Below are 144,179 nucleotides of genomic sequence, written 5' to 3'. Positions count from 1 at the left end.
GTTTGAGTTCTGGTATGGAAGGTGTTGTGGCAGAATTCTGAGAGTTCCCCGAATTCTGGGGTAGTTTTTTGTTTTTTGTTTTTGAGTCCCCGCAATGTCAAGGAGCTCTCGTGAATACCTTCGGCGCTGGGGAGACTGACAAAGAAATGAGTGAAGTGCCAGGACCATGTGTCCTGCTGGCTCCCGGGGCTTTCTCCTTCCCTCCCCCTCCCACCCCTGGGCACACTCTGGAGTTGCCCCTCCAGGCGTGGGGGTGTGGCCCAAGCGCCCTGGAACGCCAGTGCTGGGCGATTCTGGGCAGAGCCCAGGTGCAGTTCGAGACCCAGGTGCCCGTGGCAGAGGTAACCCGTCCAGCCGGGAGGCTGCATGGGGCCCTTGGCTTTGTTAGGGACGCGCTCCCGTCAGTCAGTGGTTGGAAGGCTAGCCTTGGCACCGCACGGGCTGACGTTGGACCGACACTGAAAACTCAGCATGGCTTCTGCACAAGGAGTACTCAAAAATTTATGAAGCAGTCCTAAATGAGGCATTTCAAATGTCCTTCATTTGAACTCCTATGGCTTTTACTTACCTGTACCAAACACACAGCTCCTTAGCTACACGCATACTGCCTTGCGCTGTTCTCTTCACGGGCCAGATCAATGAGATGGTGAATTGAACAAACTCATCATAACCTATTAGTTGGCGATCCCAAGATAGCAACGAACTCTTGTTGGGCACTGGCTGTGTGCCAGCCACCATTCTAAGGGCGGTAGACGTCATTGCCGTCATCCTTATTTACAGATGAGGACGCTGATGCCGGAGAAACAACTGGTCCTTGGCAGAGATGGGGCCTGCACTGAGGTAGCCTCGGTCTTAAGTGCCGGCTGCCTTGCTCTGAAAACAGTCAGCAATGGTTCCAGCATTGCCTGGCTGGGTGGCTCTGGACGAGTTAAATGTCCTCGGCCTCAGTCTCCTCATCTGTAAAATGGGATAGTTATAACCCCACCCCACCGAGGTGTTGTGAGAGGTAAGTTAGTTTTAAAAGATTATTTTACTGAAGCAAGTGAACAAGGCGAGCAAGCTCTTCCCCGTCCCTTTAGTGTGTGGTATAAATGTAGAAGGATCTCATGCAACTGAAAAGCCTGAAGGTTCTGTAGGAGCCAGCAAGAATGCCCTGTTGGGATTTGACCTTCCACGAGGGACGTCGGAGTTACCTTGCCAGCCAGTGCAGGACTGTAGCTGCCAGCTCACTGGACTCCAAGCTCCCTAAGGGCAGGGTTCATGTAGTATATGTATTTGTTTCTCTTAAAAAACGCTCCTCAAACTGTGGCCTGAGGACATCATTGCTGTTTAGAAGGGACACAGGGTCCTTTTGGGGGAGGAGTTCAACCAGGAGCCTGCGAGTGCTCCAGGAGCCTCCTCTTCCCACTCCCAACAAAGCAGCTCTTTACTGACTTATATGTTGGGGTGCCCAGTTGAAAGAGAGTTTAGAAAACAGTCTCAGAACTGCTAAGCTGGAAAGAGTAACGTGTCTGGGCTGAAAGTGACTGCTTCTGGAATGGAGTTGATTCACAGTGGGATTTCTAGCTCCCCTGTCTAAGCGCTCACTTGGCCCCCCTACTCCCTCCTACTTCGTGGTCACCTCCTGCCCCAGGACACCCAGTGGAGCTGTGTGCCAGCCAGGTGTGGGGATGAGCCCTTCCATCTCAGGCAGCCTGTCCTCACGTGCAGGGACAGGCAAGGGGCAGAGCCCCGGAGAGCCTGACTTACAAGCTGGCCGCTCTCTGAGTCTTTTCTGAATGTGCCCTTCTCAACTCTGCTCACAGTTACGGACTGTGTGATCAGTAATCATAATAGCTGTTATTGATCTTCTGTAATGATAACAGCTTACTGATTGAGCCAGGCACTCTGCTGAGCACATTACAAGGATTAGCTCATGTAATCCCCACAAAGGCATTTTCCCCACTCTGCGGATAGGGCATCTAAAGGTAGAGACATGAATTGACTTGCTCAAGGGCACCCAGCCAGTTACTACTCATAGTGGGTTTGGAGCCCCATCCTCTGAGTCTGAGCCCCAGTGCCTCAAATATTTTTGCAGCCCTATTTGACAGAGATAAGAGGGATGTTGTGGTGAGTGTATTTTGTTCATAGTTTTGGCAAAGGATGCCCCAGAGAAAAGGCTGGAAGGAACAGAGTGACAGGGTCAGGACAGAATGTTCCATGGAAGGAAGGGTGCTTCTGTGAAAGAGTGGAGTCAGGAGTTTTGTTCAAGCAGTATCCCCGATAAACTTCGCCTCTTCTCTCAGAGGTGGTATAGTTTAGTGGGAAAGAGCAGCTCTGTAGCCAGACCCCTTGGGTTCCAATCCCAGTTCTGCCACGTATTAGCTACATCATCACAGGCAAATTATCCAAGTAGAGGGATGATAATGACAGTATCTTTGTCACAGAGATATTATTACGATAAAATGAGTTAGTCCACAGAAAGCAGTTAGAACTGTATCTGGCACATAGTAAACACTCAGTGAATTATGTTTTTATGTGTAAAAGAGGTTGTTGGATAAACCTTAGGTAGTTCGGCGGCCGTCTGGAAATAAGTAACTGCTGTTCGAGACTATAAAATGGACACTAGCAATTTCAGCTGTGAGCTCGGGGGAGAGGGTTATTCCTGGACCCCAGCGAGAAAGGACCAGGGTCCCTGAGAGACAGCTTAGGGACCTATGAGAAAGAGCTGAGAGGTTCTCCCAGAGATTAAAGAGGTAGAACTGAAACAACTAGTCTTTAGGGTCGCTTTGTCAAATTGGACCCTTCAATGAAATGAGGTATAATCTATTTATCTTTGAAGTTATGGAAATTAGTCTCACCTCCGACCTATCTCAAAAACAAATTTGCTTGTTTTTTCAGTGAGTAAATGCCATTGGCTGAACCACTTGTATTTTTGGGAGGATGACTTCTGAGATATAAAATTTAAGAGCTAAATATAGCAGATAAAAAAACCAGTAAGGAGATCATGAATTACAAAAGAATTTTGTGGCTTTTTCAAAGAACAAATCTGTGAGTCTAGCTTAAGTCTAGATTAAATTTGCTATGATTCTGAAAGTTATGCACATCAGTTTGCCAGACTTTACTGGAAGTAAAAGTAGGCAAGAAATACATTAATAATTGACATTTATTGAGCACTTACTAGGAGCCAGGCCTTGTGCTAAGTGCTTCATATGCATTTTCTCATTTGTTTAATCCTCAAAACTGCATATCGAGTGACAGCTCTTATTATCCCCAGTTTACAAATGAGGAACCCGAGGTCTAGAGGAGGAAACAATATACACAAACACACACAGCTGGTAAGAGCTAGGGTCGGCTCTAACTCAGGACTGTCCGGTTTGCCTGTGGGTGCTTAAAGCTTACAGTATGGTTATAGTAGATCTAATCCTCCCTGACTTAGTCCATTTCTGTCTGTTTGAAATGTGCCATGTTTAGAAGAGGATCGAGGGAGCCGAACACCCACTGTCTGAGGTCTGAGTGCTCAGGCATTTTGGAGAACAGGGGGCAGATGATACAAAGGGTGCCTGATATGGGGGACGGGGGGGCGGGAGGGCCAAGTGCACCTGCATCTAAGCAAGCATATTGTCAGGCAGGGCCCGGTGTGGGTAGACCTGTGGAGTGGATTGCCATCTTAACCTGTCTCCAGGTTCTCCCAGAGTCCTGGTATCCAGGGATTCCTCCCTCCTCTTCTGCAATGATCTCTGTCGCTTTCGGACAAGACAGAGAAGGTCCCAGCTGCAGCCTCCCACTGAGCCCTGCTTTGCACCTAATACTGTCAGTACCCTGTACCTAAAATTAATCCTAGTTCTTGTCCGTCAGAATTCCTTTTGGCCAGTGCTTGACTGTTAGCAAGCCACTGGGAAGTGATTAATAAATGAATTGATATGCAGGTTTGACTCTAGTGGGAGACTTAGATTTCGCGGTGGCAATGAACAGGGGAAGCATTTTGGAAGAGGGAGACCCCCCAGGCACCCCCTAACCACATTCCACGGTTGTAATCTACCCCATCGCTGGAAAGGCAAGCTCCTTTCTGAGGGTCTGAGGTCCACAGTGCAAGCTTCCCTTGTGTGTGTGTGTGTGTTTTAATTCAATTAGCCAACATATAAGTACATCATGGGTTTCAGATGTAGTGTTCAATAATTTCTCAGTTGCGTGTAACACCCGGTGCTCATCATATCACGTGCCCTCCTTTATGCCCATCCCCCAGTCACCCCATCCCCCACCCACCTCCCCTCCAGCAGCCCTCAGTTTGTTTCCTAGAGTTAAGAGTCTCCCATGGTTTGTTTCCCTCTCTGATGACTTCCCATTCGGTTTTCCCTCCCTTCCCCTATGGTCCTCTGCCCTGTTTCTTATCTCTTGTTTTCTTGATAAGAGAAGCTGCTTATCTGAATTCTCAGAAAACATTTATAGCACCGACTCCACCGGGACCGCTGTGGGCAGTGGTGTGAAGTGGGTGATGCCATCCCTCAGTGCCCAGGGCCCTCTCTCTCTGTCCTTCCCGCCGCCCCCCCCCCCCCCCCCCCCCGCTTTCGCCCACCTTCTGTTTCTTACATGCGGACTCCTCTTCTCTCCTCATCTCCAATAGGACCTTGGGGCCCTTAACTCATTGAGCACCCTTAAAGCACACATTTCCCAAGTGGGGTTGTGTGTACAAAGAGATTCAAATTGTTTTGCTGAGAACAAGATGACAATGGAATTTAGGAATCAGCAGTTTGGGAAGGGTTTCTAAGGATTTAGGGATAGAGGTCCTTGTCAGGCCCCCCACCGCCAAATCACATACTTATAAATGAGTGCTCATGTGGGGCCCGTCAGGAGTTATGGAGGGTCCTAGTTAATGATGACGGGTGGGGCTAGGGGCGGGGAGGAAACCTGTTGTTTATCCCAGGCCACCCAAGGTATATGGGGGTGGGGGGGAGGGGCGGGTAGTTCACATCTTCTGGAGGCCTGGAGGGCTCGTGAAGATATTCTCTTCCTTTGCCTCATCCTCCATTTTGAAAAAGAGGTTCCAAAGAGACAGGAGCAGACAGGAGAAGTTGAAAAGGCAGGCATAATACAGAACAAAATGTCTCAAGGCAGCAGGGGAAGGCTTGGTGTATGTTCATTGTTCAGTGTGGGGCTCTCCTGGACCCTTGGAACTTTCCATAGTTTGACTCTCTGGTTAATTATTACCATCTGTGTGGTTGCTGGCAGCCACCCCTCTGCTGGGCCTGCCAGTGGAGTTGCCCGGCCAGCCCGAGGGCCGAGGGCCGCACCAGCTGCTGCCCAGCTGCTGAGGTCCCCTGGAGTTTTCTTGAGGAACGAGCAGACGTGCCCACTGACCAGCGTCCTGGCCGTTGGGTGAGTGGCTTGCTCCTCACATCACACCGTTGGCTGTTCAGGGCCCGGTCTGGTTTTCTAGGCCCCCGTTCTCTTTTCGAGCATGCCTGTGATATGTCCACGTTGTGAGGGAGCATAGCCTGCTCCTTTCCTTGGAGTAGCTCCACAACCAGCGTACGCTGCACACCCTGCACGGGTGCAGAGGTACGTCATGGAAAAGAGAGGCCTGCTTATGTTTTCGTAAGTGCACAGCTGTCAGGACTCTAGACACAGGTCAGCCTCAGCCTGGGAAGGCATTTAGTCTGCTTCTCAAATCCCGAGCATTAGAGCTAAAAGGGATCTTAAAGACTTTCTAGTCTAATTCCTTCATTTTACAGATGAGGAGAAGGAAGCCTAGGGAAGTAGGGACTTGCCCAAGGCCACAGAGCTAGGATCCAGGGGGCCCTCTTGTCTCACAAAGCCCATCTGTTATGTGGACGGTCTTGAGAAGGGATTGAAGTTAAATGGGTGCCAGATATTTCCATTTGCCCTTATAAATCCACTCTCCACTCTTTGCCACTCTTCTCTGTGTCCAGGAGGCTGACCTGGATGGCTCGCTTGCATTTGTGACCAGAGGCCACTAGCAGGAAATCAGAGCCACGGAAGAGAGTGATATGAGGTGCTTATTCTCCCTGCTCCTCTGCGGTGGGCCAACTGTGTGCCCTGACTGCAGGCCACAGCTCCTGTCAGACGGCCGCCTCTCTCCACACAGCTTTTATCTCCCTAACCCTTGAGGCCTGGGGTGGTGCTAGAGTCTCCCCCACCGTTGAGCTCTGTGAAACGGACACTCTCTTGAGGTCTCTCAAACTCTACTCAGACCTTCGTCTACAGTCCCTTGATTAAACACTCAAATTGGAGAGGGTCCTGACTGATACATGTGGGTGGCTTTATTCATTACGGAAAGAAAAATCTATATGAAAGGAAGGTGAAATTTAGGAAGATGGTGTATGAGTTTCTTGTGGCTGCTACAACAAATGACCACATATTCAGTGGCTTCAAACAGCAGAAATGTATTCTTTCACCGGTCTGGAGACCAGAAGTCCAGAATCAGTGTCACTGGGCAGAAATCGAGGTCTCAACAGGGCCATGCTCCCCCAAAGGCCATAGGAGAGAATCTGCACCTCGACTTCTTCAGCTTCTGGTGGCTGCCACTATTCCACAGCTTGTGGACGCATCACTTCAGTATCTGCCTCCGTGGTGGTCGCATTGCCTGTTCCTCTTCTGTGTGTGAAATCTTCCTGTGTGTCCCTTTGATAAGGACTCTTGTGATTGCATTCAGGGTCCACCCAGATAATCCAAGATAATCTGTCTGTTTCAAGATCCTTAATTCCATTTGCCAATAAAATAACATTTTTCTAAATAAGCCCACATTTACAGGTTCCAGGGAGTGGGACCTGATATCTTTGGGGTCATTGTTCAGCTTACTACAGAGAGTGACAGAGGCACTGATGAATGCCTTCAGAACAATTTTATTTTAAGATTTTATTTATTTATTTATTTATTTATTTATTTATTTATTTATTTGAGAGAGAGAGTGAGCAAGCAAGAGAGAGAGAACAAGCAGGGGGGAGGGGCAGAGGGAGAAGCAGACTCCCCACTGAGCAGGGAGCCTGACATGGGGCTCGATCCCAGGACCCTGGGATTATGACCTGAGCTGAAGTCAGATGCTTAACCGACTGAGCCATCCAGGAGCCCCTAGTTTTGCATTTCACATTTAGGTCCGTGATCCATTTTGAATTAATTCTGTGAAGGGTATAAGGTCCAGTTATTCCAGCACCATATGTGGAAAACACTATCTTTTTTGTTTGTTTGTTTGTTTTGTGTGTGTGTTTGGTTTTTTTTAGATTTTAACTATTTTATTGGGTTAACGTATTTTATTTTTTAATTTTTTATTAACATATAATGTATTATTTGTTTCAGGGGTATAGGTCTGTGATTCATCAGTCTTACACAATTCACAGTGCTCACCATAGTACATACCCTCCCCAGTGTCCATCACCCAGCCACCCCATCCTTCCCACCCCCTCCACTCCAGCAACCCTCAGTTTGTTTCCTAAGATTTAGAGTCTCTTAATGGCTTGTCTCCCTCTCTGGTTTCATCTTGTTTCATTTTTCCCTCCTTTCCCCTATGATCCTCTGTCTTGTTTCTCAAAATCCTCGTATCAGTGAGATTATGTGATACTTATCTTTATCTGATTGACTTACTTTGCTTAGCATAACACCCTCTAGTTCCATCCATGTCATTGCAAATGGCAAGATTTCGTTTTTTTGATGGCTGCATAATATTCCATTTTATGTATATACCACATCTTCTTTATCCATTCATCTGTTGATGGACATCTTGGCTCTTTCCATAGTTTGGCTATTGTGGGCATTGCTGCTACAAACATTGGGGTGCACATGCCCCTCTGGATCACTACATTTGTATCTTTGGGGTAAACACCCAGTAGAGCAATTGCTGGGTCATAGGGTAGCTCTATTTTCAACTTTTTGAGGAACCTCCATACTGTTTTCCAGAGTGGCTGCACCAGCTTGCATTCCCACCAACACTGTAGGAGGGTTCCCCTTTCTCTGCATCCTCGCCAACATCTGTCATTTCCTGACTTGTTAATTTTAGTCATCATGACTGGTGTGAGGTCGTATCTCATTGTGGTTTTGATTTGTATTTCCCTGATGGTTAGTGATGTTGAGCACTTTTTCATGTGTCTGTTGGCCATTTGGATGTCTTTGCAGAAATGTCTGTTCATGTCTTCTGCCCATTTCTTGATTGGATTAGTTGTTCTTTGGGTGTTGAGTTTGATAAGTTCTTTATAGATTTGGATACTAGCCCTTTATCTGATATGTCATTTGCAAATATCTTCTCCCATTCTGTCGGTTGTCTTTTGGTTTTGTTGACTTTGCTGTGCAAAAGATTTTTATCTTGATGAAGTCCCGATAGTTCATTTTTGCCCTTGCTTCCCTTGCCTTTGACGATGTTTCTAGGAAGAAGTTGCTGCGGCTGAGGTCGAAGAGGTTGCTGCCTGTGTCCTCCTCAAGGATTTTGATGGATTCCTGTCTCACATTGAGGTCTTTCATCCATTTTGAGTGTATTTTTGTGTGTGGTGTAAGGAAATGGTCCAGTTTCATTCTTCTGCAAGTGGCTGTCCAATTTTCCCAACACCATTTGTTGAAGAGACTGTCTTTTCCATTGGACATTCTTTCCTGCTTTGTCGAAGATTAGTTGACCATAATGTTGAGGGTCCATTTCTGGGCTCTCTATTCTGTTCCATTGATTTATGTATCTGTTTTTGTGCCAGTACCACACTGTCTTGATGATTACAGCTTTGTAATAGAGCTTGAAGTCTGGAATTGTGATGCCACCAGCTCTGCTTTTCTTTTTCAACTTTCCTCTGGCTATTCGAGGTCTTTTCTGGTTCCATACAAATTTTAGGATTATTTGTTCCATTTCTTTGAAAAAGTTGATGGTATTTTGATAGGGATTGCATTAAATGTGTAGATTGCTCTACATAGCAAAGACATTTTCACAATATTTGTTCTTCCAATGCATGAGCGTGGAACATTTTTCCATTTCTTTGTGTCTTCCTCAATTTCTTTCATGCGTATTCTATAGTTTTCTGAGTACAGATCCTTTGCCTCCTTGGTTAGATTTATTCCTGGGTATCTTATGGTTTGGGGTGCAGGTGTAAATGGGATCGACTCCTTAATTTCTCTTTCTTCTGTCTTGTTGTTGGTGTATAGGAATGCCACTGATTTCTGTGCATTGATTTTATATCCTGCCACTTTACTGAATTCCTGTATGAGTTCTAGCAGTTTTGGGATGGAGTCTTTTGGGTTTTCCACATAAAGTATCACATCATTTGCAAAGAGTGAGAGTTTGACTTCTTCTTTGCCAATTCAGATGTCTTGTATTTCTTTTTGTTGGAAAAGACTATCTTTGCTCCATTGTCTTGCCTTTGCTCCTTTGACTGAATGTATATGGGTCTATTTGTAGGTGGGTCCATTTCTGTGCTCTCTGTTCTGTTCCATTGATTTATTTGTCCATTCTTTCACCAGTACCACACTGTCTTGAGTACTGTAGCTTTATAGTAAGTCTTGAAGTTGGGTAGTGTCAGTCCTACAATTTAGTTCCCGTCCTTCAAAATTGTGTTGGCCATTCTGGGTCTTTTGCCTCTCCATTTAAACTTTAGAATCAATTTCTCAATACCCAAATTATTTCCATGGTGGTTCTGCTTATGAATCTCTGTTCTGGTAAGCAATGACTTTCCATACTCACCTGTCGGTCTCTCCAATCTTGGGTGGAGTGGTTTGTCCGATGTCCTTCCCTCTCCTACGGATCCAAGAAGAGTTGTTGATTTTTCAGTCTGTTCAGCTTTTTACTTGCTGTTAGGACAGAGTAGTAACTTTCAAGCTCTTTATATGCAGTACCAGAAACCTCCAGAAAAAATCTGATGGCACGCATTTATTGATACCTCTATGTTTGACAAAAGCATTGCTCAATCATTGGGAGACACATATTGCTGAAGATGCCTTTCAGCCCCTAGACTCTAATTCCCTTATCTTTGGGCCTGGCTGCTGGATATCACTGTGACATTCCCGTTCTGAAGCCAGTTGTGTCGTCACCAGACAAAACTTTGTGGGAAACAAAATGGTGGCAGATGTGATGGGGACACGCAAGTTGTGGAAAGGCTCAGCCTAGGGACATTTAATATGTGGAAGTCACTTGACTCAAGGAGTTGAAACCTAGAGCACAAAAACTGAAAGAATTTACCTACCTCCATCACCTTCTTTCACAGATGAGGAAAATGAGACCTGGAGAGAATTTCCCTACCCGCAGCTGGTGAACGACAGATCCAGGACTAAACTAGAGGTCATAGGACTCAGTCTAAGGACTTCTCCACTATGCCACCCTCTCACCTTCTTCTCACACCTTCCTCACCAACTGCCCTCCTTCTGGGCAATCTTTGAGTATTCTTTGTAGGATTTCTACCCTGAGTCATTTGCTCAAAGTTGGTTGGCAGCAGGAATGAACTAAATATTGAGTCTGTTACGACACAGAATAAGAAAACAATGCTGAGAATTGTGGCTGAGATCAGTGCTATTCAGAGAGGCAGTCACAACAAGATGAAGAGCTGGTGTCAGACTAGAAACCAACACACAGCTTCCTTCATTGAGAAGGTCTTGCTGTGAAAAACAAACCAGCTGAACTAAACAGTGTCCTTAGTGATGTGGGTGGTTTACAGTCTGCTACAAGCTCCTTATCTCATCACAGATCAGTGTGATGACCACTGGCAGAGGACAGCAGTAAAAGCATGGCTTCACTGCTCCTTAAGCAAACCTATCCCCCAAATAGGTCATGTTGATGGAAAAAGACATCAGAGAAGGCAACAGTTCTTTTGTCCAGAATGTATTTCATCGGTAGAGTCCAGATCTGGGGCCATTTTTAAGGGGGATAATGACATTCCAGAAATTATCCAACAATGCCTGACTTACAGAGCATAAATTTTGTGCGGATACAAGAGAAGCTGTTTTAAAAGTGCTTACTTACCACAGCGCACAGTATATGATAAAGCACTAAATAAATAAATAAATAATTTTATTACTACTGTTATCATCATCCGGTACCAGGGGCCTATGTTAAGTGAGAAACATGTGAAGAATCTAGAGGTTTCCAACTCGAAGTAAAGAAAACTTGGAGGGATGCAAGTCCATATGTTCAAAGAACTATCATGTCGAAGAAAGCAGACCAATTTTTTAATTGGTTCATTCAACTAATAAATCTCTTTGAGTGTTCTCTGTATTTCCAGACTGTTTTCTAGGTACTTGCGAAGATTGCTGTGGGCAAGGATAATGAGATTCTGGGCCTCATGTGTGGGGGTGGTTATAAGATGATACATAAAAATAAAAATAATTTCAGAAGAAACCAAGACAAGATAAGACAATAGGGTTGGGGATTAGGAGATGCCTCTTCAGACTGAGTAGTTGGAAGCACCCTCACTGAGGTGGTGATGTTTGAGTTGAGTCCTGAATGACAATAAAGGCAGCCACATGAAGATCTAGGGTAGGAGGGATCCAGGCAGAGGATCATCAAACAACACTCAAGGTGGTAAAGACTCTTGGCAGGCAGATGTTAGCTAAATATAAGAGTTAGTTTTAACAATATAAGGGAGCGTTTAAAAAGAACCTTTTCATTTTACAACAGTTTTAGATTTACAGAAAAATTATGAAGATAGTATAGAGTGTTCCAATATAACCCACATACAGAATCCCCTGTAATTAACATTTAATATTTGTGTGGTACATATATCACAATTAATGAACCAGTATTGATACATTATTATTAACTAAAGTCCATACTTTATTTAATTTCTTTAGTTTTTGCCTAATGTCCTCTTTCTGTTCCAGATCCCATCCTGGGTGCCTTATTGCATTTAGTAGTTATAACTCCTCTGGTTACTTTTACTTTGACAGTCTCTCAGATTTCCTTGTTTTTGACAACCCGGAAAGTTTTGAGGACCGTTGATCCCATATTTTGTAAAATGTCTCAATTGGAATTTGTTTTATGTTGTTCTCACAATTATACTGTGGTTATGGGTTCTTAGAAGGAAGACCACAGAAGTAAAGTACTGTTTCCTTGCATCATATCAAGGATACATACTGTCTGGGATGCCTGGGTGGCTCAGTCGGTTAAGCGTCTGCCTTCAGCTCAGGTCATAATCCCAGGGTCCTGGGATCGAGTCCTGCATCAGCTCCTTGCTCAGCGGGAAGCCTGCTTCTCCCTCTGCCTGCTGCTCTCCCTGCTTGTGTGCTCACTCTCCCTCTCTGGCAAATAAATAAATAAATAAAATCTTTAAAAAAAAAGGATACATACTGTCAACATGACTTATCACTACTGGTGTTTACCTTGATCACATGGCTGAAGCAGTGTTTGTCGGATTTCTCCACTGTAAAGTGACTCTTTGTTCCTCTTTCTATATGGTACTCTTTGGAAGGAAGCCACTATGCGCCACCCATGCTTAAGGAGTGAAGAGTTAAGCATTGCCTCATTGAGACTGGAGTATCTACACAAGTTATTTGGAATTTTTGTTCATGGAACATTTGTCTCTTCATTTATTTATTTGTTAAATCGTTTACTTATATTGTAGAAACTTATGTGTAATTATTTCATACTTCAGGTTATAATCCAACACTAATTTGTTAATTTCATTTCTCAACTTGTTCCAACTTTGGCCATTGGGAACTCTTTCACTTGGCTGCTGTGTCCCTATGTTACACTTCTATCAATGTGGGTTTTGGTGTTGTGTTTCTTTCTTGAGCACTTTTTTACTTTCTGGCACTATATGAAGCTCCAGGATCACCTTGTATATTTCTTGCTCTAGTCCTAGAATCACCCATTTCTCCAAGTAGTCCTGGTTCCTTTTATTGGGGAAAGGAATTGAAAACCAAGCTCTGGGTGCTATATATGCTTGTTGCTACTGAGGGGCTGTTGATTTTATGCCCTCTCAGCTGATAGTGCAAGATATATGTGTGTATACTAACCTGGGTATATACACACATTTATAAATATTTCTCTATGTAACCATCTGAATCTATATGGAACAAAACATGGATTCATATTGATGTCTCCAACTCTGATTTATTATCACATGGCTCTTTCTAGACCTCCCTTTGCTTACCTATAACTTCTCACTTCAGCCAAGAAAGCTGGCTCCCACCATCTGCCATCCATTTACTTCATTGTTCAATTGCAATATACATGTATAGTGTTCTTAGCATTGTGATCGTGTGCTCCTGTGGGAAATAACTTTATCAGCCAGAATACAGTGCTTATGTGTAGTTTATTGGCCATTAGTCTTACAGACTCCGCTTGTCTCCAGAGTTACTTAGGTCAGCACCTCCCCCCCAACCCCTTCAAGTACAGGTGTTTCGTATATTTGTCATACAGTTAGATTGTTTTGTTAGTCTGCATTCAATCCTGGAATCCCCTCACCTCCTAAGTGATTCTTTAATGCATATACATTAAGGTTCACTTTTTGTGCTGTAAGATTCTATGGGTTTTGACAAACGTGTAGTGTCATGTTTCCACCATTACAGTATCATAAAGAATAGCTTATGCTCAGGGCACCTGGCTGACTCAGTCAGTAGAGCATGAAACTCTTAGTTTCAGGGTCATGAGTTTAAGCCCCACATTGGGGGTACAGTTTACTTAATTAAAAAAAATATATGTATATAAAGGAATAGCTCATGCTCTAAAAAAATCCCCTGTGCTTCATGTATTAAGGCTTATTGAGGTGTAACACTTGGACAGGAGAGAAAGCAAGATTGGGCAGGAGAGCCTTCAGACTGTAGTTCTGACTAAGTCTCAGCAAGGCCAATGAAGAGCTCCAAAGCAAACGTTATCCACTAAGAGGAGTGCCATGTTGGGCAGAAATGGTCAGGTCTTTATGCCACCACTTTGCTCAGCCTTTGGCTGGGGACTCCCAGAGAAGATTGAAAAGCTGAGGCGGACCCTGAAGGCACTAACAGCTGGAGGTTATCAGTTAACCACATTCCTTGAAGCTGGGCTGCTAAGTCCTTTCTTGGAAAGGGATCTGAGTGCTGCAATTCTTCGCCTGCCAAAAATATCTCTGAATATTGCAAGCAGAGGTTGGCTGACCATTGGTCACAATTCTCAATCAGAGGAATTCCGAATCAGACAGGATTTGGAATCAGATGATCCCATTGGCCCCTTTTAGCTCTTTGGCCCTAGGACTGTCCTTCAGTATGCTTTGACCAGGCAATCCAGGTATTGTTTCTCACATTCATTCCACTTTGCTCAAGCCTCTGTTTCCCTTCTTGCAATGACCGTCTCATGCCCTGTTCAGTCCTTGCGGTAGGATCAGTCCCTTCCTCCCAGGGACTATTCATGGAGGGGCAGAGGAGCCAAACGATGGAGTCTATAGCTTCCACTTATGCCGCCCATACCTTTTGGATCCCAGATGCTCAAGAAAATGGTTATAGTATCAATAGCCATGTGGATCATGGAGTTGAATACAGATAAAAAATAACTTGTGAGCCCAGGCAAGAAAGTTGAAAAATTCAAAACTAAGGCTACCCAAAGCAAATCCTGGTCTGATACCATCCCCTCACCCCCCCGGAGCACGGAAAAAGTAAATAGGAGCACTCCCTGCTGATCAGTGCACACACTACATCTGGTAAGGTGTCATATTTTTATTTTCTTCCATCCTAACTCCCATGGGTAGCCCTGGATTTTCACCTGCAGGTTCGGAATCATTGCAGTGCAATTCTGGCGTTTCTCTGTTGGAATGTGGAAGACTTTGAGACTGCTTGAGGCAAGAGTGGCTCTGAGGTTCGGTTCTGCCTGCTCTTAATCTTCTTTGTATTTATCTTGCTTATGGTGAAAAGCCCGTTTTAGTCTTGTAACTTGGCAGCTCTGGCTGGCTCACAAATGTCCTAAGATAAATAATTAAGGTCCCGACTTTCCCTCTAAGGACAGTCTTATCCTCTAAGCCAAAAAACATTTTATATTTACTTTGTCTGTCTTTAGAGATTTCCTTTGAATGTTTGCATCTTCTTTGCAACATTCTTAGGCTCCATACAGCCTGCTGGTTTGCCCAGCCAGAAAACGGTAGTGGTTTTTTTTTTTTTTGTATTTATGCTGCTATTTTGATTCAATGAACCATCATACTGATTTTTTAATTCCAAATTTAATGCTCACAAGTTTAAGCACTTCCTTGAACCCAGGCCTTCAGGACTCTTGCCAACTTTCTGTTTTTTCTACCCGCTTTTTCATTTCTTGGTGCAATGACTAATGTTGGAGCCTGCTGGGTCACAGAGTAGAAATACAGTATACTCTCCCTATTCTCCAACCTTCAGCACCAGGCAGTGGGTTGGAATCCATGTTTAAGCACCCAAAGGTTGGGGCGCCTGGCTGGTTCTGTCGGTAGAGCATGCAACTCTTGACCTCAGGGTTGTGAGCTTGAGCCCCATGTTAGATGTAGAGATGACTTAAAAATAAATACCCAAAGGTTGCTCCAGGTCTCTACCCCTGAGTTAGATGAGACCCAAAAAAGTACCAAGAGTTAATGTTCCAAGAAGACACTTGAGGTTACTGAGGATGTTTGAATTATAGGCAGGCAGGTTCTATTTCTGAAGACAAGGCCAGGGCACAAAAAATATCCTGCTTTAAAAACAAAATCAATAGACATCAATCAATCAGGGTGCCTGGGTGGCTCAGTTGGTTAAGCGACTGCCTTCAGCTCAGGTCATGATCCTGGAGTCCCAGGATCGAGTCCCACATCTCCCTCTGACCCTCTTCCCTCTCGTGCTATCTCTCATTCTCTCTCTCTCAAATAAATAAATAAAATCTTTTTTTAAAAAAAAGAAAGAAATCAATCAATCAATAGAAAGCACACGAAGGGTATAGTCCCGGAACCATTATGTAGGAATAGAAATGACAAGTAAATGAAATAAAAAACAAAAGAAGTTTTGTTGTTGTTGTTGTTTTAAATGTTTTCATTGGTCTTCTGGAGAATACAGATTGAAACTGTGGACTTGGCAGCCGTTCCCACAGTAGGAGGGCAGAATCACAGGTCCGGAAGCACAAGCTTTCTTCTGGAAACTGCCCACTTATTATGGATGACGGTTGTATCACCTTAAATCAGGGGAACAAACACTGTGTGTGTGTGTATGTGTGTGTGTGTGTGTGTGTGTGTGTGCACGCGCGTGGACCAGAAGTCAGCTTCACTAGCACAAAGTGTAAGACAACAGTCATACACAGAGTGGTGGAACTATAGAGGAATTTCTGAGAATTAGCCTTAGGCAGAAGGCATTTGGCTGGAAACTTGCACTGAAAACCTACCTTGTAAATAAGCATGTGACTTTCACCTGACTTAATTTTTTTCAGTCCTAAGGGCTCCAGTCAGAGCAAAGGTCCTGGTCTGGGTTGCTGGCATGTTCACTCTTCAGGGTAAACTGAGAATAAATTCAAAGACAAATCACCAAAGGTAATTTCTTTCTTTGACATTGAGTATAACTGGGATGGTTTTTAAAGTAAAATGTTCATATTTTCTAATCAAAGTAATAGATATGTAATCTTTGTATTTGGATTAAGTGTGAATGAAGGAAGTAAGAAGGGAGGAAAGAACAGAGGGCTGGGCGGGGTGGGGAAGTCTGAGTCCTGGTTGCAGCTTTGGCACTGTCTCTGTAACCTTGGGCAAGTCTCAAGTGTGTCAAGGCCTCAGTTCACTCATATTAATAAAAGAAGCTGGAGGGGCACCTGGGTGGCTCAGTCGTTAAGCGTCTGCCTTCAGCTTAGGTCATGATCCCAGAGTCCTGGGATCGAGCCCCGCATCGGGCTCCCTGCTCGGCGGGACCCTGCTTCTCCCTCTCCTACTCCCCCTGCTTGTGTTCCCTCTCTCACTGTGTCTCTCGCTGTCAAATAAATAAATAAAATCTTTAAAATAAAATAGAAGAAGCTGGAACTAGATGACCTCTTAGGTCCTTTCCAGCTCTTTTCTAGAAATCAGCTCTTAGTTTTGACTTTTTGTTGAATTTAGGCAGTGACATGACAATAATGTGAGGTGGAATTATGGTCAACAGGGTCATTGTGAGGCTGACGGCTGGTCTCAGGCAACACTCACCTTCTGCAACATTTTTGCTAGATGAATTCAGAGTAAGATAGACATCAAGGTAGGTGTCTGGGTGTATCTGCTGAATGAATAAGTGAATGACTGAATGAATGCATAAATGAATGAATCACTCAGGGCAGGACTGAGGGAGAAGAGAATGGAAACATTCAATTGGAGGAAGTTTATTTGGAATAGAGCATAGATTTGCATGGGTGGAATGATGGCTGGGGGTAGATTTTATGGACACATTCAGCAGGAACTATACTTCAGCCCTGGGATGTATTAGGATTAGGGTTTTTTGTTTTTTTTGTTTTGTTTTGTTTTTTTAAAGATTTTATTTATTTATTTGACAGAGAGAGACACAGTGAGAGAGGGAACACAAGCAGGAGGAGTGGGCGAGGGAGAAGTGAAGCAGGCTTCCCGCAGAGTAGGGAGCCCGATGCGGGGCTCGATCCCAAGACCCTGGGATCATGACCTGAGCCGAAGGCAGACGCTCAACGACTGAGCCACCCAGGCGCCCCTAGGGTTTTTTTTTTTTAAGATTTTATTTATTTGAGAGAGAGAAAGAGATGAGGGGAGGAGTGAGGGAGGACAAGCAGAAACTGCACCGAGTGCAGAGCCCTTCTCGGGGCTCGATCTCATGACCCTGAGATGATGACTTGAGCTGACACCAAGAATTGGACGCTTAACTGACTGAGCCACACAGGCGCCCCTAATTTATACACGCTCTTTATCTAAAGAGTAGGTGGAATGATTGCTGGCAGGGCCACTCAGTAATACCATTCTTCCAGTACAGATGGTTCGACTACAAGGTAATAGGACTTTTTTTCTCCGTAATTTAATGACCATAATATAATTAGGATTTGCTTTGCTGAGTTTTTCAGAAATCCAAAATAATAGTGGTTAAACAATATGTAAGTTTATTTCTTCTTTCACATAAAAGTTCTGTAGGGCAGATTTAGGGGCTCCATGGTGTCATGGATCCAGGCTCCTTCAACCTCAAGAAGTATGGCCGCATGAACTGAGCTATCCCAGCTACATTCCAGCCAGCAGGGGAAAGAAAGAGCCCAAAAGGGCTCACCACCTATCTTAGTCTTTTGGGGCTGCTATAACAAAATACCACAGAATGTGTAGCTTATACATTTATTTCTCACAGTTTTGGAGGCTGAAAGTCCAAGATCAGTGTGCCAGCAAAGGTGAGGGCTCTCTTCCAGATTCATAGCCAGTGCTTTCTAGCTGTTGTCCTCAAATGATGGAAGGGGCAAGGAATCTCTCTGGAGCCTCTTTTATAAGGGCACCCATCTCATGCCACCCTCATGATTTAAGCACTCCCTAAATGTTCCATCCCCTAATACCATCACTCTTAGGGATTATTCAACACATGAATTTGAGGGAGACACAAACATTCAGCCCATAGTACCTCACATTAATGATACTTCATATAAGTTGAACTTGGCACTTTTATTTTTATCCCATTGACCAAAACTTAGTTACATGGCCATACCTATGTGCAATGGAGACTGGGAAATGTAGCTATTATTCCTAATAGCTAAAAGTCAGGATTGGGTTTTTTTGTTTGTTTGTTTTACTAAGAGAGAAAAGAAAAACAGATATTATGGAATATTAGTCTATCACCTTAAGATATGACAGACTTAGTGCAATTATGCTTCCATTGCTCAATGCCCTTAAAATTGTCTTCAGGGCACATACCAAATTATTCTCAGTATTCTAGATGAGTCTTCATCCTGTGGAGGTGGATTTGATTTTTGAAACTGGGGTCACTCAGGACAACTGTGATGAGTAAGGTGGGTGATAAAACTGAGCATTACCATCTCATAAGAACAATATACAGGCTTCTATCTCTGGATATTATGGACCATTCTGGGTATTATGACCATTCTTGCAGAAAATAACTTTAAAACCTGGACATCATATATAAAGTGACTACCGGAAGGTACTGAAGAGGAAATGGAAGTAAATAGATTCTGGTGTGGCATGAGCTTGAGTAATTTTGGTTGCTCTATCTTAAAGTTGATTATTCTTTCATTTAACATAACCATTTGGTAGTTAAGTCCATTTGTTAAATTTTTTTCAGAAATTGCACTTTTCATCTCTAGAAGAAGGAGAAGTACATTATTAACTTTAAATGGGCTATAAAAAGTTAAGGATGTATTTTATAATTTATAGGTCAACCGCTGAAATAAAAATGCAAACACTGTAGCTAAAAAGCCATCAATAAAACAAAAATGGAATAATTTATAAAATATTAAAGTAATATTTTTAAAAAGGCAGGAAATGGGAAATGGAGAAGTAAATGTCAGGAGAGAAAAGTAGAAAACAAAAATATAAAATGATAGAACCACGGCACCTGGGTGGCTCAGTCAGTTAAGCACCTGCCTTTGGCTCAAGTCATGATCCCAGGGTCCTGGGGTCAAGCCCTGAGTTGGGCTCCCTGCTCAGCCGAGAGCCTGCTTCTCCCTCTCCCTGCCACTCCCCTGCTTGTACACTCTCTCTCTCTTTCTCCCTCTCTGTCAAATAAATAAATAAAATCTTTAAAATAAAATGATAAAACCCAACCCAACCAGATCAGTAATTACATTAAATATTTATAACCTAAACACTCCAATCAAAAGACTAAAATTGATGATTATTTTTAAGTGGATTAAAAAAGCCAAATGTAACACCTCAGTGAAAAAGATATATATAGGGCCACCTGGGTGGCTCAGTTGGTTGAGCATCTGCCTTTGGCCCAGGTCATGATCTGAGGATCCTGGGATTGAGCCCCACATCGGGCTCCCTGCTCAGTGGGGAGTCTGCTTCTCCCTCTCCCTCTGCTACGCTCTCCCTCTCTCTGTGTCAAATAAATAAATAAAATCTTAAATATATATATGTCAAATAAACATATGAAAGATGTGCCACATCATGTGTCATCAGGAGTCCACAAATTTAAACAAAGAGATACCACTGCACACCTATTATAATGGCAAAGATTCAGAACACTAGTGACACTAAATACTGGTGAGGATGTGGATAACAGGAACTCTCATCCATTGCTCGTAGGAGTGCAAAATGTTACAGCCCCTTTGGAAGATAGTTTGGTGGTTTCTTACAAATAAACCCTATGATCCAGCAATTACATTCCTTAGTATTTGCCCAAATTAGTTAAAAACCTTTTTACAAACAAAAATCTTCACATGATGTTTAAAGCAGCTTTATTCATAATTGCCAAAAATTCCCAAAGTAACCAAGATGTCCTTTAGTAGGGGAATGGATAAACTGTGGTACATCCAGACAAGGAATATGATTCAGGGCTGAAAAGAATTGAGTTATCAAGCCACCAAAAAAACATGGAGGAAACGTAAATGCATATTACTAAATGAGACAAACCAGTCTGAAAGGCTACATACTGTTTGATTCTATTATGACGTTCTGGAAAAGGCAAAACTACAAAAACGGTAAAAATGTCTGATTGCAGGGAATGGGGCGGGGGGAGGATAAATAGGCAGAACACAGCAGGTTTTTAGAGGAGTCAAACTATTCTGTATGATACTACAGTGGTCGATACATGTTATTATATGTTTGTTAAAACTCATAGAATGTACAATACCAAGTGTGAATCCTAATGTAAACTATGAACTTTGGGTGACGATGATGTCAGTGTTGGCTGTAATATATGTACCCTTCTGGTGTGCAATGTTGATACTGGGGACAGTGTGTGTGTTTGGGGGCAGGCGTACATGGGAACTCTCCATACTTTCTGCTCAGTTTAACTGTGGACTGAAAACTGCTCTAAAAATTAAAGTCTATTTAAAAAAACAAATAGACATACTTTAAATATAAAGACAGAGATAGATCAAAAATAGATGGATAGAAAATGATATATCATGTAACTAGTAAGCACAAGAAGGCTGGAGTGGCTATATTAGTATCAAACAAAATAGATTTCTAAACAAAATGTATTACCAAAGATAAAGAAGGGCACTTCAGAATAATGAAAATTTTAGTTAGCCAAGGTGACATAAAAATCGCAAATTTGCCTGTGCTCAATAACAGCTTCAAAATATATGAAGCAAAAATTGACAGAATTAAAGGAAGAAATATGTAATCAAAACTGGAGATTATAACGTCTCCCAAAAATTGATAGAGTAAACAAACAAAAATCAGCAAAGATAGAAAATGTTAACAATATTATCAACCACCTTGACCTAATTGATATTTATAGAACGCTTCACCCAAGAACAGTAAAATGCACATTCTTTTCAAGTGTATATAATATGTTTACCAGGATAGACCATATTCTAGACCATAAACAAGTCTCAGTAAATTTTAAATTTGTTCTCTGACCACAATTAAATTAAATTAGAAACTAAGAACAGTGAGATAACTAGGAAAATCATAAATATTTGGAAACTAAACACTTTAAATATTCAATAGGTTGAAGAAGAAATTACAAGAGATTAGCAAATATTTTGTACTGAATGATAATAAAAATACAACATATCAAAATTTGTGGGATATGCTATTTAGTACCTAGAGGAAATAAATTATAGCTTTGAATGCCTATAAGATAAAAGAAGAAAGCTCTCAAATCAATTTTCCACCTTTCCACCTAAGTTTCCACCTTCAAAAACTAGAAAAACGGGGCACCTGGGTGGCTCAGTTGGTTGAGCAACTGCCTTCAGCTCAGGTCAGGATCCTGGAGTCCCAGGGTCGAGTCCCACATCGGGTTCCCTGCTCGGCAGGGAGTCTGCTTCTCCCTCTGCCCCTCCCCCCTCTCATGCTCTCTCTCTCTCTCTCTCTCTCTCTCTCTCAAATAAATAAATAAATAATCTTAAAAAAAAAACTAGAAAAAGAAGCAAATTAAACCCAAAGCAATCAGAAGGAAGGAAATAATAAAGATAAGAAAGAAATCAATGAAATAGAGAACAGGGAAAAAAAGGGAAAATTAGTAAAACCAAAAGCTGGTCATTTGAAAAAACTAATAAAATTGATAAATCTCAATCCCAACTGACCAAGAAAAAAAAGAAGAAATTGCCATATCAGTAATGAAGAAGATTCCATTACAGGTCCTTCAGACATTAAAAGGAGAATACTCCATTATTATTTTTAAAAATTTTTTAAATATTTATTTAATACTTATTTGTGAGAGAGAGTGGGGGAGGGGCAAAGGGAGAGAATCTTCATGCAGACTTCCTGCTGAGCGCAGAGTCTGACTCTGGGCTCAATCTCACTACCCATGAGATCATGACCTGAGCTGAAACCAAGAATCAGATGCCCAACCAACTGAGGTGCCACCCAGTCGCCCCAAATACTCCATTATTATTAGTATGAGCATCTTTATGCCATTAAATGTGAACATTTAGGTGAAATGGACACATTCTGGGAAAGACATAAATTACAAAGCTGACTCAAGAAGAAACAGAATGCTTGAACAGCCTTATGACAAAGAAATGAAATTTGGAATTTAAAAACATTCTGACAAAGAAAACTTCTGGCTCAGATGGCTTCACTGGTGAATTCTATCAAACATTTAAAGAAGAAATAATACCAATCCTATGAAAACTCTTCCAGAAAATAAAGGAGGAAGAAACACTTTCCAACTCATTTTATGATGCCAGTATTATCCTGATTCCAAAACCAGTTGAAAACATCTGAAGAAAAAAAACTGCAGATCAATAGCCCTCATGAATATAGATGCAAAAATCCTCAACAACATATTATCAAATCAAATCTAGCAGCATATAAAAAGATTATACACTACAATCAAGGGGCAATGCAAGTTTGGCTTGACATCTAAAAATCAATCAGTGTAATTCAACAAATTAATAGAATATAGGAGGAAAATAATATGATCATTTTAATAAGTATAGAAATAGCATTTTTTGAAATTCAACACCTTTTTATCACTAAAAAAAACTCAGCAAATTATGAATAAAAGCAAACTTCCCAACTTGGTTAAGGCAATCTACAAAAGATGACAGCTAATGTCATGCTTCAATGTGAAGGATTCAATCCTTGCCACCTAAGATCAGGGAAAAAGCTAAGATGTTAGCTCTAACCACTTTTATTTAATATTGTATGGAAGTACCGAGCCAGTGCTAGTCACTGGTATACAGAGTTTAAAGGAAGAAGTAAAACTGTCTTTATTTGCAAGTGACATACAGAAAACCCTAAGGAATCCACAAAAAAAACTATTAGAAGTAATAACGAACTTAGCAAGGTTGCAGGATAAAATATACAGTAATCAATTTTATTTCTCCATTTAAAATAGCATAAAGGGGCACCTGGGTGGCTCAGTCGGTTAAGCATCTGCCTTTGCCTTGGGTCATGATCCCAAGGTCCTGGGATCGAGCTCCACATGGGGCTCCCCGCTGATCGGGGAGTCTGCTTCTCCTTCTCCCTTTGCCCCTCCTCACTGCTTGTGCTCTCTCTCTCTCAAATGGATAAATAGAATCTGTAAAAAATATTTAAACATAGCATAAACATTTAGGAATAAGTTTAGCAAAAGATGTGCAAGACCTATAGGCTGAAAATGACAAAACATTATGGGAAATTCAAGATCTCCATAAATAGAGCTATGCCATGTTCATGGATCAGAAGTCTCAATGTTGTTAAACTAGCAGTCCTCCTTAAATTAGTCAATAGATTCAGTGCAATCCTGTGGAAATTCAGACAAGGTTTTTTTTTAAGAAATTTACAAATTGGGGCGCCTTGGTGGCTCAGTCATTGGGCGTCTGCCTTTGGCTCAGGTCATGATCCCAGGGTCCTGGGATCGAGCCCCGCATTGGGTTCCCTGCTCCGCAGGAAGCCTGCTTCTTCCTCTCCCACTCTCCCTGCTTGTGTTCCCTCTCTCATTCTGTCTCTCTCTGTCAAAAAATAAATAAAAAATCTTAAAAAAAAAAGAAATTTACAAATTTATTTTAAACCTTATATGAGAAGACAAAGAACCGAGAATAGCTAAAACTATTTAGAAAAAGGAGAACCATATTGGAGCACTTATGCTACCTAATTTCAAGAAAAATATGTGGCTCTTGCAGTAACAATATGTGGCCTTTACTAACAATGTGTAGTAAACCTAATTTTATCCTTTTGGCTTATAAATTAGCATTTCATTAACTTCCCAGAAGGAAAGGCGGTGCAGCTCTGAGATAAGCATGTAATTTCCCAGGATGGCTACTATGAAGGGTAATATTCATTTGGCACGATTGCTGGGGGGAAAATAATCCATGTTGAACATAAGCTTTGTGATCAAAACAGGACTGGGTTTAAATACTGGATATACCACTTACCTCTCTAAACCTCAGTTTCTTCCTCTTAAAATAGTGCACAGTGTAGGGGCGCCTGGGTGGCTCAGTCTTTGAGTGTCTGCCTTCGGCTCAAGTCATGATCCCAGGGTCCTGGGATCGAGCCCCGCATCGGGCTCCCTGCTCCGCGGGGAGCCTGCTTCTCCCTCTCCCACTCCCTTGCTTGTGTTCCCTCTCTCGCTGTGTCTCTCTCTCAAATGAATAAATAAAATCTTTTAAAAAAATAGTGCACAGTGTAAAAATTAAGGAAATACAGCACAGAGGCAAAACTGTGTTATAACTCTGGAGCTAACCTGCCTGGATTCTATTCCTAGCTCTGCTATTTTGTAGCTGTGTGGTCTTGGGCATGTTTAACCTTTCTATGCTTCACTTTACTCGTTTGTAAATTGAGGATATTAAAGTGCCTATAAACACTGTAATGGACATTAAATGAATTAATAAATCCAAAGCACTTAGAACAATCTGGCATATAAAAAGTACTCAAAAAACTGTTAGCTACTGTTCTGATCATTTTCCTTGTGTTATAAGGACGAAATGTGGTTACTTTCATCAACCACCAAGCAAAGCCCCCAGTATCTACTAAATCCTAGCTCTCATCCTTCTAGGGAGCCTAAGGAGCATTCTAGGGGTAGGGTTTGACACTGATGAGTGTCTTTCGCAATATAGGGGGCAATCATCAATTTCCATTTCTTAAATTTTCTTTCTTTACTATTTGTTCAATGTTTAAAAAATGCCTACTGACAGAATTATAATGCCAAATGGAAACGTTAACACTGGATATCAAATACTACCCCTCCAAGACTCCATCACAGGCCATATATCTTTGATCCCTGCTGGCCATCATGTTCAGCAGCCCACTGCCCAAGGACGGCAAAATGTGGGCTGCCTCCCTCCTCTTTCCTTTCTTCTCCTTCTTCGGTCGCTTTAGGCAGAAACTACAGGACACCCTAAAACAGTCAGAAGGTTCTATTCTCCCTTTATTCCGTATCAGATGCAATCGCAAGTGGTGTCCAGCTGTTATCCTCCTGCCTTCCTCTTGAAGGACAACTCCTCAGCTGCGTGAAGAGTTCTGAGCCCCAGAACTGGCCTTACTTGGGTAAGACAATGGGCCAGATGACAGCAGGGTCATCCACAACTTATAGCTGCCTTTGAGCACACAACTGCAGCACCACACTGAGGGAGAGGAGGTGGTTCCATTTCTTTAATAATTTTCCTCAGAGAAGGACTCGTGATTGCATGGTAACAATTCTGTATCTTCATTAGCGATGCCGAGCTTTTAAATGCTGCGTTCTAGTTGAAATATAAAAAGCCAGAAGGATTTTTAAACCAAGAGACATTAAGCAGAGGATTTGTAGATATCCCAGAGCCTATTCCTTTGTTGGAGATCTGCAGCCAGTCTCTGAGATGGGGAAACAGAACCTCGCTCTGCTTCCATGTGAAGGGCCAATTATTATACACTGGGGGGAAGAGGGTTGTTTGGGTCTCTCAGGTCTATCCTGGGCATTTTCCCTGAAAAGCCCTCATAAGTTTACTTCCCAAAGATAAGACTTCTCCTTCACTGTCTTCACTCGCCTGGGTCTGGAGCCCCAGCTGCCCATGTCTCTATATTGGCCAAGGCAGCCAAACCAGTAAACACAGGTATCTATGCAGAGATGCTCTTTGGCCCCCTATAGCCAAACTTCCTCATTATTTTGCAGACTTTTTTTCTCCTCATTGTCTTGGTTTCTCTGCATCACAATGGGGTGTGGGCTTCACTCTTTTCCTTCTTTTCAACAATTTTCGTGATGTTACCCTGTGCCTTTCTCCACTAATAATAATAAAACTTTCCCCAACAACCCATCTTGTCTACCCAGTAGGAAGAAAACTTTCCCTTCTTCCCCTCCTCTCCTGTTGCTTCCCCTCCCATTTTTCCCTTGGAATGATCCATTGGGAATAAAGACCTTTCTCACTAGGAGAGGCTGAGCGTTCCTCTGAAAGGGAGCACAGCTCTGACAGGGTTATGTCTGCATTATCAATGGCACTTCAATCACATTGCCAAAGTATTCCAGACAGCATGTGTTAAGAATGTGAGCTTTTTTTTTTAATCATCTGCCAAGAGTCAACTTGTCTTCAGCTTTTTGAAGCCCACACAGGAGCCCACACAATCTCAGTTCCCAATCTCACTACACTTTTACCAATTAATGTTTATTTTCCCATCCCCAAATACTCTGCCTTGTATATGCCTACAATGTGGCAGCATCCTGAACTCTAGGAACTCTCTGGCTAGGGTAAAGATAATGTATAAACAGGAAGTCAAAATTCCACATAAAAAAGGATCCATTGTAAATAGAAGTCTCCGTTGTGAGTTTCCCCACCCTTTCTGGAAACATTAAAATGTAGTCACATGCGTCTTTATTGCCTAAAGCTTCCAGTCAAGAACGAAGTTAAGGTTGAGCACCATTCTGTGTGCTTTGCCATAGGCTCATTCATTCATTCATTCTTTCATTCATTCATTCAGCAAATACTTATTGTATATAAGGTAGGATACAGGCACTGTGCCAGGCACTAAGCTTGCATAGAGATAAGAAAGTATTCTTGTCATTATAGAACTCATATTCTAGTGGAAAGATAGATACGTAAAGAAATAATTTCAAAATAAGATTGGTTAAGTGCCATGTTAGAGGAATTAACACATGGTGTAGGAACATTGGGGAGGAAAACGATAACATGCATTTATCGACAATTATTAGTGTCTACTATGCACCAGGCAGTATTGGGGGAACAGGGAAAACAAAACAATTCCCTGTCTTTGCAGAGTTTACATTCTAATGAAAGAGACAGGCTATAACAAAAAAGATGTACTATCGGGATGCAGGATAGTGTTACAGAAGGGAGGTCTGAGTTGGTCTGGAAGGATAAATAGGTATTAGCAGAAAAGGGCATTCCAATCTTTGTTTAAAACCAAACAAAACAAAACAGTGGGATGGAGGAGAAATGGCTGGAGAGTAGGGATGTAGGAGATGGGAGTGGGTGAGAAAGGGCATGAAATATTCTGCAAAGGGATTTATTAGGCGTAGCATTAGGTGGATCACGGGTGCAAGGGGAGGGATAGGGTACATTTTTCCCTAAGACAGAGTTTGGAAGAGAATTCATTCCAAACTGAATGTCAGAACCAGAAGGGACATTAGAGGTAAAAATGAACATACTCCCTCGTTTTACAGATGAAGAAAACAAGACTCGCCGAGGGTGAAGTAATTAGTCCCAAGTCACCCAGCTAGCTGGGGGCAGAACCGGGATAAATCCATTTTTCTCCACAGCTCAGCCCTGGCCTCACTCTCAGGAGAAGCTGAGGTGGGGAGGCCGCTAGGAAAGGCAGCCTCGGTCTCAGGATCCCGACACACACACACACACTCGGTCTCAGGATCCCGACACACACACACACACACACACACACACTCGGTCTCAGGATCCCGACACACACACACACACACGCGCGCGCGCATACACACACACACACACACACTCGGTCTCAGGATCCCGACACACACACACACACACACACACACACTCGGTCTCAGGATCCCGACACACACACACACACACACACACACACACACACACACTCGGTCTCAGGATCCCGACACACACACACACACACGCGCGCGCATACACACACACACACACACTCGGTCTCAGGATCCCGACACACACACACACACACACACACACACTCGGTCTCAGGATCCCGACACACACACACACACACGCGCGCGCGCATACACACACACACACACACTCGGTCTCAGGATCCCGACACACACACACACACACACACACACACACACACTCGGTCTCAGGATCCCGACAAACACACACACACACACACACACACACACACACTCGGTCTCAGGATCCCGAGACACACACACACACACACACACACACACACACACACACACACACACACACACACACACACACACACACACACACCCCACACACCGCCCCCTACCGGTGCTTTCCTGCAGAGCCGCTCCCCTTCTAGCCTGGAGCAGGGACTCCCCAGGCGCCGCCGACCGCCCCGGGCCGTGCGAGCAGACGGCGACGGCTCCCCGTCCGCTGGGCCCCCGGGGTACTCCCAGGCCTCCCGCCCACTCCACCTGTTTTCGTTCGCCGCCAAGGGACTTCGCGGCTGGGAGTGCGGTGCCCGCGGCCCGGGGCCCCGGGCACTATCTGGGGGCCCCGGCGGGAGCCGCGCGCTCAGCATCTCCCGGGGCGGGAGTCGCCCCCGCCGCGGCGCAGGCCGAGCCCTGCAATTGGCGGCGAAGTTGGCGGCGTCTCGAGCAACGCCCTTTAGCCGGCTTTCCCGGCGGCCGGGACCCTGAGGCAGGGCTCCCCACCACCCGCCCGCCCCTCCGCCCCTCCCTTCCTCCCCCGCCCCGCCGCCTCCTCCCCGCCCAGGGTCCGGGTAGAGCCGGCGCGCCGCGGAGCACGGGCGGGCGCAGCCGGGGCGCCGAGCTCCGAGCCATGGGAGGCTCGCACTCTCAGAGCCCGCGGGGCCGGGAGCCGGCCGGGGACAGGCCCCCGACAGCCCGAGAGAGCGCGTGAGTCCCGAGCCCTCCCCGGGGCCGCCGTTCGGGGGTTTGCGTGCCAGCCCGGGATGCGAGCGCACGGCGCCTGTCCCGCAGGGGCTGGGAAGCCGGGGCTCCCGCCCGCGCCCGCGGGGACCGGGGGCTCCGGGGTGGGCCTGGTGGGACGTCCGGCTCCGAGCCTGGCCGCGCGGGGCCCCGAGGGGCCCGGCCACGACCCCACCGCGACAGAGTCGCGCCCAGGCGGGGCCGCTGCCCTGCGCCTGTTCACGCTGCGCGGGTGGGAGAAGGGGACCCCGAGTTTTCCGGAACTCGTCCCAAGCAGGAAAACACACGTGTCCTAAAGGGCTTTGAAGTATTCGCGAGACAGTTATTTGCAGGGAGGTGTAGATATTAGAAAGGAGCTCGAGTCTCCGGTAATTTGGCCCGTGTTGGCCTTCGGACTGCAGGAATTTGGATGCAGTGCTTACTGCTCATAAGAACTCCCTCTCTTGTTTGCTCCGAGGGTTTCATGATGATCTCAGAAAAAGGGCTGTATTGTAGCAGCAGCAATTAGGCTTTTGTTCTGGGACGACAACAGTTGGGGACACCAAGTAACTGAAATGCAAGCTGCGAAGGAACATTTTTAGAGAACGTGATTTAGAGCAAGTTAGCCGCACGGTTTGAAAAGTGGCCATGCTTCTCGCCAGAGAGGATGCGTTGGTAACTACTTGAGAACCCAAACAATCGTTAAGCTTTTAATTTAAAATAATTTTAGAGCGTGTGTGTATCTTGGAGGTGAGGTCATGTTGAGGAATCCATACTGTATTTTAATTCAGCCAATGACAAAGTTATTTCATTTGAGAAAGATACACTTAGGCTTCACATATAGCAGCCTGGGCCCTGGGAGGGCTTTTTGGTCGTCTTTTTGAGGCAAAGTAGCTTTCTGAATTTCCAAATGACAGGCATGTTAGTTATGCCTCCTGATGTTTATGATCACTATACTTAGTTCAGGAAGCTTATTGATCATATGGAAGGCTGAGAATTATCCAGCATGTAAAATGTGCAAAACACTTAAATACTCTGTTATTTAATCCCCAAGAACATCGAAGTAGTTTCTATCACTGCCCTCATTTTACTGATGAGAAAACTGAAGGACAGAGAGATTGACTTGTCCAAGGTCACACAGCTAGAAAGCGGTGGACTCAGGTTGTCTGACTCCAGAGCTCTTGCAGCAGCTACCTCCCAAGGAGAGTCGGGGGCTATCTTAGGAAGCCAACTTTTGTCTCGGCTGGCAGAATACATCTCACTTTTTTTAATTCTTCCTGAATAAAGGAGAAATCTGAATTAGCAATGCTTAGTACCTACTAAGAGGAAATTGCCAAAGTCAATTTAACCTTTTAAAAAGCAAACACAAGCAGCAGTGTAACATTGAGATGAAGTTAAGAGTTTTGGAAGCACAGAGCCCTGGGTTTAATTCTAGGTTCCACTCCTTAACAGCTGGAGATCTTTTATCTGTTCCTTAACCTCTCTGTGTCGGTTTCCTTATTTGTAAAATGGGAGTGAAAACAATGTCCACTTCACAGGCTGTTCTGAAGATGACCTAAGATGGGGTATATATGAAAGACAAGTTATAGTTTCATCTCTAAGCAATATATTGTTTTAGCCAAGGATAAAATTTGACTAATCTTTGTGAACATGTGGCAGGGTTTACTGTGTAATTTGAAAGTAAATATTGGAATCATTCACTGATAGGATTCTGAACTCAGTGCTTTCCGTGTAAGGTTCAGTGGTTGGGTGAGGAATTTGATTCCCAATTGTTAGATTAACCAATGGCTTAGCAGTAGATAGAGGATCTCTCTCTCAATGAGGTTCTTACATGGACCTTAGACATTTAGCAAAGCTGGCCTAAATATGATCAACATAAAAGCCCATCTTTGATCTTCACCTGGGAATACAGCCCAGAGACGCCCTTCCTTACGCAACTGAATACATTAAGGAGCACATAAACTCCTGTAGGCAGTGATAGGATTATTTGGTCTCAAGAGTGTGCAGACTCTGCTTACGGAGTCAACCCTACAAACCACTTGGCGTGCGCCAGGTCAAGAACTAGAAATATGAGATTCCGTGCCTGTAATATGAAAAGCTAAAAGTATGCCCTTTATCCAAGCCCTGCCTTACTTAGATGTAGAAGCCACAAGTCTCTCCAGGGTCTGAGAAAGTGGGGAATTCATTGTTAATGTCACCCGACTGCAGATTTCCTGCCGGACATATGGCTGTCGTGGATAACGCTGACCTCAAGGAAGTTCTCCTACTCAAGCCTTTTCAGTTGCGTTTTCAAAATCTATTGTTCCTTAAAAAAATAAATACATGAAAATCTCACAAGGAAAGCATTACTACGGACATTTGTCTTTTGAGGGAGAAATTATGTTTCAGGATGGTCACAATTTATATTTCAGAATAATTTAATCAAGTACTAAAATTATAACCAGATAAATCTCTCATAGCAGAGCTCTGTTGTGAAATATAAAGAGGTACGGAAGTACATGAAAAGAAATGTCTGATTTTTTTTTTTTTTACCCAGTTCCTGTGCACAGTCTGGGTGAAGAAATGTCTGATTTTAAGATAATGCTCACTATTATTAAAAATTATAGCTGTCTACCTTCCCCAAACCCAAGGAAACAAAATTGCTGGCTTTGGTAAGAAGTAGGGGAAATTTCACTTCATTTCTTTAGGGAGGCTGTACGATATAGTGTTTAGGAACAGAAGCTGCAAAGTGAGGCAGACCTGGGTTGGCATTCCAGCTAGATAGCTTACTGGCTTAGTTCAGGAAGCCTCGGAAAATAATCACTTAATTCTTCGGTTGGGCAGAATTTCTACATCTTTAAAATGGCAATAATCGTGGGGTACCTGGATGACTCAGTTGGTTGAGCGGCCACTCTTGATTTTGGCTCAGGTGATGATCTCAGGGTTGTGAGATCAAGCGCAGAGTCGGCTTGAGATTCTCTCCCTCTGCAACACCTCCCCCTATAATGCCGGCCCTGCTTGTGTGCATGCATGGGCTCTCAAACAAATCTTTAAAAAATAAATAAATAACTAAAATAACAGTAGTCATAACTACTTTTTGAAGTGGTGTATATTAGTGCAGGGCCTGTTACTTGCTGACAGCTCAATACCTGAGTTATATGTAAATGTACCTATAAACCAGATGCTATGCTGGGCTCTTTGGGATATATATATATATTTTTCAATATTTTATTTATTTGACAGAGAGAGACACAGCGAGAGAGGGAACACAAGCAGAGGTAGTGGGAGAGGGAGAAGCAGGCTTCCCGCAGAGCAGGGAGCCCGATGTGGGGCTCGATCCCAGGACGCTGGGATCATGACCTGAGCCGAAGGCAGACGCTTAACTGACTGAGCCACCCAGGCGCCCTGAGGGATATATATTTTTGAAGAAGGCAGGGTCTTTTCTGAGGGGAAGGTTGACTTGTGTCCTAATTCAGCAAGGCCTCTTAGAGAAGAAGCAAGGCAATAACTTCTTTGAGTTAATTTTTTTTCCTCAGTTAATTTACATTTTCCAGAAAGATGCACTATCCAGAGGACTGACGTGTGTTTGGGAATATGGCAGTTTGGTGAGATGTTTGAAATCACTGATTCCTTAGGTGGTTAGTTTTGGCAGTGTGGCCAGGGTGGGTTTTCTAAGAGCAAAAAATAATTTGTGGGGAGATTTGAAGAATGACATAAACAGAGCCTATTATTCATTAGGGAATATGGTGTGTAACTAAATTCATCTACAGCTTGTTGAGCTTGTCTGCCTGGAATGAAAGATATGCACCTGCTGTCAATTCTTATTAAATTTCTAGACCAATCTTTGTTTGCATTTGGAATATATCATAATGGAGTAGGACAGTAGCAATGTCAGCGTTTCTGAGGTCCGGAGTGGTTTTGCCATGCACTTTTCTTATCATGTGAATTAGATGCAGGTTCTACAAGATTCTAGTGAACCGCAAAATCAGCAACAATTAAACTCAAGTGCCTCTAGATGAGCAAGCCACTGTGGGACAGATGTCCCTGACCTGAAAAGGAAGCACTGACTTTGAGGTTTTAGACACAGGGAAACATGACTCAAAATAAGTAAATTTGGGGAATAGTATTTCTGAAACCCACTGCAATTTTTATTGTCATTAAAAACACTTAAGTTCCCGGGGCGCCTGGGTGGCTCAGTTGGTTGAGTAACTGCCTTCGGCTCAGGTCATGTTCCCAGGGTCCTGGGATCGAGCCCCGCATCGGGCTCCCTGCTCAGCGAGGAGCCTGCTTCTCCCTCTGCCTCTGCCTGCCACTCCCCCTGCTTGTGGCTCTCTCTCTCTCTCTCTCTCTCTCTCACTCGCTCGCTGTCAAATAAATAAATAAATAAATAAATAAATAAATAAATAAATAAATAAATACAAAAAAACACTTAAGTTCCCAGTTGCTATAGAAATTTTTTAAATGCCCGTGTTTAAATGGCTCCGTCGCCGGTGAAGCCAGAACAAAAGAAAATGGTTTGAATTGCAAGACAGGGGGATTATTTGTGTATATATGTTGAGTTTAGCTGTCACAACTTCTAGACCATGAGGATAGTTCAGATAGTAAAAGAGTTAATAAGGGAAGAAAAATCCCTCTCTGAAAATCATTAAAAGGTAAAGTAGTTGCTCTATCAAGGATTGAAACTCTAAGAAGGTTCAGGTATAGTTTTGTTCCATAATTTCTTCCCTCTTTTCGATTCAGTGACCAACTGTGCCTCACCCCCACTTCCACCCCACAGCTTCTCCCAGCTGGTACATGTTTCAGTATAAGAAGAGAAGGGGCACCTGGGTGGCTCAGTTGGTTAAGCATCCAACTCTTGATTTCGGCTCAGCTCATGATCTTGGGGATCCAGCCCCAAGTTCGGCTCTGAGCTCAGCTGGGAATTTGCTTGAAGATTCTCTCCCTCTGCCCCTCTTCCTGCGCCCATGCCCTCTCTAGTGTGCGCTCTCTCTGTCTCTCTAAAATAAAATAAATAAATCTTTAAAAAATCAAGAAGAGAAAAGGAAAAAAGGCAGAGCATGGCTGCTGGTGTCCTGAGCTACTAAAGTAGATTATCTAATGTCTGAGTTGGTTTGTAGGCAGAGTGGGCTGCCGGGTGCATGAATTTGTTAACCCAAGGTCAGGAGATTAACTGGTTGCATCCAAATGGCCACAGAACGTGGAGGCCCATCTTCTGAGGAAGCTCAGGCAGACTCTCGTGGGATGTTTTTTCTTTTTTTCTTGTGGTGAAATACACGTAACATAAAATTCACCATTTAAATCATTTTTAAGCGTACACTTGAAGTGTCAATAAGTACATTCATGATGTTGTATGACCATCACAAATATCCATTTCCAGGACTTTTTTTGGCATCCCAAACAGAAACTCTGCACCCATTAAGCTATAACTCCTCATCTTCCCCTCCCTTAGCCACTAGTAACCTTTATTCTGCTTTCTGTCTCTATCTGCCTATTCTGGGTCTCTCCTGTAACTGGAAACATACAATATTTGTTCTTTGGTGTCTGGCTTACTTAACTCAGCATCATGTCCTCAAGGTTCATCGCTGTTGTAGCATGTATCGGAATTCATTCCTTTTTATGGCTGGGTATTATTCCAGTGTATGCATACACCCCATTCTATTTTTATCCATTCGTCTGTTGATGGGCACTTGGGTTGCCTACACCTTTTGGCCATTGTGAATAATTCTGCTCTGCAGGTTGGTGTGCAAGTATCTGTTTGAGTATCTACTTTCAGTTCTTTGGGGTAATTGCCCAGGAGCAGAATTGCTGGGTCATATGGTAACTCTATGTTTAACTTTTTGAGGAACCATCAAATGGTTTTCCAGGACTTCATCATTTTACATTCCCACCAGCAATGCATGAGGGTTCCAGTTTCTCCATATCCTTCCAACACATTTTTTTTGCTTCCTTTTTAACTAATATCTAGCCTAATGGGTGTGAAGTGGCATCTCATCTTGTTTTTGATTTGCACTTTCCTAGTGATCAGTGATGTTGATGGTCCTTTCATGTGCTTATCCACCATTTGTATGTCTCCTTTGGAGGAATATCTATTCAAGTCCTTTGCCCAGTTTTGGATTAGGTTGTTTGTTTTGTTGTTGAGTTATAGGTGTTCTTTAGATATCCTGGATATTAATCCCTTATCAGATTTGTGGTTTCAAATATTTTCTCCCATTCTGTGGGTTGCCTTTTCACTCCGTTGATAGTATCTTTTGACGCACAAAGGTTCTTAATTTTGATGAAGTCCAATTTATCTACTCTTTATTGTGTTGCCTGTGCTTTAGGTGTCATATCCAAGAAATTATTGCAAGACCTAACTCATGAAGATTTTGCCCTATGTCTTATTCTAGGAGTTTTATAGTTTTAGCTCTTAAGTTTAGGTCTTGTATCCATTTTGAGAGTAAGTTTTGCATCTGGTGTAAGGTAAGGCCTCCTTCATTCTTTGGCATGTGGGTCCAGTTTTTCTGGCACCATTTGGTGAAAAGATTATCCTTTCCACACTGAATGGTTTTGGTGCCCTTGTTGAAAATCAATTGACCATATATGTGAGGTTTTACTTCTGGGCTCTCTATTGTGTTTGAGTTGTCTATATGTCTATCCTTATGGTAGTGCCACACTGTTTAGATTACTGTAACTTTGTAATAAGTTTGAAATCAGGAAGTATGAGTCCTTCAGATTTTTTTTTTCAAGACTGTTTTGGCTGTTTGGGGTTTCTTGAAGTGGGGTGTATGTGTGTGTTTGTGTGTGTGTGTGTGTGTGTCTGTGTGTGTTAATCTCTCTCTGTCTCTCTGTCTCTGTGGCTTTTTCTTCTTGGCTGGTGACAGTCAGCCAGCCTTGCATGAGAGAATGCTAGACTGCCTTCAAGTGGCAGTATGCTCCCAAAATGCTCCTTCTCTACCCTCCCTGCTTCCGCACCAGCAACCAGACTTTTCACCCCAAGATATCTGCTGAGAACCTGCCCTGAGCCAGACACTTAGGCACCAAGTATCCAAAGAGAACCTAGATGTGGACAGGAGCCCCCAAGAGGCAGGCAGAAAAGTGGAATCACTGTGACGTTTAGAGGTCCTGAGAGATGAGCATCAGAGAGCCCACCTGTTCCCCAAGAAGAAACTGAGTCTGGAAGGAGTCTTGAAGGAGGAGTGAGTTGCCAGATGAGGGGGTCAGGAAGGAGCAGTCCAGGTGAAAGGAAAGCCTGTATGAGGCATGTCCCTGTGGTGTCAGGGGCTTGCCATTTATGGGGAATGATGAGGATTTGGGGGTAAGGTGGATATGGAATGGACTGGGGGGGATTGGGAAGCAGTGAGTCTGGAGAACTGGGTAAAGGCTGAGTGATGAGGTCTTTGTGGCTATGTGGGAGTTTGGACTTAATTTTAGGAACCATAGATGGAAGTTTTCAGCTGAGGGGTTGGCCAAAACACCATGGCAGCCCTGGACAAAACTGGGGAGAAGTATTCTTTTTTTTTTTTTTTTTAAGATTTTTTTATTTATTTATTCATGAGAGGCAGAGACAGAGAGAGAGAGAGAGCGAGAGAGAGGCAGAGGGAGAAGCAGGCTTCCCACTGAGCGGGGAGCCCGATGCGGGACTCGATCCCAGGACCCCGGGATCATGACCTGAGCCGAAGGCAGACGCTTAACCATCTGAGCCACCCAGGCGCCCTGGGGAGAAGTATTCTTGCAGAGTAACTCAACCAAATGGTGGAGGGTCCAGTAAACCACAACTCCCTATGATTCTCCCCAGCACCTCACTGCCTACCCCAGGCAGCGCATCCAGGGGACTAGAGTTTCCTTTTTCAACCCCTTACCTTGTCTTCATTTCTATTTATTAGCTATTCAGTAGCATATATAAACATTTCCATTTTTCTGATTTTCCAAAAAATTTTTTTAATTTAAATTCAATTAGCCAATGTATAGTAATTCATTTGTTTTTGATATAATGTTCAATGAAGTTGTGTATAACACCCAGTGCTCATCATATCAGGTGTCCTCCTTAATGCCCATCACCCAGTTACCCCATGCCCCCTACCCCTGATTTTCCAAATTTTCTATGAGAGGCATATATTCCTTTTATAATCATGAAGGATATAAAAATTTGAAAATTTAGAAAACCCAGACTATAAAGAAAATAAATCATTCATAATCTCATTACCCAGCGATGACTGTTAATATCTTGGTACATTTTATTGCTTTCTCTTTTTTTCCAGGAAATATATTTTTCAAAAGTGGGGTTATACTATGTTGTACATTCTGATTTTTTGCCTTAATGTTTTTAACAGTTCTCTGTACCATTATACTGAGATGGTACATTATCTACATGTACCATAGTTATTCAATTTTTTCCTAAATGTTTTACATTGAGGTTGGTAACTGTTCTTGCTCATGTAAATAACACAGTTAATAAATATCCGTATAATTCTTTGTACATCTCTGATTAATAACTTGGGATACTTCCCTAGAAGTTTAATTACGGGATCAAAGAATGTGAACATTCTGAATGTTTTGTTATATATATTATATATATATATTACTACATATTGTCAAATTATCCCCCCCAAACCAGTACCAGTTACACTCCTCCCCCAACCCCCAGCAGTATAGCATCCTTTCCAATGCTAGGCACTATCATTTTGAATCTTTGCCAGTTTGGTAAGAAAAAAATTATTAGAGTGAACTTTTTTCCATATGTTATTAGCCAACTGTAATTTTTAGTTTACTTCTGTTGGCTAATTTGTACTGAAATATTAATTTTTTCATATTTATTTGTGAGGGTTCTTTATATGATGAGGTCAGCTAACATCTATTGAGCACTTGCTATGTGCTAGGAAAATGTTAATGTCTCAACATACATTAACTTACATGATTCTCAAAATAGCCCTATAAAGTAGGTACGATTTTAAATTCCTATTTTATACATGAGGAAACGGTCACAGAGAGATTAAACAACTTGCCCAAGATCTCACAGCTAATAAGTGACAAAATTGAGATTTAAACCTAGACAGTCTGAATCTGGAGACCTATATGCCTAGCTGTTGTGTCATACAGATCTAATAACCCTTGTCCACCATTTTTTTGTTGTTTTGAAGAGGAGGTATTTTTTAAAGATTTGTTTATTTGAGAGAGAGAGAGAGAGAGAATGCACATGGGGGTGAGGCGGGGCAGAGAGAGAGAGAATCTCAAGCAGACTCCCTGCTGAGCACAGAGCCCAACTCTGTGGGTCTCACGACCCTGAGATCATGACCAGAGCCAAAACCAAGAGTCTGATGCTTAACCAGCTGAGCCACCCAGGTGCCTCAAGGGGGAGGTATTTTCTAAATTAACTTTTTATTTTAGAACAATTTTAGATTTACAGAAAAATTCAGCAGACTTACTTAGAGTTCCTGTAGATGCCACACACAGTCTCCCTATTATCACCATCTCATATTATACAGTATTTGTCACAATTCATGAAACTGTCACTGATATATTAACTGAAGTCTATACTTTATCCAGATTTACTTAGTTTTTATCTGATATCCTTTTTCCTTTTTATATAAATTATTTTTATTGTGTGAAAATGTCATAATTCATGCTGATTAAGAATAAAAATATAGCATATAACAAAATAGGCATCTACTTATTAAAAGCAACCTGGGGGATGCTTGGGTGGCTTATTTGGTTGAGTGTCTGCCTTCCTCTTAGGTCATGATCCCAGGATCCTGGGATAAAGTCCCTTGCTCACCAGGAAGACTGCTGTTCCCCCTGCTTGTGCGCTTGCTCTCTTACAAATAAATAAAATCTTTAAAATAAATGAATGAATGCATGCGTGCAATCTGACCTTATAGCCTTTTTCTGTTACAGAGTCCCATCCAGAATACCATATTACATTTAGTAGTCCTGTTACTTTTTAATATAAATAAACCTGTCATGCTTTCCTCTAGGGTTTCTTCCTCTGCTTTTATGCTTAGTTAAGTTCTTCCCTATCCCAGGATGGGATAACTTTTTTCTTCTAGTTGTTTTATGACTTCCTTTTCTTTATAATAAGCCATTTACTCTATCTGAAATTTCTAGAAACAGTAGTATAAGGTAAGGCTCTTTTTTTTTTTTCCAAAAAAAGCTAGCCAGTTACTCCAGTACTAGTCTTAAGTACAGACAGTCCCTGATTTACTATGGTTTGACTTACAGTTTTTCAACTTGAGGATGGTGTGAAAGCCACACGCATCCAGTAGAAACCAGACTTGGAGTTTTGAGTTTTGGTCCTTTCCCAGGCTAGCCATAGGCAGGACGCTCCTCTCGGGGGTTTCTGGGTAGTGGCAGGGCACCACAGGCCTTGGTCAGCCGCGTGATCTCGAGAGTGGACACCCACACACTGACAAGCATTCTGTTTCTGTCAGTACAATGTTCAGTCAGTCACAGGAAACGTTCAACACTTTATTATGAAGTAGGCGTTGTGTTAGGTGATTTTGCCCAACTGTAGGCGAATGTAAGTGTTCGGAGCGTGTTTAAGGTTAGCTAGGCCTGATGTCCAGTAGGTTAGGTGTATTAAGTGCATTTCTGACTTCTGATATTTTCAACTTATAATGGGTTTATCAGGACATAACCCCATTGTAAATCGAGGAATACCTGCATTAAATAATCCTTCTCTTCCTGCAGGTTGTAATAGCATTTTAAAAATTGAGTATTATAACCTCTCTTTCCTTCTGTTTAACACTTGGTTTTTCTCTTTCCATTCTTATCCATTTGACAAATATCAACTGACTGCCTTCTTGTGTTCAGGCCCGGTGAATATTATGTATTATTTATGTAGGAATTTACATGAGCAGAGAGAAGCATTTTTAAATGTTTAAAATCTGAGTATTCATTTATAATTTGGAGGGCAAGACATTTGCCGGAGAATCAGATGAGTAGAGGTGACTTCGGGATTGGAGGGGGAATGGAGGAGCTTGGGAAAAAAGAATACTCATAATTAAGCTTTTTTCATAGATTTTACACTGACATAGGTCAATCTGCGGTTCATTTGAAGGTTGCATTTTAAACAGTTTAGCTTCCTGTATGGGAACAGTGGTGCCTTCAAATACTGTCAGGTCATCTACAAGCTCTGTCATGCTTACACTTTCCTTGGACAGTCTAGACTTTATATTTCATGATAATATGATGTAAAGTCCTTGCGGATTTATATAGGGAATGGCAAATGATTAACCACTATTCTCTGCTCGTCCTTTATCTGCCAGCTTTTCTACCTGTAGAGACTTGGTAACTCTGGAGAGTAAGAGAGTTCCTCATGCTGACATTTCTTCATTTTCAGAATTCTCACACTGTGGATATAACTTTTTTTTGCCTGTACATAGTACAGTTTTGCCTTGACTAATCTTATGGTATGCCTGCTGCAAATGCTATTAATAACAATTGTAGGCAAAAGAAATTATATTTGACTTGCTTAAATTTAGGGGTATTACATAGAGACTTTGGAGTCATATCTATTTTCTGAAAGCAGGCTAGTTCTGTTTCTAATATAACCCATATATTTGTCTCCTACCACATGTCCCCATAAAAGCCTGACAGCGTGGTATGTCACTGGTAAGGATGAGAGCCCCTAGGAATCTTATAAAGATGCTGTGCTGTAGAGCACCAGCTCTTTTTTTTTTTTTAAGATTTTATTTATTTATTTGACAGATAGAGACACAGTGAGAGAGGGAACACAAGCAGGGGGAGTGGGAGAGGGCGAAGCAGGCTTCCCACTGAGCAGGGAGCCCGATGTGGGACTCGATCCCGGGACCCTGGGATCATGACCTGAGCTGAAGGCAGACGCTTAACGACTGAGCCACCCAGGCGCCCTAGAGCACCAGCTCTTAAAACTCCTTTGGATCACAGATCCCTTGATAATATGATAAAACATAATGTAAGTCTATGACAAATGTAGACTGTTTCCAAGTGAAAATACACACACACACTATACACACACACACAGACACACACACACACACACACACATACAAGTTAGGAGTGTCAGGGATCCTGAAGCCAATGCATTATCTTGTTTAACCTTTTCCTAGACCTGGGGCACTTGGGTGGCTCAGTCAGTTGAGTGTCTGACTCTTGGTTTCAGCTCAGGTCATGATTTCAGGGTTGTGGGATTGAGCCCCATGTTGGGCTCCACGCTCAGGGGGAGTCTGCTTAAGATTCTCTCTCTCCCTCTGCCCTTCCCCCTGCTTTCGTGTACTCTCTCTTTAGAATAAATAAATGTTTCTAAAAAATCCTTTCCTAGACCCTGTGAAGTAGATATTATTATCTCAATTTTACAGATAAATAAACTGAGGCCTGGACAAAGCTAAGAGCTAGTGAATGGTAGAGCTGGGATGCAGGTCTAATGTATCTGGCTGAAGCAGAAGAAACAAAAGTACCAGTCATTTCCAGAGTCGATGTGCCACATAGGCAACTCATTAACCAGCAGACGCTTCTGTTTATCTGCTAGAAAATAAGTTTTTATGGCTTGTTCTCTAGTGATAACATGGTTTTGGCAAAGTAAATATTTGAGAAACATTGTCCAGCCCATTCTGTAGATAAATACCTATATAGTCTATTGCATTTACATAGAGCAGATAGAATGCTTTTCCTGGGTTTCTTTGCAGAATTATTTTTGTCTGTGAGTCTTGCTTTCCTAACAACTGCAAAATGTTATGTTTCTATGGCTACATCAAAATTGTTTTTAACAGGGGTTTAAGGGGAAAAAAACTAGAAAGGCTTGGACATGAAGTAATGGTGGGAAGATGACTGACGTTTTACCTGCCAGACATCGCCTTTTAGGCATTTCTCTGAGTCCTGTCCCTTCCCCCATCCCTTCCTTTGCTTTCGAAAACCTGTGCATCCACTGGTTCCACGTGTGTGAAACCACGATTCCTAGTACAAGTCCAGTGGCCCATAGTGATGACATTTGGGAACACAAGTCAAGTTCTGAAGAACTTGGGCCACCTTTACAGTTGGTACCTGAAGTGGTTGTTGGAACGTCCCCTTGAGAGTAAGATTAGAACTAATAGATGGGTCCAAATTTCCAAAAGTAGCTGACAATAGCGGGGACGAAGAGAGAGAGAGAGGTAAGGAGGGTGTGGAGCTGGCCTCTTTCACCTGCTTCCGGGCGGGTAGAAGGCGCTGTTCTCCAGTCCTCCCACTAGGGGGCGCCATCCGCCATCCGCTTAGTTCTTGGTGGAGGTTGGTCTGAGGTGGACCATTTCTTCAGGCGACTCCTTTGCTGGGTGGGATAGAACGAGAGTCATCTGATACCAACTTACAGTACATGTCAGAGAAAGGAAAACGGGGAACCAGGGAGATCGAAATTGAATTTTTCGATACTTCTCTTTCCTTCTGCTGGCTGGGATCCTACCTCTCATGGGTGTGTTTTCTTCACCCCAAATCACATGGTTCCGAGCCTACTTTCTGTGGCTTCTGAGAAATTGGAAGTCTTCCCCCTTCTTCATGTGTTGTTCATTGGTGTGCAAGGGTTGAATTGCAGGATAGACACCCTGTGTTGGACGCGGAGGGGACTCATGATGACTTTGTGTATTCATGGAAATACAAACCTTGAAGAAATTCTCTTTGAAAAATACTTGTTGACTGAATGTGTGACAGAACTTCTTCTGGCGCCCCCTGGTGGCTGCTGTAGCTCCTTGCTGGCAAAGCTGTACAATAGAGGATTTTATTCGCAGAGAGAGAGAAGACCCCGGTGCTTCCTCCACCCAGCAGGATACCAGTTCTTCTAACAAGAGTGGGTTAGCCCAGCTTTTGAGACATGTTCTTCAGAGACCAAAACCCAAACAAAACCAAATCCAAACTTGACTGGCTTTTTCATCTCTTTCTCTCAGGCTTTGTTTCCCTAGGCCTACACGTTTTTTTTCTTGTTGTTTTTAAGATTTTATTTATTTATTTGACAGAGAGAGAGTTAGCGAGAGCAGGAACACAAGCAGGGGGAGTGGGAGAGGGAGAAGCAGGCTTCCCACCGAGCAGGGAGCCTGATATGGGGCTCGATCCCAGAACCCTGGGATCATCACCCGAGCAGAAGGCAGACGCTTAACGCCTGAGCCACCCAGGTGTCCCCTAGGCCTACACGTTTTAATTTCTCCTTGTGTTTCTCATTTGGCAGTCCTTTCCCAATTTTATGGTCTTTGTCTTTTAAGTGGAAGTTGTTTTTATACCCCTGATGATTGCCTGTCTTGTTTGATTGATTCCATACCCCTCTATGAGTGAATGGTCAGTGGGGTTGGGGCTTGTGTTGGGACTGAGGTGTTTGAGGGGTGTGTATGCCCGTGTATGTGCACGAACGTGTGTGTGTATGACTGTGTGTAGGGATATGTGTATGTGTGTCCATGTGTGTGTCTCTGTGTGTGCACCGTATGTGTGTGAGGTGTGGGGGGGATATGGTATGTGTGTGACAATGAGTGGGAGTATGTGTGTGTGATTCTGTGGCACATGGTGTGCATGACTGTGTGTAAGGGTGTGGGGGGTGTATGTGAGTCTCTGTGTGTGACTGTGTGTGCACACACGCATGTGTGTGAGGTGTGTGTGTGTGTACACGAACATGGGCCTGTGCAGCCAGCCCTGATTTTCCCACACCTCCTTCCTCCCAGAGCTGCGACAGTCGCAGACATAGAGAAGTCAGATGACTGTGGTTCCCCCTGCTGAGCTGAAGAGCTGTATTCAGGGCTGTCTGTGTGTCTTGAATAGAGTATGTATGAATACTCTAGCTGGCAGCCAAATCCCAGATTTCTCGTGTTCTGTACAAAGCAGAGAGTTTTTTTGATGCTACATTATTTATCAGCATGAAAATAGCTCCCCAGGAGCAGAATAATCTTGAGAGGAGCATGGACTTGGGCTCACATTCCTCTTTTGCAATCAGTAACATCACCACGCTCGGGTTTCCCTCCCTCCCTCCCTCTTTTCTTCCTCTCCCCCGCACTTTTCCCCTTCACGCATTTGAAAGCCCTCTATGGAAGCTGAATCATGTTGTTTCCTTTTTTGGTCATGCTTGAGCTTTCCTCCACTTTCATCAGGCTGAGGCTCTGGATGTGTGAAACAAATCCTTTCCTTGCATTATGCTGTCTGTAACGTGCCTGTTTTGTATGTCGATCTCAGAGAAAATAAGCACTCCCTTTGGCCTGCCTTGCCCATGCTGAGAGGCACTCAGTAGATGTTTTTGAATGAGCAGGATTTAATTAAAGTGTAGGTACTAAAGATAAAACAATTCTGAATATCTTATTTGAGGGGGGAAAAAATCAACAACCACAGGGAGAAGACAGATTCCAGCATGAGGACACTTTAACAATATCCGAGTGTTAGGGAGTTTCCTTAAATGTGGCCCTCGGTGGTGCTGGCGAGGGAGAGTGAATTCTGGGAACATCTGAGGCCACTTTTTACCCAACAGGTGTATCAGGAGCCCTGGAATGAGGCTGAAGAATGTTACCGCACAAACTCCACATATCCATTCCTGGCGCCCACCAGCCTGGGAAATGTGTCTACCAGCTGTCATTACTTGAGGCTTACAGAGCTTCTTAAATAAAGGGGTTGTTGAACCAAGAGGCCAGTGACTAATGAAAATGCCCATCGTGTCGGCTAATCCCAGTGCAGAGTCACATTTGTGCACATACTGTCTGCTGCTACCGCCCTGGGATGCCTGCTGAATACACTGCAGATACCATGGTAAAGGCCACTTCTCCTACAGGGAGCTCCTGTGGGCAGCTTTTAGCATGTCTCCCTCCCTCAGGATGCTGGATTTTCTTCGAAATCCTGTCAGAGGGCCCGGGTTTGATACAGGAAATAGGAGAGATCGTGGTGACAAAGTTTAGAGAGGTTGTGAGGAGATGTAAGTTGGATGGGTTTGGGTCATGTGGCCTTTGCAGAACCAAGTGTGTATGTGGGGGGGGGCGGGTAGTCAGGGAGGTGGGTGTGGAATGTAGTGTTTAGTCAGGCCTGACTCACTCTCCCACCCCCGCATCGGGAGCCAGATACCCAAACCACAAGCCCTGAGAGTGGGGAGGGGGTGGCTCCTCAAAGAAAACGTGACTTTTGCTCAGAGAACGGGTTAACGAGGCTAGGCCAACAAGAACAGGGAATACCTCCTACAGATATGACACGGTACCGTTGTGATGCAGTGGGCTCCCGGGTCCTATTGAGGTAATTCAGAATATTTTGAATGAAAGGAAACAGTAAGTGAAATTCAGTCCACAAATACCATTCTGTGGAGGAAATATGGAATTTGCTGTTGATCAAAAAGCTTTTTTGTCTCTTGTTTGGAGGTTAGAGACACATTTCCTGTGTGGAGAGTGAGGGTCTGCAGTGTGGCTGGAGGGCACACAGAGGCTGCCCCCCTCCCAGAGTTTCTAATTCTAGGTTCACTTTAAGGCAAAGGACTTAAACACTCCATTTCCCAAAGAAAGAAGGAAAGGAAGGGAGTCAGCCAGTGGTTCAATAAATACATTAAAGGATGTTCAGACTTCCTTTAGCACTCAAATGTGTTCAAATAAAACCAACAATGGTGTGTCATTTCCACCTACTTGCCATAGTTTTAGATGCACTGAACTCAGTGTTGATTAAGGTTGAGGGAGAAGCTATCTCGTACACCATCATTTAAAAAGGTAAATTAGTACAGCCTTTCTGGAGGGCAGTTTTGCTATATGTATCCAAATATTAAAATGTGTTTGTTTTGACACTACAATCCCATTTCTAGACCCTTAAGAAATCATTGTGTGTGAGAAGATGCATGCGTGGGGTTATTCATCACAGTTTCACTTATAATGAGGAACAGTGAATCCCCTAAATGTCCTTCCATGGAGAACAAATGATGTAAATGTTGGTAGACACCGAAAGGCTTATTACTGCAACTAAGCAAGAGAGCAGAACCCTTGGCCTCTACGGGGTCAGGAAGGGCACTGGTTTCATATCCTGGTCCCCACTTCCTGCCCTGGGGAGCGGAGCTCCTGCTGAAAACAGGAGAAGTAGGGATTAAGTCCTCACCTCTAGCAGAGGGTGGTATGATTTTTAAATCCCGTTTGTGTCAAAAGTATCTGTTTGTCTGCCTATCTATCCATGCTCATAATTCCATGCTTGTATATTTTTAAGAGGAGTATTTGGAAGTTTTTGTCTATTCATTCAGTCATCAAATACTATCAGCAGACAGAGCAAGGTAGGCAAGGTGCTTTGTGTTCATGGAACCACTTCTAGTCGGGAAGGACAGATAATAATTAGAAAAAATAGAAATAATTTGATGCCAGATGTAAAAAGTGCTTTGACAAAGATAAAAACAGGGTATATTGTTCACCAACATTTTAACGGTGGCTGTTTATCAAAAGCACAACTATGGGTGAGTTTTCCCTTCGTCTTTGTTCTTTTCTGTGTCATCAAAAACTCACCTTTTCAAAGATCATGATCCAGCAGGGCCCCCGGACAACCGCAGCCTTTTCTACTCCACCAACATTACCTGGACAGTTCTGCCCCTGACTTGCTTCGCTTTAGCTACACTTGCTCTGAAGCAGAGGCTCCTGTTCTCTCTGCCGGGGCGCTGTTACCCCGACACTTCCCACATCCATCCCTCGGGCCTCAGCCTGTCCCCTTCCTTATTTATCTCCACTAACCACCGCCTCCCTTGGCCTTTGCCATTGCCCCTGCGCTTTTCTGATAAAGCATACTCCACAGTTTGTAAGTTACATATTTGTTTCTTTGCTTCCTAAACTCACTAATGTGCAAGCTCCATGTGGACAAGAACTGGATTTGGTTTGTAATTTGTAAAATCTGTGGAACGATTGAATGGAAGAATGAACATGTGTATTATTTTCCCTTAAAGGTATTTAAAATACTTTTAAGACAAAGCACAATGTTTTTTTTTTTATAAAGAAATTCTTTGCTTTATAAAACAGTTCAAGTTGCTTTTTAGGATGAGGTGATGGGCTCCATGTTGGGCATGGAGCCTACTTAAAAAAATAAAAAATAAAAATAAAATAAAATGCGGCAAATGTTGGAGAGGGGTGGAGTTTTATCTCTATTATACATACCAGGTGTGTATATCCGTTAGGGTTGGGGAGAAAGCCTAGAATTTATACTTCCTGCCAGAAAGGTGTAAGTCCTAGACATACAAACTTTGGTGCCTGACTGCACCTTGGGCAATCCCTAATGTCTCAGGGACTCATGTGATCATCTGAAAACAAGGATATTCAGACCAGTGATCTTTGGTCCTTTCCATCTAAAAATTCCTGTGGTTCTGTGAGATCTCGGGTGGATGCTTAGGTTTGGAGTCACTGACTTATCATTTGTTCAGAAAATGATTTGAAGCAAACACATTCTACTCAGTAGTTGTCTATGCCTTGGCAAAAGGAAGTAGAAAATCCATACAGTATTACCACATCTTATATGCTGAGGTACTGAGAAGAACAGTAAGGATAACCTTACTTGTGGCACTTCTGTAAGATAATACAACAAAATAACTGACTGACTATGAGTCCGTATGAAAACAGTTTCTAAAAAAATGTCTTATGGGTGAGTACCGGAAATAACACCAGTTGGCGTTAAAGGCAAAGAACAATAGTGATTAATTTCTTTAGAGAATGTGGGTCAATTATGATTTTAGCCTTTGAATTGGCAAAATACTCATCTTTATTATATAGCATTTCTGGATTTATCATATTATTTTCAAGAAATATTCGAGAAGAATTCACGAAGAGAATATTCTCCCAAAGAGGATTACATCCTTGGGCGCCTGGGTGGCTCAGTTGGTTAAGCGACTGCCTTCGGCTCAGGTCATGATCCTGGAGTCCCGGGATTGAGTCCCGCATCGGGCTCCCTGCTCAGCAGGGAGTCTGCTTCTCCCTCTGACCCTCCCCCCTCTCATATGCTCTCTCTCTCTCTCTCTCATTCTCTCTCTTTCAAATAAATAAATAAATAAATCTTAAAAAAAAAAAGAAGATTACATCCTTCATACAATATCCAAATCCATTCTGCCTGGAAGACTGAGTATTGACTCCCTTTTCCCTTCAGCTTTGTCGTCCACACCTGTCATCTTTAAAGACACTACTGCCTAATCTCCAGAAAGGCGGTATTACAACTCAGGTCATTGCAGTTGGGGGAAGGGTGGGCTCAGTCCTGCTTTCAGGATAGACCACCTCACCCACGTGGAAGGCTTGAGTCTCACGGCTGGGCAATTTTCTGGCTTTAAGAAAAAGACACCACTGTGATATGAGATGCATTTTTGAAAGAACCAAAATATCATCTTTCTCACAACGATGTGGAATGACATTTAAGGCAGGCTCTTCCCATATTGCCATCTAGGGGAATTGAAGATTCTAAAACACCCCAAAAGAAGTTGTATTGTGAAGGAAGAGGTGAGGCTGCTCATCACCAAGGGACTCGGCGGTGCAGCAGCATAAACGTGGACTTTTAGTTCTCTCTTATGTAACAGTCCTCGGGTGTGTTGGTCTAGGGCAGCAGGCCGCTCTGCTCCCAAGGTCAGCCAGGTGTGACTCCGTCCATCTGTTCTGCTCTCTCCCAAGTGTGGTCTTCGTCCACACTGTAGAAGCTGGCCCAGCACCAGCCCACAACACGGGGCAAGCACAGCAGTTTTCTTTTTAAAAAACATCACCCCCTAGGGGCGCCTGGGTGGCTCAGTCGTTAAGCATCTGCCTTCAGCTCAGGTCATGATCCCAGGGTCCTGGGATCCAGCCCTGCATAGGGCTCCCTGCTCAGCGGGAAGCCGGCTTCTCCCTCTCCCTCTCCCACCTCTCTCGCTGTGTCTCTGTCAAATAAATAAAAATAAAATCTTTAAAAACAAAAACAAAAACAAAACATCATCCCAAAGTCGTACCTGCTACCTGGCTCACCTCCCCCAGGCCAGAACTAAGTCACAAGACCATGCCTGCCTGCAGAAAGGGCAGGGAAATGTGGCCTCTACTGGGTGGCCATGTGCCCAGTGGAAGCTCAGGGGGCTCTTTTACCAGAAGAGATAAGGAAATAATGGCCATGGGAGGAAGTTAGACTCTGCTGTGGTGGTTGTGGAAGTCCAAAGAATAAGGGTGCAGAAGGCACACGATGCTAGAGACGTGTTACAGTTTTTTTTTTAAATCATAATTAAAATGTATGTGTGTGTGTGTTTACACTTGTACAGAAGCAATAGAACCATGAGTTATGCTTCACACTTTGTATAGGAGATAACTTTTGACATTTTTTTTTTTTTAAGATTTTATTTATTTGACAGAGAGAGAGATAGCGAGAGAGGGAATGCTAGCAGGGGGAGTGGAAGAGGGAGAAGCAGGCTTCCCATGGAGCAGGGAGCCTGATGCAGTGCTCGATCCCAGGGATCATGGGATCATGACCTGAGCTGAAGGCAGACGCTTAATGACTGAGCCACCCAGGCACCCCAACTTTTGACATTTTTATCAAGCTTCCAACAGTTAAAATTTTTCATTGCCTTTTGGAAGATAGAGGAGGGCAATGTGACCCCTTCCTTCAGTATATCCATATTTTCACTCACCAAGTTGAGGCTTTGCTGGACACTCCAGAGCCACAAGGATCTCTTTTGCCCTCTGGGCACAGTTGAATTTACCATGAAGCAAATGCAGCTTAAAGTTCAGGACCCCTCACTTGGATAGGCCCCCTCCAGGGTCTCCAGAAGGGCCCTAGCATTGTATTCACAAGGTCCTTTTGTAGTTTTCTTAGAGAGCTCCCTAGATTCTTAAGCTTCCTGCTGCACAGAATCAGGCCTCGGCAACGTGTGCCATGCCTCCATCTGCCACTGAGCCCCACCACTGATTCCACTTTTTCCCAGATGGGAAGAGGTTCCCACCTAGTATAGTAGTTCTCCTTTACCCACCAGAGATAAACCCCCAGTGGATGCCTAAACCACGGATAGTACCAAATCCTGTATACACTATGTTTTTTCCTATACATACCTATGATTTGGTTTAATTTATCTATTAGGTACAGTAAGAGATTAACAACAATAATTAACCATAAAATAGAACTATTATAACACCATCCTGTAATGAAAGTTATTGAATGTGGTCTTTCTTTCAAAATGTCTTATTGTACTGCACTCATCCTTTTTCTTGTGATGATGTGAGATGGTAAAATGCCTACTTGATGAGAAGAATCAAGGTGAACGAGGTCCACATTGGGACCCAGCTTTAGGCTGCTCTTGACCTTCTGACAGTGTGTGAGGAGAATCATCCGCATCCAGACCCTGGCTGATCGCAGGGAACTGAAATTACAAAAAGGGACATGGCGGATAAGGGAGGACTTCTGGAGTCCGGGGTACCTCATCAACATGGTTTCTTGGAAGAAACCACTCTAAAAGGGAAGTACCCCAAAAGGAGAGCGTCCCAAAGAGACATTAGAACTGATTTTTTTTGCCTCTTCCACATAAAGTGCACCTTTGATATCCTGGCCCAATTTTGTATGTCCTTGCTCATGTGTATCAGTAGGAAGTCCCTGGGAAAACTCTTTCTGATGGCACCTTGGCTCCCCAGGCACATGCCTCCTTGGAATGAGGGTGTCACTTAGATTAGACCACAGGCTGCCCACTAGTACCCATGGCCCCACCGTGCTGCCTGTCATCCAAGCTTGCCACTTCTTGTGTTGATCTCTGGCAGGTTTGGGTTCTCCGTGTAAGGGCCCTTCTGGTTAGAACTTCCCTGTAACTGTTGGAGGAAGAGAACCTGTTGGTTCCACTTTCAGATTCAGAAATTAATCTTTAATCAGCCTAAAGCATTGTTTCTGGGGTGGAACTTGATGGTATATGGGGACAAGTTGGGGAGAGATGGGTACAAATATACAACACATAATTTTGCGTATAATTTCAGAGAGGTCACAATCTTCTGAAACCCCTCTTGCTAGCCCCTACTGTACAAGTTGAAAATGTAGTCAGTTTGACCTGTTTTTTTTAAAAAAAGGCCATACTAATACCTTTCTCATAATAATACCCTCCAATACTGTGGGGCTAAAGGGTGGGGATTAGAGGAGATAATTCACGTAAAGAGCGCTTAGCATAGTGTCTGACACATAGTAAGCGGTTATAATTGCTCATTTCTGCTGAGGTTTTGATGATCTTGACGATTTTCATGAGTTCCTTAGATAATAACAATATTAGCTTTTGGTTGCTATTATTTTCCCCAGCCTGTCGTTTGCCTTTTAATATGAAGGCAAACATTTATTAGCTTTACTCTTCTTATGTAGCCAAATCTGCAATCTTTATTTTGTGTGTGATTTCATTAATTACTGGAAAGATTGGACAGTCATCCTTCTGACAGAGCTTTGACAGATTCTGCTGCTTCTGGATTGTTTTCTCCCCATGGCTTGATTCTTATTATTTAGCATTCTAATCCATCTGGAATTTATCTTGGTATATGCTCTGGGGTAGGGGTTTAACTTAATCTTCTTCTCTGTTGCCAACCACTTATTCCCCAACCACTTATTAAATAACCTTCCCCTCCCCACTATATTATAGCATCTTCTTTATCATATAATACATTCCTATGTTTTGTAAGTGTCTTTTTCTTGGCTTTCCATTCTGTTTCACAGAAAAAGGATATGCCTATTTTGGCATCAATGTGTCTTAATATCTTGTAGACCTAATCCCCTTCTCGACGCTCTTTTTTTTAAAGAATCTAAAATATACTCACTTGTTTATTTTTCTAAATAAACTTTTGGAAAATATTGACAAATCCCAAGGAAAAAATCCTAGGAATTTTGATTGAAATTACATTAGATTTATTAATTAATTGGGTAGTATTGCCATTTTTATTTTTTTTTAAAGATTTTATTTATTTATTTGAGAGAGAGATAGCACGAGAGGGAAGAGGGTCAGAGGGAGAAGCAGACTCCCTGCTGAGCAGGGAGCCCGATGCGGGACTCGATCCCGGGACTCCAGGATCATGACCTGAGCCAAAGGCAGTCGCTTAACCAACTGAGCCACCCAGGCGCCCCGTATTGCCATCTTTAAATACTTAGTTTTACCAACTTGAAATGTTGTAATGTCTTTTCGCTTATTCAGCTAGTTGGTTAGCTGATATTTATTAGTGATGAAAATGAGCAATGTGTTAACATTTGTAGTTTTAAAACAATTTTAACATACTTAAAAAGGAAAGGTTTCCCTTTTCCCCACTTTGTACTATAACAGAGCAGTAAAAGGACATATTTTCCTTCAATTTTTACACACATGTGGTTTCAGAACCCAAACACAGGAAGATTAGCAGTCACAAAGAATTACTGTCATGAAATCCCCCCCAAGTGAGGATTTAAGTAGAGTGGGTGTCCCAGTTATTTTGGAAATCTTTTTGTGGTTTTATTCTTTCTCTGGGTGGACATTGCCCGCCCCCTAACTCTCCCTCCTAACCACTCCCCCCATCTCTGCTGTCCTTTCCAATTGTCATCCCAATCTGTTATCTTCCAAGTTCTTAGTGACAATATTTCATAAATTGAAAATGGGGTCATGTATTTATAAATAGAATGGGTAGAATATTTGCTCTCAGGATGATCTCAGAAAACCTGGGTCATGTGATCAGTGTTGCTCTAGTGTTCCAGGTGTACTATTTGGAAATTTATTCCGGAGGTAGAATAGAGGAGAGGGAATAAAATGGCTGCAGGAGAAGGAGTATTATTCTATTTCAATTTCCTAAATTCTTTCATCCTCTTTAACTCAAGCCTTAGGTTCTACCCACTGTCTAAACATGGTAAATGTTGATCTCTCAAATTTGGAGTAATAGTCATTATTAGAAACTTAAATTCATAAACAACTGAGAAAGGGTTTCAGATGGTTTTCTTGTCTGAGGCTTAACATGTAATGCTGCCTGATTCAGAGGGCCCACTTTTCTTAATGCTAATCTGCTGAAAAGGAATATAAGTTCAACAGAAAAATACAAGGGCGCCTCGGTGGCTCACTCGTTAAGCGTCTGCCTTCAGCTCAGGTCATGGTCCCAGGGTCCCGGGATGGAGCCCCGCATCGGTCTCCCTGCTCAGCGGGGAGCCTGCTTCTCCCTACCGCCCCTCTGCCTGCTTGTGCGTTCTCTCTCGCTCTCTCTCTCTCTCAAATAAACAAAACCTTAAAATAAAAAATAGAACACAAAATGTGCTAAATCAATAACAATAATTTTACAAGGTCGTCTACCTGCTTAACAGGCTCTGTAATTGTAGTAACGTTGTTTAGCTGGAAAAACCACTTATGTCTCCTGGAATGGAAGATATTTCTAAATTTAAAGATAGTTCACTGCTTTAATTGGATCTTTTGTGTTTATTTTTGGCTTGTTTCCAACTTTGGATTTGTGGTCGTTGGTGGGAAGAATTAGAGATAATATTTTCCTCACTTAGCATGAACAGACTGACCTATTTCTGTTTCTGTCCTTCCTACTCAACAACTATTTCTCTAATACTCCTACATCCCAGGGTAGAGTTAAAGTGAACTCTCTCATAAAGTCAATAAACATACAGTCATGGTATCTGATGGGGATGGGAGAGAACTTCACAGAACTGGCTCTTAAATGACACTAGTCCAGTGTAAGTATCATAAAATAGATTTATTTTTTTTCCCACCTCCCACTGATAGCCGACACAGTATAACTCCGCTATGTGGCAGTTCTGCTGTAAGTCTGATCTTAATCCAGGCTGAATGGCATACCTTCTGGGTAAGTCAAACTTTACTTTTGTGATATAGAACAAAATAAATCAGAGGGTCGGCCTGACAAGAATTGTTCACCAGAGCAAAGCCTGGACAAGGGTCTCTGAGCAGGCCCTCGGTGGGGAGCTTGGCCAAGTCTTTAAAGGATGCGGTCTAGATCCCTTTTAATCTTTCTGGAAAGAGTTAATACTCTGAAAGAGTATTAACCATGGACATAAATCTGGCTCTTCTCTTAAAAAATTAGAAAGGAGGTTCTCTTTATGATACAATTTTCAGTGCAAATGCATTGTACAAATTCTGATATGGGTGTGTTTGGGTAGTGGAGGGAAGACTGTAATTCTACAGGCGATTATAGCCTATAGGTAAGAATAACATCTGATCTCACAAGGTTCGGACTGTAATGTTAACATATTTGAATAGGTCAGATGCCCTTATTGGCCATGTTGTCTTGTGCAGACATCGGCACGTTGTTGCCTGGTTAGACTGAGGTTGGCCAGGAAAGCAGGCCTTCTGCTGGCGGGGGGGAGGGTGGTGCGGGGGGAGCTAGGTATTCTTACCTGTGGCTTTCATGCCAGGTAAGCAGGAAGTGGGGACTGCAGCAGCAGTCTATTGAGGAGTGTCTAGCTGGCGGAATGGCAAGCTACCCAGTGGCTTCGAGGACATTCTGTTTTCTTCCAGTCTGATATAGCGCCAAAGGTACCCACAGACAAGCATTCTCGATTCAGTCTCGGCGTCAATTAGCTGTATGACTTCAGACAGGTGGTTGTCCTTTCTGCTTCAGCTACCTCACCTGCAAACTGAGAATGAGAAGACCTGCCCCACTACTGGAGAGAATGATTATATGGATTGGATGAAACTTTATTGATAATAAGGTACTGTTAAGTCATTATGTCTTAGGGACCTCCCGAGGCCGTTTAGCTTGGTGAGTGAGGAGAGAACATTCAGGGATCAGGGTGATGGAGTAACCAACGCGGGGAATGCCCCATTGTATCTTGGAAACCTCATCCCATGAACAGATGGCTCTCAAAAAAGCAGGGTTGGGGGACTGGGAGACGTTCTGCGGAGGTTCCACTGAGGCACATCAACCGAGTTGCTGTACTCCGGACCAGTGCTTTTCCTACACGCTTCAGAGCTGCCCAGCCACTTCGGTGACATCATCCATCTGGCATGTAATCTTAGTTGAATTCCATGTATCTCTTGCTCACCAGATTCCTAAATTGTGAGAATATGGATACATTGACGGGCTTGTCTGCCTGCCCGCCTGACCTTTCGGTTTTCTCTGTGGCTGCTTCAGCCCCTATCCCCTCGTACCATCCTGCCCCCCCCCGCCCCCCCCCCCCCCCCCCCCCCCCCCCCCCCCCCCCCCGCCTTGCCTCCTCCACTCCCACCATCTCAGAGCAGAAGCTTTCTCATCTTACTGGCTGTCGGAAACTCGGTTTCCTCAGCAGTTGGTTTTCCTGTCGTCCCCCTGTAAAAGTGTTCCCATCACGCTTGGATTGTTTACAGCGCTGATGCTTTCCAAACAAGTGGAGTGAAAGCTAAAGACACAAATTCCAGTTCTTCTTCTTTACCCTCTGGGGCAGAGGCTGTCTCTAGGTAGTTTGGGGCAGGGAAATGCGGTTCTCTGGGTCTCCCAATCTTGACTCCTTCCCTCCCATCTCCCAGGTTGCTACCAGAATGATCTTTCTAAATGGAAATGTTACTTACTTGCTCAAAGCTTGATGACTCCCCTCTGCCCATCCAGATTCCCTGGGCCCCTGGGCACACTGATGGCTTTGTTTTGGCCCAGCACCATGTTGGCCTCCACAAATTAAATTAGTAAGAACATTAAAGATTGGAAGATGTCTTATAAAATCCACAATTTGAGTTTCTCTTGGAAGGTTGTTAGATGGCAATGCTGGGCACCAGGAACTGGGCAGGGCTGCCTCTTAGCCACAGCAGGCTTCTCCAGATGGCACACCTACTGCTACGGCCTCGTCACTCCCTTACGTTACCTAGGGAGGTTCTGGTGTTTGCTCCCCCCATTACAGGATCAAGTTCAACTTGAGTTAAAATCAACTTTTTACCAGGTATATGGGATCCATACCAATTAGGCCCCAACTACATCTGCCCCCAACTCCTGCCCCATCCCTACAGGCTTTTCTAGAATAGCTTTGCTATGAAGTGGTTAGTTGTTTGCCTGTTTGAGTTTGCTTACCCTTTCATTTTATTTTATTTTGTTATTTTTTTAACTGAAGAGACCCATCTTGCAGATCCCTCTGGAGCACCCATTACAGGCAAGGGTGTGCCTGGCTTGGCCACACCACAATTATGGGGTGTTTCAAGGGAGTTACATTTCATATTTTCATGGCGTATTGATCCAAAGCTGCTGTGAAGGGCAAGAAGCAGAGGAGGGAAGAGAACAGATGGGGCCCTTTCTGTGCTTTCGGTCATTTCCAAAACAAATACATTTCATTTGGCTACGTGGTCATGTGTTTGCAGACATTCTGCTCTGTGATGCTGAGGACATAGCAAAATGGTTTACCTTGGTTAGGATATCTGTTTTCAAACATTGCCCATTCTTTCCCAGAATTACAGGAAAATTGATATATCAGCCTCGTTACTTGAACTTCTAGGCAATAAAATAAATTCAAGCTATTGAGTAATTACTTCCTTTATTGTTGTTCACATTAAGTCCAGGAGCTTGCCGAGGAGTGATGTTCAGAAACCTGGGCACTTGCTTCTCCAGTTTCAAGAAATTGCTGTATAGGTCAGGTTTTATCTTACTGGGGCCATTACTTACTCCAGGTTCCACACTGTGCTGGTTCCCAAACTTGATTCCCCCAGGAGGAGTCAGGCTTTAGGAATTTATGTCATCCTAGCCAAACTCATAAGATCTATTACTAAACTAGAATATTCCTTTTCTTTTCATTTACTGAACACCTACTAAGTGTGTAGCCCTGTCCTAATGTCTGGAGAAACAAAAATAAATCACAAATATGATGTGGTCTCTACCATTTAGAAGCTTATGGTATAGAAGTGGGACAGATATGTAAGTAAATACATTATATATCATGTGCTAAGGGTAGGGTGACCTTATATCTTGGGGACATCCTGGTTTATACCTGCTGTCTGGTATAACTATTAATAGTTCTGCCTTTCAAACCATCTGAGGGCCACAGTAAAGGTTTCTGTTAACGTTTGGGGTATGGAGTTGGTAGATGGGGGAGAAATCAGCCTGTTTTTCCAGGGTAGACTCTTGAGCTGGGTGATGAAGGAAGTTTGGGCAGTCAAGGTCTGGGAGCTCAATGTGCAAGGAGGAGGGGAACGTGCAAAACTCTGGAGACAAAACGGAAATTGTTCCGGAAGCAGCAATTAGTCAGTCCAAGCTAGTCATTGTTTCCCAAATTTATCCTGTGAAAAAAATTCCCCAAGATACTTGGTAAAAATACAGATTTCCAGGTCCTGCTGGTAATCTGGATTAGTATTTTTAAAGAAGCATCCCAGATAATTCTGGGACATATTGAAAGTTCAGAACCAATTCTCTACTGATTATGGCAAGGAATACAAAAGGCTGGGAGTAAAGAGGAGCAAGAACAGCAAGACTAGAGCACAAGTCACCTATTAGTCAGATGGGATGACCCCAGGTGGGAAAACCCGCAGAGGTAGAACTAGTTGGGAGACATTTACAGTAGACCTGTGAAAAATGGACAGTGTGGGAACTATATGTCAGCTACAGTGGGGATGCAGAGGAATGAAAAGATTAAGAGAACTACTCAGGAGGAAGAATGAACAGGACCTAGGATATGCCAGTTACTGATTTACATAGGTAATATTTCCAGGCAACAAAACATTTGTGTGAAATCCAGGAACCTAAGGGACCTTACAACCTCAAGTTTTAAATGGTGAGCCATAAACCTAAAAATACAAAGAATTGGATAATGTGATGTATTTCATGTGGACATTAAAAAAAAAATGACTCCTGCTTACTTCCCATTGTTGTAATCTCCAGAACAGTCAGGACAGTTGTGTTTATCTCTGGAAAGGAGCTGGATGAATTCTAAAGCATCCTGACACACCCAACCCTTTTATCTAGACTTCAGGCAAACCTCTGCCCTTCTGTTAGGGTAAGACTACTTGCCATGCCTTATCTTGCCTTATTTTTGCTTCTGTTTTTGTTATCGAATGTGTGAGACAGTCATGACTCCTCAGCAGTACCAACCCCTTTCAGGGCAGATGGTCGGCCTGGTGCAGTTTCAGCATGACTTTGTTCCTAAATTCTGGAGCTGCCCTTTCTGTAAGAACCTGAAGTCACCTCACAGATTCACCGCAACTCTGGGAAATTACAATAGGACGAGAAGCGCCCTATCCAGGCAAGGAGATCGTGAAGCCTGGTGTTTGTGGTTTGTGGCAGCCGGCTTCCTTGGTGCATTGGAAATTGAGGCGAGCGATCCCTATATGGAAAATGAAGAAAATCCGAGGAAAGCTCTGCTATTTTCCTCTGCCTTCCAACATAAAGAGGGTTTTTATTTTGAAGGCTGCCTTCACCGGGACTGTTGGCATACTTCTGAAGCAGCAAACGAAGTCAGAAAGCAGAGACTTAGAAGTTATGAAGAGAAAGCCTCAAAAAAGGAGAATGGGAAACCGATCAGGCTATAATTTCACAGGGTAATTTGGCACCGTTTAGCAGAGACCTGGCCCCAGAGTGTCCACGAGTGCGGTTTGGGGAGGGACAAACCATCTACAGTTCCAGTGCTTGGCTACTCTTGTAGCATTGCTGAGGAATTTCCAAATCCTGGGAGTGACAGGGTCGGAGGTGAACAGGCTGAAATCTTCCACGCTGTCAATGTCAGGGAGGGGGAGAAACATCAGGCAACAGCGACCTCAAAGTTTGTGGGTTTTTTTTTTTTTTTAAATAAGAGGCTTCACTTCTGTGCGGTCCAATGTCACAACGTCATTAAGTCACAGTAGCAAAATGAGAAAATAAGGGAAGGAGGAAATGTCCAGCGTGCACGGACCCAGAAAATGGATCTTCCTGCTCCTACCGCTGACGGAGCAACTGTTGGGGGGCGCCTGGGTGCTCTGCCCGCCGGAGTCGCAGCGGGGCAGCCCCCTTCCCGCAGTCCGGGCGCGACCAGAGTGGCGCCGCGGCGGGGGGATCGGGCGGGCGCGCCGAGGACTTCAAAGGCCCGGCGCTGTCGCCGCCCCCGCCTGCGCGCGCGAATAGTACGGTCCAAGGGGGCGGCTCCTGGGGCGCGGCTCCCGCGGCAGCTGATGCGCGCCCCGCCGGCTGGGAGGCGGAGCCAGAGACCCAGAGACCCCGAGACCCGAGCCGCCCGGCGCCGCGGGCCGGGGCCCTGAGGAGGCCCCAGGAGAGGCATCTTCCCGGCGGGAGTCGCCGGCGCGGGGGGTGGCCGCGGCCGCACCGTTCGGAAAGGAGGACGAGGAGGAAGCGGCGCTGCCTGCCGGCCGAGAGGAAGCGCTCCACCCGGGCCCCCGACGGCGCTCGTTTAACCACATCCGCGCCTCCGCTGGAAACGCTTACAGGCGCCTGTCACCCGTTCCCTCCATTTTGAAAGGGAAAAAAGGCTCTCCCCCCTTCCCCTACTCTTAGGACCTGGAGCCGGAGGAGCCGCGCTCATGGCGTTCAGCCCTTGGCAGATCCTGTCCCCAGTGCAGTGGGCGAAATGGACCTGGTCCGCGGTGCGCGGCGGGGGCGCCGGAGAGGACGAGGCCGGAGGGCCAGAGGGCGACCCCGAGGAGGAGGACTCGCAAGCCGAGACCAAATCCTTGAGTTTCAGGCAAGTACACGCATCCCTGCCGAGATGCAGACGTGCTGCCATCCATCCATCTGCGGCTCATTCTGTGTGCGTGTGTGTGGTCGCTCACCCGCGTAACCATTATCATCGCAATGCCTGCGTCCCTACCCGAAACCGGGTCCCCGCTGTGCATTCGAAAGTTCAGGATGTTCTGTCTCGTATTACCTTCCCCCCGTTTCAGTATGAGCTTTCAGAACCTAACCCAGAATCTGCAGTCTTTCCGCATCCCGGTCTGCTTCAGTCACTTTCCCTTAAGCTTCGAGCCCCCAGCCCCCGCCCCTACACACACACAGTGTCATTGATCACACCCGGTAGAACTTGGGGCCCTCCGTGTGGGGGAAGAAGTCGCTCCCAGGCCCTCCTGGTGTCCCTCTGTGTCCCGAAAATGCAGCCTTGGTAAAGAAGGTCGCGTGATGACAGGCCCCTGGCAGCTGGTGAGAAATGGTGGTCTTTGCTGAGCTGTCACCGAGTGATTGAGGAAGGCAGGTGACAGTATTCTCAGATTGGGGCCGAGTGAGTTCCAAACAGGTAGAGGCCTGCCTAAGAAAAAGGCATCATGGCGAGAGCTGACTTAATTTTTAGGAGGAGGGGCAATCTTAATTTTTAAGCCTATGAAAAAGGGTTCTTGTTAGAAAAGGAGTCTGTTGAAAAGCGCTTTTGGGGGGATATCAGAAGAAAGGATGACCTCAAAAATAAATGGTGCTGGAGAAAAGCTCTGGAGGTTAGAGGAATATCAGGGAGACAGGATGCCAGGCAGGAGGCCGAGGAGGGCCCAGCGAGAAAACCCCATGGTGAGCTCCCACAGGCCAGTCCCTGCTGAGGACTAGTGAGTTGTAAAGTTAGGCAAAAATGCTGGACTTTAGCCTTTGTCGATATATAGACTGTAAAAGGTGTCGGAAGTACCGTTGAAAGTGGTAATTCCTCATTTTTCCCCCTTGGCAGCTCGGATTCTGAAGGTAATTTTGAGACCCCTGAAGCTGAAACACCAATCAGATCGCCTCTCAAGGAATCCTGTGATTCATCCGTAGGATTGGCAGGACGGGGGGCCAAAACCCAAGGTAAAGAAAGACTTTCATTTTCTGTCTCTTTTGTTTTAAAGTTTTGAAAATGTAAATGAGGGAAGGAAGAGTGTTAACTTAGGGCCATTTAAAAAGCTTTGATTGAGTACTTACAAGAAAGGAGCTGTTTTAAAGCTCCTGCCTTATTTGAACTGTTTTTGTTTGTTCTATAGCAATGTGGTGGTCAGAGGCTTTCTTCCTAAGTAGTTTGTACATTTGCAGGATGAGATTATCAAACATTCCTGCTGGGCCCTTCCCCTCAGCCCCCCAAAAACAAAAATGTGTGTGGTAATGCAGAGGTAGAGGGAGGTAATGTTTAAATTTGGCTTTGGATAGCTCTCAGGCTAAGTCACTTTCTCCAGGGGTGTGTGTAGCTGAAGACAAAATTATAGGTAAGAGTTGATTATTTAGATAGGAAGGAATCTTAAGCTGTTTTAAAATTGTTTACCTCTCCCCTCATCTACATAGGAATGGTGGTGAGCTTCACAGTCTACCTAAGAAAACCTGGCACAGAAAAAAAACCTAGCCCCCCTCAGAGCTCAGCCTTGAGCCTGCCCTTCATCTACAAAAGCTTATGTTGTTTTCGTTTAATTAGTAGAAACCTTTTTTGTCACACAGCCAGTTTTGAGTAAAATTTCACCTGTCCTGGTAGAATCTGTCTATCCACGCAATAGAGTGCGCTCTGATTCAGCAGTGAAAAAGTCTTGCTCTCACTGAGCTAACATTATGGAGAGAGAGGGATCTTTTAAAGGTTAAGCAAGATACATACGTCAGCTTGTCTTACGTATTATGGAGAAAAATAAAGCCGTGGAAGGAGGAATAGGGTGTGTGGGGTGGGGATAAGAGATGCTGAAGGGTAATTAGGCGGAGCCTTGCCTGTAAGGGAACTTGAGCAGAGCCCTGAGGGAAGATTGAGGGAACAGCCTTGCAGATTGTTGGGGTGGGAACCCTTTCAGCAGAGTGAATGGTCATCTGCAAAGGCCTAAAGCAGGACCAGCCTGGGATGGAGTGAGGCCCTGCGGTGGGAGGGTTTTGAGGACCAGTGAAGAGGCCAGGGTGACTTGAGTGGAGTGACTAGGGAGGGAACAGTAGGAGCTGAAGTTAGCCAGATACAGGGAAGTCTGGAACATTTTGTTAATGGTTTTAAAATGACAGAAATGTATTCTCTCACAGATTTGGAGGCTAGAAGTCCGAAATCAAGGTGTCAGCAGAGCCACAGAGCCATGTTCCCTCCAAAGCTTCTAGGGAACAGTCCTTTCTTGTCTTCTCTAGCTTCTGGTGGTTGCTAGTAATTCTTGGTGTTCCTTGGTTTGTGGCAGCATAACTTCAGTCTCTGCCTCCTTCATTACATGACAGGCTGCTCCCTGTGTGTCTCTGTGCCTTCACGTGACATTCTTTTAAGAACACCAGTCAGTGGGGGGCGCCTGGGTGGCTCAGTTGGTTAAGCAACTGCATTCAGCTCAGGTCATGATCCTGGAGTCCTGGGAAAGAGTCCCACATCGGGCTCCCTGCTCAGCCGGGAGTCTGCTTCTCCCTCTGACCCTCCCCCCTCTCATGCTCTCTCTCTCATTCTCTCTCTCAAATAAATAAATAAATAAATAAACTCTTAAAAAAAAAAAAAGAACACCAGCCAGTGGATATAGGGACCCTTCTAATCCGGTATGATCTCATTTTAACTTGATTACATATGCAAAGGTACTATTTCCAAATAAGGTCACATTCACAGGTATGGGGAGTTAGGAATTCAACATACCTTTTTTTTTTTTTTTTTTTTTTTAAGAGAGAGCGTGCTAGAGGGGGGAAGGGGCAGAGAGAGGAGAGAGAGAATCTTAAGCAGACTCCACGGCCAGCACAGAGCCCCACACACAGGGCTCTCTCTTGCCACCCTGAGATTATGACCTGAGCTGAAATCAAGACACTTAACCAACTGAGCCACCCAGGCGCTTCTCAGCATATCTTTTTGAGGGACACAGTTTAACCCACAACAGAGGGCTTTGAGCAGAGCCATCATGCTTTGAAGTCCTTTATCAAAGGCTACCTGGCTGCTGTCTGGAGAAGGGACTCTTTAGCATAGATGTCCTTTTTGAGTGCTTTCTCTTTTCCAGTGTCTGTCACTGTCACCCTGTGATGGCGCCAGCTTTCAGTTATCCTGTTAACTAGTTTTTGACCTGATGATAACTTTTTTCTACTAATAGTTACCGTATTTTATGGCTTCGTAACTTCCTCACAGGTTGCTTGGGGAAGTCAGGTGCTCTGTGGTAGACTTCATGAGGGAGCTGGAATTATTGTTGAAATGATTCCAGCTTTTTGAGATTTGATTTTGCTTTGAATTGGGAGCTTCATACTGCGCTTCCCCTGCTGAGAATTCGGCCATATTCCCAACTCACCCTGGGTTGCTTTTCACCATTGTTTTTGGAAGAGACCTGCATGGGTTGGACAGGCACGTTATGTATCCAAGCGCTCGGTGTGTGGCACTTAGTTTCTTTACAGCACGGAAGATAAGATGCACTTGTGCTTCATAGTTTCCCTTTTCCTCTCTTAAGATTGGCAGATTAGAAAGGAGATTTGAAACCTGGTAAGAATTATTTTGAAGCTTTCCCATCAAATTTAAATAATGCTCACCAGACATGTTAAGTAGCTACTTGAAAGTCTCTTTGAATTGCTATCAGCTTGGGCAGCCCCTTCCTCACCATTCCATCAATTGGTAGTCTGATTCATCTTGACAAATTCTTTGCTAATTGCATAGAGGCCTGTATGGCTGGGGCCCCCAGAGTCATAGAGACCCAATCGTTTGGTCCTTCCTGTGCCACTGACTCTTTTTTACATGTTTTGGTAACTTCTAGCTCACACTCTTTCTCACTCTCCCTAAAAGGTTTCTTTTTAGAGTCACGGACCAGGGAAGCTCTGTGGAGTAGATCATGATTGAAGGCCTTGTCTTTGGCAGGGGATGGGGGGAGGGTGTACAATCTGGGAAATTACCACTCTGTATTAAGAAATCTTTCAATTTAGGGTCTTTAATAAGATGATTGCATATCAGCCTGGTAGTATCCTGCCTTTGAGAACTCCTTCTGCCCAACATGTATAAGGAGACTCTGTTAGTCCGGAGTCTTGTTGATGGCCTTGTTACACATACACAGTATGTATTTAGTACCAGAGCACAGGTCTGACCCGGAAAGGTATCAGTGGACAAAAATTCCTAGAGACTCATTGCATGTGGAAGTCTTTTAATTTCTGGGCTTGGATGGTCCTCTTACTCCTGGAATTGTTGATCATTTGGCTCCTGATGAAGTTAGTCTTTCATATTTCTGTGGTTTCAGGATGTGGTGGGGCAGCAGGTAGAGATTATGTAAGACTATATCTTCTGGAGGGATGATTTATGAGTTGTTAGTCAGGGGTTGGAGTTAACATATGTAAAAGATCCTGGCTTCCTGGTAAATAATGGCCCTCCACTGTATGGGCTGTATCCCATATCCCATACCCATGGCCCCCACCCCCAAACTCCATGAATTCTTTGAACACAGGGAAACATTTGAAGTTAATTTTCCATGTCTATTTAAAGTTAATTTTCTTTTTATTGTAAGTTTTTTGGGGGGAACTTACAGTATCTGAACTCTAATAATGCTTCTTTGAGGCAGTTATATGCCATTCTAGGAATTAAACGGTAGATGAGGTTGTGGGGATTTTTTTAAGCCACAGGTTTCAGACTAACTGCTAAAATAAAACTTGAGCCCCAGAGGTTCCTTGAAAATACCAGAGTAGTGGCTGTAATATTTGGGCTGGTAATTCTGTGTTTTCTTTCTGCCTCCCTCAACAAAGAGTGTTTAAGCTCCTGCTGTTAACTGTTCTTTCTCTTTACTGGGGGATGATCAGTGAGGAGACATTACCAATCAGAGGACTTTTGAAGAAGGTGTGATCTCAAGTTCATCCTTTTTTTTTTTTTTTTTGGTGGCCTGTGCATTGTTTTAGACTTTAAAAGTGAATGTCCTCTGCTACTAGAAACCTCCTTACCACACACATACCTTCATTTAATTCTTGCTGAAGCTCTCATATGCCCTTGGAACAACTCGTGAAATCTACGCTGTTTGATGTGTTAATTAGATGCCTTAGTATTTCAAAGACATGGGATAGTCCTCCTGAATAGAAGGAAAGATAAACAGGATCAATTTGCAGATAATTTACTGCTGGAGGCCTGGGGGGAATGCAGAGTTGCTTGTCGGCACACTTTTGGTAGTCTAGATCAGGAATCAAGACTGTGGCTCAGAGACCAGATGTGGCCTGCTGCCTGCTGTGGCCGATTATTCTGCCTGGAAGCTAAGGATTATTTTTACATTTTTAAATGGTTGAAAAAAATTGTGCTGTGTGAATATTATATGAAATTCAAATTTTAGGGCCCATAAATAAAGTTTTATGGGACTGCAGCCACACTTGTTCACTTAGGGGTGTTGTCTAATATGGCTGCTTTCACACTAAATTAGCAAGGTTTTTCTGTTTGTTTTTAAGTGGGCTCCACACCCACTGTGGGGCTTGAACTCACAACCCTGAGATTTCAGAGTCATATGCTCTATCTACTGAGCCAGCCAGACACCCCTGAAATCACAAGGCTGAGTACTTGGAACGGAGACTGGCCAGCAAAAGCCTAAAATATGTACTCCTTGGATCTTGACAAAAATGTTTGCTGATCTAGATCCACACTTAAGACAATTTTGATAAAAATCTAAAGCTTAAGTAATTTGGGATAACTTTAAAGAAAGCGGCGAGGCTATCCATGATTAATTAACAATGAAGCCTGAGGCCAGGTCCATTAGTGTAGGCCTGTATGGTCAGATAAAGCTTTGGGATAAGACTGGTTTAGGCTGGCTATTTGTCTCCCTTGGAAAACACAAATGTCATTGGTCTGTCAGTACCTATTTTCAGTTAACTAAAAGATCCAAGGAGTTATGAAAAAAGGAAATTAAGGAAGAATGAAGAGAGTTTGGGAATCATCTAATATAAGTATAAATATATAGACCTTAAACTTTTGCCTATTACGTGTTTTTTAATGGTTTTAATTTAATGGTTTTAATTTCATTTAATGGTTTTAATTGGGTGTTTCAGAATTTATTTGCCGGTTGATGTGGTATATTGTTGGTATATATTATAGGGTTGAAATGGTATATTTATTGGATTGTTTCAGACTGTACATATATTAAGACCTAGAATGCAAATCTTGTTAAAATGTAAGCCTTAGGTTTTTGATCCTAAGGCTTTGGGTTACATGTATAAGAAAATAGTATGTAGACATTTTTCATTAAGTATTTATTGAAGTGTTCCAGTCGAATCCATGTAGGGCTCTCCTAAGAATTTTAATTTAACATCCTCTCCCTGCCCTACTACAGGGATTGCTTTATTAGAATTTCCTAGAAATAATGGGACTAATAAGGACCCTTAATGTTACCTAGTCCGATAGTTCAGCCCCTATGGTGCCTTCAAACAATATCTGAAGCCATCCTATTCTTTTTTATTTTTATTTTTTATTTTTTGATGTAATTGGCTCTTTCACAGTTGAATTAAAATTTTTATATTATATTATTGTAAGATGTTTAAGGCTTGAAAACTTCAGCAGCATGGTACAGTTCTTTTTTTTTTTTTTTTACCCCAGATAACGTTTTTAGCTGTCAACTTCGGAGGTTCCTACTAGTTAGTAAGTGTGATCAGAGCCATGTTTCTTTGTTGCTTTGTTTATACGAGTGTAAATGAGCCATGTGGAGCTTCTATATGGTGTTCTGCCCAAAGAGAAAGTTTCCTTGGGAAAAAAGTGTACTTTTTCCGGCAGACACCTCAGAAAGTGCAAAACCACACTATTTGAATAAAAAACTTAGGGGCAGGGGAAAAGTGTGCCTTCTGACAGTAAACATTTTAATAACTATAAAGCAGTACTTTTCTTTCAAAATGAATAGTAAATTCAAGATCTTCTTGAGAAATGTTGTAAGGATTAAACTCATTTCAGGGCGCCTGGGTGGCTCAGTTGGTTAAGCGACTGCCTTCGGCTCAGGTCATGATCCTGGAGTCCCGGGATCGAGTCCCATATCGGGCTCCCTGCTCAGCGGGGGGTCTGCTTCTCCCTCTGACCCTCTTCCCTCTCATGCTCTGTCTCTCATTCTCTCTCTCTCAAATAAATAAATAAAATCTTTAAAAAAAAAAAGGTTTAAACTCATTTCAGACTTGTACTCCCCAGTTTGGGGCTTACCTGAGCATCAAACAAAGCGAGTTAGCTTACTTTGACAATTTCTGGTGGTTCAAGGCATCAGGTGTGTGTGTGTGTGTGTGTGTGTGTGTGTGTGTGTGTGTGTGTGTGTGTGTGTGTGTGTGTGTTGGGCTGAGGGCAACCCTTCCAAAATGATGTTGCCATTTAATGTTCTGCTTAAAAAAAATGGATGTGGTTTAAAGCCATTTAAACAGTTAGGTTAAAGAGGACTTGTAGTGTCTTTTTCAATGGGGCAGTAACACTCTTCATAGGAAGTCCTGGCAGCATAAGCCATTTCGTCACAATCTCCCAACCTCGGGTCAGTGACAGGAAGATCCGGCTTATCTCTCCAAAACAAAACAGCCGTCTTGGGTGGGGATGTGATAAATGAGGGTTGCTGAACTGCCTGAAAACTGTTTGCATTGGGCCTAGAAAGGGATTGCTGTTTGTAAGTTCAGGATCTCACCCTCACCTTTGCTTGTGCGAGAACCTAATTTTAGGAGTTTCCACAAACATGATCGGATCTCCAGGGGTTAGATTGCTAATGGCCAAATGGATATTTCATTATTTCACAAATGAAAAAACATAATCTGGCAGTTGCTGATCTCCAGCTTTCCCTACCATAAGACTCTCCCCTAGCCGACCGCCTGGCTTTCTGTGTCAGCTGAGTTTATTGAATGTATTGGAATCAAGTAGCCTTTTTTTTTTTTCTTTTCAGCATCTTACTTGATTTTTAGAACAGTGATGCTGTGAGATAGGAAACATGTGATCTCCATTCCAAAGATTGGGAATCAAGGCCAGCATCTTTATTGCTGGTAGTAGAGCGGGGTCTTAAATTCAGCTTTTAAGATCGCACATCCAGAACTTTATGGGACATATTATATTCCTTCCCCAGGGAATCCGTGATTCTCTCTCTTCACTGATTGAAGAGAAAACTTATCAGAGGAAATAAAGGGGACAGAGTGTATGATGGAGGAAGAACCTCCTTTAAAGTATCCTATTAAGTGATAGTAATTTAAAACAAAAGTTCAATTGGGGATATATATTCCATTTATTAACTTGGCACGTATAATATGTAAAGTATAAAATGTACTTCAGGAATTTTGAATATCAGAAGTTTGCAGCAAAATTTAGACACAGAGCCAGAAGCAGGAAAGAAAAAAAGCATTACCAGGTAAGCAGCTCTGTTGAAAACATTTTGTGCCCTTAATGCTTAGCTTCAGCTCATCAGTGAGAAATTAAGAGGGAGGGGACATAGTCAGTAGTAGCTTTTGCTTTCTCTCTCCACCTGTGAGTCACATGTCAGTGAGAAGAGGCATGTGCACGGAAATGTATGCAGTCTCCTGGGAATCTGCACCTATTTTGGGATAGAAAGAGAAGTTTCTAAGAGGCCTGTATTAGTTATCTATTGCTGCATAACAAATTACTCCAAAACTTATTAGCAGCTTAGAAGTTAGAACAATAAATATTATTTCACACAGTTTTCAGAGGCCTGGAATTTGGGGAGCAGCTTAGCTGGGTGGTCTGGCTTAGGGTTACTTGGGAGATTGAGTCACAGTGTTGGCCAGGACTGTAGTCATCTGAGAGCTTGACTGGGGCTGGAAGAACTTATCCTCAGGTAGCTCACTCCTGCCTGGCAAGTTCTTTACCAGGTGGATGGACCTCTCTGTGTATGAGGTTGCTTGAGTATTCTTCCAGCACTGCAGCTGACTGGCCACAGAGCGGGTGATCCAAGAGAAAGATGGAAATTGTAATGTCTTTTATGACTTAGTCTCAGAAGTCACACTGTTATTTCCACAGTATCTTTTTGGTTACATGGGTCAGTCCAACAGCATCATTGCCAGGAGATGGGATTCATCTCACCTGATAAATGGCACCCTCATTGGGGCCATCTTGGAGGCTGACTAGCATAAGACTGTTTTCTACTTTTTTAAAAAAAACTTATACCAGGGCGCCTGGGTGGCTCAGATGGTTAAGCGTCTGCCTTCGGCTCAGGTCGTGATCCCAGGGTCCTGGATCGAGTCCCGCATCGGGCTCCCTGCTCCTTGGGAGCCTGCTTCTCCCTCTGCTTCTCCCTCTCTCTCTCTCTCCTCCTCTGTCTCTCATGAATAAATAAATAAAATCTTTAAAAAAAAAAAAACAAAAACGTATACCAAAGGATATAATTTCAAAGATTTCCAACTTTTTTATTGCTCTCTTCCTCTGGGGCCTCTTCGCTGCCTTCCTTTTGCCCTTTTCTTAGAGTGCAGGAGCAGAAGAGACGAGAGAAATCACATGGCCTTCAACCAGGGTCCCTGTCCTGTTGTGGAGGCATCTGTTGTGCCTGGTGAATCGGCTGCTGTTCCTGTCTGGAGCTCCTCTCTCTTCCCCTTTATCCTGCATCAGCCCCCAGGTCCTGTGTGGGCGGTTGCTACTTTGTGAGAGAGGCAGTTGGTATTTTGAATTCTCCAGTAATTATTTCTGAGGAGATGCACATTATGGTTGTTTGGCAGCAACGGGGTGAAGTTACACAATTTCACATCTCTGCAGAGGAGTCCATCTGTTAGCACGTGCTCATTCTCTCTGCTCCTCCTGCTGCAGGCTTTGGGGATGGAGGAAAAGTCCTACGGGGGGTGGGGGGAGCTTCTACAATTTCTGTCTGGGGTGGGGGGTTTCTGATGTATTTGAAATGTCACCTCAAACAAATCCAGATGGTTCTGAAACTCTGGGGCATCTCAGGAGTGAGAAGAGAAGACATATTCATTGTTGGATGGGTTTCTGTGGAGAAGGTCTGGCTGTGTGGTGGGCAGACATTCATGATTGGGGGGCCCTCCTCTTACCGTCTTGGCCTTCAGAGGACAGGGTTTGGGTCTCTTTTTAAGTAAAATAGCATAACATGCTGGTTTGGAGATTTGAAATATTTTCTTCATCCTTAGTATAGACTTTTTCAGCTTATCAAGTGGCTTTCCAGATTATTCTTTACCTGTGGAGTCTTAAAATTTGCAGTGAGCCTCTGTCAGGAGTTAGAAGCTTATCTCAGGAGAAATGGCATCTGGCGTCTTAGCTCTTAACAAAAAACAACTAAACTTGCCCCTGCCCCCTTCCCTGTCCCTCCTAGCTCCTGAGTAATGCTTTATTTGGTTAAAAAAAAAAAAAATTTTTTTTTTTTGAGGGCAGGGAGAAGTTTGGACAGTTTGTTGCCATCTGGGTTTGGTCAGGGGTATGTGTGTGTAGAGGGGCGAGTGGGATGTTGGGTGTTGATATTTTTCTGCTTTAAGTAGTGACATCTTAAAGTTATGGCATACCTAAGAGGATGTTCTGCATTTTCCTGCCTTGACTCACCCACTTGGAATCCCCTCCTTATTCTCATGCTTCTGGGTGACCTGGGGCCCCAGTGGTTGTCAGGAGAATGTGAGCTTTGCAGCCAATATCCTGAGGTTCTACCCAGCATTCCTGGAAAAGGCCTGCTTGTACTGTTGTCCCTCCCCTGGGCAATACATCGTGTCCACTTCTACTCCATTTTTAAGGCTTATGCCCTTGACTAAGTGGCTGAGAATGTACATATATAAAATATATTTCAGCTTTGGGGTAATCAGGAGGACTGGGAATTCAGACGTGAAACTGAAAAAAAAAAAGAAAAAACCCTCGAATTTTGGACACTTGCCTAAATGCTAATATGTACCTTATTAACAGTCTTCTCAGGTCAGATCACTTTAGCAGGAAGGGGTGGCCCAAGTGCCACAATCACGGTTGTTTCCCTCCTGAAGCCCTGATTCAAAAACAGGGAGAGTAGGGGATGGGAGGGCAAGACCAAGCCGTACCTTTGAGGGACGAGAGCTCTTCAAAGGGAAAGGGTCAAATGAAGAACAACTGTTAATCTTTTTACAGCTGCTGGTTTAGCGCTGCACAGCCTTAGCACTACTTAATGTACTTTTTCTGTATATAAAAGATAATCAGTTGAGAAGGAAGTCCTTTAGTGTTGGACATTGGCCAGCAGTGGGCGGGCACTGATTGAATATCAGCTCTGCTTTGGGTGCTCCGGTTCTGCTTTGAGGACTAGGGTGTAAGGCCCCACAGAGCGCAGTCTGGAGGAAGCTAGCTGGCTTCTGGTTCCCAGGCTTCTTGGCCTCCTTGGCTTCTCCAGAAGTGTTAGCAGCAAAGAGATAGTTTTAACAAGGGAATGTGTGAGGGAGGTCTTGGGAAGAAGGCAAATGTTAAAAATTAGCATTGAAAAAAACAACTTCCCCTCCCCAAACAAGAACAAAGCCAAAAGCGATTTTTTTTTTTTTTTGAGTTTGCTAATTGTCCTGTCTCTAGGATGGTTCCTATATGCGCTGTATCTGTTGTAGGCGAGAGGAGTGATGTCATTTTTCACCTTTTTCTGTAAATAGAATCTCTAGCACATTGTAGGTTTCAAGAGAAATTTAAAATCCCAAGTTGATGTGATGGTGACACCTACCACCTCTCTGAAATATGTGTCCCTTCAAGTGATATGTATAAGAGACTGTTTAAACCATTTTCTGAAATGTAAGTCTGTGGTATAGTAGAACATTTTATTAGGAATTGCAGGACAGTGCTCCTGGCTCTGAGCCTTTGAGCTATATCCTTTTTTCTTTTTTAACAGTTTTATTGAGATCTAATTCACATGCCATACAGTTCACCCATTTTAAAGGTCTAGGATTCAATGATATTTAGTATATTAACAGAGTTGTACAGCTATTGCCTCCCTCCAATTTTTAGAACATTTTTATCACCCCCAAAGAAACTCTGAACCCATTAGCGTTCCTTTGCCATTCCACCCCCTAGTCCTAGGCAACTGATAATCTACTTTGTGTCTCAATAGATTTGCTTATTCTGGACATTTTATATAAATAGAACTATACAGTCTATAGTCTTTTGTGACTTCCTCTGTTCACACCCATGTTGTAGCATGTATCAGTACTTCATTCATTTTTATTGTCAACTAGTAACTCCTACATGGATATGCCATATTTTGTTCAGTTGATGGACATTAGGGTTATTTCCACTTTGGGGCTATTGTGATTCATGCTGCTACGAACACTTCCTGTTCAGGTTTTTGTGTGGACATATGTGTTCATTTCTCTTGGGTATATACCTAGTGGAATTGCTGGGTCATATGGTAACTCTGTTTCTAACACTTTGAGGGACTGTCAAACTCTTTTCCAAAGTGGCTGCACCATTTTACATTCCTACCAAGAGTGTGTGAGGGTTTCAATTTCTCTACATCCTCACCAATACTTGTTATCTGTCTGATTTTAGCCATTTACTAGGTATGATAACTGGCCTCTCCCGGTTTTGATTTGCATTTCCCTAATATCCAACAGTGTTGAGCATCGTTTCATATACTCGTTGGCTGTTTGTATATCTTTAGCAGAATGTTTATACAGATTCTTTGTCTACTTTTTAACTGGGTTATTTATCTTTTTATATTGAGTTGTAAGAGTACTTTATTCTAGATAGGAGTCCCCTATTTGATATGTGATTGTAAATAGTTCCTCCCTTTCTGGGGGTTGTCTTTTCACTTTTTTTTTTTTTTTTAAGGGGCGAAGGGGCAGAGGGAGAGAGAGAATCTTAGGCAGGCTCCATGCCCAACACCAATTGATCTCATGACCCGAGCCAAATTCAGAGTTGGATGCCTAACTGACTGAGCCACCCAGGGGCCCCTCTTTTCACTTTTTTGATGGCATCATTTTATATGTAAAAGTTTTTAATTGTGATATTTAGTTTTCTACTTTTTCTTTTGTCCCTTGTGTCATATCCAAAAAGGCTTTGCCTTTTAACCCACGGTCACAAGATTTACTCCTTTGTTTTCTTCTAAGAATTTTACAGTTTAAGCTCTTACATTTAGGTCTATGATTGATTTTGAGTTAATCTTTATATATGTTGTGAGGAAATGATGCAGCTTCTTTCTTTTGCATGTAGATGTCCAGTTAGTTGTCCCAGCACCAATTGTTGAAGACTGAATTAATTTTGTACCCTTGTACAAACCTTGTCAAAGATCAATTGATCATAGATGTGAGGGTTGGTTTCTGAACATTTAATTGTTTTATTGATCTATATACCTTTCCTTATGTTTATCCTACACTGTCTTGATTATGGTAGCTTTGTAGTAAGTTTTGAAATCAAGAAATATGAGTCCTCCAACTTTATTTTTTTGATTGTTTAGTTACTCTGGGTTCTTCGCATGTTGAATTTTAGGATCATCTTACTGATTTTTGCAAAGAAGCCAGCTGGGGTTTTCATACAGATTGTATTCAATCTGTAGATAAATTTGGGGAGTACTGTCATGTTATCAATATCAGATTTTCCAATTCATGAATATAGGATGTCTTTATTTAAGATTTTAATTTCTTGAAATGATGTTTTATAGTTTTTAGAGTGCAAGTCTCACCCTTCTTTTGTTATTTTTAAGTATTTTATTCTTTTTGATACTATGATAAATAGAATTGTTTTCTTAATTTCTTTTTTGGATTTTTTCATTTCATGTGTATAGAAATACAATTGATTTTTGCACATTGATCTTGTATTCTGCAGATTTGTTCAACTCATTAGTTATAATAGTTGCACATTTCATCTACAAATAGAGATAGTTTTTTACTTTTTCCTTTCCAATCTAGATGCCTTTTATTTCTTTTCCTTGCCTAATTGACCTGGCTAGGCCTTCTCATATAATTTTGAATCGAAATAGCAAAAGCTGATACTCATGTCTTGTTCTTGATCTGAGGGGAAAGCATCAATCTTTTACCATTAAGTATGACATTAGTTGGGCGCCTGGGTGGCTCAGTTGGTTAAGCGACTGCCTTCAGCTCAGGTCATGATCCTGGAGTCCCGGGATCGAGTCCCACATCGGGCTCCCTGCTCAGCAGGGAGTCTGCTTCTCCCTCTGACCCTCTTCCCTCTCATGCTCTCTATCTCTCATTCTCTCTCTCTCTAATAAATAAATTGAAAAAAAATGAAAAAAAAAGTATGATTAGTTGTAGGTTATCATAGTTGTTCTTTATCAAGTTGAGGAAGTTCCCTTCTGTGTGTAGTTTGTTGGGTGTTTTTGGTCATGAAAGGATGTTGGGTTTTGTCAAATTCTTTTTCTGTCTATGTTGAGATGATAATGTGTGTTTTGTCTTCCATTCTATTGCTATGATATATTACCCTAAATGATTTTCAGTTGTTAAACCAACCTTGCATTCCTCGGATAAGTCCCACTGTTCATGATGCACAATCCTTATGTGTTGATGGAATCAGTTTGATCGTATTTTGTTGAGGATTTTTGCTTCTATTTTCAATAGGAGATATGGTCTGTAGTTTCTTTCTCTCTTGTGATAGCTTTGGGTTTGGTATCAGGGTAATACTGGCCTGATGGAATGAATTGGGGTGTTTTCCCCCTCATATTTTTCATAAGAGTTTGTGAGGAATTGATATTAATTCTTCTTTATTTTTTTAAAGATTTTATTTATTTATTTGAGAGAGAGAGAGCATGAGCCGGCAAAGGGCAGAGGGAGAAGCAGACTCCCTGCTGAGCAGGGAGTCCAATGTGGGGCTTGATCCTGGGACTCCGGGATCACGACCTGAGCCAAAGGCAGACGCTTAACCGACTGAGCCACCCAGGCACCCAATATTAATTCTTCTTTAAATATTTGGTAGAGGGGCGCCCTGGGTGGCTCAGTTGGTTAAGTGACTGCCTTCGGCTCAGGTCATGATCCTGGAGTCCCAGGATCGAGTCCCGCATTGGGCTCCCTGCTCAGCAGGGAGTCTGCCTTCTCCCTCTGACCTGGCCCCCTCTCATGTGCTCTCTCTCTCTCTCTCATTCTCTCTCTCAAATAAATAAATAAAATCTTTAAAAAATAAATATTTGGTAGAATTCACCAATCTGATCCAAGTCTTTGTGTGTGTGTGTGTGTGTGTGTATTTGTGTGTGTGGTGGGGGAGTTTTTAATTTACCAGTTCATTCTCTGTCCCTGCTTTAGATCTATTCAGATTTTCCATTTCCTCTTGAGTCAGATTCAGTAGTTTTGTGTCTTTCTAGGAATTTGTCTACTTTAAGTTATCTAACTTGTTACATACAGTGTCTCATTTTTAAATGGAATTAATAAGCCTGCTGTGCCTTTTTTACGGGGTTGATTTGAGGATCAAGTTAGGCAATGTTTTGAGGATCAAGTAAGTGTGAAGTATTTTATTTGTTCTAAATTCTTAGTTCTAGGAAAACATAACCATGTTTTACCACTGTTTGCAATTTAGAGTTTGTACTGTGTTCCTCCTTTGTCGGTTGCATTTCAGGGGGAATGATTGCTGCCCTTGTTACCAAAGGAAAATGAACTAAGTTTGGGTTCGAGGGGGGAATTGAAGTGATTTGGGGGCCTATTTCTGCCTGTTTCCTGAGGAGTAGTAGAACAAATAGATCCTACACTGTCAGGGTCAGAGGACATCAGTGCCCCATTAGGAAATCAGTTGTGGGCTCTGACCCATTCCCCTCTCAGCCAGCACTGAGAACAGCTGTTTACTTTCCTCTCTGAGGAAATGCTGAAGCTGGTCCAGTCACTGATTTCCTAAGCTCTCCTGTAATCCATACCTTAGACGCACTGTATTTGTTCATCCCACCTCCTCCCAGCTTGTGTCTAAGTCAGTAATGAAGGTTCTCTTGGGGGCGCCTGCGTGGCTCAGTTGGTTAAGTGTTCACCTCTTGATTTTGGCTCAGGTCATGATCTCAGGGTAGTGAGATTGGGCCCCTGTCGGGCTCATTTGTGCTGGGCGTGGAGTCTGCTTAAGAGTCTCTCTCCCCCCATCTCCCTCTACAGCCCCCCCCCCCACAAAGGGTTCTCTTAAAATGCAACTTAGCTTTTAAAAATAAAGAATTATTTCATTTAATGCTCTAGAAAGTTCTCATCTTTTCTGAATATGAAGGCAAATTCAAAGAGGGAGTCACTCCTTTAGAAAGGGAAGAGAAGTTGGTGATAAAGAAACTGACACTCTAAAATCAGAAGTCCAGCAGCACTGGTGTTTTCTGTGTAAAACATGTGAGGTGGCCATCGTATGAGAAGGTAGTAGTTTTTCCTTAACTGGATTGTAAGCCCCATGCACTTATCTTGTGGTCTCTTTATGCCTGGTACAGTGTATGCTGCAGGTCGTAAGGGCCTGTGCTTAGTTGGTTAGATGATTATCTTAGAAAATATTTTGTGATTTGATTTTAGGGCTTCAAGTCCTGATGAAGCAAATGGTTTAAATTAATTAGGGAGTGGTGACATTGAACATCTGGTTTGGATCTTTTTGTAGAATAGCTTAGTACTGCGGCTTATAGGCAGTTCCTGTTGTACATTTATAAAACTTCACTGTCATTGCTGGGCCTTCCAAATTTGTGTTGTTCTCTGCATATCATTTATGTGGCCCTGAGTAGCAAAGACCTGCATTTTGGGCTTGAGTTCAGAAATCCAGGCCAGGGCCTTGGTAACCAGGGGTCCTACTCTGTAGTTGCATAGATCGAGGCTTCCCAATTATGAGATGGGAGATTGTACAACTGTGGGATTATCTCCACCAATGAGGATAGACTAGAGCAGGTAGGTAGGAATAGTTCCATGTATTTGAGATGTGTATCCCAACATGGTCATATGAATTCTTTATCTCACTTCTGAGCACTCAGAAGTATAGCACTTGTACTTTGTTACTAGAGACTGTCCCTCTGCTTCCTCTCAGATGCCCACCCCTCAGTGGATTTGACAACATAATCAATATATTTGTATCCCACCATTGCATTGAACCCCCACTCTGGACCCCTTTCTTTCTTGGCTCGTGATCCCACTTGGGGTTTCCCATGAATGAAGAGAAATTAGATAATGAAGATAGCTCTGAAATTAATTGGGGGACTGTCTACATGGTTTGAACCATGGCCTGCCTGTGCCTCAAACTAGAATCCGACTGCCTTCCGCTCTCCCTCCACCTCCCTTTGTGCGAGCGTGTGTGTGTGTGTGTGTGTGTGTGTGTGTGTGTGTTAAGTGTTCCTGAGCCATGATTTCTTCATCTGTGAGATGGGATTAAAAAAATAGGTCACAGGGTTGTTGTGAGGAATTAAATAAAGTAATACATCTAGAGTGTCAAGCAGTTACAACAATATTGTAATTAAGAAAAAATTTTCAGGAGGGAGACACTTCAAAAATAGCCTTTTACAATGAATTCCACCCCTGTCTTGGGAGGAGAAGGAGAGGGGGAGCTGGTTGGGGTTGGAAATAGGAATCCTGTGGTGAAATGGAGACAAAAGAGAAATGGGTAAAAGGCGGTTAAGTTTGGGTAAGAAGAGATTTTTGTGCTTATTAAGGATTCTGGGCCTCAGAATATAAGTTTTATGTCTTTATATGTTGTAATTGAATAACCATATAACTTTTTTCAAACACTGTTCTTCCCCTTTCTTTTTCCATATAAACGTGTCTTGGAGATCCTATCCCGTTAGCACCTACAGATCTACTTCTTGGTTTAACACCCAATAGTATTCTGGTGTAATGTTGCATATTTAGTGATCTTTCAGTCCTCTGTGATACTTTATAATTGGCCAAAAATCAGTGTGTAGGAACCAACACTTCAGTGAACATTTTCATCCTTATACATATGTGTGTATGGCCCTCTTTGTGAGCATAAATTAAAATAAATTCCTAGCAGTGGCATCTGATGAATTAAAGAATCTATTCATTTTGGATTCTGATAGGTTTTGCTAATACTCTGAAAGACCCCCCAACAGATGTACCCATGAAACGTATGAGAGTGCCTACCAGCCCCCTTATCTAGCAGCTGTTACTGGGTATCAATATTTTAATTTTTACAAATCGGATGGGTTAAAAATGGTATCCTGCTTATTAATTGTGTGAAAGTGAGCATATTTTTCAAAAATGTTTTAGCCACTTAAAAAAAAAAAATGCTTGCTTGCTTGCTTGTAGCCTTTATCATATAGAACTTACTCTTAATTTCAGTGGTACAGTGGAAAGCACCAGGGATGGTACTTTTTTTTTTAAGTGGGAAATGGGGGAGGAGGATTATGGTCTGGTTGCTCACTAAAACTGCTGCCTCCCATTCTGAGATTCCTTAAGACAGGAGATTCTGTCTGTGTGTTCTCTTTAATCCTCCTTTTGATTGTATGAGTTCTTGTGTGTAAAATGCTCAGTCACTGTGCCTGACACTGTAGTCAGTGCCACTTCCTCCTTTTTCTTCCCTTTCATTGTTCTCCAGCACACACCAGGCCTCGTGGGTAGCCGCCTCTCTGCTGTCCTACCAGGGCTTCACAACACCTGACCTCCAAGTGGCCAGGGTCGCAGGGCAGGCCAGCAGTGTGCATCCCCCTTCAAATTGATGTTCTCTAAATATCCAGCGGTTATTAGAGAAGAGCTCCACGGAAGTCTACAGACTAAGGCCAAATTTTGGGCGTCTCTTGACCTTATCCTGCGCTGTGCACAACAAAACCTGGACCACCGTCCAGAGAAGGAAAATATTTACTCCAGTTTGTTCCAGGGGGTTGATTCTCTTCCCCGGGGTAGTCTGTCCAGTCTCTGTTCCTGCCACACCCGGGTACTGGCGAGACCATTTCCCCCCACCCACTCCCACTTGATGCTTAGTGTCCCTTCAGTCCAGTCTTGATGTCAACATGAACGAAGTAAGGGGAATGAATTGGGTTTAAATGAAACCTATTTGAATTTATGTTTTAGTGAATGTTCCCTCTCAAAGATTTGGTCCATACTTAAAAGTGCTTAAAACAGCGCTTGCAACACATCCCTTTTGAACGTTCTCAGAGGTGACAAGCTTTATTCTTAGATGTTAAGATTTTTTCCCTGCGGTAGCTGAAGAGTTTTTAAACCTCAGTGTACCGATTGAAGGGGAATTAAAGTTATAACTATAAAGTAATGAGAAGAGCCCTTTTGAGGACCCTAAAAGTGGTCCAGATATAACAGTGTTCAAGAGCAGTGATTCCTAAATGCCAGGCTATGAAGAAGACTTGGATTTTCTCCACTGGAGAATGCTCTGACATCATTTGTCTTTGAGTTTCAGGGGCTTTGTGGACCCTCTGAAAATTTATCTGCAAACCCTTCCTGAATTTCTATAAAGGTCATTCATTTTCATGTATTGGTTCTCAGATTTTGTTTTAAGGCCTTAGAATCAGACCTGTATCTTCAGCTTAGATGTGGGAGACTGGATTTTGAGGTTAGAAAGAGGCCGGTATGTATGTCTGTATGATACAGGAGGCCTGTTCAAATTTTGGCAGCTTTCTCACTTTACACGTCAGGTATGTAGGAACGCATTAAAGGGACTTTCTGTAGCTAAAGGAGAGGAACTGATGGACAGATCTAAAAGGAGCTTCCAGACAATGTTTCACCAAAAAACTAAAATCTGAGGGGAAAAAGGCAAGCATATTTGAGAATAATGCCAAACCGGAAGTGTTAATATACATTGTTTTCCAGATGGGTCTGTTCTGTCTCCTCTTAAATTGTACATATGAAAGCAGCTAGCCCAGTAGGTTCTCTGTGTATGTTAGTGACTACACTGCTCAGCTTCAGAAATACTTCATGTTAATAGCATTTTCCCCCCTTCTGAGGCTTTCAACCTTTTTCATAAACTTGTCTTCTAACTCAGTATATCTTCAGCATCCTGGAGTGCAAAACACAATGTCTGAACATTGTTACCCTCGTCTTCAAAATTTTGGTATTCTGTGCCTTTTCTTTTGAAAATACTTTAAAATGGAGGGAAAATCTTTCACATGAGCATAGTCTATATCCTGAATAAGCATAAAAAGCATCTGTGTTTTAAAGCATCCCTGGACGATTCACACAACCTTTTAGATTTAGAGAAGGCTGATAATTGAAAGGAAGGGTTGTGTTAACAGCAACAAATGTGGCAGAAGTGGAAATGTTGGTCTATTTTTGGATTTCCTCTGTGTTTGCTTTGAATTCATCTACTGATCTAATCTCTAACCGTCTGTGTTCAGGATGCCGCCAGGCAATGCTGTGCTTGTCAGAATCGTCCAAACTCATCAAACTCATTTCAGGGAGAGAGCATTTCAGCACCCTGGAGGAAGATTTTTAAGGAATACAGGATTTTTGTAAAAATAGAAGGATGAATAGAGGTAGGGCAGTTACATAATTTTCCAGATGAAAAGGAAGCGCTGACGGCTGTGGCCGCAGCTCTGACGGATGGAAGACCAAGAACAGGAGCCTGCTGAGAAGGGCATTGTACCTCTGCTCTGTGGTACCTGAAGTTGACGTTCTGTTTTAGGGCGGCACTAGGTATATAGGCCCTGCTGGTACTGGGATACTTGGCAGATTCAGATTCAGTAACATTCAAATCTTACTCGGACATATCTTTTTCAGTTTTGTGGTCTCTTCTTGTTTTACATTCTCACAACTCCCAAAAACTGGCTTAAGTCAGTGAAACAGTCCTCTCCCACCTGCTCCTGTCCCCCCCGGAAGTACTTTCTAATGGGGACTGAAGGTACTGGACCGAGGAGGGGTCCTCAGTGACTGGGTGCATGACTGGGCAGGTTACTCTGCCTGGCACCTGGGTGGTGTCTTCTTGGCAGAGCTCCTCCACCTGTCTGCTCAGGCTGAATTCAGATGAGGGGCTGTTTGCTTTCCTTCCCTGTTCTACCAGTGGGTGGCAAGGGTGGGCGGCAAGCTTTATGATGCAGCCCACAAAGCTCCTTAATCCTTAGAGCTGCAGGGATGGGACTGGGCCAGGCAGCATTAGAACTTCGGTCTTAACACTGAGGTCCTGCTCCTTTGTCATCCCTCCTTGTCCAGCTTTCAGGCTGCCTGCCCTGTCCCCTCACGCTGTGACGTACTCTCCCTCTCGAGTTTCAGGTTCTCAGCTTGGCAAAAGCAGCTGGTGGAGATGGAGACAAGGAGGGAGGATCTAAAAGGAGTGCACAGATGTGAGGGAAGGTGGGAAGGCCCTGCCCTTTTCTAATAGAGAAGATTAGGGCAAAAACCGAAACCTAGGAGAGAGGGAAGTGAGAGGTGGCTCTTAGAGGTTTCCCCTTGGTCTTTGGGAGGCGTGGGGTTGATGGTGAGGTTCCAAGAAGTGGGTCACACTCTCCTCCTGTCTGAAGCCTCGCCCTCCCCTCACGTTCTCTCAAGCCTGTAGGAAAGGACAGAGGACTGGGGGGTGTGAGGACCCAGGGATCCCATGAGGGAGACTGATGGTGAATGTTTACAAGTCAATGACAAGGAGAAGACACTGGGAGAGAAAAGAAACACATTTTTATTGTGATCAGCTCCCAGCATCACACAGAAAAGTAGAACTTCCATATTCCAGGGCCGAGATGAAACAATTATCAAGATTTTTCTCGGTCTTGCTTCCAGCATTTTTCCTTTGTCTTTTGTTTTGTTGCTTAAATATTTTTAAAGCAAATTCCGGTATCATGTCATATATGTTCCAATATGCATCCCTAAAATATTTGGACACTTTTATATAAAACTATGATGACATTATTAATACTACTCTTAATTTACAAAGATGGTTAAAATTCAGGTGTTTTTTTTTTTTAAGATTTTATTTATTTATTTGACAGAGAGATAGAGAGCACAAGTAGGCAGAGTGGCACGCAGAGAGAGAGGGAGAAGCAGGATCCCTGCTGAGCAGGGAGCCTCATGCGGGGCTCAATCCCAGGACCCTGGGATCATGACCTGAGCCGAAGGCAGATGCTTAACTGACTGAGCCACCCAGGCGCCCCCGAAATTCAGGTTTTTAAATTAAGATATAATTGACATTAATTTCAGGTGTATAACATAATGATTCAATATTTGTATATTTTGCAAAGTGATCACCACAGTAAGTCCAGTTAACATCTGTCACCATACATAGCTTCAAGTTTATTTTCTTAAAATGAGAACTTCTAAGATCTCTCTTAGCAACTTTCAAATATGCAGTACGATGTTATTAACTGTAGTTACCACCCCATACATTACAACCCATGACTTACATATTTTATACCTGGAAGTTTGTACCTTTGACCCATTTTACTCACCTTCCACCTCTGGCAACCACCAGCCTGCTCTATCTATGAGCTTGGGTTTTTTTTCTTGAAGTTTTATTTTAAATTGGATTAATCACTTTTAGATACGCTTTGGTTTGTTTGTTTTTTTTTAAAAAGATACCAACTATAAAAAAATTCAGATTTGAGGCACCTGGGTGGCTCAGTCAGTTAAGCATCTGCCTTCGGCTCAGGTCATGGTTCCAGGGTCCTGGGACTGAGCCGCTCATCAGCTCCCTGCTCAGCTGGGAGCCTGCTTCTCCCTCTGCCTTCCCCCTCCCATGCTCTGTCTCTCCCTCTCTCTCTTTCAAATAAATAAAAATCTTAAAAAGAAAAATAAATTTTAAAAAATTAAAATTCAGATTTAAAATATGCTGAGGCCTCAACAATGAAAGTGTAAAATGGAAATAACTTATAATTATGTAGTATTCCATGTGACTTTTAAGGGAAGCACATCTACCTCCATGGCTTCAGTTATGTCAAGTATTATTTGCATCCCAGCTCTCTGAGCTTACTGCCTACTCAACATCTCTACTTCAAAGGCCCAAACAGCTCTCAGCATCTCCAAGCCAAACTCCTGGCCCCACTCCGACAGCCCACAAACTCCTTTGCTAGTATTTCCTGAATGCCACTGGATGGTAATACATCTTGTCTTTCCATAAGTTAAAAACTTACGAATCATCTTTAATACCTCCATCAACTTCAGTCCTATGGCCAGGCCAGCCAAAGACGGAGCCTTATCAATTTTACCTCATTTTCTTTCTCAAATATTCTATATTTTTCTTCTGTTCATTACCCTTGCCGAAGCCACCAGAATTTTGATCCCCTTGCAGTTCTTCTCCATATTGCATTTGCTCTGTACTCAGTTATGCCACTTACACTGGAATGAGATCATCTTATTATGTGTATCACTTGGATAATACAAATAAAGCTATTTATTAAAAGACTGGATAGATCGTGGGAAGTGATATATATTATAGTTGTAAAGGTTCAAAACACCAGTTTTTAAAACAATGGGATTTATGCAATTGAAAAATACAAAATAACTAAATTGGTATAAATCAGCATATTTCAGTTGCGTTTGTTATATGTTATTGAGAAAACCTTGATTTGTACAAGTCAGTAGTGACCAATGAGGATTCGAAACACTTAGTACCTGAAAATATACTTTAGCTCAACTGTCCTGGAGGCCTGAAAGAGGAGCAGAAGGAAATTTGTGTTTCAAAGTTGAGTTACTGAGAGTATCTCACAATTTGGCTAATTTCTTAATTTTGCAGGTGTAAATTTTAGAAAAAGTATGTGAAGTGGTTCCTCACGAGTTTCAGTCTTTTTGGGGGGAAAATATAATATTGCAGTGTTTAACAGCATCATTTTAAAAACTCACAGGTGCCTTTGAATATTCAGTTTCAAGACAAATTTCTTGTCTTGTATGTTCTCAGATTCTAACACCAACTTGGCATCAGTAGTTCGGTGACTTCTGACACTAACTATCCATAGTTTCCACAGGCCCCACAAATCAAGTGCTCATTCCCACAAGACTGTGCACCTCCCTCCCTCACTTCATTCAGATGCCAGTTGCAAATACAATTTCAGTACTTCCCACCAACTGGCTTAAATTTGGGGGTTCCCACAGCCCCCCTCTTCAGGTTTGGCAATTTGCTTAGATGATACAGAACTCAGGGTGCAAAAGACAAAGTGAGGTGAAGGTGCAGAGAGTCCATGCCCTCTCCTCTCTGGTGCCCCACCTTTCCAGCACTTTGAGGAGGTCATCAACCTGTAAGCTCCCCAGACCCTGTTGTTCAGGTGTTTTTATGTGGGTTTTATTATGTGGGCATGTTTGATTAAATTGTTGGCTGTTGGTGATTAGACTTCGCTTCCTGCTTCTCTTCTCCCTAAGGGTTGAGGGTGGGGTGGGGCTGACAGTTCCAACCCCATCATCCTGGCTTGGCCTTTCTGGCGACCAGCCCTCATCCTGAAGCTCCCTAGGGGCAGAGGGAGAGGCAGAGAGAAAATCCTAGCAGTCTCCACGCCCAGCGCAGAGCCCGACATGGGGCTCCATCTCACAACCCTGAGATCATGGCCTGAGCCAAAATCAAGAGTCGGGCACTGACTGAGCCACCCAGGCACCCGTTTACTTTCTGTTTTTAAAAAGAAATTCTTTTGGGGGCGCCTGGGTGGCTCAGTCTTTAAGCGTATGCCTTTGGCTCAGGTCATGATCCCAGGGTCTGGGATCAAGCCCCGCGTCGGGCTCCCTGCTCTGCGGGAAGCTTGTGTCTCCCTCACCCACTCCCCCTGCTTGTGTTCCCTCTCTCGGCTGTGTCTCTCTCTGTCAAATAAATAAAATCTTTAAAAAAAAAAAAAGAAATTCTTTTGAAGTATGTTAAAGCAAATCCCAGATACCATGTTAAGAGCTTCTTAAAAGTACAGTATTAATAATAGTTAAATGGATATTTGAAAACAAAAACTGACGTTGGACATTGGTCCAGAATATCTGAAGCATCTGTGCAGAACAGTTTGTAAGCCACTGCCTACCTAATTCTAGTCATAAAGGAGTCAGGTGAAAATAGATCTGAGTGCTTTAAAAAACTCTTCCCGTGGTGCTGTTTTTTTTGATCCTGTATTAGGATTAGGGTTAGGAAGTAGGATTAGAGGGTCATCTTGGAGTTCCCCTTAAAATCATGAGATACCATGATCATACCAGCTTATTTGGTTTTTGCTACTACTATTCTATTGTTATTTCAGGTATCAAAGTTAGGAAAGCATCATCTTAGTTTGTGCTTGAAAGAAATACCCTCATGTTACACCTTCCTAATTGCAGCATTTCTTCTAATAAAACCCAAGTTAGAAAGGATCTTTATTTTTCACAAGTGCTTTGAGAGACTACCTGGCCAGCTTAGTGACAGAGCTTCGAAAGAAAACAATAACTTTATTATTGTATGATTTGTGTCTTAGTAAATAAGGATTATTTGTTATTATTGTTTTAAATGACATCAGTATTTTTTTTTAAGTTTTATTAAATCCAGTTGATTTTTCTGTTTTGAGTAAGCTCTCTGCCCAGTGTGGGGCTTGAACTCACAAACCTGGAATCAAGAGTCACATGCCATGCTCTATCGACTAAGCCAGCTAGGTTGCCCAGGACTATTTGTTTTTTAAAGCCATTTCTGTATCTGATTTTTCAAATTAGTTTTTTTTAATTTCAAGGTTTTTTTGTTTTTTTTTTTTTTTAAACCACACACACATTTTTATTTATTTGAGAGAGAGAGCATGAGCGGGGAAAGAGGGAGAGGGAGAAGAAGCAGACTCCCCACTGAGCAGGGAGCCTGATGCGGGGCTTGATCCCAGGACTCTGGGATCATGACCCGAGCCAAAGGCAGACGCCCAACTGACTGAGCTGCCCAACCCACCCCTGATTCTTTTAGTTTTTTAAGTCTACAGAGAAGCATGGTGGGTAGGCCATGGTGGGTTTTTCATTTAATTTTGAACAGTTCAATAATTTAAACACAGTTCAGTAATTTAAACAATATTCTGGGGAAAGAGGGAATACTTGTTTTTGCCCATCCAAAGATGAAAATCTGCTTCCTGCCTAACGTTCAGACCCTGAAGCTGTCAGGGGCCAGATCTGACCCCCTCTACTTAGCTGGCATCATTTTAATGTTCTTTCCAGTCCAGTTATTTTAGCCTATGGAACAGTCTCTCGAATCTATTTAGCTTTTTCCTTCAATAGCTCTATTTGGTATAATTATTGTTTATATAACTGGGATAAAACACGCATACAGTTTGGGCTAGGAAAATTGATTTTAGAGGTAGCACCGGCTGTCCCCTTTCAGGCTGCTCTGCCGGCCTTGCTGAATCTTAGAGATGCTTAATAAAAGCAAGGAGGGAGGAACTTGGTGCTTGTCTCTGTGGATTCGGCTAGTAGAGATTATTTACCCATGCCAAAAAGATAAGTCTTTAATAGATGGCTTTTGTGTTTTGTTTTAGAATCACAAGAAGCTGATGAACAGCTGGTAGCAGAAGTGGTTGAAAAATGTTCATCTGAGACTTGTTCTAGAACCTCAGAAAATGAGGTAGCACAGCAGGCTGTTGATTCTTATGCGGCCAAGGATCTCAAAGAAGAACCTGAACATGAGAGTAGCAAAATTTCAAGTAGTGAGGCCATTTTCAATAGAAACCAAGAATCCCACGGATATCCCAGCAGCTCTAGGAACAAAGGCCGCTTATGGTTGTGTGACTGTGGTCTCGGGTGAGGCTTTGCCTCCAGCATACCAGAAGCCATTCCGGACAAGGCAATGACAGAAGACACCATGGGGGTTGCACTGGAGGCTTCCACAGAAGCTGACCTAAAGGCTGGCAGCTCCTGTCCAGAGCCTGTTCCCAGCAGAAGCAAGCTAAGAAAACCTAAACCCGTCTCTCTGAGGAAGAAGACAATCGGCGAATTCTTAGAAACTGATACTGCCCTGGAGGGCACGCCTCTCCCCCAGGCAGCCTATCAGTTCTGTCCCGATGAGACAGATGGGAACACAAATGCTTTGCTAGGAGGTGCCAGGATCCAGAAATCTCCCCCTGATATGAAGGAAATGCCGGGCCCTCCCAGGCAGTGACACCAACGACTCAGGAGTTGAGCTGCTGGAGGAATCAAGGCACTCATCCTCTGAAACTAGAGTTTGATTTCACAGAAGATGTGGAAAATATAGAGTCCAGGAAAGGCCTTCCAACGAAGGTTGCAGGAAACTGGGTAGCAAACTGCCTCCCAAGGTACAGAAAGATAGTATTAGTAAGCTGGTGGGCGCCAAAGGCGCGGACCAGCCTACAGACCCCACTGCACATGGTGCTCCTCCCTCCCAGGCATCTGCTAAGCTGGATCCCAGCCAGTGGGATCACCACAACTTCAATCCCTTTGGCGGCCCACTCCACTCTGCAGAACTCCCCCCCTCTCTCCTCTAAGGGCTCCTACCACTTAGACGCATCCATGGATCCCTTTAAACCAACTACAACGTTAGCAAGCAGTGACTTTTGTTCTCCCGCGGTAATCATATTAACTGAAATCTTAGAGTCACCCAAGAAGGCAAAGTCGCGTTTAATAACGTGAGTGACGACGGGCGTGGGTGTTGTGTTCTGTGTACTCTGAGTTTGGCAGCCGACTGCTCTGGTTTTGTCCAACTGACAGTTACCTATGAGGTGCCGCAGGGCAGACACACAGCTCATAGCTTTGTGTAGCAGTCTTCAGTATTTTGCTTAACTCTGGTGTAGGGTCAGAAACACCAGAGGCTTCCTTTTCAGGCATCTGCCTTGTTTCTGAATATTCAAGCTCTACAGTTTGGGTACTTTTCTCCTATTAAAAAAAAAAAAAAAAAAAAAAGAATAGCGCACGATAGGTAGAGATTTGATGGTTTTCAGAAATCCTATCTGGGCTGTCAGGAATTAACTTTATCAGCAGGATTCAAGTGTCAGTGCTAGCCACCACCTTCAGATTCTCTGTGGATAAAACAAAAATTCCAAGCCTCCAGATTACCTGTCTAGTATCGGTAACATGTGCAGAATGGTCCCCAGAAGGTCTTCTAGAAGTCTTTCACTTAAAACGGGAAGCTGTGATTTTTGTTGGAAACAAACCTACCGCTAAAAGTTGGTAAGAATTCTTGTGTCTCCCTGTTTAGCTTCTGGCTCCATCAGTAAGGCAGTAAATGTCAGTGAGAATTAAGAACATTTAAAACGTTCATGTAAATCTGACTGAATTAGTCTTTTGTTGTGTGTTGTCTCCCTCCTCCTCCTCCCCTGCTTTCTGGGACCTCCGTAACCACCTTTGGAAGGTCCTTGGAGTTCTCAGAGTGATCAAGCTGGCTTCCATGTAAAGTTTCAGTTTAAATTTGTTACAGGGTTACCTATTCTCAGAACTTGGGTTGATGACAGTATATCCCTTTGTGACCCTGTGACATTTTACTAAAAATGAGATAATAGAGAAGGACCAATGACATGGAGGATGAAATGTGAAAAGGGAGGATGAGAAGTACAATTATTTCTAGCTGTCACCATAGATGAGTCAGGGAAGTAATGGTCCGCAGTACTGTGACCTAACGGAGCATGCTAGATGGCATGATGCATTATACTAGAAAAATTTACAGAGCAGAAAGCATCAGGACCAAGAAGCTTGAGCCATGAGAAATCAGTTCCTCGGCAACCCCAGAATGTCCAAGGTGAATGAAATGTCAGAAGTAGTTCTTGATCTGTTCTTTGATTATATATGAGCAGTTAAATGGTTCCTGGAAAATATTGACTGGGCATCCTCAGAGTGCTCTTCTGTGACTGAGGCTGGTTACCTCTCTCTAGTCAGTGCTTCGGGTATGTGTTGGCCCCGTCATTGCCTTGGTGCCTTCATAATGTGGGATGTCTGAAATACGGGGTGCTTCTGGCTAGCAAGGTTGTTAAGGAGTCATCGGGGGCCTCCCTACAGTTGCATGTTGAAGCCGTGTAGCCAGTGCATTCATGTTAGATCAGAGTAAATCTGGACCAAAGGGAGGGGAGTTTATCCTACACCTAATTTGCAGTAGCAAGAAGTACCCTCTCAGGTCCTGCCACTCTCACCCCGTGGCATTTTCCTCCTATTCTGTTCTTGGTGAGTGAACTTCTTGATTTAATATACCTTACAGATTTTTTTTTTCTAACTCTTATGCAATCAAAAACTCTTATCTCCTTGTTCTTTCTGTAAGAGAGGGTGCTCCACCTCTTGTGTAACTCTGGGGTTTTGTTTAGAAAATCCCTTCATCGGTAGGAAGGGCTGGAGTTGTACCTGTGAAGTAGGATCGAGTGGAAAGTTAGAAGTTCTGTTAGCAGGTTACTTGTGGGGCTTTTTAAAAGATGCATGCAATTGGCATCTCAGATTCTTCTGTAAAGTGGAGACATTGTACCATCTATGATTGGTATTTTATGGTTCAAATAAGATAAATTATGTAAAATCACAGTAAGCTTCTTAGTGATACACACATACAGTAGTTATAATCTGATCCATTGTGAACTATTGTATTCACACATTGCCTTTAATCTGGATGACGAGACGTGAGTAAATGTTCTCAGTAGTGAAATGTTGGTTTTATATATTGACAAATATTTGGAAGTTCACTTTTCATCTATAAATTGAATATGAGGCATTTCTGAGTGTTTCTACTGCTCTTACTCTGTTAGAGAGAGATTCCTGATAATCATTTGCTCACCAATGATAACATTCATGAATATGACATTTTTATTTGTATCCCACCTCATAGAAAGAATTTTTCAGCCTTTACATCTGCCAGACTACAGATAAATATTCCAGGCTTTACATGATTTTTTTCTCCATCTGTCTGTCTCTTTTCTGTCTCTAATTTTGTTGGTGCATCAGGACTACTGAACAAGTGAAATTTCTCTGTTTTCTGTTGTAAGTACTTCTGCTGTTTCTGTTTGTCCCTGGGACCGTTGGCAGTTCCTCTCCCCAGACCATCCCCAGACCATCTCTCCATAGCATGTTGGCTTGTTTCTGAGTTTGACCTTCTGATGATTTTTTGCATTTCATTTGCCACTTCATGAGTCAGCTTAGCCTTGCAATTTGTACCTAAAAGGAGTGGAGATCAGCCTTCCACCTTAGGTGCAAGAGCTTGCGCTCCCTGGCTTGGCACGCCTCATGTGGCACTTTGATAATGAGCGCTGGCTTGGCCCCGAGATCATCCCGACAGTGGTCTGAGGGACGGCTCTGCTGTTGTTGGAAATAATTGACTTTTTTTGATAGGATAAGGTTGCTGGCTTGAAACGGGATACATTTTGGAGGCAACTCCCTAGTTTGGTGGTTTGGTAGCAGGGGGTGGCATTTAGTAAGACCATTAGTAAAAGAAAAATCCAGAAACTAGATAGTGATCATGCACATTCTGGTAACTTTATATGCTCCTCCCTTCCCCCTACCCCCCAGAAGAAGAAGAAAAAGTTGTAAATTTATTTATTTTGGCGGAGTGCTTTTTTACTGGGAATTTTAAGTTCATTAAAACTGAACGGAATCTGAACTAGTCTTCAGGTCATAAATTATGTGCCAGTTCCAGTCTTTGCACAAATAACATGACATTCGTTTTCCATCTTACTGCTTATTAGAAATGGTATTCATTTACACAAATATTTTTATTTTTGTACTTCAGTTGACCATAGTTCTTCTCTGTTAGCACACAGGTCTGGAACTGTCATACCAGACTTACGTGGTTTTAGTGCAATAAAGAACTTTTTTAAAGAATCTGGTCCAGTGTGGTAATTTTTCTAATGAATTGTCACAGCCAAGTGAGTAAGGATCAGATGAACTGAATGTCTCTAGGTGCTAAGGGTACTTCTGAAAGGCTTGGTGGTGTGTAAGCAGAAACCGCAGGCGTCAGGGTACTGGTGTTAAACGTCCCACAGAAGCACGTGAGGAGGTCTTTTCAGAGAATGAGCTGAGCTCTAGTTCTGCTTGCCCTGTCTCCTGGGAGAAGATTCAGAGATGTGAAAGGTGTTCCCCTCTCTAGTGTGTAGATGTAGAACGTGTGTGGTGCTGTATGCTTTGGCTTTTTCTCTGCACACATTGCTTTCTCTGCTCCATCTCATAGCTTGGAAGCTGTCAATGTGATTCCAAAATGGCCTGTTTTTGTTTTTTGTTTTTTGTTTTTTCCTTTCCAGGAGTGGCTGTAAGGTGAAGAAATATGAAACACAGTCTCTTGCTTTGGATGGCTGTTCTCAGGTGAGTCTCTGCCCATCACCAGAATGTCTTTTAGACCAGGGGCACCCCCAAACGAGTTTGTATCCTCCTGGGGGGCATGGGGGAGCCAGGGGGGATTAATGAAGAGTTTCTGACAGGTGTCTGAGTATCTGGCTTTGAGGAAACCAATTTCCAGACCCTTAATTTCCTAAAGTGACCTGAGAAGGCTCCTGAGAACAGGGAAGCCCCCTCACATTAACCCTTTTCCCACTTGTATTGGGTGAAGTTTCCTCCCATTCTAAATCTTACTAAGATGCATTTTTACTGGGTATGAAACATCTGGGACATCAGACAAAGGGCAGATTTGAAGTATTGATGCATGTTTAAGAAAGTGATTGATTCTAATAACTGGATAATTTTTTTTAAGTCAGATGGTTTTCCAGTTTGTTGCTTTTAGCAAAGTAGGAGAACCTGAGTTACCACCTGATAGATCATTAAAAATTATCTTCGACACGATGTTAAATGTCAGTTATATCTCAGTAAAATTATTTTGTTTAAAGATTTTATGTATTTGAGAGAGATAGCATGAGTCAGGGTAGGGACAGAGGAACAAATAGACTCTCCGCTGAGCAGGAATCCCGGAAACAGGGCTCTATCCCAGGACCATGAGACCTTGACCTGAGCCAAAGTCAGATGCTTAACTGGCTGAGCCATCCAGGAGCCCCCCCAAAATAATTTTTGATGATAGAATTTTTAGGTACGTAACTTGGAAAGGGGTTCCAAGAATCGAGAGTCATAACAAAACTTTTTTCTCTTTAATCTATTTGTATAAATAAGCTTAAATATCTAAGGCTTCTTATTGATTTATAATTATAAAAATGAAAAACAGGATTAAAATTCATATGGACCCTTGTTTCCTTCTAGCAATAAATATTTGTCCAGGACTGTATGAATTGGGAAACATAAAAGAAACAAAAATCCAGACCTATTTGATTGAGACCCTTTTTTAAACTTTATTTCAGCATAACTGATTACAGAAATACATTCATTGGTTAATAAAATGCATTTTAAATTTAACTTATTTTACACAGTTTGGACCAACAACTTGGTATATGGCTGAAGATTAAAAAAAAAATTTGCCCTCTCACTTTTTTTTCATCTATTACAAATGTGTAAAGTATCCACTTTCAAATGCTGCTAAAGCAGGCAACAAGAACCATGAGAAATTTACCTTTAATTCAGAAAAATAGCACGTATGACACTGCAAAAGTTTTAAATAATTGGTACAACAAAATGTAATTGATACTTGTTTTTAGTAAAAACTTTTGAATTTGATAGTACTTATCAAAAGTTGTAATAATTTTAGGATACATTGTGCATTAGTTATGTACGCTGATAACTCTCCAGAAGAAAAACTTAATACTTAGAGACTTACAGTCATAGAAATTTTTTTTTAATTTTAACTTTTTTAACTGAGAAAAATGATAGGGAGAACTTTAAAAGACTTTCAAGTATACAAATGCTTTATTTAAAGAATAATTTCTTGGTGGAAGTAGAAGGGAAATACAAATTCAGAGGGGAAAAGCAATGATGCAAATTTCTGACTTAAAAATTTTTAAATTAAAGAGTGTGTGTTCATGTTTGATTTTAAATGGATGACAGAGCATCATCATATCACTAGAGTAACTAGATTGAATTAAGCAAGGCCAGTTTTTAAAGTATACCAGATATTTTTTTTATATTTATGCTGAATAGTTTTTGGATGTCACCTGAAAATACAAAGGGGTACATTGATATTCCAAAACAATTCAGGGAGTATACGAGCAAAATATTTGAGAACCACTGTGGACCACTTAAAATTCTTGCTTATAAATTTGGCTAGAAAAGGTTAATTTTTCAGACGTCTGTGTGAATAACAGAACTTAGGTTCTAGAAAGCATAGTATTCATGATTGAGAGACCCCAGCTTCCTTGACTGGTACCAAAATCTGTGGTTAAGTGTTACCAGACACCCTCTGGAATGGTGTCTGAGATGTCGCCTTCCCCACTGTTGGTCCTCCTAAACGGTAGCATCTGATCTGTTGCATTTCCCAGGATGAAGGAGCAGTGATCGCCCAGATTTCAGACATTTCTAATAGGGATGGCCACGCTACTGATGAGGAGAAACTGGCGTCCACTTCATCTGGTCAGAAATCATCTGGGGCCGAGGTGAAAGGTGAGCCAGAGGAAGACCTGGAGTACTTTGAATGTTCCAATGTTCCTGTGTCTACCATAAATCATGCGTTTTCATCCTCAGAAGCAGGTATGGAAGTATATGTTCATCTTTCTAATGTACTTAAGCCTAGAAATGCCTGAAAGCCTAATGCAGGAGGCAGTTTAAAGAGATTAGAGAATTGGGTCACTTAGAGGAGAGATCTATGCTTTGCTTCTTTACCTAGAAAAGAGGCACAGGAGGGTGTCTTGTTGAAGTACCAGCGACACAGGGATGAGCGTGGCAGAATGCATAGGAGACACTGACGTATGAGACTACTTGAATTTTGAATAATTTATTGTATGGGACCACATCTCAAAATATAGTGGCCTATAGCCATGTTGTGATTGTTGTTCAACTTAGAGAAATAACAGTAACACGGATAGTGCCTTACCATGTGCAGGCACAGTTCTAAGTGCTTTACATCTATTAACTGATTACTCCTTGATCAGTATTGTTTTTTTCCCCCATTTTTCAGAGAAGGAAGGTGAGACATAGAAGTTAAGTGAGTCAGCCAAGGTCACTTGACTAGCAAATGGTAGAACTAGGATTCGAACCTCAACGATCTGGTTTCACGGTCTTTTAACCGCAGTGCTCATGTGGGAAGAGATTGCTTTCATGAGTAGAATATTATACGTTTTCCTGCTCACCGTTGTGGTAGATTGAAATTGACCAATATCCTGAAAAATCCTTAATGTTCTAATAAGAACTAACTAGACTAACCAATGCTGAAGCTTCTCACTGTTGAACTCTAGAGCTGAGGCCCTTGTCCAGGTCCCAAGTTATATCTGTGGCCTTAAACTTGACTTGTCAGATGGTTAGAAACCATGTTCCTCACTACTGTAAACATTATTAAAAACTCAGATTTTCAGCAGTGTAAGTTGATCTGAGGACTTTTATACTCAGAATATTAAAAATCACAAACATGTCATCAAACCAGGGAAGCAGGTGGAAGTCCAGACTTTGCAAGAGTTCTCCCCTCAGCCTCTGCCCACTGGCCACATCTCCATCTCCCATCTGTAGAGTAAAAGTGCCAGGCACTATTCCACGTTTCTTCCCAGGCCGCTTTCTGCTCTGACATCATCCCAGGGATGATCCTGAGTATTCTTGTACCTACATTATTTCTTACATTTAAAATGCCTTTCTTGGGGCGCCTGGGTGGCTCAGTCGTTAAGCGTCTGCCTTCGCTCAGGTCATAATCCCAGGGTCCTGGGATCGAGCCCCTCATTGGGCTCCCTGCTCAGCGGGAAGCCTGCTTCTCCCTCTCCCATTCCCCCTGCTTGTGTTCCGTCTCTCCCTGTGTCTCTCTCCGTCAAATAAATAAATAAATATCTTTAAAAAATAATAAAAATAAAATAAAATGCCTTTCTTTGCCATCTTCTATAAAAATTCTGTCGTTCTTTCAGGTTTCTGTCAAAAGTGTGACTTGGCTTCCACACTATGTTCCCACTGCATTTCTTCTTACAACTCCTATTCCATGTATTATAACAGGTGTCTCTGATAAACTTCTTGAGGGTAAGGACTATGAGTGATTCATCTTTGAATTTCCTCTGGTATAGGAGCATGTAGATATTTGATGGATTATATTCTTCCTCACTAGAGGAAATTCCTCCCATGGAAATTTCTAGAGCTGGGGTTCTGTTAGCCACGGTACTGTCCTCAGAGTTAGTGAAAAGCTAGTGCTTCAGCTCCAGGGACTGATCAGCTGTGTCCTGGGAGCAAGCAGAGGCTACGTCATGCAGGGGTGGTAAGCGTTGTGGAGGTGAGAAAGGAGTTCTGGCCGGCAGGGGAATCAGACTCTCCAGGGAGAGTCACCTTTGCACCAGGTCTTGATAGATAGACACATAGATGTGCCCCAGGGAACGAGAATCTCTCCCAGGGGCAGGAAGGAACCTGCCGTGTTGGTAAATGCTCAGCAGTTCTCTGTGAATTCAGGACAAGTGGGAAAACAAGGTTGTACTGAGGAATCTGGGCTTGATCCTGTCAGTAAAGGGGAGCCATTGAAGATCTGTAGGCAGAGTGGTGATGGTCACATTTGTGTTTTAAATAATTCACTGTTGATAGTACACTAAAATAATAATTCGCTGTTGCCACATGGAGGATTGTAGCTTTAGAATTGTGGCTTTTTTCGTATTTAAAATTTTCTTCAATGAGTGCATATTCCTTTAATTAGAAAAAGCATAGTATTTTTTCTTTTTAATGTTGCCTTTGGTGGTGGTAGACAAGTTTGAAAGTGTATGGGAAGGAGAATGAATTTAGTTTTTTGGGCATTGAAATTGAGAGCTTATTGTTTTATCTGCTACATTAATTAGTCTGAGGGTACCCTTCTGGGCTGGAATGTAAATTCACTCAGACCTGCTAATAAAAATAACATTCACGTTGTGGTTTCCTCTTTCTGACCTAGTCCCATGGTTGTAGTAACAACTTATTTACAAAACTTTTTACGGACACAAGGGGGCAGCCTTGCTGTTCTTTCCACCTGAAGATGGTGATTGTGTGTATAGCTGTCTAAGGGCACATTCCCCTTCCTTCTGAGTATTTCGGACTTTTAACACAGACAACACATCTATCAACAAAGTGCCGGTGCTCCTTTGAAAATCTGGAAATGCTGTTCATGGGTTCATAGATGTCACTCTGGGCCTGCACTATGGTCTCCAGAGTCTTCATCAGGAAAGACAGGAACTAACTTCTTGGGATAACTATAAAAATGACTCTCTGTGTTGTAGGCATAGAGAAAGAGACGTGCCAGAAGATGGAAAAAGATGGATCTGCCATGACCGTAAGTTCCTATAATTGTGGGGGGGCGGGGGAAGTGTGGGGCTCAGGTTTGTTTTGTTTGTTTTCAGTATTTATTTTAAAGCCCGCATTTAACATTAACAAAATTATAGTCAGTGTTTGGTGATGGGCTGAAATATAAATAAAAGTTTCTTCACTTGAGGAGCTCGTAGTCTATCCTGATATCTATCCAGTAGCCACCAGCCTCATGTGGCCACTGAGCACCTGACCTGTAGCTAGTCTGAATTGAGATGTCTTGTAAATATAAAATATAACTTGTCTTTAAAGACTTAGGACAAAAAAAAAAAAGGAAAATAAAATGCCTCGAACTTTTTATATTCATTACATGTCGAGATGATCCTATTTTATTTTATTTATTTATTTTTTTAAAGATTTTATTTATTTTGACAGGGAGAGACACAGTGAGAGAGGGAACACAAGCAGAGGGAGTGGGAGAGGGAGAAGCAGGTTTCCCCCGGAGCAGGGAGCCCAATGCAGGGCTCGATCCCAGGACCCTGGGATCATGACCTGAGCCGAAGGCAGACACTTAATGACTGAGCCACCCAGGCTCCCCGATCCTATTTTAGATGTATTAGGTTAACTGAACTATATTATTAAAATTAATTTTACTTGTGTGTCTTTTTACTTTTTAAATGGCTACCGAAACATTTTAAATTACCAATGGCTTGCATTGTAATTCTTTTGAACAGCACTGGTAGTGGATACAAAATGAAAACTAATGAGACCATGTGAATGTGAATGTTGTAATCCAATGTGTTCCGGGGGCTGTGGGAGCCAGGGCTGACCGCCTGCGCAGCAGGTGTTGGGGAGGCTGAATTTGAGCTCATCTTTAAAAGCAAAATTATGTTACACTTTTTAGACTTACAAAAATAGTACAAAGAATTCCTATAAATCTTTCACCCATATTCCTTGAATGTTAACATTTTATATAATCACAGTACAGTTATCAAAATCAATGAACACTGGTACAGTATTATTATCTAAGCTATAAGCTGTATTTGAATTGTGTCGGTTTTCCCAGTAACATCCTCTTTCTGGTGCAGGATTCAGCTCAGGATCCCACGTTGCATTTAGTTCTCGGGTTCTCAGTCTCCTGTAATCTGTGATAGTTTTTCACTCTTTGTCTTTCCTGACCTTGACACTTTTGAAGAATACAGGTCAGTGTTTTGTAGAATATCTTTCATTTTGGGTTCATCCAGTGTTTCTCCTGATTAAATTCAGTTTATGCATTTTGGGCACAAAGCCATCAGAAGTGACCTTGTGGATCCCAGCTTGTCCCATTATTGGTGGAGTTAACTTTGATCACTTGGTTAAGGTAGTGTTGTCTTAGCTTCTGCCATTTGAACTTAGTTTGAAAGATAAAGCAGTGAAGGGTGTTCTGGGCAGCAGAATTGGCCTGCACAAAGGCCGGGAGTGAGAAGCATGGGCTCTATGAGGAAGTGGAAGTGTTAGTCATCTCGTGTGATCAGAGGGTAGTGCACATATAGTAGCTGAGGGCCAGATCATCAGGGGCTAGTGACATGGTGCCAGGAGGTTTGAAATTTGTGGTAGAAGCAGTAGGGAACTGTCGTGGGGTTTTAAGTAAGGAGCATCGTGATGGGTAAGAGTTCAAAGGATGGGGTGGAGGCTGAGAGAGATTTATCAGGTAGAACCGTCACTGTTTGGTGCCTAGGGAGATGTGCGTGGCGGCTGGGGTGGAGTGGTGGTGAGAGAAAGTTGGTGAAAGCCACCCAACGTTTCTTCGTTGAATGTCCAAGTGGTCAGTGTTACTGATAACCCGCCCCACAAACCTGGGGTGTCCAGGGGCTTCTCCCTCCCCCTTATTCCCACAAGCAAAATCTGCTATTTCGACATCCGGAAACCATATATTGTAAACCCACCGATGTTCCTCCAGCCTGTGGCCGCCACCAGTCTTTTAAAATATGGTGGTAGTTTCCTAACCAGTATCCCTGTTTCCAGGCTGTTCTCTCATCCTTTTACATAAGCCAAGGTAATGTTTCAAACACCAAACCGATCTTGTTACTCTTTGCTTAACCCTCTTGGTTGGCTTCCCTCGTCTGTAGAATAAGTTCAGACTCTTCCAGCGGCGGATGTGGCTTTCTGCACTGGACTCTGCCTTTCTCTCCAGCTTCCACTGTCTCCTCTCTCCCTCACACATCTGACCGAACCACATGGAAGTTCTTTCAGTTCTGTGAACCTTCCCCTTGGAGTCACTTCTTGTTCTCCCTTCTTTCCTTCCAACACTATAAGCTTGGTGAAGGTAGGGACCACGACTGTCTGTTTGCTGCTACTTCACCTACCACAATAAATTCTGCTGAACACGGGAATCAGTAAAGTAAGAATACAGAAAGAGGAGCAGAATTGTAGAAGTTAATTTTTAGATCTGTGGCTTTGAGACCTCTGTGGGACCAGTTTCTCAGTCCTTATTTCCAGGAGGCAGTTCTAATAAGTACATAGCATGAGTTCAGTAAAAGCCTGGGTTGGGTTTATTTGCTATTTTTTTTTTAAGATTGATTTTTATTTTTTTTAAAGATTTTATTTATTTATTTATTTGAGAGAGCACGCACAAGCAGAAGGAGGGGCAGAGGGCAAGCAGACTCCCTGCTGAGCAGGGAGCCCCAGGTAGGGCTCAATCCCAGGACCCTGAAATCATGCCCTGAGCCAAAGTCAGATGCTTAACCGACTGAGCCACCCAGGCGCCCCAAAATGTATTTATTTTAGAGAGAGAGTGTGTGCGAGGTGGGGAGAGGGAGAGAATCCTCAGTCAGACTCCCTGCTGAATGCGGAGCCCAATGCAGGCCTAAATCCCCAGACCTAAGGTCACCACTAGAGCCAAAACCAAGAGTTGAAGGCTTAACTCACTAAGCCACCCAGGCACCCCGGCCCTTAAATCTATTAAAGCCAACCCAGGGGGTACCTGGTGACACAGTGGGTTAAGCCTCTGACTCTTGGTTTCAGTTCAGGTCGTGATCTCAGGGTTGTGAGATCAAGCTCTGCATTGGACTCCACGTTCAGCATAGAGTCTGCTTTAGACTCTCTCTCCCTTTCCCTCTTCCCTTCTCTCTCTCTCTCAAATAAATAAATAAAATCTTTAAAAAATTTGAGGGTCTTTAGGACATAGGATAGTTGAAGCTATAGGATTAGATGAAGCTGTGATTGAAACATCCTTACCTTAATCCACAGTAAAAATACATTTTGCATCTTGACATATATATATATATATATATATATATATATATATATGAATGACATCACAACATCTGCATTTGTATTTTTATAAAACAAATTGCACAAAACAGTATCTACCTTTCTTCATGTGATTCCCTCTGCTATTTTTCTATTCTATTTCATTTTTTAAAAGATTTTATTTATTTATTTGAGAGAAAGAGAGCAAGCATGAGAGAGCATGAGCAGGGGAAGAGGAAGGGCAGAGTGAGAGACTCCCCACTGAGCCGGGAGCCTGACTAAGGGCTCGATCCCAGGACCCTGGGATCAAGACCTGAACCAAAAGCAGACGCTTAACCGACTGAACCACCCAGGCACCTCCTCTATTTCATTTTTTAAATTCCATTTCATTTTTTAATGCAGATTGCATGTCCTAATAAATTGTTTTCAGGACTCACTGTTAGGCCAAGACACACAGTGATTCCCTAGAGGACACAGAATGAGCGAACGTGAAGGTAGATGGGTGAAGCAGTAGCCTGTGGAAACGTGGGCAGAAGGAGGACATACACAAAGCACATAGGGTCTCAGGAGCGTTGTCCCCCTACAAGGGCTTCACACATTAGTGAATTTGTTTCTGGACAAAATCACTTTTTTGGGAGCCAGGTCGCCTAATCCCAGCACAACCTCTCATGGGCCTGTCTTTCCTCATCTGTGGGAGAGAGGACCCCCACCCACGATAGGCTGACATTACACACGCCACTACCCAAAGAGCCTGCTCATGCACTTGGGGAAACCAGTTCCTTTGGAAGTTTTCTAAGTACTAAGGGAGCGCTTTCTTGTGTTTTCAGTCTTTAAAAATAGCAAACGGTTGATCAGGGCAGGTTGTGTTGAGTGGACCAAGCCTTGGTCTGCACAGCTGCAGGTTTAGGTGGCTTCCCCAGCGTTGGGAACAGACTGGTTCAACTTCCGGATTCCCAACTTCTTCATCTATAAAATGAGAGCACCTATTGGCCTCATCCAGTGGTCATGAGGATGAAAGGCAGTGATAATGTTAAAAGTGGGAGCTGCAGAGTGGTAGGCCACTGTCAGGTGGGCTGATGCTGCCAGGAAGAGGGTGGGAGAGTGAGCAAGAAAGAAAAGTGGGGAATACTTGTCTTTGGAGCTGGCTGCCAAAGAACATACCCTATGTTGTGATCTTTTAAAAGTAACCCCAGTGGAACTTCCTGAAGTCAATGAATTTCTACTTCCTAGAATGTGGAATAGGTGTCGCATAAGGAAATTGCAGTATTCAAAACATTGAATAAAGAAATCTGGTTCATCTAGCATTCACTTGTTTAAGTCTCTCTGTGTTTCTTGGAAGCGCATTCCTGTTGCAGCAGTCGGTGGTAGCCAGGGCAAAGTGACTTAAGGCCAGAGTGCACTCAGTGGGCAGTGAGTCTCATCTTGCTTATCGGCTATTGGTCTGCAGCGTTTTTCAGTTAGGAGTCAATTTGTTTTTTTAGGAAGGCTTAAACTTCTAAAAATTGAGTTCAATTGGTTTTTCCAAGGATGTCTCTGTTAGAGCTCAGTGGCTGGGGTGGTACTACTCCATTGGATTCAAGGACAGAAGATGGGATGAGCTCCGCTTGCTGTGAGAGACTAACGGTGCTCATTTTCCCACTGCAAGGACACGAGCAGAGAGGTTTCCTTGGTGGCATCCGTGCTCACTGCCAGTCTGCAACAGACTGCATTGAGTTCCACTGTCTAGAGACAGGTCTTTCTTGGCCCTCACTTGTGAATGCTTTGGGGAAAGGGGAAAGGATTAGGGTACGTGAAACGATCCTTTGGAAGGCTGGGACTGACTGGGTTAGCATCTTTATTAAACATAATAGATTACCCAGCCCAGGATGAGATTGTCAGGTCAGTTCTTTATGATGGTAGATTCCGTAGGCTTTCTTTGCTGTTGGATAAGCAATATAAAGGACTAAAGAAGGTGAAAAGCTAAATCCTAGGATTCTTGAAAAAGGTGACTAAAATAGGCCATGGCCATAAATTCCTCATAAGAGCTCTTGCATTTTGCATTTAAGCCATGAGGGGAGAGGCACGGGGCCACGTGGAAGGGAGTGACTAGCAGCCCACTCATCTGGATATATCTGCCCCCATCTAAGGTCTGATCACCTGCTTCCACTTGGGATGTTGCCTCTTCCAGATACATTAAGCTGTTGAGCAAGTGGGCAGACAACTCATTTATCCTCTCAACAAATGAATGAGATACTGACTTCTAGAATAGACATTGATGTTTTCCTTACTAAGAAAACTCTTTTTGGCTTATTTCCCAAAATCTTGCTAACTTCAGGGTCATGGGAGGCACAGAAGGGCTGTTTCTTAGAATTGATTTGACTTGGTGATTCTGGCTTCAACTAATAAAAACACAGAAGACTGATTTTAAAATGTATTAATTTAGAATCAGAAATTCAACAAAGTGAACCAAATGTGTCAGCTTGACCTAGGGTGTTACCTCCCTGTAGGCAAGTTACATGGGAAACCAAGAGTATGAGAAAGTTTCTTGAGGGAGAAGCATGGCACAGGAAGTTAATGGACTGATGCCTCAAATGTCCAGAGGTTTATTCATTATCCACAAGAAACATTTCTGATGTCCTCCTGTCTGGCTCTGGAATCCTGGGGCAGTTCTGCTGGGTGCCTCTGATCTTACACAGGCTGCAGTCAAGGTACTGACCAGAGCTGCAGTCACCTCCAGGCTCAACTTGGGGTGGAGCCACTTCCAAGCTCACTCACGCGGCTGTCGGCATGTCTCAAGTCCTCACTAGCTGTTGGCAGAGACATCAATTCCTTGCCATGTGGGCCTCTCCATAGAGAGTTCTTCGCAGTGTGGAAGCTGGAGTCTTTTTGTAAACTAATCTCAAAAGTGACATCCCATGGCTTTTACCATAGTCTCTTTAGAAGTGAGTCCCCAGGTCCAGCCTAGACTCAAGGGGAGAAGATTACATGAGAGGATGAGTACCAGGACAGTGGGGGTCATCGGGGGCCGTGTTTGAGGCTGCCCACAAGTGGCTTCTGGCTCTAGTGGTAGATCTACCCCATGATAGTGTTTCTGGAGGGACCATGGACTCCTGTCAGCAGGGTGGGCTGCCTTCCTCCAGATGTTGCTTGAAACGGGCGCTGCCAGCTTGTGGCTTTCACATTCCCCATTTCCCTGGCCTAAGCCAGGGCTTTCTGTATCAGGCCCTTCTACATGAAGCTAAAGGCAAAAATTATGTGTGAATTTTTGAGCATTTTCTAGAGAAAGAGTGATTTGCAATGACCGTGAAAAGTTTAAAAACTACTGGTCTAAGCTGACTCTGGACTTTCTGTTCAGTCTTGGTTCAAACAAGATACCAGAGAGATTGGTTATATAGATTCTTAAGAGTGTTAAGATTATTGCCAGGTCCTTGGGCTGGCATTTTGGATGTTATTAGATCAGTTTTTTCCTATTTACACAAAAAAGTTTACTTACACAGGTGGGAGGAAAGAGCCCCAAAAATGCCTTTTAGGAAAGAGCAGAGGATGAAGTCCATGTTCATGTGAAAAAAATCACCACTGTAGCTTTCTGGAACCTGAGTTTACAATAAAAGCAAGCTGCTGCATCAGAAGGGAACTGAAAACTTAACAGCAAGGAAGAATCAAAAAAGTGAAAGTGCAGGCATAGATCTGGACTTTACCTGTGGCCACTTTGTACAGGGACCATTCATGGTGTCCACCTGACAGCATCAGTGGGTCAGGGCCGGACGTCACTGCAGAGCAACTGAAGTTCCTGGTGGCCCCGAATTGTTCTGGGGTTGGGGCAGGGGAGTCAGCATTCAGATGTGTGTGCCATTTCTGCTTCCTGAAGCCTAAGAGTTACTAATCCACTTTAGAAACATTTCTATCCAAGGTAACTAAAGAGGTACACAAAAGTATCAATATGTTTAAAAGTTGATACTTCATTATGTTTGAAAGTTGATACGCTTTTGGGAAAAGTTACATGGAATGCATCATCCCCAGAAATCCCCTGAAAAATGAGACATTTTTCCTTTTCAAGCATGTGATTCTTTGGTGACCCGTCACTGTGATAATCACACTTTCTCCTTTTTGGATAAGGAGAAAACTTCACTAGGCTGTCTATTAAATGGAAGTTAACTTGCTCCCCCACCCCCATATTCATTAGAGAACTTTTTCCTTTAGATAGTACTGTAACTAGATTTTATTTTATTTTTTGAAAGCTTCCCCTGCAGTGTTTTTATCTTCAAACATGTTTTTAAACATTGTAGTCCGTTGAGTAATGAGGAAGTTTTTGAAGGATGCTTGGGGTTGGGAAGCTGAAGACTGAAGGTATTAAGTGTAACTTCTTGCCCCCTTAGGGACTGTTGTTGGAGTCCTCTGTGGAGAAGGCCCCTGTGTCTGTGGCCTGTGGAGGGGAGAGCCCCCTGGATGGCATCTGCCTCAGTGAATCAGATAAGACAGCCGTGCTTACCCTCATAAGAGAAGAGGTAAAGGCCCTCGTGTTCTGTCCACTTTTCACTCCCTGACTTTGTGAAGCCCATGGGCCAGCAGGGAGATCCTATCTCTGTTTGACTTGAGTTATTCCTGGCTGGAAGTTCTTATTTCCTGCAGCTTGTGTAGTTCATAGAAAGGGCTCCCTGTAAAACTCTCATTGGTGCTGGAGTCCTGGGGAAAAAGCTGACAGCGCTTCGTTATCTTTCAGCCTTGAAGTTTTTTGAATATTGAATTCTGCCAACTCTTCCCACATATGTAACTAAATCAGTGTCTTCGTTTAACAGACTTGCAGTAATATAAAATTGCTTCCCACTTTGATCCATTCTTTAATTAAACAGATCAACTCTTAAATTCCTTTCCTGTGTCTCTTGAACAGCCTCTTTTCAAAATAGATTCCTGCTAGGCCTTTCCTGGGTGATTAGAAAAATATGAAAGATGCAGTCATGTGCTCTTAATCAGTTACCACCCTCTCCTGTTATATTTCTATGCTGTATTTTATGTGTTTGGCTTGTGTGTTTCTTGATGATCCCACCCTTTTTTTTTTTAAAGAAGGGAATTCCCTTATTTGTAGCAATGTTATTTTTATAATACAGTGAGAGTAGTTAAGAACCTGATATATAGGTCTTTTAAAGCTTCACAAAATAGTATTAGGTTGATAATGAGGGATGTCAGCTGGTCCTGTTGTCAGAACTTGGGAGCAGTGGTGAGAAGGCCCTGCCAAAATCTTGTCAATGAGAAAAATGACCTCATCTTCCCCCCGAGAGTGAAACTATGAGAAGACTGCCTAATGGAGCAGAGCAAGAATGTACCTCATCACCTGAAGCAGACGGGCTGGCTGCTAGTTCTTGAGATTCTGTTAAAGGCACCAAAATAAAGACTGTTGTTATCAATGAGAAAGAGAGAAGCATAGAGAAGTATAATAAAAGGAAAACAGTGATGCCCTTCTAAGCTCTGTCCAGGCACATGGAGTTTGAGGTAATGATTTATTGAGGGCGTCCCAAACAGGGATACGGGTGCTGGTCTGAGGAGCAAGATCCTGCCTGTAGTGAGATACAGGTGCATCTGGCTGGAGGTTTTGAACTTCTGAGCCCCTAGTTATGACTCCATTCTTATCAAGCCATCAGAAATCTCTGTAGAATGAGAATATGCTGGTCATGCTAATGCTCTGATGCTGTCATAGTTCTATTTCTTATCATAAGTAAAATTAGTACTTTGATTAAGGTGAGTCTCTGCCAGGCTGATGGCTCTTCTTTTGGTGTCCTGTCCCAATCACAGTTCTGGGCCTACAGAGCCATGAGCCAGACCCTGGACCTGGGTAAAATTCACAGAGATTGTGATTATCACTTGGAACTTTCCTGGGAGATGTTCTCTTCACCTCTACTTTGGTGGCTACGTTTCCACCATCCTATGTGGCAGAGAGTACATTTTTCCAAATGCTTGTGAGCATTATACACAGAGGTTGAGGCTTTATATTCCCAATGTAGCTTGAATGTCTTGGGATGTACCTGGTTGTATGTTTTCAGTTTTCAATCTTAAATTCAAACTGTAATAGATTTCAGTAGGTAAAACCAAGCTTTATCTCTATTATAATTTAGATAATCACTAAGGAAATTGAAGCAAATGAATGGAAGAAAAAATACGAAGAAACCCGACAAGAAGTCTTGGAGATGAGGTTAGACTAGAGGTTTGGGGGAAGGGTTGGATACCTTTATGCATTGTTAGATTTAATATAAATGTAGTAATGAAAGTATTTGCTTACCACAGATCCAGCTGTTGAGAACTAGACGGCATTGATATTTGCACCTTAATTTGTGATTGACAGTGTCTTTTCATGAGTGTTTCTGACCAGTTATTCAAAATTTTTTTTTAAGATTTTATTTATTTGCGAGAGAGAGAATGAGAGACAGAGAGCGTGAGAGGGAGGAGGGTCAGCGGGAGAAGCAGACTCCCCGTTGAGCAGGGAGCCCGATGTGGGACTTGATCCCGGGACTCCAGGATCATGACCTGAGCTGAAGGCAGTCGCTTAACCAGGCGCCCTGACCAGTTATTCAAATACTGTAGCTTCTTGTGGGTTTTTGAAAACATTACAAGTAAGCAGAACCCACATAGTTCTTACCTTTTGAAGAGACATCAATTTGTGCGAAAAAAATCCACTTAAACTCCAGAATAATAAGATTTATTGACATACTCAGTTATGGAGGCCTTATAATTTGTAACACTTTTCTAAAACTCAGTTACACATGATGGCTTCAAATTTCATAACCACCAAATAGATTATAAAAAGCATGTTAACAGGAAACAAAATCGATTGACTTAAATTGAGATCTTTTTATTTTTGCTCTTCATTCCCTAGAAAGGAGAATTAGAAGCTGTGAAATAACTAAAGATGGCAACAAAGAAGAAGAAAAACGCATAATTTATACACTCATACAGTCAACACTTGAATGATAAACATTTTAATTATGCCCACTTGAATTTGTAGCTCTTGTATTACTTGCTTTGTAAGCATTTACTGGGTGTGAGGTCCCGTGCAGGGTGTAGCAAACAGGAGGGGACAGCCCCTGCCCTTAGCTTAACAGTAGCCGTCGGAAGAAACTCGGACCAAAGTGATGGGCACCACCAGCAAGGGGCAGGGGAACCATCATTTCTCACTGAGGAGTCACAGGGAAGAGCACTCATCTTACTGGAAAGGGTCAGGGACACTTCACTGCACTTCACCAAAAAGAAAGGTTCACATGACAGGGTGATCTTTAAAGTGTTTGAATAACTGAAATGCTTTTGGAACTAGGACAGTAAAATAAAATTTGTGACTGAATCAGAGGGCACGGACTGCCCATAAGGGTGGATGAGGGCCAGGAAAACCTGAACTCAGATCAGACTTCTTAGGAAGAACCCCAAGAATGTCATTCACTTACTTTGTAAAAGATTGATTTGTCCAGGCAGAGTTAATGTTATTGCCTTGAGGTCATTTACATGAGGTTCAAAGAGAAAGTGAAGGCAGTTTCTATAGATAAAATAAATAGAATGAAAGGCTTGTTAAACATAAAATCTTCAGAAAAACTTTTTTTGAACGTTAACAAATCTTACCTTAATATTAAAAAAGCCCCAAAGCAGATAATTGGGTTATGTAAATTTGTTCATTTGAACATCATTTAAATATTCATTGAACATCATATACAGTGTTCAAATGTTCGTTTGTTAATGTGTTTGTTTAGGGCAGCATTTCTCCAACTTCCATTGAAAATTCTCTTCTGATAATAATTTTTTTTTTTAAGGAAAATTGTGGCTGAATATGAAAAGACCATTGCCCAAATGATTGGTAAGGACTTTTTTTTTTTTTTAAGATTTTACTTGTTTATTTGAGAGAGAGTGAGTGCGTGTGGCGGAGGGGCAGAGGGAGAAGGAGAAAGATTCTCAAACAGACTCCCACAGAGCAGGGAGCTGGACTTGGGGCTCAATCTCACGACCCTGAGTTCATGACCTGAGCCGGACATGACCAAGAGGCAGACGCTTAGCCGACTGAGCCATCCAGGCGCCCCTGGCCTTTTTCTTTGGTGTGAGCCACAGGTTCCATAGATGATTTTCAAATCAGAATATGAGCTTCCACTTGTCCCTCTTTTAGGTTCAGTTGATGCTCACTGTTTGCAGTGGTTCCGTTCTACAACGTTGCCACAAACACTGAATTAGCAAATACTGAGCTATTGCTTTAGGGGAAGTACAGGGTGAGGTTCCTGCGGGCCTCTGGTCACAACATCTTTGTCAATACATAACCTTGTCTTATTGTATTTCTGTTTAAAGACATCTGGTTTAATGTCAGTTCATTAACATTGAACTCATGGCGCAGTGCTGTATTCGTGCCTGAATGAAGATGATCTCACGAAGGTATTTTCTCCGTAAGGCACATCACAGCCTTCTTGCTCACCCAGAAAGCACAAAAATGCAAAAATCATGATACTAAATAGACTGAAAAGGATACTTATTTACAGTATGAAACAAGGAGGCAGTGTGTCGTCTGGTTCAGCCTTAGCTGAGAATGTGCACGTTAAGTAACTGACATTTTTTGCCCCTCTGCACATGACTAGGAATGCACCCCAAGTACTGATTTTTAGTTTACAAATAAATTTTAGCAAGTGGATAAATTCACAAGGACACAATCCGCAAATAATGAGCATCAGCCATAGTTAGGTTCATTTTAGAGGCTAGCAAATGCTTGAATTCTGTGACAAACCCTCCACCTGGCACCCAGAAGGTTGATGGCCTACTCATATCATCAGTACCCCTGGGTGGGGTCTTCCTTTGGGTGCAGTGTCCTTACTCTGCTGCAAGTTGTACTTTTTCCCTATATTTGACACACTGGTACCTTTTACAAACCAACAGTAGTTGGTGCTCATGCATTGAATTTAGAAATAATTCTGCAGCCAATATTGTCAGGACTGACTGCCTAAGTCTTTCTCTGCTTAAGCACTGAAATGATATTTTCTACGGTCCACGTCACCTCATGCCTTCCCAGTGTAGGGCCTTTGTCATAGCTGCTCCTCTGCTGGAATATTCTCCCTGGATAGCTGCATGGCTCCCACCCTCAGCTCCTTTGCATCCCTCTGAGAGAGGCCACCTATTTGAAAAAGGAACCCCACCCCTCTTGTTCTGCTTTGGTTTCCCCTCATCACTTGTCACCATCTGAATCTCCCACTAACGTAAGTCCTTGAGAGGAACTTTGTTATGTCCACTGCTGGGTCCCCCACCAAGAATACAGCTTAGCTCACAGAGGGCAGCTGATAACCATCTGTTGTATGACTCTGCCTTCACTTTTGATTGTGGTTCACAGAAGATGAACAGAGGACAAGTATGACCTCTCAGAAAAGCTTCCAGCAACTGACCATGGAGAAGGAGCAGGCCCTGGCTGACCTTAATTCTGTGGAAAGGTCCCTTTCTGATCTCTTCAGGAGATACGAGAACCTGAAAGGCGTTCTGGAAGGGTTCAAGAAGGTAGCGTGTCCTTTTGCTTTTGTCTCCTTAGTAGTGTATTTTCTTGGTAATGGATCTTTAAACATAGATGCCAGAGATGTGGATAGCCTTCTAAATAGGGGCTCGGGGTCCATTATCATTGGCCTTCTATCTTCTGTTCCAGTGAAGGTAGAGGTGTTCTTTCCTCTTTTCTCTTTCTGTGGTGGTTCAGGCATCTGGCTCACCAGGTGACGTGTCTTGGTCATTCCCCTCCTAGGTCAGGCTACAGCCAGTGTGGCATGGAGTGTAGTAAGTGTGGAACCCTCAGACCTTAGGAGAATTCTAGAAATTGTTTTGATAATTCACCAGTTTAATATTAGTAAAGGGAAAATTTAGCACTGAAAAATTCAGGCTACAATTCTAGAAGAAAATAAGTAATAATCTTTCAAATTTACATGTAAGTGGGCATATTGATTCACCTTAGTTGCATACCATCAATAAGATACATTTATAGCAATGAACATTCTTTTTTTTTTCATTGTAAGATAAAAATGAGAATGGCCAGTTTACCTAAAAGGAGACTCAGATTGCCATTCACTATTGAACTCTTTTTTTTTTAAGATTTATTTTTTAAGTAATCTCTACACCCAACATGGGGCTTGAACTCACAACCCCAAGATCAAGAGTCATGTGCTCTACTGACTGAGCCAGCCAGGCGCCACTGCCACTCACTTTTGAATGACGGCCTCCCTAAACTGGGTATATTGGTATAACTGAAACTTACTGTGTTTTGAAAATTTATACATGAAGAAATTATCTAGAATTTCTTCAGTAAGAATTATTTGTGCCTGTTTTCTCAAAAAAACCCTGGTACATGGTTTGTCACTAGTAGAAGAAAAATAAAATGACCAGTTTCTTTTATTTCTATTATTCTTTTATTGTCACTTTGGAACAGAATGAAGAAGCCTTGAAAAAATGTGCCCAGGATTACTTAGCCAGAGTTAAACAAGAGGAACAGCGATACCAGGCTCTGAAGATCCACGCAGAAGAAAAACTAGACAAGTGAGAACTCGCGATAAATCTGTTTCACGGTTCATGGTGTGGTGGGAAGATTGGAAAAGGCCAGGAAAAACCCTCAGCCTTGTTTGGCAATTCCAGGTTGCACTGGGGGGTGTGTGTCTGTGTGTCTGTGTGTCTGTGTGCACGTGCGCATACATTTTACTTAATTTTTTGAATAGGTAAAATCTTCACATGGTTCAAGCATTACAAAGAATAAAAAGATACACAGTATCTCTCTCCCAACCCAATACCCTTCCTCCCCCGCCCTCCTCACCACAGGTAATTTGGTCGTTAGTTCCTCCAGTCCTTGCAGGTCTACTTTTTCTCCTTCTCCCCCTCCCCCAGCTTTGTGGAGATAAAATTAACATAAATCATTGTGCAAGTTTAAGGTGTATGACCTGTTGATTTGCTCCAGTTCTATGTCACACAACAGTAGCCTTAACTAACACCTCCAGCACACCATGTGATCACCGTTTTTTTACTGTGGTGAGACTCTCCCTTTGTTATACAGATGACAGCATACTTTGTTTTTTTCATTTAGTGGTGTATTTTGGAAATCTTCCCATAGCAATCCATGAAGAGCTTCCATTATTTTTCTTAACAGCCATATGGTGTTCCAGCGTTGAAATGTGTCATTTATTTAACCAAACCCGTCTCCTATGGGACACTCAGGTTATTTACCATCCACTACAAACAGGGCTGCAGTAAGGAACCTTGGATTATTATCATTTGGCGTGCATTTTGGTGAGCTGTCTGTATGCTGGAAAAGGAATTACTAGGCCAAAGAATATATGAATTTGTAATCATGATAAATGTTGTCAAATTGCCCTCATTCGACTTTCATCCCTGCATGAAGTATGAGAGCTTCTCTTCTCCCCACAGCTTGGCCAACAGACCAAATTTTTGGTTTTCTGCAAATCCAATAGATAAAGGTGGTATTTCAGTTTAGTTGGGGTTTTCTTTTTTTGATAAACAAATAGAGCATTTATTATATTCAGTGTAGTTTTGATTTTGTTTATCTTATGAGTAAAATTGAACTTATTTTAGCAACTGTCTATACACATATTTGCTTTACCGTGAATGATTCTATTCTTTGCCTGGTTTTCTATTGTCAGTTTATATATTATATATATATAAATATATTACTATATTTATGCACTAAGGATGCCAGCCCTTTGTGATATGAGTTGTGAATGATTTTTCTAATTTGTCTTTTGCCTTCTAGTGTTTTTTGACATACAGGAATTTATTTTTATGTAGCAAAATTTGTCAGTCATTTCTTTTACTCAGGATTTTCTGTCTTGGTGACAAAGATCTTCTTTGGGCTGAATATAAAATATTCTCCCATGTTTTCCTTCTAATACTTTTATGGCTTTATTTTTTTAACCCCTAAATCCAGCACATTTGGAATTTATCCTGAGGAACAGTCTGAAGAATGCTCCCAACTTTATTTTTTAACTAAAAAGTGATACCTACTTGTACATTTTGCTCTTTATCTTCATATTTGTAAAACATTTCAAGTTCCCCTCTCTCATTTTCACTCTCAGAGGTACTGCTATCAAAGGTTTATTGTGTGTCCTTCCAGTTTTTTCTTTGTGCCTTTACAAATACTACCCAAAATGGCTTTGGACTTTTTAGTTATAAAATACAGATTTCCTTTTTCACTTAATAGTGTATCATGGCCATTTTCCACGTCAGAACGTATAGTTCCATTTAGTTGTTTTTATTAGGTTGTAGGATTATTCCATTCCTTTATCGACGGGCATTTAGATAGTTTCATGCTTTTTTCTATTGTAAACAATTCTTCAGTGAACATACTGGTGCACACAATTGCGCAAAATGGGAGTACTGCTGCGGATACATTACTTTAAGGGAATCGCTGGGTCAGAAGATGTATTCATTTTATTGTTTTTTTTTTTTTAAAGATTTTATTTATTTATTTATTTGAGAGAGAGAATGAGATAGAGAGAGAGCATGAGATGGGGGAGAGTCCGAGGGAGAAGCAGACTCCCGGCTGAGCAGGGAGCCCGATGTGGGACTCCATCCCAGGACTCCAGGATCATGACCTGAGCCGAAGGCAGTCGCTTAACCAACTGAGCCACCCAGGTGCCCAGATGTATTCATTTTAAATCATAATAGTTGCAACCATATCACCCTCCACAAAGCGCCAGTTTTCATTTCCCCCATCAGCTGGTGAGCCTGTTTCCTTGCATCTTGGCCATCATAGAAAAAGAGCATCCTGGTTAATATTTGTCAATCTGATAAATTTTAAAAGTTTATCGTTTAAATTTGCATGCCTCTGACTACTACTGAGTTCTTAGCTTCCTTTCATCAATTAACTGGCTATTTATCAATTGACATTTATAGTTTTTAAAATTTCTTTTGTAGGGGCGCCTGAGTGGCTCAGTTGGTTAAGCGACTGCCTTCGGCTCAGGTCACGATCCCAGGGTCCTGGGATCGAGCCCTGCATCGGGCTCCCTGCTCAGCGGGAAGCCTGCTTCTCCCTTTCCCACTCCTCCTGCTTGTGTTCCCTCTCTCTCTGTCTCTCTCTTTCTCTGTCAATTAAATAAATAAAAAATCTTTAAAATAAATAAATAAATAAACAAAATTTCTGTTGTATCTCATTAATAAAGTCACTTTAAGTTCTAGTGTCATAGAGGTCAGTGGTTAGTGTCCTGTAACAATCCCACAGACCCTGCCTGCTATTGCCCTAGGTTAAAAAAAAAAAAAATCTAAGATTGCTGTAGAAACTGTCACATGATTCCATTTTCTAGTGACATAAATTTTGAACTCTCTGTGGCCTATGAGATTAATCCTGCCACTGGTTTTCACCTTGGAAATTTCCTTAGCAGTTGGGTATCAATTGAATATTTATAAATTTAAACTGAATGATTTAGGTCACTGATGTTTCCCTTATCATGCTGTCATTTCTTTTAATCTGTGTCTCACAGATGTCAGCGGTTAGTATCTTGACTCCTTAGCTATGACTGATGATTAACCAGGTGTTTCTTGTCCCTTTATTCTGCAAACAAAACACCACAAACAGAGCCAATGAAGAGATCGCTCAGGTTCGAACAAAAGCAAAGGCCGAGAGTGCAGCCCTCCATGCCGGACTCCGGAAGGAACAGATGAAGGTGGAGTCCCTGGAAAGAGCCCTTCAGCAGAAGGTACACAGAGGGGTGTGGTGTGACGACCGGAGAGACACTTGGTTTTCCTCCTTGGCAGTGGCTAACTTGTAGTGGATTTGGATGAAAGACAATCCTTGTCTTTTTTGCCCAGACATTTTGATCCAGCTCCTCTGGGAACTGATTCAGGTGGACACGAACAAGGCAGACCATTAATTCCCAAGCGTATGAGTAGGAAATATCCCCGGGCAGGATGCAGAGAGGAAATTGCATTAACTAAAATTTAGGGGACCAGACACTTCTTAGCTCTGAGGCTGCCTTTTTTCTTTCTTTTTGTTTTTTTATGTAATACATGACACCATCTTGCCCCTTCATTGCAACTTTACCCTCTTGGGGACATTGGCAACGTCTGGAGATATATTTACTTGTCACGACTGGCAGATCATTGGTAGAGGCCAGAAATGCTACTAAACTTCTAACAATGCACAGGACAGTCCCTACAACAAAGATTGACCCAGCTCAAAATGTCAGTGGTACCATGGTTGAGAAATTCTGTAGGGAGATAAAAATCAGGTCCCTATTTCTCACTGTTCAGTGATTCTTGGACTTCATTTTTTTGTGTGTGCCTCTGATGTTTTTCTTACTGTATCTCCAATTATGTACTCATGCCTCTGGCATCCCGTCACCTAGAGCAAGGGTTTCTATCATGGGGTCTGCTAACTCCTAGACAATGTTCCCTGGGATACTCAGACTCCAGAATTCTAGGTCCCTGGAGGTGCTGATAGGCTGAGTGAGGTCCCAGATACCTGTGTTTGTAACAAGTATTGCAGGTAATTCCTGCGATAACAAGAAAATTTGAGGACTAAAGTTCATGGACAAGCTGCAGAGGGCCAGTGGTTACCCTCATCCCCTACTCAACTGAAGCATGACTTGGGGAACACATGAACATTTTTCAGGGGAGAAGGGTCCCTTTCTTTAAAGGGTCTCCGATGTAGAAAAGTTAGGAACCACTCAGCCAGGATGTCAAGGCAGAGCGTAGTCAGCCTTGGGACTATTTAGTTGTCATTGCCTTGATCTCAGGATGCAAAGTGGCCTATATAACCATGTCATTTGTCTTTCAGAACCAAGAAATCGAGGAACTAACGAAAATCTGCGACGAGCTGATTGCAAAGCTGGGGAAGACTGACTGAGTTTTCCGCCATTAGCTCAGCAGATCTGCATTTGGCTGCTTTTCTCTTAACCACAGTTATCTTGCCTTATCCAGGAATAATTGTCCCTTTGCAGAGAAAAAAAAAAAAAAATCTTTAAAAAAGCACATGCCCACTGCTGCCTGTCCCGCTTTGCTGCTGACACAACAGCCCTGGAAGGAACCCGAGAGCATCGCACGGTCCTGGGAGGAGTGGCGTCCGAGCACTGTCCACCAATAGGTTTGGTCAGGCTGCTAAGTTTGGGGGCGTGATTTCTCTGTCTTTAGTTCATTTTTAAAAGTCATCTTTTCTTTTCCAAGCATGTTAAATTTGGGATTTTGTGGCTCCTCTTTGGGATCATCTTCTGTCCACCACCTGTCTGCATTTTTTGGTGACCTATTTACTTCGTCTTTTAAATTTAGCGTTCAACATTGGTAGTCTTATTTGAGGGAGGAAATAATTTGGCCTATTGTTACTTCTAGTTTGTAAACAAGAAGGGACTTTGAGTACCTGTTTCTACACACACATACACACACACATATATGCTTATATATATATACGCTGCTGGTTTTTTCCTCTGAAGCAGAGTCAAATAAGAGCTTCTCCACACAAGAGCGTATTTCCATAAATGTAAAACCCTGTTTTGAAATAGAGTCGTGGCCCAGCATGCCAACCTCACACTTTGGGGAATTGAAGGTGCAAAGACCCCAGACTCAGGTTTTACGTCTGGGGAAGACTTTTTGCCACAGTGTTTCGTTGCCCTGGTATTTGGTTACTCCTCAGCCCTGACAAGTGCGGCCCCTTTGGGGTCAGTCTCCAGAGCATGAAGGGCAGCACTGGCTGGACTCCCTCCAAGCTGAGGTTTGGCAAGTCTGTCCCAGAGCCGTTCTGTCTCCTCTGCTTCTATTTGTTGCTACAAAATCAGCATTGACCCTTCATCATCTATTTGAAATATGCAAAGAAAATCTACTTGTAAAAGGCTTAGGCAGTCTCATTGAGTTAAAAGGTAACTGTAGCCCTGCTAGCCATTGTAAGGAGAAGAAACAGTTGGTTTTTCACAAGTGTAATGCGTTGTTCTTTGGATTTTTTTTTTTTTAAGGCAAAAAACCCTTTCAAACTTAGAATGTGTAACAAAACGGGCTATAAAAATCATGTGAACCACTCCAAAAATCAGCACATTTTGAATATTGTTAAACAAAGAGCATTTGGATCCCGGAGGAGAGGAGTGCAGGGGGCAGAACAACACTCACAAAACCAAATTCCTGAAGCTCTTCCTGGACGTGGGTCAGAGTGATGGGGCCATTAACCCCAAGATGGAAATCTCTCCATGTAATGTCAGTGAACACCCTTCCATTTGGTAGGCAGAACCAAATCCATGCAGTGTTTGAAAACACTCTTTTGTCTTAATCTTACACCCTGAAAGTCTTCATGGTGATATGCACTATATTCAGTACATGTAAGTTTTCGTACCTTTCCTGCAAAAACTCTTGCATGATCCAACTTCAGCAATGAATTGTGCCTAGTGGAGAACCTCTATAGATCTTTAAAAATGCATTTTTCTTTAGCAGTGTACTATTCACATGGGTGCGATCTTTAGCCCCAGGAAGGTCTGTCTAATGTCTTTTAAAGCTAGAAGTCACGTCTTACCAATATGCATTTATCGTAATTGGTGCTTAGGCTGTATTTTAAAGCCTACTGTCTTAATATTTTGTACAAAAAAGAACAACAGAAATGATCTGTGGTTGGAGAAGTGACTTGACAATCATTTGGGCTTTGAGAGCAGTCACTGTGGTTCAGTGTGAGTACCATACTGTAGCCACAGTGTCCATGATGGACAAGTGTCTCCAGTTGGTGGAACGGATTTCTCTTGGTCCTCCACTACTAGGGAAATTAACTTTGCATTTTGCAGAAAGAAACATTGCTAAACCTTTTTGCCGCTGTGTTTTGGTCAGATATCCATGTTTATTTGTTTTATATTGATCTGTTTTAAGCATGAAAGGCTTATAGTGGTCTCCATTCTAAATCCGTAGTCCTCCATTTAGGCTTCTTATGTATATAAAAAAAAGTAGCGGTGTGTGAAAACCAAAGTGACGACAATCCTTCCCTAGCACGCTAGTGGAAGAGACCCCCCCCCCCCAAAAGACCCCAGTGAATGAGGTTGCTGCACAAGGGCCACGAAAGGGCCCTGGTTACGCAACGTCCGCCGCTGGCTTCTCAGCCATGGCTGTTACAAGGGAATGTTCTTCCTCCTCACTTCATAGATGGATATTCTCCAACAAGAATAAAAATGTAGCTTGTTCAGCTGGCAAATCAAGAGAATATCCTGGGCAGAAAGAAGTATGTTTGTTTTTCTTGAAAAATAAGCAAAAGGAAAAAAAAAAAAAACTTTCTCAAAATTCTAAAGAGTAAGAACATAGCCTAGAGTTTTGCTTCAAAGCGTGTTAACAAGAGTGAGAAGAGAGGAGAAAGGAAGCTGCTGTCCCGGACAGGTTTGGGGGCATTAGGTAATCAGTCTTGTTGAGACTCTGAACCCAGAGCTATTTCTTAAGTTTTTGACTTTGCCAAAGTGTAGATAGATAGTCTTTATCTAAAAGTATTTTAATGGGAAGATTTAGCTAAGACAGACCAAACAGTTTGTCACTTGGTTGGCTGGTCAGTTATAGTCAGACCTCCTGAGATTTACTTTATTTGGAGAAGCTCCTGGAAGCCAGTGACCTGCCCAAACCTTTTGTTCTGTAAAACTGTTCTGGAAATATTGAGAAGCCCAGTTTTCTCACGTGGTTTCTAGCTTCTTCAGACCCAGCCCAAATTAGGAAGTACAGAAGCACATGATGGTGAGGAACTCTGACGATCTGGCAGCCTTCCAGAATGATATGGAATCTAAGGGGAGATATATGTTTCATTTTGGAGGCTAACTCAAGCTGAATTTTACCCTTCCTTCCTGTCCCACACTTTGTGCAACCCTCCCACAAATACTTAGATATTTATTAGACAGCCCTGAATTAGCACTGTTTATACACGGGGAGCATCAAGTGCCCCGAACGTTCCTGGGCTGACTAAGCAGCCAGAATGAAACACTGATTTTCAATCAAGGCAGGTAACAGAGGGCCCAGCGGTGGTTCTACAGCTCAGAATAGAGTTTTAAAGAGAGGGCATTGGTAAGTCTGGTGTGCTGTGGTCGGAGATGATTCAGCACACCCTTTTTTGGTGGGGCAGAAGCTTTAACACTCCCTGTTTATTTCCTTTGGTTCTTCACTACAGCCGGTAGCCGTCTCCCAAGTCATACACGATTGTCGTCCCTCTAGTCTGTGACTGTGCGAGCTTGCTCTCGGACGACGTGGGTTTCTTACTTTATCCTCTTGTCGGGAAGAGAGAAATTAAGTGTTGAAAGATTAAATGATTTAGGCAAAGGATTTTAAAGTAAAGATGTATATATTCTAAAGAATTTAAAAGATAACAGATTATTATTTGCTTATGAAAGAATAAAATATAGTCTGGGAATCCCAGAATGCCAAGCCAAAGGTCTAAGAAGTCATCTTCTTCAAAGATTTTAAAGAAGTAGCATTTTGAGGAGACTTCTGTCCAAAAAGGTTTGACTGGCCTCCAGATTCCAGTGGCTTTAGGAAAGCAACGTACCACTCAAACCTTGAGTCTCCCGCATAGTAAAGGTAAAGGAACTGATACACAAGACACTTCTCTCTAAGGGTCTCCTCTGGAAGATGATGTCAACGGCAGCATTTCCAGGGAAGACCCACGCCCTCGTGCCCAGAGCCAGCATTCTGGAGACTAAAGATTGCACTTTTCGTAGTTCTTTGTCCAAATGCGATCCCATTTCTGTGCCTCTTAGCATGCAGTTAGATTTGGACAAACAAGATTCCTAAGGAATGACTTTATTAACTATAATATGGTTACAGCTATTACATATATATATATTCTGGTTATAGTTCTAATATGGAGATGTTGCGTGGGACGCCGGCCTGTGGCAGTCCGAATAACGCTCCCAACTCATTTGGAGGCCAGGCCCAGAGCTGAGGGGTGGCTCGAACCTTCCCTGTATCCCTGCTTCACCGTAGAGCTGTGAAGGTGTCACTTTGTTCCCCCTCTGCCTTTCAGTGGTATCTGAAATATATACAAAGTACGTCCTAGTCACATTGCTAACGGATGCTCTGTGAATAATTTCCACATGGACGTGTACGGATTTGAACTCTGAAACTGCGCCCAGTCCAGATACGGGGCCGCCTGCAGATTACTGGCCACACGCGCAGCTTCCGAGCCGTCCTTGTCACCCAGGGGGACGGGATCCAGGCATTCCTTTTAAACCTCAGAGGTAGCAGTAAACCTTTCAGTGTTGCTGTTAGCAAGTGTGTGTTTGCCAGTAGATACCCATTTGTACTCACGTGCCAACAAGTAAACGTCAGCCACACATCTGCTTCCTCTGCGTCCCCACGGGCGCCCAGCCGCTTGTGAGGAGCCTCTCGTCTGGAGGAGCGAACGCCTCATCGACTACTGTTATCAGGATTGTGTTGTGTGGAATAATCATCTACATAAATTTTATATGCACACTACTTTCCCTTTTATATGTCAGGTAAATATTTGTAAAAGTTATACTCACACAAATGAAATTATTATAATGATTACTAATATATTTTTTCCATGTTTCATTGCCTGAATAAAAACTGTTTACCACTGTTAGATCTGGGCGTGGGAGTGTTTTGCCCCCTGGTTAGAAGTCATCTTATCCCCAAGTGTGAAAATTTATGACAGCCCTGCTTTTCAGAGCTCCATATTTCAGACTAAAAATAGAACAGATGACATTTTCACAACACTCATTTTGTGAAATTTTATGCATTTGGTTGGGTGTGTAATTAAAACAAACAAACTTTGGAATTCAGACCTTGCCATATAAATTTCCATGCCTTCGCATCTGTGCAAACAGTTTTTAATTGCGTGCTTCTTGGTTTTGCTTAGAGACTGCGTGTCTGCTTTGGCATTTTGCAAGCCCTGAGAACCTAAGTCCCCTCAAGCTTTTGGACTCATTGACAAACACAGGATAAGCCCGGACTGTGCAAACACTGCAAAGCAGCCCACAGCAAAGAGTTCACGTGTTTGTGCTTCTTCTAGGTTAACACCAGGAGAAACTTTTTCAGTACTGGCCTGGCCACCTCTGTGCTTAAGGGGAGAGGGGCCTGGGCAGGAGACTTCATGAGTTTTACTGCAGGAAAAGATCAACTAGAAGGCTAGTTATGGGTCCACTCCACAGCTTGGTGGGGGACCGACCCACTGTGGAGTCCGAGCACTGTTGGCTGCATCATAAGACCCCTGCAGCCTATGACGTTCCTAAAAAACGTTTCTCTCTAGTATGCTCCTGAGCCGGCAGGAGGAGTCCTATAAAACGACAGAGGAGGTGGCACTGATTCTTGCTACATGCTCACAACGGTAGAAATCTCATCATTTTCCAAGCATTATTGCGAAGAAGAAGACAGAAAGTACCTTCCTACTCCTACAGTTGTATTCTTAGATACGATGAGACCAAAGGGGATTTTCACACGTTTGCAAATAGGGGATCGTTTTAGTGAGTGGCAAGCGGTATTTTCATAAGAGAAACCATAACAGGAGGTAAGGTATTGCACAAGTTAAGGATGAGTAGTGTTTCACGAAATCTGTTGCAGATAGAAGTGTGTATGTACTAGGTCATGATGGAAAGTTAATTTCTTGCTATGGCCGGTGGTGGAAGTGTGAAAAAAAAACCAATCTACCAACTTAAGTCCTTTTGCAACTATAGAAACTGAGGTCCGGAGAGAAATGTGGCCAAGACCGCATAGCTTGCATATTAGTGAACATTGTTGCCGTCCTTCAAAATGGGCAGCAAAATTGTCACTTCGTCCTTTGTCCTTTTCAAGCTCTTTAAATCCAAGCCCTCCCAGGTTTGGATAATATTGTAGGCATTTTCCAAGTTTGTAGGCACTTAAGGACCAGTCAAAACCGAATACCTTTCTCCTCATGCAATTATTCACTTACCAAATACTTCTGCATCTGCAGAATCTAAAGTGAAACGTGCGGAGTTTCTGAGGCTTAGTTAGCGAAAGAGAAATTGTTTTCAAGTTTCACTGAAACGTCACTGAAATATAAATGATAGCTAAATAAAACTTCTTTGCCAGCAGAAAGCCATTCCTAATCTAAAAGTCTTTGCCCAGTTGTGATTTATAGGTTATTTTATCTAAGTTATGTGCATGAGGGTGGAGACCCAGTGCTGCTTACAATTTAATCACGAGATAAATCTAACCGCGCCCCCCCCCCCCACAGGACAAGATGGCGCGGGACCGTCAGTGCTGTGACAAGCCCTGAGTGCTGGTGGGGTCCTGGAGGAGGGACAGTGGAATAGGGAAAGACACACAAATCCAGCAGAGCACCAGGCCATGTAGACCAGCACCCAGCTCAGACTGGCTTCAGATCCAGCGTCTCTGTTATTTCGCAGGCCTGAGCTTGTTTTCCTAGCTAGGGATAATAGTTCCCACCTCATGAGGGGCTGGGGAGGGCTCCAGGGGAATGCATGCATCGTGCCTGTCCCTTAGGTCCTTATGGGATAGTGATTATCATCCCATATCACCTAAAACTTGGAGTTTATCCAAGTTTCAAATGGAGACTGACTCTTAGAGTCAAATGATTTTGCTGTTAGTTTTATTAGACATCTCAAAATAACAAAGCTTTGGAAACTGAAGAGTTACCTAACTTTGTTCTTTTATTTGAGATGAATAGGAGGTCGGAGTGTAGAGGATTAGTTGAAGACAGATCCCAAAGTTAGGGCGATTGAGCAATTAAATGGGGATGGATGTCCCTGTTTGTGTGCCACAGACCATTCCAAGTGCCCCCAGACCTGTACCAGCCGTGAGATCCTAGGTGTCTATGATCTTTTTTTTTTTTAAAGATTTTACTTATTTATTTCACAGAGACATAGCGAGAGAGGGAACACAAGCAGAGGAACTGGTAGAGGGAGAAGCAGGCTTCCCACAGAGCAGGGAGCCCGATGTGGGGCTCAATCCCAGAACTCTGGGATCATGACCCGAGCCGAAGGCAGACGCTTAATGACTAAGCCACCCAGGCGCCCCAGGTGTCTATGATCTTGAGTTTTCCTTTGCCGGAATGTGTAGGTCTCCGTGGGAATATACATGCAGGAACAGACCAGATACAACTCAGTTAACAAAACTTGACTTTTAGCTAATTTAAAGGAAATTTGAGTCCTCTCAGTGCCAGGTGCCTTTACAAATAGGTCACGTGAACAATTCCATGTGGGTGGAATTTTTTTCAACCGATGTGGGAAAACGAGGTTAAAAAACACTGAACGTGAACGTGAGTCGGTTAGCTGGAGGGTGGAGATGGCATGTGAACCCCGGTCTCTGATCTCAAATCCCATTCTCCTTAAGGCCACTCCATGTTGAGAGCATGTCCTTCGAGCATGCAGAGGACTTTTTATCTTGCTCTTTTCTCACCTCAAGTGGGAATATTTCAGTGGATAGCAGAAGGCCATTGCATGATGTCTCCACAGTTCCAAGAGTGTGACAGCATGAAACCTACTCAGAGCTGCATAATTGGCCACTGTACTGGAAAGGCACTGTAAAGGGATAAACAAAACTCCATTCTACCTCTCAGGCATCCTGACTTTGCAAAAAGAGCTCGGCATGGGAGGCTGAGCCATGGGTTCTAGGCCTAGTTTTTGTCAGCTGCATTTGGTTAGGTCCCACCCCCCTCATTTGGACTGAGAATGCTAGCAGGTCTGATTTGTAATTTGACAGGTCTGTCCAAAGTGCTGGCTATCAGGCAAAAGCTCCCCCGGTTTCCCTTTCGAAGTCATTCTGGAAAGGCCTATCTTGAGATGTCTTTTTTTTTTTTAAGATTTTATTTATTTATTTGACAGAGACAGCGAGAGCAGGAACACAAGCAGGGGGAGTGGGAGAGGGAGAAGCAGGCTTCCCGATGAGCAGGGAGCCCGATGCGGGGCTCTATCCCAGGACCCTGGGATCATGACCTGAGCCCAAGGCAGACGCCTAACCACTGAGCCACCCAGGCACCCTTGAGATGTCTTTACAGGAGTGGACTTGCCACAAGATGGTGGGGCCACAGGGATTTTTGCCGTGTCCGCTGTGGCTGCAGCATTCAGAGAGGCAAATGCCAGCGCGCATTACACAGGAAGGGAAAAGGCCTGGGCCCAGGCCCCAAGCCGACACCCAGGTTTGTGCTCATTTTCTCTGGCCAACTGCTCTGATCTAGGCCTCCGTTTTGTCCACAGGATGAAGGCAGGTTTTATCCTCTAAGCCTCTCCCAAGAGTGTCATGACAGCCACTGTCCCCAACACTCCCATGACTCAAGCTGACGCGCTCAACAGTCCCAGGGCCCTATGCCCACAGACTCAGGCCTTTGCTTGCACACCCTGTGGAGATGGCCAGCCCGCACCGTCTGCCTTTCTGAGAATAAATTACTTTGACAAAACGTGTTGAGTTCTTAAGATGTGCAAATTCATAATCGCAAATACTCAACCGTAAGACATTCTGTAGGCTTACGCCTTTTTCGTTCTAGACATCAAAAATGACAGCGCAGTTTGCTAATGTGGTGCGTTCAGGCATAATCACCATATTTTACTGAAATATTGGAAGAGTCCAGCCAGACCCGTTCAGACCACGAGGTGCCGTGCAATAAGGCACATATACCTCAGATTCCCCCCGAAAGGGTGTCACGGTAATTTGCCTCTTATGAAGTCCCGATTTTTCCAGACACATTTTTTTTTTCTTTCTCCCTTTCAGTTGATCTTTGTAACATCATCCGTTTTTGGCAGAAGAGGTCTAAAATCGAGTGTTTCCTGCAGCAGCTTCCCGTGCAAATGTGTGTGACAGGTCACTAGGGGGCGCCACTCAAATTGCAGGTTAACACCCATCTGGGAGGCTCTGATAGAGAAGAGAGCAGACGTGCTGGTAGTTAAGAATTAGCAGTGAAGAGAAGCCCAGAGCCGTGGAATTTTAATCTCATACGTACGTGTGTGCACTGGGTCGCAATTTTAAATGACTTAGGTTGAGGGTCTGAAAAGTTAAAATAAAAAGAACAAAAGTTTGAAAGCCAAAAAAAAAAAGTTTGAAAGCCACCAACTGCAGGTTTGGGGGCAGGGGGGTTGTGGAATCAGTTACAGTGTTTTCTGGGAGTGAAAAAGGACTTTCGGTTGCAATGCCCATCTCTTAAAAGTAAGCTACAGAGTTAGACCACTTAGTAACCAACAACCACAGTTCATAGTAACTTGAAGAAATCCACACTTTAGAACAGGAACATGAAGCTGCTTTCAGAAAACAGGACATCATAAAAATTCCTTCCTAATGGTCAGTTGAGAGGGAAAGAGAAAAGAGGAAGTTAGGGGAGAGCATATAAAGAATAAGAGCCTGGGAGCCCAAAAGTGTTCTAAAAAATAAATTTCTGTTTTACAAGAGAAAAAGCAAAATTCTGTCCTTCCCGGGTGCCCACCGTACTGAACGCTCTCTCCTTCCTGTGGCGGCAGAGGGCGGGCCTTCTTGGGTTCAAAGCCCCATTTTGCTGCCAGTGCTGAAAGCTAACCTGACTCCCAATCGAAAAAATGAAACCAGTAGGACTACTCCTTGATTACAGGTTCTTATCCTGAACTCCCTTTGCACAGTTCAATTCTGAATGATAAATGTGTGTATACGCAGTAAATTCCTGAAAATCTTCACTAGATTCAGGTGATACCGCAAATGCCATTCTCCAACTGAGTAACCTCAAGCAGTTAGGATGCTTGTGTTAAATGAGAAAGTGACTAAGTCATGAGGTTACCACGCATTTTTACAAGTGTGATAAGATGTGAAGTTGAGTTTGAGAGTTTGAGCCAATGAAATAAACCTAAAAAAAAAGGTTTCGCCACAATGTCACACAGGTGGCGATCTGAGAACCCCAGGGATCTGGTGAAATAACTGGTCAACTAGAATAGCTGTTGAGATAACCCACCAGCTTCTCTAAACATTTTAAACAAATTTTAGAATAATTTTAAATTTACAGCCCAGTTGCAAGGATTCTCTAGACTTTGCTTCCCCCTTTTGTGGTTAGCTCTCTACATCTGCCCTTCCCTATTTCTTATCTCACTGTTAACAGTGTTCCAAGAAGGTCTGAGTATTTACTGAGCATTTACCAGGTGCCAAGTCCTGGGGGCGGGGGGATGCTGATGAGGGAAAGCTTTATCCATCTCCTTGTCCCTTTTCTTCCCCAGTGTTTTCCCTCCTTTTTCAAGCCTTATTGTACTTTTGTGGTATGTTCCATAAAGGGATAAGGAAGGACTGTGAGCTGTTCGTTCACCCCATCTTAGAAATAAGCATTACTGTGGTTATAGGTGAGGGGTGGTATCATGGGCAATCTCTTTTCCAATAAGATATGTTACCTTAATAAATTTTCAAGACTTATTTGAGAGAGAGAGCAGGGGGAGGGGCAGAGGGAGAGAAGAGAATCTCCAGCAGACTACCCGCTGAGCACGGAGCTCCATCTCACGGCCCTGAGATCAAGACCTGAGCGAAATCAAGAGTGGGATGCTTAACCGACTGAGCCACCAGTCACCCCAACAATTTTTATTTATTTTATTTTTTAAAGATTTTATTCATTTATTTGACACAGAGAGAGCGATAGTGAGAGAGAGAGAGCACAAGCAGGGGGAGCGGCAGGCAGAGGGAGAAGCCCGACGTGGGGCTTGATCCCAGGACCCCGGGATCATGACCTGAGCCGAAGGCAGACGCTCAACCAACTGAGCCACCCAGGCGTCCCCCCCAAATTTTTTTTTCAAAGCTATGTATGATAATTCGCCATAGATGAAAGAAAGGCCGCTTTTCTTTTCCTCCCTGCATCATCTTCGCAAAGCACGTGTGTCAGATTGAGAAGAGAGCTGGGTGCCAGGCCTGGCCTCCACGCTGGGGCTCTGGACGGCCGCTATAACACCACGGACCTCCTTCCTCAGCTGTAAAATACCAGGAATTTGGACTCGCTCTGTGACTCTGTGTTCTTTTCAAAACTGTGTATGTGTGCAGGTATACTAACATTTTATTTTTATTTATTTTTTTAAAGATTTTATTTGAGAGAGCGAGAGAGAGATAACGAGAGAGAGAGAGAGAGAGCACAAGCGGGGGGGTGGGGAGGGGAGAGGCAGACTACCCAACAAGCAGGGAGCCCGATGTGGGACTCGATCCCAACACCCTGGGATCATGACCCGAGCCACCCAGTCGCCCATACTAACATTTTAAATGTGTCATTCAAACTTGAGCTCTTTTCCAATCTCTATTCAGGTTCCCTTTGTACTCCAGATATATTCTCCTGACACAGCTGTTCTCCTAATTCTTTTGGTCATAGTTCTGCACTGAAAAATGCTTTTTATGGAATTCTTGTTTGAGAGTCCCCCATCCAAATTAACACTTGCTCGCTCCCTAAATGAAATCAAATCACAAACATAAAACATAGCTGTACCTGTGTGCATCCAACTTTAGTATCTCAGTGTCCACGGATCCGTGATCTTCAGGGAGAACAGGGTTCATTTGGCTGGAGGCAAATGCTTTTGTTCTGTCTGGGAGACAAGATGAGTGAGGGGGAGGGAGGCATGTATATACCAGGAGGCAAAGCAGGCAGCATCTGTAGGTTCCAGCTGGGTCCACTTTAGTTCTGGAGGTGGATCAAATTCTGGGCCTGTCTGTGCTTTTGGACACCGATCTGCCATTTTCCTAATTCTGGAAAATTCCTAATCTGATCTATGACATTGACCAATGCCAATATAACATAATCTGACAGTTTTTCTAGCTTCTCTGGAGAAGGCATCCTGTAATGTGATTCTGGTCACATTTTCTGATCAGTAGATATTACGTAGATTTATTTATATTTCCATTTTGTCCTAAAAAAGGATTTAAGGCAGTTTGCAGGCAGGGTGTAAAACCATTGGCATCACTTAAGATTTCAGTTAAGACTGATTATGGTAAAGGACTTGGTTGATACAGTTGGGACCAGTCACCATCCCACCCACATGACAGGCTTGGCCACGCCAGCCACCAGCCTGTCATCACACAGATTGGATCTTTCTGAAACATTTTAGCAAGTTACTATTCTAAAATATCTCCCTTTTGTCTTTCAACATTTGCTACTTAATTCAACATCTCTCGAACATCTATTGCATGAGAAGGACCAGGTTAAAGGTTATATGAAGAAGGCATAATTCTGGCCTTTAATATACCTGTTACCCAATTCAGGGGTCAGCAAATGATGGCTGGGGGCCCGATCTGCCCTACTGCCTGTTTTCATATGACCCTTCAAGCTACAAATGGTTTTTATATTTTTAAAGTGGTCAAAAAAATCAAAAGAAGAATACTTCATGTCAAGTGAAAATTATATTAAGTTCAAATTTCAGTGTCTGTAGATAAAGTTTTATTATAACGGGCCACACACATTTTCTTATGTGACCTCTGTGACACTTTCACATCACAACAGCAGAGTGGAGTCAGTGTGACAGAGACTGTTTGACCTGCAAAGTCTAAGGTATCAACTATTTGGCCCTTTCCAAAAAAACAACAAAAAAATTTGCCAACCCCTTTTATATTCAACTAATCTATTGACTGTCCACTGTGTTCTTTCTTGGAGCTTGGTTCTACTGTTCTCCATGCTGGAGTTACAAAGGTCCTGTCCTAAGAGAGAGATGGAGTCTAATGCAGGAGAGAGACCTTCACAGTGACATCACAGACCTTAACAGGGACAACAGTGCGTTATTATAGATAGTAACCGTTCCTCATTCACACTTAGCGCTTTGTGCGTGCCAAGCACTACTCTCAGGATTGTATATGCATTAACCCACTTCATCTTCACTATAACCCTATGAAGCGTTAGAAGAATTTTTAGAAGAGGGTATAATCATGACTTTTGTTCAGATAGATAAAACGAACACATGTCAAAAATTTCATTAAATTCCTTAATTTGTGAGGGAACCTATAAAATGTTTTAAGTGGCTCAAAAGGGAACACAAGAACTTAAACACATAGAGAGAATAAGGAATTCTGAAATAAATGTATAAATAGATACAAAAAGGGGTGTATCCTCAAGGCAATAATCAATCACATTCTATCTGACACAGTTCATTTGCATTTCTATGGACAAAAATCATTTTCATTGGTATTAGTTTCTGACGATTTACAGAGCTGAAAAGAAGCTCAAAAAAGAGGGAGATAACACAGATGAGCAAGCTAATCACTGAGTTTTCTTTTTTTTTTTTTTAGATTTTATTTATTTGTTAGAGTGAGCAAAGGTACAAGCAGGGGGAGCTGCAGGCAGAGGGAGAAGTAGGCTCCCTGCTGAGCAAGGAGCCTGATGCGGGACTCGATCCCAGGACCCTGGGATCATGACCTGAGCCGAAGGCAGACGCTTAATGACTGAGCCACCCAGGCGTCCCTAATCACTGAGTTTTCTTTGCCTATTTCAAAGTAGCAATTTTTTCTGACAGAACTCAGTCCTACAGGGTCCATAAAATATATTTTTTATAGACCGAAGATATCCTTGATGACACTATGTGTATTTCCTGTTTCCAGACTTCATGAACAGCTTCTAATAATTATCCCCATTTTATAGATGAGGAATCTACAGCAAGTAAACTCGTCCAATGTCCCAAGCTAGCATGTGGCAGAATCAGAGTTAAACATCATATGGGCCGGCTCAGCATGTCTATGCCCTGTGCATGTCATGAGTGATGCTCATCTGCACCATAGATTCCTTGGGCAGAACATCTAGAATCCACACAGTCCCCATTGGGCACTCCCTTCTCTTCCATGAAAGAAAGCATTGAATGGGATGACTTTATGGGTGACTTAGTTATTACGGAGGAGTCTCCTCGATGAGATAGGATTAACTTGACTCTCCATTCCCTGCCTTATGGAAAATTCAATGTCCCCCCACCCCCAAGTTACTGAGAATTCTAGAGGCTTACCTTCTTACGCTGAACTTGGAGCTAGCTTCCTTCCTCCAGTGAATTCTTTTTTTTTTTTAAGGTTTCATATATTCATCTGACAGAGATAGCAAGAGCAGGAACACAAGCAGGGGGAGTGGGAGAGGGAGAAGCAGGCTTCCCGCCAAGCAGGGAGCCGGATGTGGGGCTTGATCCTAGGACCCTGGGACCAATGACCTGAGCCGAAGGAAGATGCCTAACAACTGAGCCACCCAGGCGCCCCCCCTCCAGGGAATTCTTGTTCATCCTGAATCGAATGGCTATTTCTATATCTCTATACTTGTGTACCTTAGCATCTTTTTTAATCTTCACCAAAGTAATAACAACAGTAATAATAATTAAGAAATCTTGTGGATGGGGGGGCGGGTCTCAAGCAGCTGCCGCGGAGCAGCCGGACGGACCACCGGACCTGCCTGCCGGCCATGGCCCAGAACGACTGGGACACAGTGACGGTGCTGCGCAAGAAGGGCCCCACAGCCGCCCAGGCCAAGTCAAGCAGGCCATCTTAGCAGCTCAGAGACGAGGAGAGGATGTGGAGACTTCCAAGAAATGGGCCACTGGCCAGAACAAACAGCATTCGATCACCAAGAACACAGCCAAGCTGGACCGGGAGACTAAGGAGCTGCACCATGACCGGGTGACCTTGGAGGTGGGCAAGGTGATCCAGCAGGGCTGGCAGAGCAAGGGGCTGACTCGGAAGGACTTGGCAACGAAAATCAACGAAAAGCCGCAAGTCATCGCAGACTACGAGAGTGGACGGGCCATTCCTAATAACCAGGTTCTGGGCAAAATCGAGAGAGCTATCGGCCTCAAGCTCCGGGAGAAGGATATCGGGAAGCCAACTGAGAAGGGGCCAAGGGCAAAATGAACACAAAGCCTCGAAATCAGTGCATTCCGGCTGATCTCGTCTGGCTGGTTGCCCTTGACCACCAGCACCAGCGTGGGTCTCTTCACGCGGCGGAGCGGAACGCGGGGCGTTAGCCCTGCCCAGGAACCCCCTCAACCCATACCTGCTGTCAAACAAACGAAACCTTGCAAAGTATTGCTTCTCCTGATTTTTTTTCCTTCCCATCCCCGGTGTCTGCCCCATCTTGGGGTGGCTCCCCGGGGAGCTCTGAGCTGGCGGGGCTGTGGGGTGGGGCGGCCTGATCAGAAGAGAAGATGCCGTCTCCAGTCCGGCTTTTAGAGAAGCCAATAAACGATTGTTGTCCTTAAAAAAAAAAAGAAAGAAAAAGAAATCTTGTGGATGGGGTGCTTGGGTGGCTCAGTCAGTGAGGCGTCTGCCTCCTGCTCAGGTTTGTGATCCTGGGGTCCTGGGATTGAGCCCTGCAGCATCAGGGGCTCCCTGCTCAGCGAGGAGTCTGCTTCTCCCTCTCCCTCCAGCATTCCCCCCTCCCCTTCCTCGTGCGCTCTCTCACTCAGTCACTCTCTCTCTCAAATAAAGAATAAAATCTTTAAAAAAAAGAAATCTTGTGGATGTAGAACTACGGCAGAACAGGAATGTGAAAACGTAAATTTGAGTATGAGACATGCCCAGTGATATCCAGTACTGATTGAGTAATAATTATGCTTATTATTTTTAAAATTTTTTGTTATGTTAATCACCATACATTACATCATTAGTTTTTGATGTAGAGTTCCATGATTCATTGTTTGTGCATAACACCCAGTGCTCCATGCAGAACGTGCCCTCTTTAATACCCATCACCAGGCTAACCCATCCCCCCCACCCCCCTCCCCTCTAGAACCCTCAGTTTGTTTTTCAGAGTCCATCGTCTCTCATGGTAATTATGTTTATTATTAACACAATAAACTCCTCCATAAGAAATATCTGGGGCCCCGACTTTTCAATCCCAAAAAGGCAGGATTGCATTATTGTGAGGTTAATGATAGGACTGGGGTGAGCTTTGCTAGTTGCTGGCCTGGCATTCCAGAGGTCCAGCTGCGCTCGCTATCTGATTCCAACCTGTAGTCTGGCACCAACCACCTAGCGGCTCCTGACCACCCTGGACGATCAGTGGGGTGGATCTCTGGTCCAGCGGTTAGCTGGACTTCCCAGGATGGTGGTGGCAATTTCAGGAATCTCTTGGTTAGATGGTGCCAGGGAGATGGCGCTGGAAGAACACCATGGATGCCAAACATTCCTTCTGTCTCCTGAGGCTGTGTCTCCCTTCTCTCACACTCTCCCCTCCCCCAGAGAAAATAAGAACCTTAGGCCAGCACAACAGTGTGAATGTTCTTAATGCTACTGAACTGTGCACTTAAAAATGATTAAAATAGTAAATTCTCAGGCGCCTGGGTGCCTCAGTTGGTTAAGCATCTGCATTCAGCAGGGAGTCTGCTTCTCCCCCTCCCTCTCTCTCTGCCCCTTCCCCCTGCTCATGTGCACTCGCAAGCACTCTTTCTCTCAAATAAATAAATAAAATCTTAAAAAAATAATAACTTCTATGTTATGTGTATTTTACCACAATTAAAATAAAAAGAATGTTAGCCCAACACTGGTTGAGAGTGGGAGATGGGCAGAGGATGGAAGCCAATTCTCTTCTATCTAAATTTGCTTTATTGCAAGGTGCATGGTGGGTTTTATAGATGTAAGCCAAGGTGACGTAACTCTGGAGTTCCCACTTCCAGTCACATTGTCAGGACCACACTACCATTCCACCTCTTGGTTTACCTATTTTCTTTTTTTTTTAAAGATTTTTTAAAATTTATTTATTTGAGAGAATGAGAGAGAGCACGAGAAGGGGGAGGGTCAGAGGGAGAAGCAGGCTCCCCGCTGAGCAGGGAGCCTGATGTGGGACTTGTCCCAGGACTCCAGGATCATGACCTGAGCTGAAGGCAGCCGCTCAACCAACTGAGCCACCCAGGCACCCCGGTTTACCTATTTTCAAGAACAACAGCAAATGAAAAAATATAAATTCCATCCTCTTTATTATGCAGAACAATTCCGTAATTCCTCCATTGGATCTGTCTTTTCAGGGTCTGTTCTTCGTCCCATCTTCTTTTTTTTTTTTAAGATTGTATTTATTTTTACGAGAGAGAGAGAGAGAGAGAGAGGACACAAGCAGGGAGGGAGGTGGCAGAGAGAGGAGCTGACTCTCCACTGAGCCAGGGGAGCCCGTTGTAGGACTCGATCCCAGGACACTGGGATCACGACCTAAGCCGAAGGCAGACATTTAACGACTGAGCCACCCAGGCGCCCTCTTCATCCCATCTTTTAAAATCTAAATGTCCCTACAAGATATTTTCCTAAACAAAAATAATTCTCTCCTTCACAGGGAACTAGCAGCCCTGCAGAGGACTTTTTTTTTTTTTAAGAAGTTCAGTATTGAAAGATGACTTTGAATTGACTCTAATTTATATTTTCAAAACAATTGCTTTTAAACTGTAGTGGCCTATGTATTAATAGTGAGTTACTTGCAATACAGCCCGAGTGACTGAGAAGTGCTGCTCTAATTTTCCAATTTTTCACAAGTGTTCAATTACAAATTGATTTCAAGGTTCAGGAGTACTGTTTCCACTCTTGTCTCCTCACGACCAGAGCTCCTGACAAAGCCTTGTTGAAGCAGCCCACTAAAATGAGCCTTCTCTCACAAACCTACTTTCTGGGACTTGGTATCGCAGAACTATCCTAAGATTGGTCGAACAAGTGTTTCTCCAGTGCTCTCCAGTGCTCTGCAGTACTGGTTTATGACCTTTGCCAGAAAATGTTGGCCACGTTGTGATTTGATAGGAGACAAGCCCCAGGAGGCGCCGTGATTCAGCCCCCACGGGCGGGTGGTGAGAAACTTAGAATGGAATGCTTTGTTTCCTAAACTTCCAAAGTTATCTGGTCAACCTTCTTGCCTCCTTTGTTTTGTTTTGATTTCTTTGCAAAAGTGAGACCCTGAAGGGCCACAGCTGCTATATGACCCCAAGTGACCACCTTAGTTAATTCCTCAAATTAGTGCCTCTGGTTTTAATGGTGCAGAAAAGATCCAAGCTCAAAAAATCAAGGAAGAAAATTGGCAAAGTGAACCCACATTTGCCGGACTTCAAAATCCTGAGCCTTGCAAGGAGAGACCTATCCTCAGATGAGCAACTTGAAATGCTGGAGTGGCAATAAAGGAAAATGATTAATCAAAAGCTCCCCATCATGTAACTTACTGATCAAAATGATGTCACTTTCTGCTGATCAGAAAAGATTATTGCCCGAGGGCAAGACCCCAGAGATGCTCTCGTCCCCCTCCCTTATTTTACAGATGAGAGATGTGGAGGGCACGGTGACCTGACCTGTCCAAGGCCACACGGTAATGTTGTGGTGAGGGTAGGAACACTGAGGTATTCCTTCCATGAAACCACTTTCCCTTTCTTAATGAATAGAGGAAAAATAAAAGATGTCTCTAAGTTAAGTGGCTTGTGCTTTTGAAGATTATATTGTAGTCTCTGTGAATGGTGTCCCCTGGAGTTGTGACCAGCCCATGTGGCTGTGCATAATAGCCCTGATAAGGGGACATGTTTTAAAACTGAGAGATGGGGATGCCTGGGTGGCTCAGTCCGTTAAGCGTCTGCCTTCAGCTCAGGTCATGATCCCAGGGCCTTGGGATCAAGCCCCGCATCAGTCTCCCTGCTCTGTGGGGAGCCTGCTTTTCCCTCTGCCTGCCACTCCCCCTACTTGTGCTCTCTCTGTAAAATAAATAAATAAAATCTTTAAAAATAAAAAATAAAACTGAGAGATGAAGAGCGGGTACAAGGAAATTAGACAAAGCTTTCAACGGCAATGTTAGAAGAAAAGGCGTGAGGAGAAGTTAGTCTTGCGGCCCTGTTACAAGAGTTGGGTTCTTGGCAGAAGGGGATGTAATTTGCCTGCTTTTTATCTGTGACTGCCAGGCTGCTGTAAGGGTCACGGTTAGACAGCTGTCTCCCCCCGCCCCCACCCCACCCCCACCCCCGTTTGCTGGGTCTTGGCGCTGGTGTTCTGCCTTCACTCTAAGCCTGTCTTGTTGGTCCTGAGTCACCTTCTCAGGACAGCTCTGGGCTCCCGCCGGCCGTGCCTGGATGGAACAATGATGGCTCGCCCTTCCTGACCTGCACTGCCTTCATTCATCTTAGTGGGCCTCGCTTTGGCTGCAGCCCAGGGGAGATAACCTTGAGAAATGGAAATTCCAGGAAGTTGGGGAAATATTTTCACCAACAGCCAAATTAGTTTGAATTTGAGTTGTTGAGAAATGGGGAACTTGGTGAGTGAGAGAGAGTCGAGTTGAGGGTAGTGAGGGGAACAGAGTAGGAATCAGTCTGACTGGACACTTGAAAGAAGTCACCTTACAATGTGAAAATAATTTGCAGAGGAATGTTTACACAATAACTAATCTAAAGAAAAAACAACTTACACACCAGAATCTAAATGTCACTTGGTTCCCAGAGGGAATGAGCTCAGAAGCTAAAAGGAGAGGGAGACTCTCCAACCATTAAATGTATTTTTTAAAGTCTCTGTTGGGTTTAAATTGGTTCCAGGAAGAACACAGGCTCTTATCCCAGGGGAGGTATCTGTGCAGATGCTAATAGAAGGGCTGAGAAGCTCAGCGTCCAGAATGGGGGTGGCTGGTGCAGAGGGCAGAAAGGTCAGCCAGAAATATTCTGTCAATGGTGGTTTCTGCCGATAAATTCAGCCAGATTTTGAGATCAAACATTTGGAACTTGAGAAACTCCCTCTGGGGGTTGCTTTTGTTTATCATACTTTCCTGGCCATTGGAGTTCACGAAGAGTAATATCACTGGAAGAGCTTAGAAAATGGGTCCAAGTTTTCAAAGGCACAATCTCAGGAATGGAAAACAGCTATGTGGTCAGCTTGAGAGGGTCATAAATAAACCCGAGTGGGCAGTCTCAGCGAGCACCGCCGGGCGGGGAAGGAAGTGAGGAATACAACTGCCCCACGGCAGGCGGCTCGCCGGTCACAGGAGAAAGAGGAACCGGGTTTCCTGGTTCCCAGTCTCCTTCTTTTATTATAAACTTGATCCTGTGGTATCGAAGTCAACCTTGTAAGTATAAAAATAGCTTCAGAAATGATGTTGATGGATATACTAAGTGAACAAAGAGAAGCCTGATGTCCTTGGGCACCACACTCGCGTTCCGTGGAAGGCCATCGCATTTATTTATTTTTTTTAAAGATTTTATTTATTTGTTTGAGAGAGAGAGCACATGAGGGGGGGAGTGTCCGAGGGAGAAGCAGACTCCCTGCTGAGCAGGGAGCCCGATGCGGGACTCGATCTTGGGACTCCAGGATCATGGCCTGAGCCGAAAGCAGTCGCTTAACCAACTGAGCCACCCAGGCGCCCAGGCCATCGCATTTAAAGGGAATGAGAAAGAGGCTGCCCCTGGGCCTGAGAGCAGGAGGAGCTCGGGGAGGTAAGGGCCGGCTGGGGAGGCCCCTCCTACCCACGCTATACTTTGAGGCGTCTCTTACTTCCCCGACCGCAAAGCCTCTGACTACCCCCCCCCCTCTGCCTACAGCGCTACCTCTAGAGCTTCGTTTGCCTCTGAACACCCCTCTGTCCCTGCGTCTTACTGGGGGTGACTTAAGGGCAACACTGGTAATTGCTCCCACCCTTCTCTCCATTCCCTCCCCTCATCTTCACCTGCAACACTCCCCCCCGCCAACCCCGGACCCCCACACCATATCAAAAAGTGCCCAAGGTAAAAGTAAGTACTGGTCCGCTGCTGAGTCCTCAGCCAGTTGCATTCATTCAACAAACCTTCTCTGAGCTCCTTCTGCCGTCCAGGGCAGAATGCTCAATGTTAGCGATTCAAGGCCAGTCCTGGGCCCTCCGTAGCCAGGCGGGACGAGGCAGAGAGCAAAGCTCTAGGACTACAGCTCTGGCGATGAGGTTTCCGAAGGAGGGGTGTCTACGCAGGAGGGGAAAACAAGGGGGGCATGCTTTGTTTAGAGGCGAAGCAGGGGAGAGCCCTGTGGGGAAGATGCAGTGGAGAGGGGAGCGGGAAAACTTGTGCAGAGGGTCGGGGTGAACGAGGTCGTCTCTGGGGACCGTGGGGATCTGGGAGTAGCAGGACACCAAGCTGAAGGGCTAGATAGGCAGGGGTCAAACCATGAAGGGTTTGCCAACCAGGGTAAGTAAGGCACCCCAGAGTTTGGAGTTTGGACCTCGTGCCGGAGGAATTAGGGAACCGTGGAAGGCTTTCAAGCAGAAGAGACTGAGATGATCAGATTTGCGATTTAGAAAAGTCACCTGGGCCAGAGTGAGGAGAACAGATTGGTGGAGAGGCGAGCCTGGAGGCAAATTAGATTGGGATCCCCAAATGGTTTCTTAACCTTTGTCCCACTTTGGCAGTTTCTAAATTCTAGAGAAGGTAGACCCTGGGCAGAGAGGGGGCAGTGATCCCTCTGAGAATCCTACAGAGGGCCTCCCTACTGTTCTCACCACAGACTCCTAGGAGTCTTAGAGTCTGAGACACTTCCAACATACCCTGATGGCGGTGGTTCTCAAAGTGGGGTGCCCACAGGACAGCACTGTCACAGGAGAGCTGCAGAATGTGTCTTCTTGAGCCCCACCCCAGAGCTACTGAATCAGAGACCCTGGGGCCCAGCTGCCATGTCATCACCAGCTCCCCGGGTGGCTCTGAGGAAAGGCTAACGCGGGAGAACCACCACCCCGTGGGAGCACGCACTTCAAGGGGCTACGCGGGAGACCAGACCACAATGCTCAGCAAATTCTCTTTTTGGTTTTTTAAGAGAGAGAAAAGCTTCAGGCCCAGTTCACATCACTACCAAGCAGGTGAGACGTTCTAGGTGACAGACACAGAACTATGATAATCATCATTTATTTAATAAAAACTTAGCAGATGGTTTTCAAACCTACTACATGCATTGTACTCCCCGGGCAGAGGGAAGAGTGAATAGAAAAGGCGCAGGGTTCCTGCCTGCAGTAGAATTCTGACATTCTCCTCCTCATCATCATCTTCAAAAAACTTTTTCCTAATGCTGATAAGTCATTTATAAGAATCCGTGTATATGAGATCCCCCAAGACCTACTGAGCTCTGTGCCCTACGGTTCCTGCCCTCAGATGATTTACTGTCCACTTGAGTCGGAACTTGAGCCATCAGTCACCCACAGTAGCATACAATCTATGTGCTAAACTGGGGTGAGGCTAGGTCGGCCTTGTCCGTTTATTCAGGTGGTCTTCATTCTCACTCTTTCCCCAGAGTCCTGGTTTTCTTCTTTCTCCTTAATCCAGGTGGGAGCGATTCCATCCCACAAGACATACCAAGTCAGTCCTCTTTTGTCCTTCTTTGCTCTTACTGTACAGCAACTTCCCAGGCTCCTCCTCAGAGACTCCACAGGGGTTGCCAAGCCTGCCAGCCCTCACACAGCACCAGAATGAGGCCAGAGTTTCCCAGGAATTTTGACTCACACTCCCCGAGGCCGCTGAGTCAGGTGGCCCAGGCGGGGGCATCTGGCTGCACCTGTGTGCCGTGCGGAAGTTACGGTGCTCAGTGGTCAACCGTTCCTAGGAACTTGGGCCTCTTTGGGTTGGTCCCATGGAGGTGGGGGGAGCAGCCCTTGGGTGCTGACTCTAAGAACTCTGGTCTTGACCTCGGCAGCGCGGGGCCCCCATTACCTATCTCCTGGAGGGAGTTACTGAGGATATGGCAACTGCTGGAGCAGCAGAGAACTCAAGGTGGGAAAGGAAAAGGCCTGTTCTATAAATAAACACCACCCCTGGACGATGCACTGTCCTCCCCACCCCCACCCCCAATCCGCCTTGTGACTATCAGAGCAGAGCAGCCCCAAGCCAGAGGCTTAGTGCAATCGCAAGGCCACAGCAGATACCCTGGTCCAGAAATACTCCTGGAGAGCTTTAGTCATTGAATAGGAGCCAGGAGGGCAACAAAAGAAGAGGGAGGAAGGGGAGAGAGCTGGAAGCCTGCTAGGGCTAGCTTGAAAATCGACCGCTGAAAAAAAAGCAAAAAGCCTGGCTTTCCTCCAGAATGTGAGCATCTATAGAGAGAGTGGAGCAGGGAGGGGAAAAGGGCGATTCCGACAAAGTACTCTTAGCTTTAGGGTGGTTAGCCTGAACCTCAGAACACAGATCTGTCCCCCAAACATTAGAAAAAGAACCCCAAGAGCTGGAATTACCAGAAGTTTCGGAATCTCTATTAATATAATCACTGTCAGAATTACTGAAAGTTCAAAGAAGATGAGTTTTTGGCGCCTTTGCCATGGAGAATCCCCGAGAAGCAGAAAGCGAGAGCAAGACTCCTGCACTGCTAGAGCTGGGAGGTAGGTTAGTGTCTAGTCTCCTTGGATAGGCAGCCATTGAGCAAGATCATTTGTCGGAGGTGCTGAGGGTCCTGAGGACCCTGAGGGCTCTTTGGGCCCTTACCCTCTCTGAGAGCTCGCGCACTTCTGGTTCGGGGCACAGGCAGATGGAAACCATGGGGAAGGGTGAGCGAGAGATGGAAAGCTCCGTGTGGAAGCCAGTTGCTTGAGCGCATTGCACCTAAACTAAGAAGGCCATAGTGTGCTGGTAGCAGTGGCCCTGATGATCCTGTGCATGTTCACCAGCTCGAGGGGAGGGCAGAGGGTGGATCAGCTTTACTGTCACCAGCAGAGACAACTTCCAGAGCAGCTTGGATGAATCATCTGGCGCACATGCATGCTCAAAACTGTTAAATATGGACGATGGGGGTGGGGAGCTGCTAACTAACAAAAGCTGAACTGGGTGGTACGTGATTTTTACACCAGGTGTGTCTAATTCCGTCTTCGGCGAATGAGTCTTTGGGTCCCTTTTAAGGGAACATTTTGAGTGACTTACCTAAAGACGGACAACGGCTAAACTTAGGACAGAAGGCAGAGACCCAAGTCACACAGGGCTATGTGGTTAATATAAGCAGCTAATCAAAAAACAAATGAGCTCATCGGGACACGGTCACACATTTTATTAACATCAAAGGCTATTAACATTTTTGCTTTACTTTCTAAAACCAAGCTTTAGGTTCTTCTTTCCAGAGTGAGTGTACGTTTACAGCTGATGCTCAGAGGACAGATTTGGAACACCGCGTGCCCTTGCCCACACTTCCCTTGGAACCTGCTTGGAGACAGGGTGTTGCATTGGGTGCGCAGTCGGTTTGACACATTGTGCCAGTTCTTACCCACAAAGGAGAGATAGAGACTTCAATTTTCCCTCCGAGGACACAGGCTCTACCTCGGCAGAAAGTAAATATTAAAGAAGATTGTGATCAAGCAAATGGGAATACAAAAAATTCCGTCTTGGGGCGCCTGGGTGGCTCAGTCGTTAAGCATCTGCCTTCGGCTCAGGTCATGATTCCAGGGTCCCGGGATCGAGCCCTGCGTCGGGCTCCCTGCTCGGCGGGAAGCCTGCTTCTCCCTCTCCCACTCCCCCTGCTTGCGTTCCCTCTCTCGCTGTGTCTCTCTCTGTCAAATAAATAAATAAAATCTTAAAAAAAAAAATTCTGTCTTGAGAGGTCCAGAGATTAAAAGCTAGCTAACAATAGCTAGAAGGGGCTTCTTGTGTGCAGTGGAGATCTGTGAATATGGACTCAATGTTAGGTGATATTTAATCAATAGGAAATGTCTTGCTGTGATCTAAAAAGCTAAAGCTCAGTATGTCAGTCAAGCATTAGATATTTAGTATCAGTTTTTTAGGTGCAATGAACTGCATGGTCCCTTGCTCCTAAGACACCATATGTATCAAATTTGACTGGTGAGTCAAGAAGTTAATGTATGGAAGGTTGGGTGCCTGGGTGGTTCAGTTGGTTAAGCGACTGCCTTTGGCTCAGGTCACGATCCTGGAGTCCCGGAATCGAGTCCCGCGTCGGGCTCCCTGCTCAGTGGGGAGTCTGCTTCTCCCTCTGACCCTACCCCCTCTTGTGCTCTCTCTCTAAATAAATTAAATTAAATTAAATTAAAAAGAAGTTAATGTATGGAAGGCTAAAAAAAAATTAAAAGTCAATCGAAACTTTGTACTATTAAGTGAGGAGATACACTGACTTTAAGCTTCACCGAGAAGCTGCATGTGGCTGGCTGCTTAAAATGAAGTCACCACAATTAGGATTTATGGAAGGATGAGCCATCATAATTTGTAGTTTAAGTTTTCAAATCTTTCTTCAGAAATTGGTAATGATTACTTACAGCTCTTCTGAGCTCCAGCCTGCTGCGCTCTCCTAAGGATGGCTACTTGTGATCCTGGCTGGGTAAGCTGCTGCAGGTGGACCTGTCCGGGGAGCCGGAGATTTACTACCATCGGTCTTCTTCACCAGGAGCACATTCACCTTTGGTGTCCAATTACAACTTTTTTCAGCGAGAACTCATAAAAAAGCAGTTGGCGACAACAGTTCTTTTGACCCTGCACGGCAGCGGGCTCAGACCACAATCGTCCCGTATATATTTTCCAGGGCTCGGCAAAGCTGCCGCTCCTTCATTCTTCCAGGTCAGTTTTGAATCACCTTCTTCCGAGATGCGGAGGCGGGGCAGGCCCACGTTCCAAATGCGTTCTTAGTACACGGCAGGCGCTTGGGATGAGCAGCAGAGAAACTACTCGGAGCTCTTGGCAGAGGCATTTCCGAATTCTCTTTACGTTCCTCTGCATGTGTCCCAGCCCACGAGAAGCAGACAACCTGATAGAAGCCACACATTGGCCTTCAACATCAAGGTCAAGAGACCCTGGAAAAAATCCACAGCGGGGACCGCCTGTAACAGTCATTCCGCTCTTGATGATACCGTCCTCCGCTATTTTCTAGTTACATCTCACGTATTAACGCATCAATTGACAAATATCAATTAAAGTCTTCTATAGATATAATCATGCTCTCCCTTCCCCAGATATAGGGAACAAGTTATTTGCTTTTTATTCTCCCCAGTGTTCACTCCACAGTGCTGACCAGGTAGCAGGGAGGTAGAAAGCGAGGAGCTCAGTCTCCAACAGTCCTGCACCCACTAGCTACTGGGTCCCTCATGCCACCTGTTACTGAGCAAGCACCACAGATGTGTCCAATGATGTGGCCAGGGCAGTATGCCAAGAGGTGTCTGACAAGGAAACAGGTTTCAAACAGCCTGCACCCCCCCTTAGATATTTGTACCGCTCAAACTCTTTCCCAGTTCCATCCTTACCAGTGAGAATCAACGTGGTGATGCAGCTGATAGTGGGGATACTAATAGCTCAAACCCAGGTAGAGCCGCTGTAAGGCTCATCCGACATTTTCATTAACATTCTTACTGAGCTGGGGTGCCTGGGTGGCTCAGTTGGTTAAGCGACTGTCTTCGGCTCAGATCATGGTCCTGGGGTCCTGGGATGGAGTCCCATGTCAGGATCCCTGCTCAGCGGGGAGTCTGCGTCTCCCTCTGACCTTTTCCCGTCTTGTGCTCTCTCTCACTCTCTCTCTCTCTCTCTCAGATAAATAAATAAATAAATAAATAAAATATTTAAAAAAAAAACATTCTTACTGAGCTCCATGCATCTGGGCTCTTACTCCTTGGGCAGAACTATTATGTGTAATCTAAATATGCACAATGGAGGGAAACTCATTCTCTTTCTACAACAAAGTAATCCAAGATCTATGCTGAGCGGTAAGAAATAAATGTGAGTAAAAGAGGCTCACGTGTAAACAGGGAAAGATGCAGACGAACTACGAAGTGCCATTAAGTGATACAGGGCTTGTGCTAGAAGTCTGTCCAGGACACGCTGAGGGCCCACAGGAGGGAACGGTCCATTTTGTTTGGAGGTGGCGATCAGGAAAAGATTGCACAGATGAGGTGACATTTGATCTTTGTCTTGAAAGATGAGTAGATGATGGGGTAAGGAATACTGCTCAGAAGAGACGAGTCATGAGTAAAGACATTGTGGTGAAATAGCAAAACCTTTCAGGGGATCCAGAAGTCACTTTGCATGGCCGAGGCATAAGGGCTAAGGAGGCACAGGGAGAAATGTGGGCAAGATCATGAAAGGCCTTGTGGGCCAGGCTATGGGGCTTGGGTGTTATTCTGTAGACAAATGAGAGCCATTGAGAGACTTAAAACCACAGAGACACATAATTAGAGTTTTGTTATAGAAAGATCAACTTGGAAGCCATATTGAAAAAGATTAGAGGAAATAGACCCAGAAAGACATCTCACTCTCCTGCTTAAAACTTTCCAAGAGATTAAAATAAAACCCAGACTTCTCCTCATTGCCCAGAAAGGCCTGCCTACTTCTCCATGCCATCTTGAACCACTTCCTTCTTACGGGAATACTACAGCCTCGGGGCCCTTTGTCTGCTTCTCAGAGGTGGCAAGCTCTCTCTACCTTAGGACCTTTGCATTTATTTGCTGTTTTTCTTGCCTACAGTTCTTGTCCTTGGGCTCTCCCCATGACTCTCCTTTCTCAGCCATGAAGTCTGTTTTAATCTCACCTTCTTTTGTTTTAATATTTACTTCTGGTTTTTTAATTATTGTCTTTTGCCCTTTCAAATGGCTTTCATGAGGGAAGGAATCATCTTTGTCTTCTTCACCAACATGTCCTAGATGCTGAATGAGTGAATAATATGCCAAACAAGAGACGGTAAGGACCTGAACTTGGGCGAGGACTGGAGAGGGGAAGTGGAATAAAGAGACGAAAAGCAGCAAGAATTGATATAGCTTGATGACTAAATGGATGTGGGTGGAGAGAGAGAGAGGAGTAAGAATGGTATTGAGGTCTCTGGCTTGTGTGACGAGTGGATGATTATCCTCGATAGAGACAGGGAATGTAGGAGAGAAATATGTACGAGGCAATCTGTAAGCTCAGTTTTAGGGGTATTAATTTTGGGACATTGGGGTAGAAGACCGGGAAGCACGCAGATACAGGAATCTGGAGTTAAGGAGAAAGGTCCAAAGCAGACATAGATATTTAAGAGTTGTCAACACATAAGGTACTTGAAGTCAAAGGACAGACACCAGTTAAACTGGGGAAGGAAGGAGTCTGGTTGTGAATGGGAGAAACAGGAGATGAGCACTGGTTCTTTTTGAGAACAGGTCACCCCTGCGGATGCAAGGAGTGGCTGGGCAGGCCTTCCTCAAGGCTTTATGGGAGGGCTGTCCCCACTTCTGGCATGGCAGGAACCCATGACGCTAGAACTCAAGGAAGCATTTCCAGGGGCCACACGAGAGGCACCTTTCCTTGCCTGGTCTCCCTAAGAACAAAGGTTTCAGCCACCCAGAGGGCAGCCGAGGAATGAAGTACAGAATAGTGCTTAAGCCGCTGCCTTGAATACTTGAGCAGGCATTTTATCAATACAGTTTGTGCACGTGGGACGAAGAACTGAATCCTCAGTCTGAACACTACACTTTCCTTTCTGAAGCCTTCTCTGCGGGGTTACACTCTGTGAGAGTGCATAGGCCCATTACGCCGTTCCCCATTTTACCTGTTTATTTGAATAAGGTCTATTTCAAATAACTGTACTTGAAACTCATTAACAAAGAAAGGAGAATATAAATTATAATCTTCTAAAAGTCATGCCACGGTTGGCTTTTCTTTCTTCTAGTTTTGTTTTCTCCGTAAGCTTTACAAAGCATAGTTAAAATATACGTATTTGTCATATTTTTGGGTGTGTATATGTACGTATTCACTTCCTTCAGGAAGAGATACATATGTATATGTGTGTGTGTATATAATTTATCTTGCTTTTTCTCTTCTCTTCTTTTTTTTTTAAAGATTTTATTTGAGAGAGAGAGCGAGCTAGAGAGAGAGCGAGCAAGTGAGAGAGAGAGCACAAGCGGGAGGGAGAAGCAGGCTCCCCACTGAGCAGGGAGCCCAATGCGGGACTCGATCCCAGGACACTGGGATCATGACCCGAGTGAAGGCAGACACTTGACCAACTGAGCCACCCAGGCAGGCACCCCTATCTTGCTTTTTCTTTTAAACATTATCTTTTAAGCATTTTTTCCATACAGCTTCAGCATTTTGATGACTGTACAATATTATTTCCTTATTATTGAACTTTTAGGCTCTTTCTAATCTTTCTCTATTTTAAATATAAAATGATAAAAAAAAAAAAACTTGTATATTAGCTTGCTTGGGCTGCCGTAATAAAGTACCACCGACTGGGTAGCTTAAACAACAACAGAATTTGTTTTCTTATGGCCCTGGAGGCTGGAAGTCCAAGATCAAGGTGTTGGCAGTTTGGGTTTCTTCTGAGGCCCCTCTCCTTGCCTTGCACATGGCCACCTTCCCCCTGTGTCCTCACATGGTTTTCCCTATGTATGTGCACATCCTTGGTCCTAATCTCCTCTTCTTTTTTTTTTTTTTTTAAAGATTTTATTTATTTATTTGAGAGAGAGAATGAGAGAGAGAGAGCACATGAGAGGGGGGAGGGTCAGAGAGAGAAGCAGACTCCCTGCAGAGCAGGGAGCCCGATGCGGGACTAGATCCCGGGACTCCAGGATCATGACCTGAGCCGAAGGCAGTCGCTTAACCAACTGAGCCACCCAGGCGCCCCCTAATCTCCTCTTCTTATATGGACACCAGTCGGATCAGATCAGGGCCTACCCTAATGGCCTCATTTTAACTTAATTACCTCTTTAAAAACCCAATCTCCAAATACAGTCTCATTCTGAGAGCATTAGGACTTCACCGTATGAATTTTGGGTTGGGGTGGTGGTGGTGATGGACACAGTTCAGCTCATACTACATTGTGTGTAATTTTTTCTCACCTACATTTCAGAATATTTTCTTTGGATAGAATTCTAGAATATGAATCACTGGGCCAAAAAGTAAAAAACATTTGAAGGCTTTTGAAAATGGTTTTCCCAAAAGAATGTAACCACTGGTACTGCAACAATCCCCTTGGAAAAATCATTTTAAAATAAATTGAACTCAGGATTCTGTTCGGCTGTATCTAACAGAAATGCATCTCCAACGACTTATCTCAACAGGGGTTTCTTTTGTGACTGAAAGTGAAGCCCAGAGGCCATCTAGAATCCATACCACAACTATCTCCATGATGCCACCGATGTCCCAGGCACCTTCTCTGTTTCTGCTGGCCCCTCCTCTCTGTCTCTGTCACATGTCCGTGGTCTCTGCTCTTGCGGTCCTGTCTGCTTCTTACCCTGGATCACCCATGCAGGCTCCTTCACCCCTTTCAGATTCTTATTCCAGTATCATCTTCTCAATCAGACGTTGGCTGGCTGCTCTGATCTAAACTCCCATCTACTTCCCTGCCCCCTTTCCTGCTTTACTTTTCTTTTAGTGCTTACTGGCATTTAATATATTGCATATTTTAATTATTTATGTTCTTTGTCTTCTTTCTCGTCCTCTAGAATGTAGACTCCCTGAGGGCACAGGGTTTGTCTCTTTTGTTCTCTACTGTATACACACACACACACACACACACACACACACACACACACACACACGCACACATTTCCATTCCCAGGATAGACTCAGCCCCAACCAACCGCCTTTCCTTCCTTCTTTCCTTCCTCTCTCCCTCCTTCCCTTCCTTCTTGCAACTTCTGAAGTGGCCTCCCCAAGGTCACACAGGAAATTAGTGATGGAGCCATAAGAAATCGAACCCTGGTTTCTTGGCTTTCCTGCCCTTTCCATCATTCCTCAACAAGAATGTCATTGACTCTGAAGAATCAGACTAATAGGTTTACACATATAGATTGCTGGTTGAATTTAGATTTCACAAAGCTTTCGAAACAGAATGCTGACCGGGCCATACTTTAAGGTCAGGACAGTGTTTCCAAATCCTCTAGTGTATCTCCTGACATTTCTGGAGAGATAGAAGAGAGAGACTGTGGTGTGTGTTTGTTCCGCCATCTTTATTCAATTCCTGACTAATCCCGAGCCAACTTTCCCCCAAATTCCTTATAAAGTAAAGCACGATCTA

General features: G+C 43.5%; 1 protein-coding gene and 1 pseudogene across 1 annotated transcript; both read left to right on the top strand.

Moving 5' to 3' along the window:
* Positions 1 to 28,763: 28,763 nt before the first annotated feature.
* Positions 28,764 to 118,008, top strand: TACC1 (transforming acidic coiled-coil containing protein 1). The gene is given in 20 exon segments (XM_027600330.2): positions 28,764 to 28,887; positions 59,121 to 59,307; positions 60,268 to 60,383; positions 85,580 to 85,743; positions 85,745 to 85,853; positions 85,856 to 86,184; positions 86,186 to 86,245; positions 86,247 to 86,319; positions 86,322 to 86,500; positions 86,502 to 86,683; positions 90,260 to 90,320; positions 92,372 to 92,579; positions 95,255 to 95,307; positions 102,866 to 102,994; positions 104,597 to 104,673; positions 106,277 to 106,320; positions 107,827 to 107,987; positions 108,901 to 109,007; positions 112,051 to 112,171; positions 113,251 to 118,008. Coding segments are annotated over 19 exon segments (2,403 nt in total). The 5' UTR covers positions 28,764 to 28,887; positions 59,121 to 59,146; the 3' UTR covers positions 113,320 to 118,008.
* A 9,732-nt stretch (positions 118,009 to 127,740) lies between these two features.
* On the top strand, positions 127,741 to 128,394 carry LOC113925317 (annotated as a pseudogene).
* Positions 128,395 to 144,179: the final 15,785 nt, after the last annotated feature.

This window comes from Zalophus californianus, chromosome 2 (genome assembly GCF_009762305.2).
Source record: "Zalophus californianus isolate mZalCal1 chromosome 2, mZalCal1.pri.v2, whole genome shotgun sequence".
NCBI lineage: Eukaryota > Metazoa > Chordata > Mammalia > Carnivora > Otariidae > Zalophus > Zalophus californianus.
This window is presented reverse-complemented; position numbering and strand designations above follow the sequence as displayed.